At 52.3% G+C, this 104,947-nt stretch overlaps 3 protein-coding genes across 8 annotated transcripts in view; 1 reads left to right on the top strand and 2 right to left on the bottom strand.

Annotated features, from left to right (window-relative positions):
• Positions 1-8,778: 8,778 nt before the first annotated feature.
• Positions 8,779-31,681, bottom strand: LOC132079833 (actin-binding protein WASF3-like). 2 transcript variants are annotated; one of them, XM_059482653.1, is made up of 9 exons: positions 31,564-31,681; positions 20,864-21,015; positions 18,552-18,686; positions 18,300-18,453; positions 17,915-18,032; positions 17,593-17,768; positions 16,923-17,177; positions 15,477-15,856; positions 8,779-14,602 (listed from the first exon to the last, which is right to left on the bottom strand). In XM_059482653.1, the coding sequence occupies exons 2-9, from the start codon at positions 20,994-20,996 to the stop codon at positions 14,445-14,447; spliced, it is 1,509 nt and encodes a 502-aa protein (XP_059338636.1). In that variant the 5' UTR covers positions 20,997-21,015; positions 31,564-31,681; the 3' UTR covers positions 8,779-14,444. The 2 variants fall into 2 exon arrangements, with proteins under 2 accessions (XP_059338636.1, XP_059338637.1); XM_059482654.1 differs by having other exon boundaries at positions 17,653-17,768.
• A 9,057-nt stretch (positions 31,682-40,738) lies between these two features.
• On the top strand, positions 40,739-80,041 carry SLC16A2 (solute carrier family 16 member 2). The gene is made up of 6 exons (XM_059483226.1): positions 40,739-41,105; positions 70,593-70,737; positions 74,616-75,078; positions 75,480-75,623; positions 76,465-76,693; positions 77,908-80,041. The coding sequence occupies exons 1-6, from the start codon at positions 40,739-40,741 to the stop codon at positions 78,126-78,128; spliced, it is 1,569 nt and encodes a 522-aa protein (XP_059339209.1). The 3' UTR covers positions 78,129-80,041.
• A 13,984-nt stretch (positions 80,042-94,025) lies between these two features.
• RLIM (ring finger protein, LIM domain interacting) overlaps positions 94,026-104,947 on the bottom strand; it is a 15,138-nt gene continuing 4,216 nt past the window's right edge. For 3 of the 5 annotated variants that reach the window (XM_059482798.1, XM_059482801.1, XM_059482800.1), the window contains exons 2-4: positions 99,667-99,855; positions 98,761-98,844; positions 94,026-97,930 (exon numbers count right to left, since the gene is read on the bottom strand). In XM_059482798.1, coding sequence (XP_059338781.1) covers positions 96,396-97,930; positions 98,761-98,844; positions 99,667-99,835 — 1,788 coding nt within the window. In that variant the 5' untranslated portion in view covers positions 99,836-99,855 and the 3' untranslated portion in view covers positions 94,026-96,395. Of the gene's footprint in view, positions 97,931-98,760; positions 98,845-99,666; positions 99,856-102,739; positions 102,956-104,947 lie in introns of those variants that run through there. The other 2 variants (XM_059482802.1, XM_059482803.1) reach the window with 2 other exon arrangements.

The following is a 104,947-nucleotide window of genomic DNA, read 5'->3' as shown; positions in this document are numbered from 1 at the left end:
CCACAGGGCAGGGATGGATGGGATATTGGGAATTGGGAATTGTTCCCTGTGAGGGTGGGCAGGCCCTGGCACAGGGTGCCCACTCTGGATCCCTGGCAGTGCCCAAGGCCAGGCTGGACACTGGGACACCCTGGGACAGTGGGAGGGGTCCCTGCCATGGCAGGGGTGGCTCTGGGTGGGTTTTGGGGTCCCTCCCAACCTGTAACATTCTGTGAGTCTGTGATAGTGGAAGAATTGTTCTTGCTTTGTGTGGCTGCAGAGGGTACAGAGTCACTTTATGGCTGGGTACAGACATTCCAGGTGGGTTTTGCCCCTGGATCTGTGCAATGAATCTCTTGCTCCTCGGAGCCAAGTGCACAAGAGAAAGCTCCGAGGTTCCCAATTGTGCCTGGGGCTTGGAGTTATTGTCTGCCTGTGAGAGGTGGCCAGTCTTGGGAGTTGTTATGTTTTGTGGGTTTGGGGTTTTTTTTCCATTTCCTTTCTCTGATGAATTCCTTGGAGAATGGGCAGTTGGCACAATGGGGAATCAATGTAAGTTTTAAAGTAAATATATATGTGAGACTAATATTTATATAAACACTTTACTCATTCTTTTTCTTCTGGTTTCTAAAGTGCAGCCAGGTCCCTGCAGTTCCTCAGTGTGCAAACTCAATAGCTTAAACCCTTTTTGAAACATTGTGAACATTTGAAATGTTTTTCTACAACCACCCTAGCTAGAAGCCAGGATTTGTTTCTCTGGGCAGCTCATTTTGTGTCTTTAGATGAAAGGTAGTTTAACTAATCAGCTCCAGAGAAACCTTGACACAAAAAAAGTTGCATTTTCTTGGCTTTCCAATAAATTCCCTGTTGCTGAAGAGCTTGATTTTAACAATGTTCCTTTTAGAGTTTAGTTGCTTGTGTAAAATGTGTCTCAGTTTGAGAGATGCACTGATGATTTTTGCCAAAGTCAAATGAGAATCAATGAAAAATTTCTCCCTGTGGCCCTCCACAGCAAGAGGAGAAAGATTTGGGATGAGAGGAGCTAAAGCTGGGACACAGCCCCTGCCAGGTGAGGTTAAGGGTTAAGGGCAGGACATTGGGTGCTCACCCAAACTCATTTCCAGCCCCTTTGGCAAAGGCAAACTCTGAGTTCCCTGAGTGCCCTGACCCAGCTCACAGCAGCACCAGGATGTGGTACAAGCCCATTCCATGCTCAGAATTACTGTAAAATATAAATCTCATTTCTTTTTGTGTGATGGTCTACCACCTCTCTCTTTGAGATGCTAAAGCTGCCCATGGGAGTTGTTAAAAACTCTTGTTGGATTGCAGGAAAAGTCTTAAGAAATCTCCTCTTAAAAACCCCATTTTGATAAATTGGCATTTTTTCAGTCATTGCCCTAAATAAAAGTAGTGCAATTTCCAGGTGGTTTTTTGCTGTTTTTCCTCTCCTGTTTTGTTAGAGGAAATGAGGGGAAGTGAGGAAGAGGATAAAGAGGTTTAGGTTCCTCTGCCATGTGTTGCCTTGTGGAAACCTCTGACCATTTTACTGCAGTGCTTTGGTTCTGTTTTGGTTCTGTTTCCCACAGAGAAAACCTTTTACTGGGAAAGTTTGGAGTTTGGCAATGTTGGACATCAGGGGGATGATGGATTTTGGAGCCTCCTCATGCTGAGCAGCAGCAAAATTGATTTAAAACCTGAAATGACTTGCTGGGGCAGTGTTGCTGTGTGCAGGGTGGGATGTCCTGGTGCTTGGGGAGGTGTTTAGGATGGAATTCAGGGCTTTAGGATGGGGTTCTGCTGCCATAAAGAGGGAGCAGCTCCCATGAATGTAAAGGAATCCCATGTGGATGAGGCACCAATGGGCAGGGAATCACCAAAAGAAAAATGGGGTTTCCATGATGGATCCTCTGTGGATTCATTTAGGATCCAAACCTTGGTGAGAAGAGTCCAGCAGCCCCTGTCCCCCTCCTGGGCACACCAGAAGGACACAGAGCACTTGGAGCACACCCAGTGCTCCATTTTCCTGGTGTTGGATGTACTGGGAGGCCTCCTCCACCTGGGATTCTGCATCTCTGTTAAACTGAGGGCTCTGAAAGCCTCTGATTCAATTATTGTGCTGCTCAGCTGAGACAGTGGCAGCCCTGCCAAGCACAGGGTCTCTGGTTTGGTGGAAGTTTGCAGGTGTCCCTTGATGTCCACAGAGCCCCCCTGGCCCCTCCAGGTGGGAGCTGGAGCTGCCTGGAGAGGGCTGGGGATGTTTGGTTGGAGGTGTTTGGTTTGGGGTGATGGGTTGGGGATGTTTGGTTGGGGATGTTTGGTTGGGGGTGTTTGGTTGGGGGGTGTTTGGTTGGGGATGTTTGGTTGGGGATGTTTGGTTGGGGATGTTTGGTTGGAGGTGTTTGGTTGGAGGTGTTTGGTTGGGGATGTTTGCTTGGGGATGTTTGCTTGGGGGTGTTTGGTTGGAGGTGTTTGGTTGGGGGTGTTTGGTTGGGGGTGTTTGGTTGGGGATGTTTGGTTGGGGGTGTTTGCTTGGGGGTGTTTGGTTGGGGATGTTTGCTTGGGGGTGTTTGCTTGGGGGTGTTTGCTTGGGGGTGTTTGGTTGGGGATGTTTGCTTGGGGGATGTTTGCTTGGGGTTGTTTGCTTGGGGGTGTTTGTTCCCTGTGCTCACCCTGGCCAGGATTTGCCTCTGCATCTTCAAACTCTGAGCTTTGCAAATGATAAAGGATGAGAGGCCAGAGCCAGGCTGAGCTCTTGTCACTCCTGGACTCTCCAGGAGCTGGTTTGGATCTACAGCAGCAGAAATGGGCAGAGAACTGGTCCTGAGTAATTCCAGGTGGCATCCAACCAGCCCTGAGCCCATGGCAGGGATCAGCACAGCCAGGGAAATGAATCCATGGTTATTTGCTGATTTATTTACAGCTTTCTAGGTGCCTTTGGCTTTTCCACCAGGAGCTGGTGGCCAGCAGAATGTAGAGGTGCAAAGCTTTTGGTGCTGGTGCTTGGCTGGTTGGGGGGATGAGGAAAGGGTGAGGAGGAGAAGGAAGGAGCAAACATTCCTCAAATACACTGTGACAAGGCCAGGGCCACCTGTGGGCTGGGATGTAACCACAGCTGCCCTGAGGTTCCTGGAGATGTGCCAGGGTTGGGGGGAGCTTGTGCATTTACAACAAGCCCTTGTGCCTGCCCCAGCATGAGAAATTAAAAAAAAAAAAGTACAAAAATCCCTATTAAATTGTATAGACTCTACCAACAAAGCTGCTTAGTTTTATTTTGGGGTTTGTTTCCTTTTTTCCTTTTCCCTTTTGGTCAGTTTGGGACTTTGAGCAGTGAAAATGTCTCTCTTAAGGCAGCCTCATGCCAGTAACCAGCAGTAAAGGTTCCAAGGGTCTCAGTCCTGATGTGGCAGCCCCAGCCTGCTCCTGCTCACATCAGAGTTTTCACTGAACCTGAAATGACCCCCCGAGAAACCATTACTGTTCTCATGAGGTGATGAAGTATCTCTTTCTTGTAAAAGCATCAAATTTGGGGTGGGGAGACCTTTTACAAGGCCATTGGTACTCACTTGTATTGGTGTGTCCTGACCAGCATCGAGACCCACATCATTGCTAATGAAGAATTAACAGTTCACTTCTAATTGTCAGGAATAATTGTTGGGTGCACATGGTATTCCCTGTAACTCCTCTCAGCCTTGCCTCTGGTGAGGTGAGGCAGCTCCACCTGTATCTCCTGTGTTGTCAGTGCAGCTGCCCACTGCAAAACCCCCCTGAGCACCCCCAGTGTCCCTGGGACCAGAGCTCCCCATTCCCCCTGGAAACTCTGCAGCACAGACAGAAAAGGGGCTTTTCAGCACAAAACCCAGCTCAGAGGGGTGCTGTGATGCCCTTTATTCACTCCCTGCCTTGGAGGGGTGTAGTGAGCTGTCTCCAGCTCATTGCCTTCAGGAATTGTGGGCTCCAGGGGGATCCTGCCCTGCTCAGGGGCTGCAGCAGGCAGGGCACTGACAGCACATCCTGCCCCTGGCCACTGGAACCACAAGCACAGGTTTATGGCCTTACTGCAGGCTCTGGCAGCTGGAAAACAGCTGGCTGGTCCCAGGAAAAGCTTTTATTCCAGCTGGGCAGGGTCTGGCTGCAGCCCTGGGCTCTGCAGCACAAGGAGGGGCTGGAGGGACAGAGCACACGGTGATAAAGAGAGTCCTTCCCGGGCAAGGAGCCCTCCAGCCCCGAGGCAGGGGTGGGATTCTGGTGTTTTTGATGAGTTTTTTTGCCCTGTGCTCCCTCTGGGCGCTGAGCCCCAGGCCAGGCTGGCTGGGCACTGCCAGCAGCACAGGCAGGGTGGGAATCCATCCATCCATCCCCCATTCCCTACCTCCCTGATTTCCCAGGAATGAGGCCACCCCTCAGCAATCAGGACAGCACCTTGTTTGCTGTCAGTGCTGTCATGAGCATTTAAACTTGACTGGGAAAGTGGATCTCAAAGGGAAATATACAGTTGTCATCCAGTTATGGTTCAATCAAGCCCCTTCGATGCACTTTATGAGTGAAAACAAATCAATGCTGTTATTGCACTGTATCTCTATTGTGTATAATATTATACATTCATCTGTAAGAGTAATTTATTTTTATTACTGTAAATAAAACTGTTCAAGTGATTTGTCAAGAGGATATCCAAAAATCTGGGGAGGGGGCGTGGGGTAAAATTAAAACCTTTGAAGATCTGGGCTGCTGGCCCAGGTATGTGCCATGCTCTGTGTGTCTGTGTTTTTATTTCAGAGTCCAGAACAGATCTCTGCTTTCCCTCACCCGGGGTCTGTGTTTCCCCTGGGATCAGGAGGAGCTGGATGAGCTCAAGAGCTGCTGGAGACACAGAGGGGTTGGGAGGGAACAGCTCCGGCTGCTCCTCCAGGCACAGACAGAGCTTCCCCTGCCCTCTGATTACCCAGGCAGTCAGGGATTAAATACCCTGGGGAATTAATTGATCTTTGAGGGCTTGATTCTCCAAATGAAGGGGTTTTAGAGAGATCACAGCTTTCTGCTGCTCACTCCATGCCCCAGCCTCTAACAGAGGAGGGAACATCACAGGGCTGATTAACTCACAGCAAAGCATGAGCCAACAAAAAGCCAGACCCAGATCTACTGTAACCTCTTAAAATCTTTATTAATTTTTTTTCTTTTTTGTCATTTTTTCTTTTAAATTTAATTAGCACATGCATAAAGTGTCAACAGTTTGGGGTTAAGATGACATTTCTTGAACAAATGTAGTTACAAGCGGTGCCTCGGACCCGTCCAGGTTTCCTCTCTACCCTGTCCAGGAGGAAGCTCGAGGCCACCCCTCCCTTCCCATCCTTGTGTCACCACAGGCAGAACCCACAACACTGGGGAGAAATACACTTGTTCACATGTAGCAACTGGGCAGGGGAGATAGACACGGGCAGCAACATCTACTCACCTACTGACTAAGGGCACACGGTTACAGACCCCAGAGACAGAGAACATCTCCTCCCTCAACTCAGCTCTGAGCAATGGGAGCCTCTCCTGGCCTGGAATGGGTCACCCTCCCTTGGGAAGGTGCCTGTCCTGCACCAGCTCCTTCTGCCAGGTGGCAAATCTAAGGAGATGGAGTAATTTTTCTGCTGTGATTAAAAATGAGCCTTTTGCAGGAGTGTTGGGATGCTGAGGTGTCCCTGTCCCCTCTGTGCCACCCCTGCACAGCTGGGGACAACCTCCACAGAGAGCAGCCCTGACTCTGGGCTCTGTGTGTGACCAGCTGGTGCCAAAAGGAGAGAAAACTGCTTTAGAAATGCCCATCTGGAGCTCTGGATGCTCTGTTGTGGGAGGATGGGTGCCCAGGGCTCCAGGAGGTCTCAGAGTTTGGGTGGTGCAGAGGGGTTTGGGGGTCTGAGTTGCTTTGATCTGCCTTCAATTCCCTCCAAAACAACTCTCCAACAGCACCTGGCCTCCCCCAGGGGTATCAGGGCTCCTGCTGGCCCCAGAGAGGATGGAAGCTGGGAGGAGATGGCTCCTGTCCTGCTGCAGCAGCTGCCATTGGCCCAGCAGCCCCAGGCTGGACAGCAGGAGGAGGAGGAGGAGGAGGAGGAGGAGGAGGAGGAGGAGGAGGAGGAGGAGGAGGAAGGCTCTCCTGAATGTTTGCCCCATGACAGCAGCGACCCACAGCACGTGCATGTCCCACAGCACGGCGGTGACAGGGTCTGTCCCCTCCCCACACGCTGGGCACTGTCCCCATGCCTTCCCCTGGGGACTGTCCCCATGGCTCCAGGCTGCCAGAGGTTCCCAAGGCTGGAGTGACAACTGCTCCCCAGGACACTCCTGTGGGAGGGGGATCCCAGAGGATCCCTGGGCAGCTCCAGGGTCCCAGCCCAGCTGAGCTCTGCCCATTCCCAGCCCAGGAGGCTGCAGAGGGAGCCCAGGAAAGGCACTTGTGTCCTGAGGAGCTGCCCTGGCCCCGTGGTGTCCCCAGCAGCAGCTCTGGGGCCCAGCCCTGTGTGTGGCAGGGCACAGCTGAGGGCACAGGGGAGGAAGGTGCCAGCCCAGCTCAGCATCACCCCAAACTCACACCCTGCCTCAGGTCACCCCAACAAGTCAGGCAGCCCCAAAATTCAGGATGTCTGTTAGGGTGAGGAGCTATCAGCCCCAAAAGGCCCTGAAAATGCATTTTGAAGGAAAAGGTTTTTGAAATTTGTGGGGATTTGAGCAGGTTGGGTGGGACTTGGTCTCATGGAAGGTGTCCCTGCCCATGGGACAACCAAACTGGAAATCCAAACAATTCTGGGAGTCTGTGATTTGCTTTCTTTACCTGATCTGCCTTCCAAGACAACAAACACCAGAAAGAGCAGCCCCATCTGTGGAAAACTGGCCAGAGCTACAGACAGAGCTGAAACATCTCAGAGTAAAATTAAATCTGGAGGGGGAGCAGAGAGGGGGGTGTTGATGCTCATGACTGATTTTTGGGGCCCTGGCAGGGCTCTGCCTGAGGTGCTGCAGCTGCCAAGAGGAAATCATCAGCAGCTCTCCATGGGCCTCACAGGAGTGTCCCTGCCTCCAAGCCCTCTCCCTTTTTAACACAAGATTTTTGGTTTTTCCATGGAGTCAGCAATCCCAGCTGAGGCACCAGGGTTGCACAGCACCAGTGAGAGGTGAAAAACAATGGGATTTGAAACACTTGAGCTGGGGAAGGGCCTGCAGGGACAAAACACCTCCTGCAGTGGCAGGAAATGCTCTCCTTGCTGCACTGGGGTGATGTGGTTATTGCTTTTCCCTAAACACCACTTTCCTGGGATTTCTGGAAGTGGTTCTGGTAGCACCTGCTTCACTCTGCTGCTGACTGACTGGGAAGTGCTGCTGTGCTTGACCTTCCCTCTAGGTCTGAGGGAAGGAAAGGGAACAGTTTATCCTTCTGGAAATCACATGTGAGTTGTTTGTTTGCTTTTTTGTTTTGTGGGTGGGTTAGGTTTTGTTTGTTTATTTGCTTATTTTTAGATATTTTTTTTTTTTTTACATTTTATTTTTAGATTTCTTAACTGAGCTACCCCAAATCAAAGGGTAAATGTTAAATTGTCCATCTTAATGGTTTATTCAGTACAGTCTGTGGATCATGAATGGTGCAGAGGAGTTGCTGCCTTTTAACCATTGAAATCCAGCAGAAACAGCTGGGAGCTCACACCCTTCCCTCTCAGGTGCTTATTCTGCAGCACATTTTACCTTTATTCAATTTGAGGCTCAACACCAAAATCAAAAGGAGCTGCCCAGCCTGGGGGATGCTCTGGGGCTGTAACCCACCCAGGGATGAGGGAGAATCACAAAGGTGCCAGAAAGGCCTGTGGGCACCTCCACCCTTCCCTGGCTGCACGCAAGGTCAGAGCTTCTCTCTGGCTTCCCAAAGCCATGGCAGAGCCTCTGGGACCTGAGTTTCTCCATCCTCACCTCCAGAAAGGTTTTCCCTGAGACCTGGCTCAGCTCCTTTGTGCCACAGCTCAGTCCCACACTGACCTGCAGCACAGATTTACCCCCTCACTGCCCTTTGTGGCTTTGGCCTGGCTGAGGTTTCCCCTGTGCAGGCTGATGTGAACATGACCAACCTAAAATGATGTGAACATAACCAACCTAAAATGCTGGGCTCATTCCTTTCTGTCTTATTTTCTCCTCTTTCTCTTAACCTTACACAGAATCAAGAGCTGGAATTACCTGAGCTGAACCCCCCTGGCAGTGCCAGTGTGCAAGGAAAGGCTCCTTTCACAACCTCTGGGGCTCCCAACAACCAGCAAGAGCTTTAATCCTGTTCCTGGGAGGAAGAAGAGGCTGGAGGCACCCAGGGACAATCCCTGCTGGAGATGCCCAGGGAGGTGAAGCATCAGTGGTGCTGTGGTGGCCTCAGGCTCCTGTCAGTGATTCTGACACCACTTTGGCTCCTGTCACATCAATTCTGCCCTCAGGGACATCCTCCATGCAGCTCCTGCCTGGGGTTCCCCTCAGCAGGAGCCCAGCCCTTGCTGCAGGCTCTGGTGACAGCACCAGGATGGTGACAGTGCCCTGGGTGACAGCACCAGGATGGTGTCCTGCCCTGGGTGACAGCACCAGGGTGGTGACAGCACCAGGATGGTGTCCTGCCCTGAGGACATCCTGCTGTCCCACCCTGCCTGTGGGCACAGCTCTGAAGGCTTTGGGGCAGACACCTCCTCCCTGAAGCTCTTAACTCTGGGGTTTGGTTTGGTTTTTATTTATTCCCTCCACCAGGCAAATACAGGCACATTTTTCACCTGGAGAAGGTGGAGCTTGAGAGAGTGAGCCTAAAATCCCTGGGGTTTGTCCAAAAAAAATCAGATTCACACACAAAACCCCCTCCCTTTGATTCTCAAAAAGATGGAACCATTCACAGTCTGGCTTTAGGTTGTGTCTGGAGGAGGTTTCCCAGAGGCTGGGCCATGGTTGGTGACAGCCCTGAGGGCTCCCAGCCCACCGAGGCCATCCAGGGAGCACAGCTGTGTGGGGACAGGGACAAACCCAGCATGGCTTGGCTCTCCTGGGCTTTGCTCAGGCACTTCTGAGTGGGGAATTGGGGGCAGGAGAGCCCCAGGGCTCTGTCACCAGCAGGGAGTGGCTGGTGCTGCTCAGGGGCCACCAAGGAAGGGACAACTGCCCTCGAGGGGCTGCTGGAGGGGAAATTCATGGGTGAGTGAGCATTTGAGGCTTCTAAAGTGCAGTGCAGGTTACATGGTCTTTGCTGTAGACTGTAAACTCCTCAGGACAGACTCCTTGCCCTTATTTTTTATTTATTTTTTTTTTTATTTTTTAAATCTGTAAAGTGACATTCCAGCTGAGAAAAACCTTACCCCCTAAAGAACTACTGCTACAGGAAAAACAGGAATATTGGTGAAAGGAACAGCCTGTGCTTCCCATGGCCATCCCTGCTCCATCCACAAGGAAGTGGCACAGAGCTCCTGCCAGCTGGGGACCTCTGCAATGTCCCCTCCAAAATGCCACCTCCAGGGCTGCCACCTGCCTCCCTCCAGCAAAACTCCCATTTGTTAAAGCTGAGGTGTTAATTCAGGCTCAGGGGAGTCTGCAAGGCCTCTGTCCAGGCTGTTGGGTGTCTGGGAAGGGAGAGAGAGGTGGAAAAGTGGCTGGGAGGAAATTTGAGGGCTCTTCTGTGCAAAGAGCTCTCTGAAGAAGCCAAGTTCAGCCCTAAGTTTGTCACTGGAGTGAAACCTCCCCAAGGTGAAACAGCTGCAAAGGCAGGAGCCCTTGTGGGATGGGTGATTGCTCCTCTCTGGGTCTCTTCCCTGGGTGGGAAATTAGAAACTGGAAACTGCCCAATCCATTCTTCCTGCAGGACACTGATCCTTTGAGAGCCACCAGCAGCACCAGCCAGCTCCACGGTCACTCCAAATCAGGAAGACACAGAATGAACACTGCAGGACTTGCAGCAACCCTGAGCAGAACCAGCCTTCACTCCTGGTGTAGCTTCACAGCTGTACCACAGGCACAGTGCTCCCTGTAAAGTCCCTTTCCAGATGCACCTGGGATGTCCAAGAGGCTCCTGATGGACCTCAAGGATGACAGCTCCCATTGACATCTCCAAGCAGAACCCAAATTTACTAATTTACTGTTCCACTGACTCCAGCCCAGCCCATCTGTATGGACACAGGATATTTCCCCCTGCTGTTGACAGCCATATTTATTATTTTATGTATTTTATTTTATTTCATTTCCCCCTGCCGTTGACAGCCATATTTATTATTTTTAATCTATGCCCATAAATTGGCAAGTAGGGGGAAGCAGATAAAATGGAAAGAGGAGCTCTCAGGAGATCAGTTGGACTCATTAAATGTTTGGCACTCTGTGATTTTCCTTTGGCAATGAAATGCCACTGCTATATTTCAGCAGGGAACACGATACCTTAATGTACAGGAGAACCTCCTCAGCCCAATTCTGGCACTCTTGAGACAGGAGAAATTCAATCATCTGTGACCTGGATTGTATTTTTTAATGTCTGCCAAGCTAGATAAAATACTTAAATATTCACTTTTATATCAGCCCACATGAGGATTTGAGCATTTCAGGTTGTGTAACTCAGCATGGCCTACTTTGGGGAGCGTGCACAGAAATAGGCACATATGTACAAACCACTGAGTGTGCAGCATGTGGGACAGACAGACAGTGTTAATTAGCATGGCACAGTCCCAGCAGCACAGCCCAGAGCAGCCAAGCAATTGGTGTCACTTCTGTTGGACTGCAGAGGTCACCTGAGCAAAAAGCAGGTGATTCTGCCCCAAATGAAGGTGGTGGAGCTGAGTCCCACTGGGGATGGGCTGGCTCATGGGACTGTGGCATTCATGCTCCAGCCTGGAGGTCCTTTCCCAGCTGATGATCCCTGGTGCTGCTGGGAGGGTTGGGAAGAGCTGGGTGAGTCATGGCCAGGCCAGGAATGGGTGTCCAAACCCCCCTGAGGTCACTTCTCCACCAGCTCCCCCTCTCTGGGGTGAGGATGGGGGATCCCACCCCTGCTACCAGGACAGCTGGAGGGTGTCCATGGCAGTTCTGCTCCCTGGAGAGGAGGGTGGGGATGCTCCCAAGCAGCTGGGAGGCCATGGAGCTGAGAATATGAGCTGGGTTTGTGCTCAGGGCATTTCCTGCAGCAGAGCAGGATGGGCTGGGGCTGCTGGGATGGGTGTTTTACACCAGTGGGGACGTGGTGTAAGAACATAAAGATGTGAGAGAATGGGGGCTGAGCCTTCCCTGCCCCCCTGGGGCTGCTGGGATGGGTGTTTTACACCAGTGGGGACGTGGTGTAAGAACATAAAGATGTGAAGGAATGGAGGCTGAGCCTTCCCTGCCCCCCCGGGGCTGCCAGCTGTGCATCTGCTCTGCAGCTGTGGCCTGAGTGACCTAAAAATGCCCTTTAGGGTCCCTCCCAACCTTCCTGTGATTGTCAAGCCCTTTGCCATGCCACAGCACCAGTCCAGCCCCAGCACAGGGTGACAGGGCCATGGGACAGCCCTGAGTGCCACACACCCACAGGGTCCTGCCCCAATTGCCACAGCCCCATGTGACACACACAGAGCAGCTGGGGCATGGAAAGGAGGGACTGGATCTCTCAGGGGCCCTGGGCTGCTCTCCAGCTCCCACCAGTGCCACTGTCACATTTTCTGAAAAATCCCTTCACCAGGGTTTCTCTCCTAGGAAGCTGAGAAGCCTCAGAGAAGAATGAAAACAATAATTATCTGATTGCTTCTCCTGTGTTTTGCTGCCTTGGAGATTGTTTATCCAACAGGTGAATGGTTTTTACTTCATGACCAATCACTGTCCAGCTGTGTTGGGACTCTGGAAGAAGTCACAGAGTTTTTCAGCAGTATCTTGTTAAACCTTCTGTCTGTGTCCTTTCTCTATTCTTTACTATAGTTTTAGTATAGCATTCTTTCATATAATATAAGTACATAAAATAATAAATTAGCCTTGTAAGAACATGGAGTCAAATTCTCAATTCCTCCTAGGTCCTGGAGACCCTGAAAATACCACAGACCAGGACTGGCTCAGCTTTGCAGTCTGGGACAGCCACAGAGCCCAGGGTGAGTCCCCTGTGTCCCTGAGCCCCCTCCCAGGCCCAGGGGGGCTCCTCAGCTCTGCTGGGTCCCCACAGTGGCTCTGCAGCCCCTCCACCTCTGGAACACACAAGAGCAGCTCCACCAGCCCCTGCTGTTTTCTCTCTCTCACAAAGGGTTATTACTCTTCCTAAATTGCCTAAATAAACCAAATTTCCCTTTGCTTACACACTGTTTTGTGATTGTATCTATGTTAATAATGCTCCACCAGAAACTCCACCTTAAATGTTGCCCTGAATTTTTGCACTCCTGAATTTTTACACTGCCTCCTTCAAAGCTGCTCCAGCCAAAGCCCAGCTGCCTTCCCAAGGAAAGCAGCTCCTGGGCATTGCAGGGGCTCTGTAAAAACCTCCTGCAGCCATTTCCCTGCATCTCAGAGGGTCAACACCAGAACCAAGAGCTCTCAGTGTGCACCAGGAATTTCCTGGCCACCTGCGGGGCAAGGTGTCTCCCTGGCCCTCTGGTCACTCCTGCTCCTTGGGTTCTGCAGATGAGTTATTCCCTGTGTCCTGCTGCTTCTTGCCTTGCCCTCTCCCACATCCCAAATCCCTTCTGCAGCCCTGCTCAAGCCCACTCAGCAGCTCCCAGCCTGGGTGTGGAGGTGTGGAAGGTGTCACATCCAAGGGACAAGAGATGGGAGAGCTCCTGGTGGCATTTCACCACACCTGGCCATGAGGGGTTTGTCACTGGGGGCAAATGACATTGCCCAACACCAGCACTTCCCAGGATATCAGCAACTTGCTCTAGTGGAAGGTGCCCTTGACAGGAGGTTGGAATGAGATAATGTCTTTAAGGTCCCTTTTATCCCAAACCATTCTAGGATTTTGTGAATTTAGCCATCAGCATTTGGATCTCAGCCACATCCTCCCACCTCTTCTGCAGGTCTGGCTGCTTCTACATAGCCAAAATCCTGCTGAAGCAGCCATCACCTGCAGGGCTGCTGGGAGAGGCAGGAACTGGGCACAGAGCTCAGCTTTCCCTGTTCAGGGACTTGTGGTAGAGCTGAACACAAGAGAGGGTCTGGGGACACCACAGTGGCCAATCCACAGCTGGTGCTGGCCTGTTTTCCACAGGTGGGGAACCTCTCCCAGCTCTTTGCAGGTTTTCACACCTGCCTGGGATATTTCCAGTATTTCCCACCCCTTTGCTCTGCCTTCCTCTGTGCCTCCTCCCTTTGTAGCTCTGTGAAAATCTTCCATGGATCAAGCTCTGTTTTGATGGGAAAACAGGTATTTTCAGTGCTGAAACAGGTGTTTTCAGTGCTGAAACAGGGGCTGGTCACCCAGCTCCTCCATCAGTGTCCAAACTTGGGACAGGGGAAGGAGCAGGATCAGGCAGGGGGAATCAGTGCCTGGCTCTGAGCTGATCCCAATTGTACAGGCACAGTTTGTGGGGCTGCAAAGTGCAAGTTGAGAGTTTACCTGAAAGCAGCAGATTGTCTGATTCACTTTTTCCCAAATCACACTGAAATGGTGCCATGCTAAGGCCAAGAAGAGCTGGGCTTGGGGGAGCTCCCTGGACACCTCTGCTCCTTTGCTGGAGAGGCAGGACAGGCCCAGACAAGGCTGGCTCTCCCTGCCAGCCACTCCAGCCTTGCCTTCTCCCTTTGCTCCTAGAAAACCAGCTCTGAGGGTGGATACAGGCTGAGGTCACCAACACCTTGGGCTGTTCATGCAAGCTGGTCTGGTGGAGGGTGTCCCAGTTCTGGTTGGACTAGATGGGCTCTAAAGGTGCCTTCCTACCCAAAGCATTCCACGATTTTCCAGGGAGCAACAACATGAGGGTGTAACTGCTACTAAATGTGGTGCATTGCTCTGTAGGGAAGGAGGCTCCTGCCCACACCCAGCCTTTGGAGCTGCCTGACCCCAAAACCACCAGCAGCAGTGTCCCCAAACCCACACTGCCACCCCTGAGCTCCCGTGGTGGCACCAGCTGTGCAAACAAGGCTTCTTCTCCAGGAGCTTCTCGTTATCACAATTAACATTTAGCTGGAAAAGCACTGCTGCCTCTGGGGCTGTCTCCTCTCACAAAGCACACCCAGGGCCAGTCTCTGCTCTTGCTCCAGGTGTAAATCTATTAACCTGCCTTCAGAGAATTTTGGAAGTCATTAACTGTGAAGGTGCTGCTAATTTCTGCTCTCACTGCCTCCAAGGTGTATCCTACCAGTGCTGCTGCTGCTGCTGCTGCCCGAAGGGTTTTGGACATAGTGTAAAAGCAAAGCTCCTGACCGGGGCAGCAACGCTGGGGAAGGTGCCCATACACACCTGGAGGGGAGCAGGAGCCCCCTGGGGAAGGTGCCCATACACACCTGGAGGGGAGCAGGAGCCCGAGCCCGCCCAGCCGGGGCCCTCAGTCCGACCACTCGTTCTCGTCCAGCTCCGAGTCGTCGTCGGACTCGCTGTACTCCACGGCGATGCGGCGCGACAGGATGGTGGCCACGTCATTGCCCACGGGCTCTTTCTTGGCCTCTTGTTCCCACTGCTCCTGCACCTTCCGGAGTTGGATTCCTACAGGAAAAGGGGGAAGACTTCAGGGGGGAGTGCACCCAGTGTGCAGCATCCCCACCAGTTTTAAAGTGTTGGCTGAGATAAGAGCGGTGGTTATAAAGTTATTTGGGAGGACAGGATAGGATGGGTAGGACGAGGGAATGGTTGTAAACTGTAAGAGTAGGCCCAGACTGGATATCAGGAAGAAATTCTTCCCTGTGAAGGTGGGCAGGCCCTGGCACAGTTTGCCAGAGCAGCTGTGGCCGCTTTGGATCTCTGAAAAGTCCAAGGCCAGGCTGGATATTGGGGTTTGGAGCAGCCTGGGACAGTGGGAGGTGTCCCTGCCCATGGCAGGTTGTTGAATGGGATGAGCTTTAAGGTCCCTTCCAACCCAAACCATGCTAGAATTTTATGAATATCTATGATTACTGATTATTCTATGATACTAAGCTGTATCATAGAATAAAGCTCCTCCTCTGCTTCCACTCAGCCTGAAGATATTGAACCTTCTGAAAAGGATAAATTTACCATTTGACCCGAAGATTTGCAGCAAAGGGAAATGCAAGAGACCTTGGAGCACACCATCCACTACAGCCTGAGGAAGCCAGGGTGTCCAAAGGAAGCCAGGGTGTCCAAATGAAGGGGAATGGGTGAGGATGGTGGGACTTTGCCGGGGGAACAAAGGCAGCTCCATGCCTGGGAGCTGCCAGCAATCTGTGGGGCTTCATTCCCCCTCCAGCCATGGAGATACACTGCCTTTATTCCCCTAGCGAGGTCCCACCATCCTCACCCATCACCTGCCCACCAAGAGCTCCTCTTGCCCCCGGTGCCACCAGTACCACCCAGCTGTGTCACCCAGCCCCGTGCCCCGGCCAGGGCGGTGTCCCACACTCACCCCTGCGGATGGCAGCCAGCAGGTCGCTCCGGGCGTCGCTCATGGGCATCAGCGGCACCTGCGGCTTGCGAGGCTCGGCGGGGGCCGGCGGCGATGCGGAGTGCGCGGGCGAGGCGGACACGGCCGGGGGCCCGGGCGGCGGCGGCGGCGGCGCCACCGGGGGGGCCATGGGCCCGCTCTGAGGCGGGGAGGCCGAGTAGGGCCCGGGGGGCGCGGGGGGCGGCGATGGGGCGTAGTTGGGGGCTGCGGCCGAGCCGGGGCCCAGCGCGGGGGGAGCCGAGATGGGGCTGTCGAAGGCGGTCTGGGCCGATGGGATGACGGGCGGCGGCGGCGGCGGGGCCGGCGGCACGAAGTACTCGGCCATGGGCACCGGCTGCGGCCTGCAACAGGGCACAGCGTCAGAGCCACGGGAATCACAGAGCAAAGGGATCATCCAGTCCAACTCCTGAACATCCCAAACAGCCCCACCCTGGGCATCCCCGGGAGCTCCGTCCAAAGGCTCCTGGAGTCCCAGGTTTGGTGCTGGCACCATTCCCTGGGAGTCAGCTCAGTGCCCCACGGCCCTCTGAGGGAAGAATCTTTTCTTGATAGCCAACCTAAACCTTGTCTGACACAGCTTCAGGCCATTCCCTCGGGTCCTGTCACTGGTCACCACAAACAAGAGATCAGCATCTGCCCCTCCGCTTCCCCTCAGGAATTTGTGCACTGCAATAATGTCTCCTCTCAGTCTCCTCCAGCTGAACACTCTAAATGCCTTTAACCACTCCTCACACAGCTTCTCCTCAAAGCCCTTTGCCATCTTCATGGCCTTGTCTGAACACTCTCTAATATCTCAGTGTCTTTTTTATATTATGGTGTCATCTTTGCCATCTTCATGGCCTCCTTTGAACACTCTCTGATATCTCCGTGTCTTTTTTATATTATGGTGCCCAAAATTGCCCCCAGTATTCAAGATGAGGCTGCCCCAGTGTAGATCAGAGCAGGAAATCTCCTGCCTTGCCTGGCTGGTGATGCTGGGCCTGATGTCCTGTGGGGCACACCTGGCCCTCCAGGCTGCCAGAGCACTGCTGAAGGATTTACCATCACCCATCCCAGCACCCAGCTGGCTCCACTCTGGCTTGGTTTGCTCCAAACCCCAATGAAAGCTCTGTCCCAGAGTCAGAAGGGTGGTGGAGCTCTGCTGGTGGGATAGGCTATGGCTAATGCAGTGGTGGAAAGCAGGCAACACCCCAGGGGAAAACCCTCCATCCACCCTGCCCCATTATCTGGAATGACATTACCCCAAAAGCACTCCTGACTGATTTGGCCTCTCACCAGCAGTTTTGGACCATGAAAGCTGTGGGGCAGGTCTCTCCTGCTCCATCAGCCCAGAAATGGGAGGCCAGACCCCACCAAGCCCCCCTTCCCTTGCACACCCCTCCATTAGCCAGCAGGCTGTAGCTTTACCCGTAATCCTTGACTAGGTGGGCTCTGGGCCCGTTGAGCACGGCCTCGGGGGGCGGCGGCGCGTGGGGCTGCTGCAGGCGGGTCAGGCTGTTCTGCCGGCTGCCCGTGGGCCTGAACCCGTGCTCGGGGGGCGTGGGGGCCGCCAGCCCCTCCTTGTGCTCCGCCGGGGCCAGGTGGGCAGCGGGGGCCAGCAGCTGGGCTGGGTGGTTGGGGCTGGCCGGGTACGAGTGATCGGCAGCGTCCGACGCGTAGGACCTGCAGCGTGGGAGAAGGCGGCTGTTGTACTCCTGAGGGGGCTCAGGGGGTGAGTTTGGGAGTTGTTTGGGGTTCAGACAACAAAACAAGAACAGGCCATGAAAATATCGATGTACCAGACAGCAGAGTGAGAGCACAGGGGAGGAGGACACAACAGAGCTGAACCACTCTCTTTCCTTAGCTGCGAAACAGAAAGCGCTCCGGTTTTATCCCAGTGCCAAGGCTCCTCCTGAGCTCCAGGATGACAACTGGGGACACCAGCTATCCATGAAGCTACCACAGGTTATCCAGCTATCCACAGGCTAACAGATGAGCACCCCAACCCTGCTGTGGGCACCACATCCCGCACAACGACGGAGAGGAAGAGCAAAGCAAAGGAGAGCTGTGAGCTGAAGGTGTAGGAGGTAGAACCTGCCTATTATCTGGGGACAGTGATCCTTCCGATGATGCCATGTGATAGGGGGATGGTGAGAACCTGTTATCCGGCCGGAACTCTTTATCATACGCCATCATGTTCCACTCCAGGCGCCGGTTGCGGGCTTTCCTCACTTTCTTCACCTCCCGGGTGGAGTCCTCCACCAGCCGCTGCTCCTGGGGGGACACAAAGCCACGGCTCCACCTCCAGCCTGGCCCAGATGCACCCATCTTTCTGATGAAGGATGCACCAGGAGTGGCTGTCTCCAGGTCCTGAACACCCCCAGCTCCTGCCCCCTTGTCCCCCTGCTGCCCCCACCCACCTTCTGCCTGCGCTTCTCCTTCCTCTTGTCCTCTGTCGCCTGCAGCATCTTCTCCTTCCATAAGTTGAAGAAGTAGGAGGGGTCGGTGTAGAATTTGAGGCCATCCTTCTTGTCATCCCTGGAGGTTCAAAGGGCAGAGGGAGGGTTACCAGCCACAGGAGAAGACCCCCTGTTCCCCCTCCCAAGGCTTTGGGATGACCATAACCATGAGCTGCTGCCCCACCACAGACACATCCAACACAGCAGCCACCACCTTCAGGCCATGGACACACATCCCAAGCATCCCACACAATGAGGGGGCAGCACAGCACACAAATGGGGGTACACTTGACCCTTCTCATGGGAAGGACCCCTTTGGAGCCCCAGGGAGGGCTGTGCCCTGTACCTGTAGGGTGTGAGGATGTTGAGAGGCGGGGGTTTGTCGCAGCGCTGGTACATCTCCATCACCGGGTTGGGGATGGAGTTGCGGGACACCACCTGCTGGTTCTGCACCGTGGAGCTCTTGAAGGCTTTCCTCATGTTGATGTCCTGCAGTGAAACTGGGGGCACAGGAAGGACAAGGGATGAAGGGATGGCCTCAGCCATAGTGGGGCTCTGGTCCCGAGAGCATCACCCCAAACCAGCCCCGGCCCCTCACCTTCCTCCACGGTGGAGTCCAGCTGTGTCACCTTGATGACCAGCAGGTCCACCCTCTCCTGCAGTGAGTTCATCCTCATGTAGAAGCTGTTGGCTTCATTGAACAGCTCTCCAAAGATGTCCTCTGCGTGCCTGCCTGGCAGGGGACAATGCGCCTGTCACCACTGGTGGCTCGCCCAGCTCAGCCCTTCCCCTGGAGCTCCCACCTCCCCCTGGCTCCGTGGGTGCTCTGCCCAGCCTGGATCTCTGGGAGCTGAGCCTCTCCCAAAGTGCTGCAGGGAGGCAGGGGAGCCCAAATGATCACCCCTTTCCAGAGAGAGCAGCACCCCCCGGGGCACAGAACATTCACAGTGCCCCAGAGAGCCCTTGGATCCATCAGGACAGATCAACCAAAAAAATCACCAAAAATCACACACCAAAACCTGGGGAAATTCAGCCCAGGTAGAAAGCCAAGAGGAGAGCAGTGGGGACAGTGCCACAGCAGGGAGGATCTGCAATTTGTTTCACTTTATCAGTTCTTTTCCTGCATCTCTCGTGCAGCTTATTTATTTAGGGTTATTTAGCTTTTTATTAGGGTTATTCCTATCATGGAGCTGGAGTGAAGTGTCTGGCAGAGCATTGCTGATACCTGTAGGCTACAGCACCCATCCCATCCCATCCCATCCCATCCCATCCCATCCCATCCCATCCCATCCCATCCCATCCCATCCCATCCCATCCCATCCCATCCCATCCCATCCCACAGATCCTCAGGGTTTCCTCCAATCTCAGCTCTCAGACAGTTCCCTAGATCAGGGCACTTTCAGAAGCTCCTCAGAGCACTCCCCTGCTTGGTCATGTTTGATTCCCTTTTTCCCTGGACTGGAAGCCTGAGCAGACGTGGGTGCTGCTCGTGTGAGCCACTGCACTCCCAGCAGCTCCCTACACCCTGGGGTTATTTTTCAGAGTATTTTAGAGCAGAATCTGCTTCTGGAGGTGTGTGAAAGAGGGGGCGCCCTGAATAGCTTCTCTCTCTATTTTAAGTGGATATTCAGCATGAAATAGGTTGCCCCTGTTAAAGCTTCACCCTGGTGTGAGCAGTGCTCTCATGTGCCCCTTTCCTGCTGAGATCAGTCCCAGGGCAGGAGACAGCTGAGGGTTTAGACCTGTGATAGAGACTCTCTTCCTCAAAAAGCTCCAACTTTAAAAAGAATAGCTTGGGGTATTGTAAATCTTCACCTGGCCTTCCTATTTCTGGCCAAGTGGAAAAGCAAGGGGCTCCTGAAGGCTTTCCATCCCCCACTGCACAGCTGGAGGAGGAAAATGGGTCTCAAAATGGCACCAAGTTCCCATTTCAAGCTAAGCCAAAAAACCAAACAAACAAACAAACAAACAAACAAAAAAAAACCCCAACCAAACCCCAAACTTTTAAATACTTATAAATTATATATAATATTATTATTTTATATATGTATGTATATAATAATAATAAACAAAAACAAACATATATATATAAAATATATAAAATATAATAAATATTTAATAATATAAAATAATTTTTAAATAATTAATATTAGCAACAATTATTTATCCTATAAATAATTAATTCTATAAAATTATATTAATAAATATATAAAATAAATAAAAAATTAAAAATTAAAAAGTAGGAGCATCCTCCTATTTCCAACAAGCTGGATAATTCCCACTGAGTTAGGAGTGGCTGTAGCCCACACGGCTCTCACACAACTCTTGTTTCTCTCTGTTTGGAACTGGTGGGAGCGCCTGTGGCATCCCAGTGCCATCCCTGTGCCATTTCAGTGTTATCCCAGTGCCATTCCAGTGCTATCCCAGGGCCATCCCATAGCCATCCCAGTGCCATCTCAGTGCCATTCCAGTGCCATCCCAGTGCTATTCCAGTGCCATCCCATTGCTATCCCAGTGCCATTCCAGTGCCATTCCAGTGCCATCCCTGTGCCATCCCAGTGCCATCCCAGTGCCATCCCAGTGCTATCCCATTGCCATCCCAGTGCCTCCCCAGTGCCATCCCTGTGCCATCCAAGTACCATCCCGGTGCCATCCCAGTGCCATCCTAATGCTATCCCAGTGCCATCCCAGTGCCATCCCAGTGCCACCCAGTGCCACCCCATTCCCATCCCAGTGACACCCCAGTCTATCCCAGTGTTATCCCAATGCCATGCCATTCTCATCCCTGTCCCATCCCAGTGCTATCCCAGTGCTATCCCATTGCCACCCTGGTGCCCTTCCAGTGCCATCTCAGTGCCACCCCTGTCCCACCCCGGTGCCCCCCTCCCCAGGTGGCTGTGTGTGACTTACTGAGGCTGCCCAGCTGTTTGATGATGGCAGCCAGGGTGCTGTTGGTGACACACTCCAGCTCGCTGGTCACGCCGTCGGGCAGGGCCCCCCGGCACAGGTGCCGGGGCTCGATGTTCCTCTTCACCAGCGGCATGGCGAGCCCTCAGCCTCTCCTGGGACAGCAGGGGAAGGGAAGGACAGAGGGGGGAGCAGAGGGAACACCACAGATGAGCTTGAACAAAGCTTTGTGTGTTTTGAATTTTTTACACAGCTCTGTTGCAGAATCCGACCCATCGATTTTCAGGCATTTTTCAAATAACTCACAGGTGAAACTGAAAGAAAATCCCCTTGTTTTAATTAGAAACCCTGAGACTGGACAAATTGAAGGTCTTTTCTGATTAATCACTTGAATTAAAATCAAAAATCAAAATCAAAATGAAAAGCAAAATACACAGTTTTTATCATTTGGCTGTTCCCCCACACTGCTGATCCAGGAGGTTCCTCCTGCCCACGCTGGGACAGGCAGGCCCAGCAGGACTTTCCCAAGCAGGGCCAATGCACACTGTGAGCACACAGGTGCCAGCATGGAGGTGAGGACTTTGTCCTTACCTTTGTGCCACCATGTCCTCTCCCTGTCACCTCCCAGAGCTGCTCAAGCCCCTGTGCTGAGCCCTTCAGCTGGCCCCGAGCAGCCTCACACAGCCCAAAGAGAAGCCAGGCAGCGCTTGTAATGCCATTATTTCCAGCTCACTGCAGCCTCTCCAGGGTTTTATTTGTGCTCACACTACACTGAGACAAGCTGCTGTGGCCAGCTCATCCCAGCTCCCTGCCTGGCCCCACAGCATCACTGAGTGCCCCCACAGCTCCTATGTGCATCCCCACAGATATCTGGGTGCCCCACAGCATCCCTGGGTGTCTCCATAGCTCCTCTGTGCACCCCCACAGCATCTTTGCGTGTCCCCACAGCATTTCCAGGTGTCCCCATAGCTCCTTGTGCACTTCCACAGCATTTCTGGGTGTCCCCACAGCATTTATGGGGGTCTCCATAGCTCCTGTGTACAACCCCACAGCATTTCCAGGTGCCCTCATAGCTCCTTGTGCACCCCCACAGCATCTTTGGGTGTCCCCACAGCGTTTCTGGGTGTCCCCTGCTCCACTGTCCCCCCTAAACTGGGGATGGTTCATTTTCCACAGGGTTTAAGGAGATGTAGGGAGACCAAAGGCCTCACCCACCCCACTGAGGGCAGCCATGGGAGCTGCAGGAAAGGATGAAGGAGGGGCACCATGGGCTGTGGGGTGCTGGGGACAGGGTACCCCGCTGATGTAAAGGGTGAATGGTGGGAAACAGGCTGGGAAAAGAGGCAAAAAAGGAGCATTTATTATCCATGGGGGTGGGGACTGGGACTGGGACACAGGCCCTGGGATGGGGACACAGACCCTGGGATGGGGACACAGACCCTGGGATTGGGATGGTGACAGAGATCCTGGGATTGGGAAAGGGACACAGACCCTGGGATTGGGATGGGGACACGGACCCTGGGATGGGAACAGGGACCCTGGGACAGGGACAGGCAGTCACCCCCCAGCTCACACAAGGGGATCTTGGGTGCCATGAGTGCATCGAGGCTCAGCCCAGCTCCCAAAGCAAAGGCAAGCTGGTGACTGTGCTGATGAGGACCAGAGGGCACCAAGAGCATTCCCAGCGATCAGAACCCCCCTGTCCCACATCCCCACCCGCCCCATGTTCCCCAGAACGCTGGCAGCGAGCAGAGGCAGCTCCCGCCATGGCCGCGAGCGGAGCCAGCGCTGCTGCCCCGAGCGGAGCCAGCCGTGTGCAGAGTTCACATTTTTTGGCCCCGGCAGCTCAGACTGAACAGTTTCCCATTGACAGCGCCCGGCCAGCGCTCCCAGCAGCGGCAGCAGCTCCTCCGCTGCTTTCAAATGCAAATCCCAGCTCCCCCCATGGAGGAGCCCTCAGCCTGTCCTGAGGGGTGCAGGGGAAGGAGCCGGGGGGATCCCCCGGGGCTCAGAGCGAACCCTGAGCCCTCCAGTGCTCCCCATGGCCGTGATGATGTCCCCACCTCCCAAAAATCAAATTTCTGCCGGCTGTTTGTTCTGTGTGCCAGCATTTGCAGGGATGTACAACCCCTTCCCCTTCCTGGGCCCCCCGAGCCCCCCAGGCTGAGCAAAGAGCTTCACCCCGAGCTGGTTTGATGTGTGCCCCCGAAAGCTGAGCCCTGGCACGTCCCAGGGCTGCAGCACTGCAGGGCACAGGGCAGAGCCCTTAACGAGCTGCAATTAGGGACAGGGAACAAAGAGCCGTTCTCAGCATCCCCTGGGCCACAGCCACCGACACGGGCACTGGACACAGCCCTGGCACCCGGGGCTCTCTGTCCCTGCACAGGGCACAAATCCCCGGGGGGAATTGGGGCCACCTGAGCCCGCAGCCCCCACGGCGACCCTGGAGCAGAATGAAGGGAAAAAAGGGATTTTGTGATTTTGTGGTTTGGAACTTCCCAGCAGGGACAGATTGGAGGAGAGGCAGAAAGTGGGTGAGGGGTGTGATGGAAGTATTTGAGGCTGTGCCATGGGAGGGCATCCCTGGAGGAGGAAAATCCCTTTAATCTCACCCCAAAGAGGCCAAACAAGACTCAGAGCTTGCAACAGAAGGAACCAAGGAGGAGTTTGGCACATTTTTATGCAAGGAGAGCCTGTAAAGGAAATTTTGACCAAATCACAGGAAGAGCTGTTTTCCAACCCCCCAATTAATGGAGCACAGGGTTCAGAACCCTTGCACAGCCCTCCCCTGACAAGAGTTCTCTCACCCTGCTGCACCAACAGCACCAAACCTCTGAGCTCTGCCTTGAAATCCCAACTGCTCACCTAAAATCTGCCATCTCTAGGCCTGTCCTGAGCCCAGATCTCTGGTGGGGATGGGCTGCACGTGATTCCAGAGAGGCCAAGCTCATTTCTGTCCTCTGTGGCACATCCTGCTCACCCACCCAGAGGCTGCACACAAATCCTGAGCACTGAATGGGGCCAGAGCCTCAGCAGGGCATGCTGAGCTGTACCCTGCCCTGCTCCTGCTCCTCCTGCTATCACAGGTCATTCCCAGGACTTCAAGAGAGTGATTTTGAGTGGCAAAATCTTCTCCTCAGACCTTCAGGAAGAGGCTCCCAAGGGCAGGGATGGTCTGGGTGCAGGCTCCAGGATCATGTGCATGGATAAATCCCATGGGATTTTGCTGTGTCCTGAGTGGAAGGAAGGCAGGAGCCCACGGTGGGAAGGGGGGTCAGGATGCAGGAGGAGGAAAATGGGAGCCACGAGCTCAGCAGGGTGAAGGCAGGAGAAATGGGACCAGCCAGGAGCTGGTTCAGGTTTCAGGCACACTGTGGGGATTCTCCCATCACTCAGCTTTTCCCTGTGACTGGAGAGAGCCAACAGCCCTAAATCTTGTGCTGGGAAATGCACAGGTGAGGGGAGACACCCAGAGCTCCCGACCTGCTCCCCAAACCCCGTGGTGCAGCTTGGCAGTGAATCAGCTGAGCTGACCAGGCAGGGGAGGACATGGGACAGAAATGAGCTGTTCACTGTGCCCTAAGATGCTGATTTCCCCAAAAGGAACAAACTGCCAGCAGCACCCCAAATATAGAGCTGCTGGCAGCACTGAGGGGCAGCCCCTGCTGTGTCAGAACAGCTCTGGGCAGTGAGGACTGTCCCAGAACAGCTCTGGGCAATAAGGGCTGTCCCAGAACAGCTCTGGGCTCTAAAGGCTGTCCCAGAGCAGCTCTGGGCAATAAGGGCTGCCCCACAACAGCTCTGGGCAATAAGGGCTGTCCCAGAACAGTTCTGGGCAATAAAAGCTGTCCCAGAACAGTTCTGAGCAGTAAGGGCTGTCCCAGAACAGCTCTGGGCAATAAGGGCTGTCCCAGAACAGCTCTGGGCAATAAGGGCTGTCCCAGAACAGTTCTGGGCTGTAAGGGCTGTGCCAGAGCAGTTCTGGGCAATAAAAGCTGCCCCTGTCCCTGCAGACCAGGCTGGGGATGCCTTACAGCTGCTGGCCCAGGGGTGACCCTGCAGCTGGCTCCTTCCAGATGTTATCCCCCACCTCAGCAGCACCAGCATCTGGCAGCTTAGATCCATCAGGGCAGAAAAGCAGCTCTCATTTTGTAAGAGGGTCCAAAAAAATGAATTTTCCATCCAGCCATTGCCCCTTACATTCTGTGCCCTCACCCCCTCCCTGTCCCCAGGGCCACTCTGTCCCCTGGTCTGTGATTTACAGCCCAAAGGGGCCTGGAGGAGCAGGTGTGCTCTGGTGGCCCTGCAGGGAGGGCCAGGCTGGTGAGCACAGATCTCTCAGGTGCTGCTGAATCCCTGGGGCAGAGTTCTGGCTTGGTCAGTGCCCAGCACCTGCAGCCCTGCTTGGGGTGGCATGAGAGAGAAGGGAGAGGTGTCCTGGCTCCCATTTTCCTTCTCTGAGCTGTGGTGGAGCAGGAAACAGTTCTGGGGGTTGTTTTCCTGCAGGAGACCCCTGGAGTGGGAGAGGAGCCGTGGCAGAGGTGGGCAGCCCTGCAGGGAAGGATTCCAAGCTGCAATCACCAGCTCCAATATTCCTGATGGGATCAGGGGTGCATGGAGCAGCAGGAATGAGGGAAACCTTCCCTCTTCAGCCAGGAAAAACCCCAGGCTTGGATTTGAGGAGGATGTGGGTAAGTGTGTGATAATGCAAACACCTCAGGACTGGGAGTTGGGGTCAGCCCTGCCCTGAGCTCAGTTCTAGGCCAAGTTTGGGGCATCTGTTTGCTCAGCTCTTGCAATCAAAGCTCTTTCCCAATTTGGGCTTCCCAGGGTCCCTCTGAGCCCTGAGGAGTAGCACTGCCAGAACTGGAGACTTTTGCAAGGCAGTAAATCTTTGGTTGGATGCCAGGAGCCAGAGTAGAGAAAAAACCAGGAGATAAGTTGAAAACCTATTAACCTTGAACAAAAGAAGTGAATATTAAACAAACAAGAAGTGCCACAGCTCCTGGTGGCTGCTCAGGACCCTGTTTTGATGCAGAACCCTTGGAATGGAAAGGTGAGGAAGGGCTGGGGGAATGAGGGGGCACAAAGCAGTCCTGAAATAGTGAAAGGAGCAACAAAACCCCCGAATGTGAAGTCAGGGAAAGGACAAGAGGCAGAGCTGACACTCAGTGGGGCTTGCAGGTGCCTGAAGGAGCTCATCCTGTGCAGTTTGGCAGGATGGATCTGATAGAGAAGAGGGCTGGGAAGGATCTGGGGGTGTGTGATGCCTCTGAGCAGCCAGAAATAGGTGGAAGGTGTGAAAGCAGCAGCTTCTCGAGGTGTTGATTTGTAGAGCTCTGCCACAGCGTGCTGGAAACCAGCGTGGGATGGTTCAGAGAGCAACAGCACAACCCTGCAGAGGGCAGAGAGGCCACAGCAGCACCTCATGGCTGGGGACAACCTCTGGTTCGGGTGGCCCCAAACTCCTGCTGTTCTACCAGTGGGGAGAGCAGAACCTACAGGGCTTCTCAGAGCCTTCAGGGGCTGCAGTTTTGTTGTCTCAGGAGAAATCCAGCCAGAAAAAGCTGTGCAGGTGGCTCTTTGTGGTGCAGGGAAAAGCCTGCCTGCGAGAGCTGGGCCAGATCTGCTGATTTGCCTCCCACAAAATGGAGCTGCACCACAAGGACTCGCTGCTCTAATTTACAAAATGCATCTGCCACCACTTCTTCATTTGCTGGCAGCCCAAATGCCTGAGAGCAGCACCAGCATGACAAATGTCACTGCTCCCTGGGAAGGTGACCACTGCTCCAGAGCTGTTCATTAAATGTATTAAAACCAGCTGGAACCTGAGTGCTCCCCTTGCTCCAAATAAAGCAGAAGGCAGGACTTCAGTGAGAGCAAATCCTCAGGGTGGCACTGGGGGCTGGTGGGCATGGGGAAGTAATGCCACTGCCTGCCCCTTCCCGGAGAGCCCTGCATCCCACAGGAGCCTTTACAAATGGTCTGGGGCCACAGAAACCCCACTCTGGGACAGAGTGGCTTTGGGGACAGGGAGAGGATGAGGGCACAGTTAAACACGTGGAAAGCTGTTGCAAAGAATGTAAGGAGCAATGGCTGGATGCAAAATCCCTTTTTTTGGACCCTCTTACAACATGAGAGCTGCTTTTCTGCCCTGATGGATCTAAGCTGCCAGATGCTGGTGCTGCTGAGGTGAAGGAAAATATCTGGATAACATCCCAGCCCCACTGCAGGGTCAGCAAAGCATCAGGTGGGAAAATGCCCTGGAGACTGGAAACCCCAGGGTGTGGGATGGAGGTTTTGTCCCCCATCCCCAGGATATCAGCACAGGGGGGCTGGAAACCAGGGCTGGGGCTCGCTGTGAAATGAGTGGAGAGGTCTCAGCCCTGGGTGGCACAGAGGGATTTTTGCTGCTGGCCAGAACAGATTTGGGTGGAGCTGGGGAAGAGCCAGGCCCTGGTGCCAAAGGGGGGAAAGAGCAGGGTCTGGCTGCCCTGGGGCACAGCACCATCACTGCTGAGCCATGACCCGTGTCCCACAGCCCTGACCTGTGTCCCACAGCCCTGTCCCACCCCTGTCCCACCTGGCAGTGCTGTCCCCACCTCCCCCCGGCTCCTCCTGTGCAGCTCCCCCACGGCAGCTCCAGGGAGGCTCCACTTCACAGCAAAGTGCAACCCAACCTTAAATCATAGCTAAAAATATTCCTCGGGAGCTTGATTAATAAATGCCACCGTTGGTGGTTTGGTTTGGGGGATTTTCCCCCCTCCTTCTACCGTAAAATGTTTCAGCCCCAGGAGCAGCACTTGATGGAGCTGTCCCTGAGCCCCAGCACTCCCCAGGGCTCTGCAGCACCAGCCCTGCTCAGGAGGAGGCCATAAAATCAGGAGGCTGCCATAAAAGCAGCTGCTGTTACCCCAGGGTCAGTGCAGGAACCTTGTCCTGCTGTGAGTCTGGTTTAAAGCAAACAGGCTCCCAGAGGGGTTTTAGCTAAATGATGTTTCGTTTAGGGTAGGTGAGAGCAAATGCTGTAAATGACAGAATCACAGGAGGGTTTGGGTTGGAAGGGACATTTAGGATGATCTCATTCCACCCCCTGCCATGGGCAGGGACACCTTCCACTGTCCCAGGCTGCTCCCAGCCCCAATGTCCAGCCTGGCCTTGGGCACTGCCAGGGATCCAGGGGCAGCCACAGCTGCTCTGGGCACCCTGTGCCAGGGCCTCAGCACCCTCACAGCAAAGAATTTCTTCCTAACTTTTAATCTAAATATCTCCTCTTTTGGTTCAAAGCCATTCCCCATTGACCTATCTCTATTTCCCCCTCTAAAAAGTCTTTCACTCCTTTTGAAAAGCCCCCTTTAGCTCATGGAAGTGGCTCTGAAGTCTCTCCAGAGCCTTCTCTTCTCCAGGCTGAGCAACTCCATCTCTGGCAAGCGGATTTTCAGGCAGTAGCTTTCCTTGGGGTCCAGTTAACAGGGAGTTTGGGTTCTGTTGTTTGATTTCTCAGAAATGGGGAGCCCTCCGTGCCCCCTGGCACTGCTCATGGAGCTGAGGCCACTTCTCCAGGTCCCTCCCATTCACCCTTGGCTCTGCTGTGGATACGGATCAGAGTATCTGTGTCCATGCAAAAAAACCCCATCCATCCCAATACCCTAACGCTGAAGGGGAAAAGGAGGGGGAAAGCTGTGGATGAAACCGTGCAGGACCCTCCTCCATCATCCCTGGCTGCTCATGCCCAGTTCTATGAGGGGAATGCCTTGATGGGCACAGGAGGCGTCAGGGGCCGGGCTGTGGGAACAGCACCGACCTCAGCTCTGCTTTGGCTGCAAGAGATCCCTGCTGGCCCAGGAATCATGTGTTGTTTTTAATGACTCCATCACCAAAGGAAAATCTTCAATGACAGCTTTTTTTTTCCCTTTTGTGCCCAGCTCATTACCAGAAGGATCTCCCTCGCTCGCCGCCGGGCTGTGCGGGCAGGAGGCTGCTGAACAAACCAGCCTTTTTCTCCGCAGCATAGAGGGAGCTTTGATAAAGCGGGGAAACCCTCGGCCAGCAGCGAGGCGCTCTCTGCAAACCCTCTGCTGCCTTTGGGAACAGCCGCGGGCAGGGCTGGCATCTCCAGCCTTGGAGCAGAGCGCTCCCAGGCAGCCCCAGGCTGCTCCCTGCGGGGCTGGGCTCTGCCTGCCGCTCCCCATCTGGGCTTCCCCACCAGGGCTGGGCCCTACAAACCTGCGGGTGGATGTGGGGAACAGGGGGCAGATGCCAGCCTGGAGCTGGCTGCAGCCTCGCTGCTCAGAGACGTGCGAAATGCCGCGGGGTGCAGCTCACAGGGTGGCTTTTTGGATGAGCAGCTCTGCAAAAAAAAGGGAAAAAAAAAAAAAAAAGGAAAAGCGTTCTTGCTTTTCTTTTTTTATTTCTTAACACTTCTGGCTCGAGGGCTGTTGTTCATAACTTGTCAAGATCTTGGCATCGGCGGCTGATTTGTCATCCGCCATAAAATGGAGGATGAGCATCTTTGGTTCAGAACTGGGCCAAGGGAGATGACAGCTCAAAGCAAAATATGCTTCAGCTCCAGTTTGCTCCGTGGGCTCTGGCTCCCGGGGAGAGGAGCGGACATTTGGGGTCTGAGTGCATCACAGTGCTCTGGGTAAGAGCCCTTCTCCTGCTCCTCGTTTGCGACAGCGCAGCCCGGTGCACATTAACCCTGTGCCTGCCAGAGCAGCCTGTGCTGGACCGATGCTGCCACGGCCCTGCCCTCCTCACCGAGCTGTCACCCTGCATGCCACCAACACACTCAAATACCACCAAAACACCATTTTTTAAAAGAAAATGACACCAGCAATCTCTTTAAAACCCAGGCAATGAGCTGCAGGTGCACATTAACCCTCTGCCTGCCAGAGCAGGCTGCGCTGGACCCATGCTGCCATGGCCCTGCCCTCCTCACCGAGCTGTCACCCTGAGAGCTACTGACATACTCAAATACCACCAAAGCACCATTTTAAAAAATAAAATGACACCAGCAATCTCTCTAACACCCAGGCAATGAGCTGCAGGTGCACATTAACCCTGTGCCTGCCAGAGCAGGCTGTGCTGCCGTGGCCCTGCCCTCCTCACCGAGCTCTGCGACCTGTCACCCTGGCAGCTACCAACATACTCAAATTCCATCAAAACACCATTTTTAAAAAGAAAATGACACCAGCAATCTCTTTAAACCCCAGGCAACGAGCTGCAGCGTGAGGGGTGTGCCTTGGCACGCTGAAGTTTGGCAGATGAATTATGAATCCTGCCATTCCCGAGCTGCCCGCACATCCCGGCGCTGCTCTCCCATCCCTTCCCCTCCTCCGGCAGCGTGTCTGGCCACACGGAGCAGCTAGCAGCTCCATCAAAAAGCATCCCAAGCCGCAGGTAATGCATCCATGGCGCTGACACCACCACGAGGCAGCGAGAACTCGAGTTTGAAGCGAGAAAATCCATGCTGCCTGCAAGTAGCTGAATCACGGAGCGTGGAGGCCCAGGCTCGGCAGCTCTGAGGGGCTCTGAGCCCATCTCAGCTCTGCCCAGGGGGTGCCCCGGCCTGGGGGGGTCACCAGGGGGGCTCTGAACCCAGCGGGGCTCCAAATGCCGGGGAGGGCACCAGGATGGGGATGGAGGGTGGGCCATGCATGACAGGTGACAACGGGTTGTGCCCTGCTCAGCGCTGTCCCCGCTGTACCCCCAGCCTCACATCGGCCTGCAGAGCCCCCCGGAGCCCCCCAGTTCCCCAGCCAGGGGTGATGAGCCCTGCCCTGCGCTGGCTGTGGGAGCACAGGCAGCCGTGGGCCCAGCGGATCCCGCACAGCGATGTGAAGATGAAGGATCCTCCCTCCCCAGGATGGCAGGTGAAGCCCCCCGCCCCCACCCCGCCCCCGTGCGAGGTGCAGAGCAGCCGGGTCCCCTCCCTCTCCATGCAGGGATGCGAAGTGACAGCACACACCCCCCCTCCCCTGCCTGAGAGGGTGCAGAGAGGCCCCGAGCCCCGCGGTGCGATGTGCCAAGCGCTGCCGGCATCCTCCCCCCGCCATGGGAACGTGCGGAGACGCCTGAGCCCCCTCCTCCCCTCCAGGCAAAGGTGAAAACGTGGAGGATCCCACCCCCAGGCCATGAATAGCTGCAAAGTGGAGAGACCCCCACGCGGGGATGAGAGGCAGCTTGGACAGCCCCTTCCCAAAGCAAGGATGCGAAGGGATGGAGGACAGCCCCCCGCCCCCGGGCACGGATGCAAAGCTGGGGGGGATGCAGCAAATCGGGGATGCAGAGCGGCCCCAACCCTCCCGCAAGGATGTGAAAGGATGGAAGGACCCCCCCGAAAGGATGTGAAGGGATGGAGGATCCCCCCCGAAAGGATGCAAAGGGATGTGGAGGATCCCCCCCGCACGGATGTAAAGGGATGGAGAACCCCACCCCCGCAAGAACCCCCCCACCACCGGAAAGATGTAAAGCAGCAGAGCATCACCCACCCCCCGCGCCAGGATGCAGAGCGGTGGGAGATCCCCTGCGCGCAACGACGCCCCCCCAAAAGGATGAAAAGGTGCGGGAGACCCCCATCAAAAGGGCGCAAAGCCCCCCGTGCCCCGCGAGGGGATGTGCCCCCCTGGCGCTCACACCTGCGGGCACAGGGACCCCCCGCTCTCCCTGCGCCGCGCCATCCCCGCAGCCCCCGCGCTCACCTCCGCTGTGCTGGGGGGCCGGGCCGTGTCTCGGCGGGGCCGTGCGGGGCCGTGCGGGGCTGCGGCCGCCGCCGCCGCTGCCCGCGCCCCGCGCCCCGCTCCGCCGGCTCTGCCCGCGCTGCCCGCGCCGCTCCGCAGTGCGCGCACGGCGCATGTGCCCGAGCCCGCCCCCGCCCCGCTCCGCCCCTGCCCCAGCCCGGCACCCCGAGACAGCCCCGAGACAACCGGGCGCACCACCGAGCCATCCCGGCACCCCCGAGCCACCCTCGCACCCCGAGCCAACCCGGCACCCCCGAGCCATCCCGGCACCCCGAGACACCCCCGAGCCATCCCCGGCACCTCGACCCATCCCGGCACCCCGAGACAGCCTGAGCCAGCCCCGAGCCACCCCGGGCTAACCTGGCATCCTCGGGCCACCCCGGCAGCCCGAGCCAGCCTCGACACCCCGACACATCCCAGCACCCCCGAGCCATCCCAGGCACCCCGAGACACCCCCGATCCAACCCCGAGCCACCCCGGCACCCCCGAGCCAGCCCGGCACCCCCGAGCCACCCCGGCACCCCGGAGCCACCCCGGTACCCCGAGCCCACCCGGCACCCTGAGCCAACCCGGGCCATTCCCGGCCACCCCGAGCCACCCCGGAGCCACCTCGGCACCCCGGAGCCCACCCGGCACTCCCGACCCAACCCGACAATCCCCAGCCCACCCGGCACCCCCGACCCAACCCGGAGTCATCCCCAAGCCACCCCGGCACATCCGAGCTACCCCGAGCCATCCCGGAGCCGCCCTTCCAACTTCGCCTCGGGGTTCACACAAACCCCTCATTCCCCGCGGCTGCCCAGCCCTCGCCGTGAGCCGCGGCTCTGGAGCATCCCCTGCAAACGCTTCCGCTGGCCGGGAGGGGAGCGATGCTCCGGTGAGAGGCAGCGGTGAGGGCAGCGTCTGCTCCAGGTGCGGCGTTGCCACCATCTTCTCCACCCTTCCCCTGTGCCCTGTGGATCCCGGTGCCTCCCCAAGGGTCAGATCCAGGCCAAGGTGCTGCTCTGGGGTGTTGGTGAAGCCGCAAGGAAAGCATCATCCTCCCCAGCTTGTCACTGTCACCAGCTGCTGTGCCCGGGGATTTGGGGTCCTCTCCTTGGTCATGTTACAGAGACACCCCGAGGGCTGGAGCCCTCTGCTCTGGGGCAGGCTGGGGGAGCTGGGGGTGTTCACCTGGAGAAGAGAAGGACCCAGGGACACCCAAGAGTCCCTTTCAGTGTCTAAAGGGACCCAAGAAAGATGGTGACAGTTTTAGCAGGACCTGTTGTTATAGGACAGTAAGTGATGGTTTTAAAATAGGAGAGGGTCAATTTAAACCACATATGAGGAAGTTTTTTACAGTGAGGGTGGGCAGGCACTGGCACAGGGTGCCCAGAGCAGCTGTGGCTGCCCCTGGATCCCTGGCAGTGCCCAAGGTCAGGATGAACACTGGGGCTTGGAGCAGCCTGGGATGGTGTGAGCTGTCCCTGCCATGGGGGGGTTGGACTAGAAGACCTTTAAAGCTGCCCTCCAGCCTAAACCATGCCATGGTTCTGTGCCCCAGTGCCAGCACTGGACCATGTTGAGTGCAAACATTTGCAGGAGCCTCATCTGCTTGGGGATCCAACAAAATCCCAGCCTGGGAGTCCTGGAATCCCAGAATGGTTTGGGTTGGAAGTGACCTTACAGACCATCCAATCCCAACACCCCTGCCAGGGCAGGGACACCTTCTACTGACCCCACCTTGAGGCTGTGCCCTTCTCAGGCCACTCCAAATCCATCCCAGGCTGTGCCCACATCCCAGCCCCAGTGACCAGCAGGGATTTTGCAGGCTGGCAAAGGAGAGAGGTGAATTACTCCTTCAGGGGCTGAGACTGCAGGAAAACCACACAGCCCTGCCCAGGGCAGCTGCATGTCTGTGCTAAGGATGCCAACAGAGCCAGGGCAGCACCCAGTGACCCCACAGCCCCTCCTCAAATCCCTGTCCATCCCCCCATGCACCTGTCCAGCCAGGCACCCACAAACTCGAACCTCAGATCCTGGGGGCAGTTCTGGGCCCTTCAAGAGAGAAGTTGAGGGGCTGGAGCAGGTCCAGAGAAGGGAATGGAGCTGGGAAGGGGCTGGAGCACACCAGGAGAGGCTGAGGGAGCTGGGAAGGAGCTCAGCCTGGAGCAAAGGAGGCTCAGGGGGGACCTTGTGGCTCTGCACAGCTCCTGATAGGAGGGGACAGCCGGGGGGGATTTGGGATCTTATCCCAGGGAACAGGGACAGGAGGAGAGGGGATGGCCTCAGGCTGGGCCAGGAGAGGTTCAGATTGGATATTAAGGAAAATTTCTTGATGGAAAAGGATGCCCAGCCCTGGCACAGCTGCCCAGGGCAGTGGTGGAGTCACCATCCCTGGGGGGATTTAAAGGATGTGTAGATGCGGCACTTGGGGACACGGGTTAATGTTGGGTTTGGCAGTGCTGTTGGACTCGATTAAAGCTTTTCCACCCTGAACAATTCCGTGATTCCACAATGCCTGCTGTGAGCGCAGCCGCTCCTAGAGGGCAGAGCGAGCCCGCAGGGACAGACAGGGACTGGAGCCGTGCGGGAAACGCCGTGCGGGAAACGCGCTGCCTTCCCTCGCACCGAGGCTGTGGGGAAGAAAGAACTTCAGCAGCACGAGGAGGGATAATCTGAGACACGGTCTGAGGTTTGGAGGGAGATGACTCACGCTTTGATTTCTTCACGCAGCGCTCCAGGGCGGGATTAAGCCGAGCTTGTCAGGAAGGCGCTGGAGGAGGCAGCGGGGAGAGCTGCTCATCCCCAGCGCATCAAGATGCTCGTCAGGAGCAGAAAACCGGCATGGATGAGGGGCCAGGGCACCCCGAAAGAGACAGCTGCCCTCGCTAGGCTGGACCTTGGGCACAAGGCTGTGTGTCAGCCCGGAGCGGGGCTCTTCTGCGGGCAGCGGTGTAAGGGCAGCCCTGCCGTGCCCAGCGCTGCCCGAGCAGCCCTGCCGTGCCCCAGCGCTGCCCGAGCAGCTCTCCATCCCATGCCAGCCGGCTGCTGCACCCTCACTCCTGCCGGTGTCCCCAGGGACCTTCCTGAGCGGCGACACTCAGGCTGGACACTTCAGATTCATCCTTGCCTTGGCCAAGCTGTCCTGTCCCCGTGCTGGTGCCACCACAGGTGTTCTCGTCTCAAGACATGAAGTAAAATTTTTCTGTGAGCCAAACAGAGCCAGAAGTGCAGGTGGTCAGGGTGAGGATGATGATGATGCTGCCAGGACAGCACAGCCTGCGACAGCACCAGGCAGGGATTTGGGGACCCATTTTGGATGGGAGGGGTGAGCAGCCCCTCTGCGACATCCAGGCAGGGATTTGGGGACTCAGTTTGGACGGGAGGGGTGAGCAGCCCTTCTGCCCTGCCCCGGGGGGGATGAGCAGCCCCTCTGCCATGCCCAGGACAGAGCTGCCCCCTCCCCTCCTGCCGCAGCCCTCGGTGGTCCCCAGCCCTCTCTCGGAGCAGCTCCGGAGCTCTCGGTGCTGCCAGGAGAGCTCAGCCCATCACAAACCCCCAAGGTGCCAGGAGCAAACCCAAAGGGGGGCACAGCTGCCCCGGCCTCAGCCCCTGGAGCCCCCAGAGCAGCTCCTGCATTCGTGGTGCTCTCAGGCACACACACCCCAGCTTGGGGGGCACAGGCAGCGTGCCCAGGGTGCCCCATTAGCTTGGGAGGGTGAGGGGAGGGTGCAGACAGCAGCACACACAGAGCTGAGCACCTCCAGCACCCCCAGCCCAGGCCCAGCCTCAGCCCAGGCTCTTCCCAGCTCTGTGCACAGCACACGTGGGGTTTCACCTGAGTTTTTCCTGTGTGTCAGACCAGCAGTGTCCTCTGCTCCAGCTGCACCAAAGCTTCCCTGCTCCCTGAGCCGCTCCCCTGGAGGTGTCTGGGCTGGCTTTGTCGCTTTGTGTGGGACAGGAGCCTGCAGAGCTCCTGGCCATGCAGCTCCCAGAGATGTTCCAGGCTTGCCATGAGCCACCTTTGTGCCATGATCGGATCACCCTCTAAAGTGAAGACCCGATGGGGGATTCACCCTTTTCCAAGGGAATTCATTCCATTACTGGATAAATGATGCAAATATTAGTTAATAACAGTAAATTAATGAACCATAGGGAAAACTTACCCTGGGGGCACATCCACAACTTTTTTGCCAGTGATTCCCTGAACTCCTCAGAGTTTTGAGCAGCTTGGGGTCAATGATGGCTCCCACATCAGTGACAGGCACAGCAGGGCCAGGGGAGCTCCCGGCCCCAAAGCCCAGCACCCTCCATCCCCATCCCAGCCAGCTCAGCAAGCCAAGGCCGTGCAGCTGGAGTGGGATGCCAGGAGGCTGCTGTGAAAAATGCATGTATTTTATGATTGGCTTCTCACAAATATTAAAATGAATATTATATGTGTTGTGTTAGAAAGTGATGCTGTATTACTTCTCTTAAGTAGTGTGTTAAATATAGTTTTGGGTTATAAAAAATGTTAAAATAGAAACTATGCTATGTAAGATACTTTTTTAAAGAAAGGACTTGCAGTGAGATAGCAGCCACAGGACACCTGAATCTTTCAGAGAAAGAGAATTTATTGCTCCATTATCAGAAGAAATGAACTTCTTCCTGCCTTAAAGGCACTGTTAGGATTCGGAGGAAGAAGCTGATGATGACCAGACAGAATCCTGTGTTTGAATGGAATTTATGCATCATGTATGAGGTGTATGAATATGCAACAGGTTATTGTTTTTAAGGGTTAATCCTTTGTTAATGTGGGTCCTTTATCGAGCTTGTGCTGCCCAGAAAGAGGAACCCGGACCATCCATAACTCTTTGTCTCTATTGCCTCATATTGTCTTAATTCAAATTGTCCAAATTATTATTACTATAACTGCATGACTATTTTTATAACCATTTTATTACTATTAAACTTTTAAATTTTTAAAAAACAAGCGATTGGCGTTTTTCACAGCTGCCAAAGCTCTTTGTTTGGGGTCGTGGCCCCCCAGCCGGCCCAGGAGGAGGTGCTGGGTGCCGAGGCACACGCTGCTGCCTCCCGCGAGGGCTGAGGTAATCCTGGGTAATTCCTGACTTCCATGGAAATGCCTCCGGGCCGAGATGATTATCGCTGTAATTAGCCTCTCTGATTTTTCTTGGTGTTCTATAAAATATTAATTTACAGCTGGATCCTTGCCGCCTTTGTGTGCCGGCTGGAGCTGTTGCCATCAGCAGAGCAGCTCTGGCACCTCGTGCCGAGGTCCCGTGGGGTTACGTGGGGCAGTGGTTGGGGCTGGTGGGGCTGGGCAGGAACTTCCACTTCCCCACAGGAACGTGCCCTTGGAGCTCCTGTTTCAAAGGGAATATGGAAAACCGGTGAGGCACGCTCAGAAAATGCCCTCCACACCTCTGCAGCTGGTGAGTAGGGAGCTGAGTGGCTCCAGAAGCCCTTTAGTACAACATAGACCCACCGTGGTCCTCTGTTTGGGTCAGAAACAGTGGGTTTGCTCAGCTGCATGAAAAATCAGGTAGGGCACCAGAGTCTGGGCAGCACCACGTTCCCCACCCAGCCTGGAGCCACTGGAGTGGACATGGTTCTGTGATTTCCACTGACAAAATGAAGCCAAATGTGGGGTTTGGTGGCATGTGGTTCCCTGAAAACCCACTGCTCACACCAGCACTTCCAAGTTGCCTCATTTTTCAGCCAAACTAAGTAGAATCTACTTCAATCTCACCAAAAAGGTGGAAAATGCCACCTGTGATATTGTTGATCCCAAACTTTGGGAAGGTCAGGCAGAGGAAGGATGTTACAGTGTGCTGGTCCCTGCCTTCTCCCTGGGACAAGCCTTAGGCTCCAGACTCTGCATTTCAGCATCCCTGCCAGGGAAGGAGTTCTGCCACATCCCTAGGGCTGCCCTGAGCTCCTTTTGCCTCTGGCACAGTCTCTGCCAGGCCAGATGCAGCAGCTGTCTTAGCTACAGCCCCAATGTAAAGAAAGGAGCAGTGCTAATGACAGGAAGGGGCTGTGCCCAGCATGTGAATGTCTCTGCAGAGAGCTGCTCGCCACTAGAGATGTTTGCCCAGAGCTTTTGGCCCTGCAGCAGATGCTGCCAGTGAGGTTTTGTCCTCAGGACAGCCCTACATGTTCCTGATGCTTTGAGAGGCTGCCTAGAGCAGAGTTAAAGGAATAAAGTAGGGATTCATTAAAAGGCCTTCACAGGATACACCTTGGGCAATGCAAGAGCCTGACTATGGCTACACCCAAGCTGGATGAGGCTCACGAGTTCTCACACTTTTATCAGTTTTGGTCCATTTCCATATTGGGGTTAATTGTCCAATTCCAGCTCCAGGTGATGCAGTCCCATCCTCCCAGTTTGCTCTCCTCAGTTCTCCGCTGTTTGCACTTTCTGGGCCTGAAGCTGCAGTGGTGTCCTTGGTTTTGGGGCTGGAAAGGGATTGTTTTGTCTGACTGAGCTGTGAGGAGAACTTGCTGACGCTTTATATGGAGTTCAGGGTTATGAACTAATGCAGTACAGAATCTGGGAAATATGAAAGCGGAAACTTCAGGCATCATCCCCATGTCACTAAAACCAAGCCAGGTTGCAAAGCCACTGGGGATTTGTGTTCTCCACAAAAGGCCACACCCTCTCACAGCACTTCCCAAGCTGTTTGCACAGATATTTCCATTCCTCCTCCCCTTCTGCACAAGCAGGCACACATTGAGCAGAGCAGCAGCCAATCCCTCTGGCAGGGCTCTGGCACCAGGGTTGGAGCCAGGCACACACTGCTCATCAGCTGTGCCATGAGGAGCTCCCTGCCAGCTCTCCAGGGATGCCAGATGTGCATCTGGAGAGCCTGGAGGTGCTGCTGCCATCCCCTGCATCCCTCACCAAGCTGGCAGCTCAGGGCTTTGAGGGAAACCATGTGGCACACTCAGAAGGGTGTTTTAGCATGGAGTTCAACCAGGGAAGAGCAGCTTTATCTGGTTTTCCTCAGTGTTTCTTTCATCTTGTGGTTATGAAGCTGCAGAGCCTCTGGGTGGGATGCTCTGTGTTCTTACACAGGCAGAGCTGCTCCTGCTTGGATTTCCCAGAGCTTCCCAGGCTGCATCTCCCTCCTTGATGAAACCTCCATCATCTCACCCAGCCCAGACTTTTAACCCCACTTTTTCAGCCCCTTCTGTGATTTTACTCCTCAGTCTCACTGCTCCAGTCCAGCCCAGTGATGCCTGGGCCAAAAAATTCTCTGTCCAGCCACCATGCAGCCAACATCCAGTGGAGATGCTGCTCCCTGGGTTTTGTGTCTGGCTCGAGGTCCAAGGAGTATTAACCTCCTGTTTCCGCCTCTGAGAGCCTTCTGCAGCTCCAGAGGGAAGAAATCTCCATAACATTGTGTTTTCTATGGCAAAGGGCTCTCCCACCTCTCTCACTGCTGTTTTTAATCCAGCCTTGCTTTGCTGCTGTGGAGAATTAACATTTTGGGGAGCAGCTTCCCTGTCCAGCACCCGGGCCCCCTAATTTCTCGGCTTACAGGGGCTTAACAAAATAAAACCAGCAGGCCAGGAACCTGAGCAGGCTTTCTGGTGATGTGGAAATTAAAATTTAGCTGCTCGTTGCGTCGGCAGAGGGCAGTGGAAGATGCTTCCAAACATGCCAAGCCTCCCCCGGCCGCGCTGCGGAGATGGGGATCCGGGGAGGAGACTCCACGGGAGAGGAAGGGAAATCAGAATGCAGTTCCTCCAGCAGCGGGGCTGCCCTGGGCTCGGGCAGCCCACCGGCCGCGGGGATTTGGGCTCCTCCATCGGAGGGAAGGCGAGGGAAAGGAGGAGAGCGCGCATCCCTCCCGCCCGGCTCTCGCCATCGCTGCTCCGAGCCGCTGCTCCTCATCCTCTGCCCGGGAGGAAGCGGATGGCGATGGAGCTGGCAGTGATTTGCCGGCGGGAGCAGGCGGGAAGGCCGAGCACAGGTTTTTTCTGGCTGTAGCCGTGTCCCAGAGGGGTTCTCCGAGCCCGGCGAGCCGCTCGCGTACACAAAACCCTTCCCAAGCCTCAGCCCCTGGCCGGGCGCTGCTCTCCGGCTTCGGGAGAGGCAGGAGATGGTGCGGCCCTGCCGCCGCCTCCCTGCCGGCTCCGCACCCTGCCCTGTAATTAATATCCCTGGAGGTAAAGAAAGAGCAGCGCGAGGCTGGGATGTATTATTTTACTCTGATAGGAATCTGACACTGACACAGCCATTAGGGGAAAGAAAGAATAATAACTCAGACTTGGCATATATGAAAGTGTAAATACCTTCAGCGTGTGAAAAGACAGGCTTTAATATATTGGTGGGTTTGTAATTATTTATTGAAACAAGGGGAAAGGCAGAGCTTGGTGCAAAACAAGGCAGAGGCAAGGGAACAGCTCCCGAAATCACTGGGGTTGGGTGGCTGCGGCTCTTCCTCCTGGAGAAAGCGGCGTGGGGTGACCCGGGGCCCTGGGGACAGCCTCGCAGCCGGGGGGATCTCGGCGGCTCCCCGGCAAGAACCCGGGTCGGTGTCACACAAACGCTCCCCGAACTTTTCGGGGTCGGGCACGCCAAAACCCCCCAGAGCCGCCCGGCGTGGAGGGAAAGGCGTCCCCTGGCCGGTGTTTGCCACCTGCTCGGGCGGCTCCGGGGGCTCCGCTGCGGGCCAGAGGGAGCGGCAGCATCCCCGCCGTGCCGGGAGAGCCCCGGGATGTCCCGCATGGGGGCACCGTGCGGGGCCGGGGGGCGCCGGCGGCTCCCCCACCGCTCCGCACCGCTCCGCACCGCTCCGCACCGCTGCCCGGCGCCCCCCAGCCTCCTCGGGCCCCGCGGGGGCGGCGCTGGCGGGGGCCCGCCCCGGGCCGGGCCCGCCGCAGGATGCGGCGCTGGCGGGGGCGGGCGGCGCTCGGCGGGCGATGCGGGGCCGCGGCCGGGCCCGGGGCCGCCTTTGAGCGCCGCGGGGGGACGGGAGGGGGGGCGCGGGCGGGCGGGCGGCCCCCGCCGCAGGTAGGGACGCGGGGGCCGAGCGGCGCGATGGAGGAGGAGGAGGAGGATGGAGGCGGCGGAGGGGAGGCGGGGAGTGAGGCTGCGGCAGGAGGGGGCGGGCGGGGGGGCCGGCCGGGGGGGGCGGCGGGCATGTGGGACCGGCTGCGGGGCAGTCGGGCGGCGGGCGGCGGCCGGAGCGCGGCCGCGATGGCGCAACGCGACGAGAAGGTGCCGGCGGCGGCGGCGGGCGAGAGCGAGCCCGGGGCCGGGGCCGGGGCTGCTGGGGCCGGGGATGGGGCCGGAGCTGGGGCCGGGGCCGCGGCCGAGCGGGGACAGAGCGGGGCCGCCGCGCCCTTCCAGCCCCCCGAGGGCGGCTTCGGCTGGGTGGTGGTCTTCGCCGCCGCCTGGTGCAACGGCTCCATCTTCGGCATCCACAACTCCTTCGGGATCCTCTACATGATGCTGCAGAGCGACCTGGGCGAAGGGGAGAAGGATCCGGCGCTAGAGTTTAAAACAGGTATGGGCTCCGCGGCCCCTTCCCGGCCGGGCAGTGCGTGCGGGGGTGCCCGAGCGGAGCGGGGACGCCCCAGCCGAGCGGGGAAAGGTGCGGCGGCGCGGCCGGAGCTGGAAGCTCCTTCTCGGCTGTGTGGAACCTCGATTGCTCCCTGCCCCCTCTATCCTCGTAGCCGTGGCTATATTTATCTCCGACAGCATCATGTGTTTCTAAGCTCCGATGTACTCAATTAAAAGTAATTCGGCTGAAAACACGCCCTTAGCTTGTCCTGCCGGTGTGTCTTGGGGTAAAGCAGAGCAGCGCTGGTGAATCAGCTGCTGGGTGTGCGCCACCCCCTCTAGTTTTCTTTATTATTGTTCCATTTTTATGGGTTTTTCAAGCCGCCTTGTTGGCCGGGGTGGCTCCGGGAGAGCATCTGCCCGGCTGCCGCGCTCCCCCGAGCCGTGTCCATTCAGTGTCACGGCCGGCACCGGGCAGGGCTGGCAGCGCCACCTGCGCGGTCACTCCGAGGGCAGCGCGGGGGCTCCAGCGCTGCACATCCCTGAAAAGCAGGATCCATGGGCTGCGCCCAGCTGGGTGTTTTGGTAGGACCGACAGGCCCGGCCACGGTGCAGATTGGGTAGGGTTAATACGGGAAAAAGGGATGTTCCTTGCTGCCAAGACCCTGCTGTTGAAGTAGGCTTGGCAGAGGGACACCAGGCTGCCGGCGTGGTGGTCCCAGCTGGACACCCGTGTAGGGAGGCCCAGCCTTGTCCAGGTCCTGCTGTCCCCTTGGATGATCACATCCATCCTTGTGATGGACACGTGTGGCCCTCCTTGCTTATCTGCCAGGTGGAGACGGGCACTGGATGCTGAGGGGACCTGCCTGTGGTGCTGCCCTGGCCCTGGGTGGGACAGGAGCAGGAGCGTGCTGGGGAGCGCTGGGTGCCAGGGCTGTGTGAGCACCTCAGAGCCCGTTTGGGGACCAGCGCTGCCCACGCTCCCTCCCTGGGCTGGCGCACGGCCGGCGAGCGCGGCGGGGAGCGCGCCAGGATGAAATTCATTACGGGATCCACCACGTGTAGAGTCCCAAATTAACTCCCTGGTACTCTTACCAGGGAAACGATGGGACCGTGTAATTACGGGCGCTAACGGAGTGCCACAGCGAGCTGCGGACGTGTGGCCAGCTGTAATTAGGGTGATTGATGGGCTGGGAGTGTGTGTGTGTTGTGTGTGTGTGCATGTGATGCCCAGGAAGCTCATAGTGTAGCTCTGTGTTTCCTGCTGCCTGTGATTGTATCTAGAAAGCCTAAGGCAGGGCTCTAGAGGTAGAAGCGGTAACAAAAGAAATTAAATACTGCAAGTTCTGGTGGTTTAAAGGCTCTGTGCCCAAGACATAGGTTGTAGGAGTCAGCATCTGCCTCTTGCTCCTGCCATCTATTTATTTAAGGCTATGACCGCACAGAGGCCTCGAAACAGAAAAGCGTGTGGGTGTGCGAGGTGAACCCAGGCTGGGTAATTAAATTGCCTGGCTGACGAATATCTGCATTTGGTCTGGGCGCTTAATGAAGAGGCCATTAATGACTGAGGTCGTGGTGGTGCCGTGGTGGATCCATGTGCGGCACCTCCGGGGCTGCAGCTGCTGGGGCTGGGGCTGAGGGCAGCGGGGTGCAGCCCAGAGCCCCCTCCAGCCCTTCCTCCCTCGCTCCCAGCCCTCCCCGCTCTGCATTGCATAATTTCCCCGCGGCGCTCGTTTGCGTGCAAACATAATCAGGAAAATATCATAGCTCCTTTCCAAGCGCTAAGTGATGTGGCCTTCCTGAAAAGACCGGTGCTGTCTGTTTGTCCTGCAGCGTTGCTCTGGGCCCGCCAGCTGCAGGCAGCAGCCGGACCCCAGGGCGCCCCTCATCCCCATCCAACAGGGAGCAGGTTGGGAGGATGAGGAGCCGCTCTCCTCTCCAGCAGCACATCCAGTATGGCTGTGGGCACGGCTCAGCCTTTTGTCTGCGCTCTCAAACCTCCTCCAGCTCTCAGGGAGGTGGGTTTCTATCAAACAGGGGGTTTGGAGGCAAAATGGGGAAAAATGCTGTCAGCTGGTCAGGCATCCCTTTAAAAATAGGGTTCTGTTTATGCTGAACGGGTGCTAGTCGGCACTAAACAATAGCCGCCCCGGCTATAATTATCAAGGTTTATTTCTTGTTTGCATTGGTCACGTTTTCTCGCGTTTGATCTTGAGAAACGCAGGATCCGTGGAGTTCAGGTCTGGGGTCAGGCTTTGAAAACAAACCCCGTGGCAGCAATGCATCGAATGCATAGGCTGCTGTCTTTAAAGAAATATACTGTGCTGCCTATGTCAACAAGCACGGCGGGCTGGGGCGGGCGGTGCTGCGCCCACCGCGTGCCCCTGCCCGCGGGACGCCAGAGGGGCCTCGGCGAGGCGAGAGCTCTGTGCTCTGCCTTTGTTTTCTTGAGGGGGGAGCAGAGGAATGCTGGGACCGGAATAAAATAAATAATATACATGTGAGCACTCGGCCAGGGGAAAAAAAATGCAGCTTTGCTGGAGAGGTGTTGAGTGATGCTTGAGGGTGTTTGTGGAAGACGAGTGAGCGGTGACGTTTGCCTCCGGTTGTGCAGGGCTCGTTCTGGTGCTTTGGATCCACGGATCTGTGGCTGTCCCAGTGCTGGTCCCAAAGTGGGGGCTGACACTGAGCCAAGGGCCAGATGAGACAGCCCAGCACCCTCATCTTCCTCAGCTCCAGAGTGGCAGCACAGTCCTGGTGAGCATTGGCTGGGTGTGAACCTTCTCAGTATCTGCTCTGCCTCTGCTGGGATGTGCCACAGCCTTGGAAAGGGGACCACAAAGTGACCTTGTCCCTGAGCAGGGCTTGCCCCAGCCAAGGAGCCACCTGAGGGTCCTAGAGGGAGCTCCAGCTATCTGGGCAGAGCCAGGAGGGTGACATTTCTTGGTGCTTCTTGTTCCTCCAAGCACATCCTTGGTGCTTCTTAATCCTCCAAACACATTCTTGGTGCTTCTCATTCCTCCAAACACATCCTTGGTGCTTCTTGTTCCTCCAAGCACATCCTTGTGCCATACCCGAGGTCTGGAAAGCCCCAGTGGATCAGCCTGCAGAGGCACACAGATTTTGTTTTTTTTTTTTTAAAAGGTATATTTATCTTTTTCTTCTCCCCTCCTCTGCTTTGTGTCAATATCCCAGGTATAGATTAACTCTCTTTGCTTAATATTTAATGTTTTGGGGCCTGGAAATGGAACTGAAAGCTTTTGGAGAGATGGCCTGAGGAGCTGGTTGGGTTTGGCTGCAGCTCCTCTGAGTGAATCTCTGTGTCCATCAGCATCCTCTGATCTGTGTGCAAGAACTTGGGGAACAGCTTCCCCCCTTTATCCCAGTTCCAGACAGGGAGCAGGGGCTGCTGGAGCTCCCTGTGCTTAGGGAAGCTGGAATGGAGAATGGACCACAGCCCCTGAGTGACCAGATCCTGAGGCCAAGGCAGGGCTGATGTCACCTTTATTCCTGAATCCCCAGCTCTTTTGCTGGGGGATTTCTCTGTGCTGGTTTCTCATCCTTAGGACAGGTGAGCACAGGTGGAAAAGGCCGGTTTTACTCCATGAAGGTTTGGTAAGAAAGAACAAGGGGAGGTGTTTTTTTGAAAATAAAGCATTGCAGTGCTAACAGTCGTATGAAAGAGGGGGAGGAGAAGCCCTGCACTCCTCTCTGGGCTGAAGAAGATTCTGTGGGTGGGTGAGTGTGGCTGGAGCTTTAGGTGCTGGGAACAGAAATCCCAATTCTGTAAATTGCAGAGTGCTTTGGGTTGGAAGGGACCTTAAAAATCACAACATTCCAACCTCTTTCCATGGGCAGGGACACCTTCCACTGTCCCAGGCTGCTCCAAGCCCCAGTGTCCAGCCTGGCCTTGGGCACTGCCAGGGATCCAGGGGCAGCCACAGCTGCTCTGGGCACCCTGTGCCAGGGCCTGCCCACCCTGCCAGGGAACAATTCCTCATGCCCAATATCCCATCCATCCCTGCCCTCTGGCAATGGGAGCCATTCCCTGTGTCCTGTCTCTGTCCAGCTCCCTTGAAGCCCCTTTAGAGAAGGGGCAGAATCTCCTCCCTCAAGCTGTTGGCCACATTGCTTTGATTGCAAGAGGTAATCCTTGGCAATGATCCCATCTAAATCGGGATGATGCGGTCATTGTCCATTTGGCCTTTTGGAGGCTCCCATCTCCTGAAGGTGACACTGTGGTTGTCACCTTCTTACCCAAACCTGCAGGATTTGGAGCTGTTACCAATTACCAGGGTGCTGTTCTGGCCCCATTTCTCAGCTTTGTTGGCCAAGGGTGCTGTGGAGCTCAGCATTCCTGGGGCCTTTCCCGTGTCCATCCGGGCTCCCAACCCTCCTCTCACCCCACGGAGGGATGCACTGACATGAGCAATATTTATGTAGCCCAGATGGGGATGTAAATCCAGTAAAAGAGATAAAAAAGACATTTTTATTACCTTGCCCTGCAAGGTGGGGAGTACAAAGGGCAGCACAGATTTGCTGGGGGTTTCCCATGGTGGGATGCCAGCACCAGGCTGTGCCCCAGCCTCTGTTTTGGGAGCTGGAGTTTGTGACTGCAGGGAAGCAGGGGGGAGTTTCGGAGGAACTGGGGTTTTGCCTGAGCTGATTGCAAGGTGCTGTGTGAGATAAAGCAGCCTGAAAAGCAAACAAAGCCCAGTCATGTTGTTAAACCTGGTTCTTGGGGCTGTCGGGAGCGATTAAGGTTATTAGGAGGCCGGAGTGCTGTTTCTAAGGGAGGTTCTTGTTTTTCAAGACTGCAGGGGCCCTCTCAGCCAGCACATTTGCCATTTTAGTGGTTTTTAATTTACTTTTAAGTGTCCTCCACCAGCCAGCCAAGAAGATGTGAGGCTGTGTTTCCTGGTGGCCATTGTCCTCGGGTGGTGGCAGCTGCTGTGACCTGGCTGTGGCCCATGGAGAAGTGGGACATGGAGCTGTGCAGTTGGCTTGGAGTTTTTTGGTCCTTTTAGTTGCAACTAAATAAGCAAAACCACCTCCACTTTGTGGGGTTTGGACCATAGGTTAAATTTTGAAGGTGCTGAGTTGCAAACCCATCACTGAGGCAGGGCTGGGAGCAGGAGGAGGATGAGGAGGAGGAGGAGGGATTGGAGGGTGAAGAGGTTCACAGGGCAGTTCACAGGGCTGGGATGGATGTGGTGGTACCGAGTGACAATGGGGTGTGATGCAGAGCGAGGCAAAGGAACCACTTAATTTCCTGTTTTGGGGAGAAATCCACAAGTTTGACAAGTCACCCTTTAATTTCCTTATAACCCCTCAGCAGCTGGAAGCTGCCCATCAGCCAGGATGATTCTCATCCATCTTAAACCAGACCTAACCAAACTCCAGAGCTGGGAGGTGCTGCTGACCTCTCTGGCAGTGCCCAGGGCCTGGCTGGGCATGGCTCAGGTGGGCATTGTCCTGGTGACAGCCCCTCTGGCTCTCTCCCTGCTTATCCAGAGTCTCCAGACACGTCTGTCCTAGGGATGAGGCAGCACTGTCAATCACCCCATCCCACCAGTATCAGTCTTCCAAAAGATCTGGTGGTGTGATGGGGACCACGAGGATCAGTGGATGTGGAGCTGAATTCCCTGTTTGGGGAAGGAGGAATCACCTGGGTTTGGGGAAGGAGCAATCACCTGGGTTTGGGGAAGGAGGAATCACCTGGGTTTCACCTCCCAGGGCTGATTTTTGTACCCCATGGTGTGCACAGGGGAAATTCCCTGGGGGGCAGCAATCCAGCCCTGCTCCTCTGTGCTGACAGGGAGGTGACCCCAGTGGGACAGTGGCACTGCTGCTGTGCCTGGCAGGATTTGGCACCACCTGGATACGAGCCCAGAGCAGCCTCTTGCTGCTTTATCCCACTCACTCCTGGGGACCTCAGCCACTGTGGCACATGCCATGGCCAGATGAGGCGACACGTGGCTGTTGGGGACATCAGCAGTGTTTGAGTTGATGCCACGGGCACTTCCAAAGCTGTGCCCCCTCTCTGGAATCAAATGAGGCTCTACAATCAGGGAATAGTTTCGAAAAGGCTGCTAAGACCACTGAGTCCAACCCTACTGGTGTTCTGCCCACTGCTGGCTGCTGGCTGGGTGCCGTAGGGAATTTTCTGGCACGTCCCCAAACACCTCGTTCTCTCCCACTCACTTTTTTGGAATGATCACCCTTCAGGGGCTTCTTATGAGCGGGTCAGAGCATGGAGGAGGTGCCAGAATTTCCCAGCTGAGACAGAGGCCACACACCCACACCTTGCAGCCGGTGCTTTCCCTGAGGAATCACTTTTCCCCGGATCTCCACAACCTCGAGCCTGTGCATCCCATGGCATCACCATGGCAACGGGCAGCAGGAGGACTGGACACCAGTGCAGCACGTGTGCCAATGTGCTGTGCAGGGATTTGTTGGGTTTCCCTTCCTCTTCCTCGAAGGATAGATTATCCTCTATTGCCAGGGAAGGAGATGCTGCCCTTTGGCGTGCAGCCCTGCGGACAAAGGGCTGGTGGGGAGGCGTGTGCCAGGCCGGCCGTGCCCGGGAGCCGTGTCCGTCTGTCCCGCCGGGCGGTGCCGTGCCCGGAGCGCTCGCTTCTGCCTTGGGGCGCATCCAGCCCGAGACAGTTGGGGCGGTTGCAAAACCCACATGACGTGCGCTGGGAATTGCTGCAACACGCTCGCAGGCCGAGCCATCCCAGCCTCTCCCGGCACCTCGCACAACAGGTCCTGCCAGCTCGGGGCCGCGGCGCTGCCCGCACACCCTGCCCTGCACACCCTGCCGTGCCCTGCCCGCACACCCTGCCCGCACAGCCTGCCCTGCACACCCTGCCCCGCACACCCTGCCGTGCACACCCTGCCGTGCACACCCTGCCCGCACAGCCTGCCCTGCCCGCACAGCCTGCCCTGCACACCCTGCCCGCACACCCTGCCCTGCACACCCTGCCGCGCACAGCCTGCCCTGCACACCCTGCCGTGCCCTGCCCGCACACCCTGCCGTGCCCTGCCCGCGTGCCCTGCCCGCACAGCCTGCCCTGCCCGCACACCCTGCCCTGCACACCCTGCCCTGCACACCCTGCCCTGCCCGCACAGCCTGCCCTGCCCGCACACCCTGCCCTGCACACCCTGCCCTGCACACCCTGCCCTGCCCGCACAGCCTGCCCTGCCCGCACACCCTGCCGTGCCCTGCCCGCGTGCCCTGCCCGCACACCCTGCCCTGCACACCCTGCCCTGCACACCCTGCCCCGCACAGCCTGCCCTGCACACCCTGCCGTGCCCGCACACCCTGCCCTGCACACCCTGCCCTGCCCGCACACCCTGCCCCGCACACCCTGCCGTGCCCTGCCCGCACACCCTGCCGTGCCCGCACACCCTGCCCTGCACACCCTGCCCTGCCCGCACACCCTGCCCCGCACACCCTGCCGTGCCCTGCCCGCACACCCTGCCGTGCCCTGCCCGCACACCCTGCCCGCACACCCTGCCCTGCACACCCTGCCCTGCCTGCCCTGTGGCCGCTGCCCCGGCTCCCTCTCCCTGCAGCTCATTGCAGCCCCGAGACACGGGAAAAGTCTCTTCTTCAGGCCGCACTGTTAGCGTTGAAATGCTTTATTTTGTAAAAAAAACCAGCCTTGTTCTTTCTTACCAAGCCTTCATTACAATGCTGGAGTAAAACTGGCCTTTTCCACCTGTGCTCACATGTCCTGAGGATGTGAAACCAGCACAGAGAAATCCCCCAGCAAAAGAGCTGGGGATTCAGGAATAAAGGTGACATCAGCCCTGCCTTGGCCTCAGGATCTGGTCACTCAGGGGCTGTGGTCCATTCTCCATTCCAGCCTCCCTAAGCACAGGGAGCTCCAGCAGCCTCTGCTCCCTGTCTGTTTCAGCTCGTGTGTTCAAAGAATGAGTCTGAGTTCTTCAGTTTTCGGTCTCAGAGTTGTTTATTGTATCTTATCTATAAAAATTTTGCTCTTGTCCAGCTGAGGTTGGCTCAGCAGGACAGACAGCAACACTCTGCCTGCCCCCGGGGGCGGTGTTACATCTTTATACTACAAACTATGTATACAATGTTTACAGTTACTTTCCAATACCTATCACCTATGTTAGACAGTGAGCTTCTACTCTGAACCAATCCTAAAGTGCCAAGATCACAGCAGAAGATGGAGGTAGAGAAGAAGGAGAAAGGCTGGACATGCCCAAGTCACTCAATCTTGTCCCCAAAACCCCTATTCTAAAAATCTCAAAATCTACTTTTTCACCTAGCGATAATTTTATTATTACACTACTTAAACTTCTGTGGCTTTCAGGTCTTCATACAAAGCTGCCAATTTGCTCCACGAGTTATAATCAAACCCACAGGTGTTCTGGGCTGTGTGCCAGGGTCTCTGAGCCCCTCTGGCCACCCAGAGGGATGTGCCGAGTTCTGACATCCCTGGGTACAGCCTGGGGCAGGGTGGCACTGCCCTGCATTCCACCCACACATTTACTGTGTTTTCCCCCGCCTTGACCCTTTTAGGTGTAGATCCCTGAGAAATTACCTGGTGCTCGAGCTTGCCCCGTGTCCCCAGCACATCCTTTGAGAGCTGGAGTGGGGTGAAACACGGGGAAAAACCTCGGGAAGAGCTGCCCGGTTGTCAGGACCCAGAACATCCCTCTGCTGTCCAGGATGGCCAGGACCCTGCCAGGGGGCTCAGAGACCCTGGCACAGAGCCCAGAACACCTGTGGGTTTGATTATGACCCGTGGAGCAAATTACCAACCTTAGATGAAGGTCAGCAAGCCACAACAGTTTAGGTAGAATAACAGTGAAGTTATCATGGGGTGGAAAAGTAGATTTTGGGGTTTTTGGTATGGGGGTTCAGGGGGCAAGATGGAGGGATCTGGGTGCATCCAGCCTTTCTCCTTCTTCTTCTTGGCCTCCATCTTCTGCTGTGATGTTGGCACTTTTGGATTGGTCTAGAGCAGAAGCTCACTGTCTAACATAGGTGATAGGTATTGGGAAGTAATTGTAAATATTGTACATGTAATTTTTAGTATAAAGACATAACACTGCCCTGGGGGCAGGCAGAGTGCCTTGGACTGTCTTGCTGAGCTGACCTTGGCAGGGCAGGTGAAAATTTTTTACAGATAAGATACAATAAACAACCTTGAGAGTGAGAAATGAAGAGCCCTGACTCCTTCTTCAAGCACTGGGCTGGGAAAAGAGACTTTGGAACTCTTCTCGGGGTTTTTTGGCTCTGATTTGGCAGCTCCTGATGGGTTTTACTTGCTTTGGTGAGCTGGGTTGGACAGGGCTTTGAGGGAGCTGGTCCAGTGAAGGTGTCCCTGCCCGTGGCACTGGGGTGGCACCTGGATCCTTGCAGGGCCTTCAGCCCAAGCAGTTCGAGCATTCCCTGCAGAGCAGCTGCCTCTCGGGGCTGGCAGCCCCAGCTCTGCAGGGCCCAGGCTCTCCCTGCATGGGCTGACTTGTTGGGCTTTGCCCCGGGCAAACACCGGGGCCCTGCTCAAGGAGGAGAAACAAGCCTACCACAGAGCCTGCAGCCAGAACCTGCTCTGAGCACCCACCCAGCACCCCCTCCTGGGCACCACCTGAGCTGGGGACCCCCGGCCACCCTGCCCAGTGCCATCCCCAAGGCCCTTTGCTTGGTCATCTCACACCAGGCACCAAAACAAAGCTGTTGATTCAAGATCGTGGCCTCAATTTGTCTGCCTGGAGATCCTGTGTGTAAAAGGGAGGTAAAATCCTTCCCCCTTGGGGGGATGTGGGTGTGCGCCAGGGAGCCAGAGGGGGTTTTTGGGCAAAACCTGTGCAAAGCAGGGAGAGCTCAGTGAGGTGGGAATAAACCTGGAGCCCAGTGAGGTGGGAATCACATCTGATGGCAGCTCCTTCAGCCAGGATTGTGCCTCCTGTGCTCCGTCTGATTCGAGTCCGATGGAAAAGTATCATCTGTGATTAAAGATTGACGGTAATTACATAATGGGTATGCACCAGATGATGCCCAGACAAGCTCCCTCCTGGGATTTCCCAACTTTTGGAGTGTTTGCAATCATCCTAAAGAGCTTCCTTCTACCAAGGAAGGTGGAGGGGGGGGTGGTAATTATTGATTTTACAGCAGCACCCAGCACAAGGCTCAGCAGTGGTCACCAGAGCCAGGCTGTGGCTGCCCTGCCTGCCCTGATAGCTCTGGGGCATGGTCAGGTACAATAAATACATCCCCTCAGCCTTGCAATGGCAATAAAAGCATAATAAAATAAGAGAGAACAAAAAAATCAGGGAGCAAAGCTGCTTTTTGCGCGTGCTGGCAAGAGCAGAGCGGCTGCAGCCGTGTGCTTGTGCCATGACCAGTTACGAAAAGGCAACGTCAGGATGTTCTTGATGGTGGGCCAGCTATTAATCCGTGTGTTTGAGCAAAACCCAGCTTGTTTCTTAAGATTTGTGGGAGTGGGGACAGCTGGGGGTGTGGGGAGCTTGTCTAGGATTAAACCTGCCTGAGAGCCAAGCACGCCAAGCTCGCCAGCCCGGGGAGAGCTTAATTAAAGTCAACGGAGAAACGTTTCCAAGAAAATAATCCAGGGTTTCTAAACGGGATATTTTCATTCTGGGCCCAGAACATCTCCTTTTCCCTCTTCGGTGTCAGCTTTAATAAAACAAAATGAGATCTCCAAGAAAAACAAATTGGAGCTCTTAAAGGCGCTGGGGAGATAAAAATCAGTAACAGTGTTGCTGGTAACACCTTGGGTTATTAAAAGGGAAGGAATGCTAACGATGCAAATCGCCTCGGCCTTTCTTGTGGTTGCTGCCTGCCCACCCTGCCAGGGGGGCACGGGCACGGTGCCCCTGGTCCCTGCCCTGCCCTGGGCTGAGGGCACGGAGCTTTGCCCCTCGCTGGCCAGGGGATGGGGCGCGTGTGGGAAGTGCTCACACAGGGAGGATTCTGGAGTTTTCTTTCCCAAGGTTCTGGTGGCAGCTCCCAGGGTCAGGGGTGGTGTTGAGGGCAAGAAGTGAAAAGCTTGGAAGAATGGCAAGGAGCAGGTTTTAGGGGAGGACAGACTTTAAAACAGCTGAGATCAGGGCTGGTGATGTTGGGGCTCCTGCAACCTCTAGCAGATGGTGTAAAACTATTTATCAAAGAGCCTCAACATTATTCGACCATCAACATCCTCTCCAATCTTACTCATCACAACCCCAATACCAGCCTTACTCCTAATGATCTCAATCTGAACCCCACTGCCCCTTTCCATTTTCCTTATCAGACCTCAGCCTAGGCCTACTCTTCCTGTTAAATAAAACAAAATGAGCCCATCCGAGCTCCTGTAGAGGTGATGAACATGTGAATGGAAACGGCAACTTGGGCTTTTTACAGCCTGAGAGCAGCTGGGTGTGGCTTTGCCCCTCATGCCAAGGCTGGAAACCTGGGGTCACTCACTCTAAATGTCCCAGTCCCAGAGGTGCAGCTGGGCCCCACACTGAGGGATGGTCTCACAGTGCCCTGTCCCTGTCAGGCTCTCCCAGCTCCTGGCCTCCTGCTGCTCCCCAGGATGCTACAGCAGGGATGGGAAAGGCTGGGCGAGTCCCTGGGGACGTGGTTTGGTCCCTCCACCCTCTGCTTCTGCCTCCCCACAGCCAGAGAGGCTCAGAGCTGTGCTCCCATCCTGGCCAGGGCTGAGGATGCCAGTGGGGCAGGGCACAGGCACAGGGCTGATGCTGCTGGATGTCCTGTCTGTCCATCTGTCCAGGAGAATCCTTTCAGACAGGGTGGCTTTAAAAGACCCAGGGTGATGAATTCAAGTCCAGCTCCTGCTCTGCTGCTGTGCCCAGCAGCATCAGATAAGGCAATTACAGCTTTATCACTTAATTGCAGAGTGTAATAATAGGAGTGGTATCAGGACAGGCCGTTGCCAAGGAGGGAATATCGGTGGTGTTGGGTTTTATATTTGTTTTTTTCAATATAAACTCATTGGAGCCTCAGTACTGCTGAGGTCTTGTTTGAGGTGTTTGTGAGGCTCCTCTTGCCTGTTCCCCACCATTCCCCCAGCCAGGGGAAAATTCAGCATTAAATAAAAGCTGTGCTGACTGTCCTGATGGCAGGGCAGCTTCTCCAGAGTGGGTGAGAACCCAGCCTGGGAGGGGAAGGGGTGAGGACTGACAGGGATGTTGTCAGCAGCTTTGAGGACAGCTTTTCCCTTGCACCTTGGCAATGAGATTTCCACCCCTTGCAGGTTTTTCCTGTCCTGCTCAGCAGGTGTGGGGTGCACACTCAGGGCATGGGGCTGATTCTGGGGGTCTGGATGCCCTTGGGAGGGACAGCTGGGAATGAATCCTAGTGAATCCTAATAAATCCCTTTGCACCAGGCTTTTCCACTGTCAGTGTCACATGCAAAATGCTCCATCACCGCCCTGGAACCCAGATGGGAAAATGAAAATTTTATATTTGGCAACTCTTCCTCAGCCTGCTGGGGTGGTGTGGGAGAGGTGAGAGACGTTGGCTGCCATACCCAGAACTCTGCTTGTCTCTGACTCACGTGGTCCCATTTTCCACCCTCCCTGTAGAGCCATCGAGCAGGCTGAGCCCTCCCAGGGCAGGATTTGGGGCATTTCCCCACCCAAACTGGCCTGGCTGGTGCTTTTCTGCCTTGAAATTGGGGTTTTTCATGACCCGGGGTGGGTTTCTCACCAAGAACTGAAGTTTTGCCTTGTCCTGATGTCTGTAGGGTCAGGTGGTAAAAACTCAGGTGATCTCGGGGCAAGGGATGGTGTCAGAGGCTTTTAACTGGGACAGCTGAAACTCCCTTGGGATCTGCATTTTAGGAGAAGACCTTTATTAAGGTAGATTCATATAAAATCCAATGTGTTGCCCAAAGATAAGAAATCATGGCAAGTTTTTTTAAAGCTGTTAAACTCTGCCCTGCTTCAGTTCATCAAGCAAAGCATGAACCAAAGAGCCCCGAGAGGAGGCACTTCAGGTCCTGCTGTGACCCCTGTGCCTGGCTGTTAACTCCTGCTGCCCCATCCTAATCCCCATCTGCAGATAAGATTAGCCCCAGCCTGGCTTGCAGAGCTCCTGTGCTTCCCTTGGGACAGCATCCTCCCAAGCCCAGGGTTCCCAGCCCCACCATCTGCAGCCTCCCCCCCAGCACAGTCTGTGTTCCACTGACCTCATAAACAAAAATGACGCAGAACAAAACCCCACAAAAAACAATTTTTACAGCAGGCTGAGTTTTCCTACTCCACAAAGGCAGTTGTTTAGATTTTTACTGCCGGATGAAGAAGGAGGACAGAGATAAAAAACAACCCTAAAAGCTGCTGGGGAGATGATGCAAGGCAGAGCAGAGTGGAGAGCGATGTCTCTGAGGGCTTTCATGTTTCCTCTGCTTCCCAGTCAGGACTCAGCTATTGCAAAATGCCAGGCTGGCTGCAGCCCCTGCCACGTGCTGACACTTTCTGAGCAGATAACTCTGCTTTATCACCCTCCTGAGTGCTGGAGATGGGCAGGGTGATGGGGAAGCAGGCAGGGAAGCAGGATATGGGGCTGCTGTGAAAGCAGCAGGTTCCTGGCTGGGTTCCCCGTTAGTCAGGGTGAGGAGTCGATCTCCTTTGCCATTTTTTTATGAATGAATCAGTTTTGGCTGGGCCTGATGGTCAGACTGGTTCAACGAGGAGCAGCTGGTATCAGTCTCATCAGCAGAGACACAAACCAGCCTCTCCCTGGCCCTGCAGGCTCCTGTGATCCCGACAGGCCTGGGGCTGACAGGGCTCAGCTCCGTCACCCCCTTCCCTCCCTGCTCTGGGTCTCTCCTGGCTCCTGGGCACGCTGAAGCTTCAGGGACACTCCAGAACCAGGGTGGATGCACCCAGGGCCCTGCACCACGAGCCTGCTGCTCTCCAGGTGCATCACTGCTGCACCAGGGGGGTTTCAGGGGACACTTTCAGCTCCACGTTGCCCATGGTTGCTGTTCCAGTCCTTGGCCAGTGGAAAATTCTTGACATTCTGCCACAACTTTAGCTGGAGCAGCTGGGATTTGGGGTTTTGGGGCACAGGGGCAGTGCAGATGTGTGGCTGCCTCTGCTCAGCCCTGTTGTGAGGATCTGCCATGGTGTCACTGCTGTTCCCCTCATTGTTGGCACCCAGCAGCCCTGTCCATAATGCCACCCCACAGGTGTGTGCCAGCTCCCCTGGGCAGGGATTTCTGTGTGCCAGGGCCACTACAGAGGCTGAGGAACCTGATGGTGCCTCAGGAGCAGCATCCCTGTCCCTGGTGCTGTCACAGAGCTGGGTGGGCTGGTGTCCTCCAGCACATCCCCACGGATCCCTGTACACAGCTTGGACCCACCCACGCTTGGGGCTTTGCATTCCAGGCTGGAATGGCCCCTCACACCCCTCCATACCCCAAAATCCTGGCAGGCTCAGCTCCACACTGCTGAACCCTCTCAGTCCTGCTGTTCCCTGAGCACAGTTGGGTGCAGGGGGAGCTCAGGCAGCTGAGAACAGGACTGGGGGCTGTGGGGTGTGCTCCCTCCAGCAATCCCACCCTTGGCACCTGTAGGACAGGAGGAGTTTTGTAGGGACAGGGGTAATTTGTAGGTTTTGATTCCCACCCCCACCCCAAAAATCCATATTTCCATGGAGAGGAAGAGGAAGATCCCTGCCCACAGAGATGGGATTCAAGGCTTTTAACCCTGACTGGCAGGATCAAACCTCCCCCAGTAACTGACAGAAGCCTTCATTAACCTGCCCTGTTGTTTATTCCCATTTCAAAGCCCTTGATGCAGCAAAAAGCGAAGGCTTTTCCTCAGGAAAGCACATTAATGTTTCACCTGCCTCCAGAGCCCTTTGCCACCGGGGCACCTGGAGTGCTTGGGGCTGTCCCCAGTTCCCCTCTCTCTGTTAAACATTGTGTGGCTCCAAGGGAGCCCAGCCTGTGGCTGTCATGTGGGCTCCAGCCTCGGGGGCCTGGTTTTTAATTTATATGCAGATGTGAGTGTGTGCGTGGATCCACAGAGGGATATTTATGTCTGTGGATCACAGATCCCTGTCCCAGGGAGCTGCAGGGCTCGGGGTGGGTTCCTGGGATGGGGATGGGAAGCAGGGGCTCATCCTGCTGTGCCCCCCTTGCCTTGGCTGTGCCCCTGCCCCTCCTGCCTGCAGCCCCAAGGGCAGGGCTGGCCCTGCCCCAAAGCCACCCGGTGTCTGAAAAACTTTCAAATGAGAGCAGGTCAGCCAAAAGTGACAGCCCGTTGGCAAAGGGGTGGGACCTGCTTCTTGCTGAGCTAAAAAGAAAAAATAAAAATAGTAATTAGATAAAATACACCTGGTTTTCACTTTCCTTTAGTGGTCAGATTTGCTTAATGACAGCTTGATCTATTTTTCTGAGATATCCAGTTGTTTTCAAATGTTGTCTTTAATGTAAGGAAGCTCCAAGAGATGAAAATCACATGGATATTTTCCCCTTCTCTTGCCCTCTAGGTGTCTGGTTCAGTGATGTGTTGTGATCTTTTTCCTGCTCCCTAGGCTCCAGGAGCACGATCCAAAGGTGCTGGGGCAGCATTCTGGCAAGAAATGATTTCCTGATGGCCATCAGGGGAAGGGCCCAGATGTTCCAGCACGGAGCTGTTTTGTCCCACAGACTCTGTGCCTGCCCCAGGGCTCTGCTCAGCCTGCTTAAAAACAGCTTTTCTTCATTTATTTCGGTTGTTAAAGCTATTCTCTCAGTGGAGGAGGCTCTCCAGTGTCGTCAGCATCACCTGGTGTCCCCTGTGCCACGGGAGGGTTGGGGCTGAGCCCTGGGACAGTCTGGGGCAGAGCTGGGGTGGGAGAGGCCATGGAGGGAGGTGTTGCCTCCTCTGTGAGTGAACCCTGAGGGCAAAACAACTCAAAAATCCACCTGGCCCAGCCTGGGGAGGGGCCTCCCCTCAGAGAGGACCTGGAGCAGCCACCTCGATTTTCCCTTTCATATTTCCAGCCCCCTGCATTGCTGGGTGTTGCTGTTGAGGTGGTTACAACACAAAGCAGAGCTTACAAGCAGTTTCAGGTGGCAACTTTTTATTATTGAACGTGGCTGACTTTTTATACACTTTTTATACACTTTTTATTTGTTTTTGCTTTTTTTTACTCTATTGGTTACAATAAGTCAACATAACACTATTAGTGAAAAGTTACAGTGACTTCAACTACCTTTCTAAAAATACTTTGTCTAGCTGCAAAGTTTTCTTATCTTTCTTCATTTTTTCGTTTCTTTTGGTCTCTTTAGCTACAGCTTTGGAGAGAGCTCCTTATTAGCTTTTTCTTCTTCTTGCTCCTTTAGCTAACAGGCTTGCTGTTAGCCCCTTTTACAGTTGGGTATTGGGCAGGCTTTGTTTTTGGGGAAATTTGGGCTGTGTTGGGTGGAAGCAAACAAGTAACATAACTGGAATATTTTGGTAATATTGGGGTGGGTGGCTCTGCCCAGGTGCCACAGGGGAGGAATCCCAGCCCTCTCCATTTCAGGGTTTTTGCTCCAGTGGGGCTGAGGCTGAGGTTGCCACAGAATTTTTGCTCTGGAGCTTGGAGGGCTCTGGGGGGTGGCTCTGGAGATGATGCTGCAGGGCAAAACCAGCAGGGAAAAACACAGGGATGATTTCTTCCAGCCTTGCCGATCCTGGGGATGCCCCAGCCTTGGCTGATGGTGTTTGGGAGGTTTGGCTCTTCCCACACCATGCCCATGCCCATGCCCACCTCATAGGCAATAGAATAATGGAATATCCCAAGCTAGAAGGGATCCTCAAGGATGATCTGGTCCCACTCCTGGTGCTGCACAGACACCCCAACAATCCCACCCTGGGCATCCCTGGTGCCCTGGAATGGTGTCCAAACCCTCCTGGAGCTCTGGCAGCCTTGGGCATTCCATTCCTTGGGCAGTGCCAGCACCCTCTGAGGGAAGAACCTTTCCTGATGTCCGACCTAAACCTGCCCCGACACAATTTCATGTCATCCCCATCCCCATCTGCCACCCAATGGGAAAGGACTGGGCTGACTGGGAGATGTGGAGGAGAGGAGGGAGAATGTGCAGTGCTGAAACCTGGGCTGGGGCTGTTCCTGATAGGGCACAGAAGGTGCATCACTGCCTTCAGCTCCCTCAAAAGTTGCAAACTCAAGGTGATTAACCATGGTAATTAACGTGGTAATTAACCATGTTCTCTGTCCAGTGAGGGGCATGGTGCAAAGGGATGCTTGGAAGTTTTGCAGTAGGGAAGGTGTAAGGTAGGAGAAATACTTGGAGTTCAAGCAAAGCCTTGTCTAGGGGAAGGTACAGATATATATATATTAATATATATATATATATATATATATATATATATATATATATATTAAACTCTGTGTAAAGTGAGAAAAGACCTGTTGATGAGGCACTTGGGGACATGGTTCAGTGGTGGGCTGGGCAGTGCTGGGTTAGTAGTAGGACTCAATGGTTTCAGAGGGCTTTTCCAACCTAAACAACTCCATAATTCTATGGTTCCAAGACTGGACATGTCCACCACCAGAAGGATTGGAGGAAAGGCTGTGCAGAAATCTGCCAGGTCTGGGAGAAGGCCACAGATGTCCTGCAGTGGCAATTATTTGTCTAAAACCAGTGCCTGGGCGGGTGAGAAGCTGTGGCCAGCTCTCCTGGGTTTGGTGTCCAGCCTGCTGGGACTCTGCCCTTAATGCTCAGGGCTGGCAAAGGGCTGGAAGTATTTTTCTTTCTGAGTATCCCTTAATTAGCTGAAAGGGAAGGCTGTCAAGTACCCAGCTGGGAAGGAAAAAGATCTTCGTGAGCCTGTGACCAGCACAACATTTCGCCTCCATTTATTTTCCCTGACTTCTTTGTTTTCCCCTTTGAAAAAAAAGGGTGTTTTTCTCTTTCCTTTCATTTAACTGCTATTTATTTGCTGGTAAGTGGAAGGAATTCAGCTGGGATCAGCCTGGCTCCTGCCAGGGCCTGGAGTTGAAAAGTTTCCATGGGGGAGATGTAAGAGCAGAGCAGGGGGGTTGTTTTGCAGCCGTCCCTGGGGCACGGCCAGCCAGGTTTCATGGCTTTAATTCTCCTTTTGTCACTGGGATGTTGACAAGTGCCCATGGGAGTTGTGGTGGGAGGAGCGTGGAGCTGGGCCGTAGGGTTTCTTCTTCTTCTCCTTGCTGTTAATGGGAAACAGAAGATGGCTTGGGAGAAATTTGGCAAAGAGGGAAACTTTTCTGTCTCTTCCAGCTTGGAAAAAAGTCTCCTTGCTCACCCCTGTCTCACCGCAGAGGGAGGAGGTTCCCAAACACAGCCCAGGAGGGGTTGGTGGGAGCGGGGCAAGGGAGGCAGAAAGTGCCCGGTGATTTCACAAGGATGGAGCAGCCTTGGGACACCAGCTTTGTTTGGGAGTGGAGCCCAACCTGCCTCCCACTGGTGGCCAGGAGCCATCCCATCTTCTCCCCAAGGCATCAAGGGCTTGGGATGCCCCAGGTGAAGCAGCACTGGGGATTTTGGGGATCCTGTGTGTCAGGTGTGATGTCATGGAGATGGAGATGCAGTGGTGGATCAGTACATGGATTCTGTGCCTGGCTGGGACATGAACCCCTGACCTTGGTGTGAAGAGCTCTGCTGGCTTTGCCCCTCATCCTGGATTGTGAGCCAGAGCTGCTTCACCATCTGCTCCGAGCTGGGCTGGCTGGGAACCACAGCTCCACATCCCAGGGGATCACAGGGCTGGCCAGGCTGCTCCAGTGGGAGCCATGGCTCCATGTCCTGGTGGATCACAGGGCTGGCTGAGATGCTCTGGCTGGAAAAGCCATAGCAGCCACTCCCATGGGGCAGCTGACAGGGCAGGGACTGCTCCCAGAGTCACACTCCAGCCCTGCAGGACTTTCAGGTGTGTCCCCAAAAGTAGCAGCACTCACCTGGATCACAGCCTGGGACACTTTGGCTGCCTTGGCTGAGACACATCCCAGCACTGCTGGCCCAGTCCTGGTGCTAGTGCTCGTGTCCTGGCAGATGCCTTCCCCCTTTCCTCCTTCCTTTCCCCTTCCATCCCTCCTGCCCTGTTTGTGAGCAGATGAAGCATTGGGATGAGGCTCCACCCTGGTCCCTCAGCTGCTCAGTCCTCCCAGTTGTGTGTGGCTACAGGAACTGGTTACCAGCACAAACCTGCCAGTAACATAAGGTGGTCGCAGGGGAGCTCAGAGGAGATGACACATTTTGGGCCTGGAGAAGCAGAAGGGGTCACACCTCACTGCTGGAGACAGGGGATGGCCGTGGTGGGGTGTGAGTGCTGAGCTGTTCCCAGGCTTTGTGACCTTGCACTGCTGACTGCAGGAGGTTAATCATAGTCAAAGCCCAGTGAAGTTTGGCCAGGTCATGGCTTTTCCAAAGAGAAAAGAGAGAGCTTTGGACGTGCAGCAGCCACTGTCTGGGGTCAGAGCTGACCCACAGTGTCCCACCAGAGTTAATAATTGCCATCACCTGGGAACCTCCCTGGCTTCAGCAGTGGGAACTCTTTCCCCAAAAACTCAGGGTGAGGAGCCTGGAGGAAACCCCAACCCACCAGGATGCATCAGGATGGGGAGAGCAATGTCCCTTGACACAAAACTAAACTCTAACCCCAATCCAGACCCTAACCTTATGTAGACCCCAACCCAAAACCTAATCATAACCCTGATATTGTCTCTGTCCCTGATCCCAAACCTTTGCTGTCCCTTTGATTTGATAAGGTGGATATTGTGTTTATTGCCCTGTTGGAAATGGCAGAACCTGGAGCAGGCAGTGACAGCCACTCAGGATCCTCTGTTGGGCTCTCACTGCCATCTGCACCCAGAGCTGGACAGAGGGGAAGGATCTGATCTGCTTTGGTCACCCAGCTCCAGCTGGGACATCCTGGGGGCTGCTGTGTTAAGAGATTTGGGAGAGTGTAACTCCCAAATCACTCCATATTGAGCCAGGAATCATGAGATTGGGTTCTGGCTTCCACTGGTGAGGGCAGGTTCTCCAAAACGGATCTGGGTGCTTTTGATGGGCTCTCCACGATGCTTTTCCCACCCTCCCTCTTCAGGGCTCCCATCCTTCAGTTGTGCTGCAGGGGGAACATTGAGGGGCATCACAGCTGAGGAGGTAAATCTGTGTTAAAGAAAGAGGAAGATGGATAAAATCAGGAGGTCTGCTCCTGGCACTGTGTGTTTGGGAGGGCACCAGGACCCAGGGGCAGCCGGACCCTGGGCTGGTGCCGTGCTCGCCACTGGTGTCCTGATGCTGGAAGGAGGTTTTTATGTATATACATAAAAAATACTTTCTTCTCCCTGTGGGTGTGTTTTGAAAAGGGGCTTGGGAACAATGAGCATTAACAAGCAGATAGAGAATTAAATGCAGGGTTTGAGTCTTCAAATGTGTGCACATTTCAGAGGGCGTGTTTGTGCCAAGACAAACTCCGTCAGGAATAAACATCGTTTTACATGAAAGGCCAATTACAGATTGGTGCTCCGCGGGTGGGAGGAGGGAATTTTCACCAATTAAAATGGAACTTTTCTGTTCTTCGTAAAATTGCTGGATGAAAACGCAGCCAGGGCTGGCGAGGCGTGTGACAGCGCAGTCAAGGGGGGGAGATGCTCATCACCAGAATTTGTTTTTTCCCCCCCAGTGCTAAAGATCCTCTGCCAGTTCATTTGGGCAGGAGCTGAGGGAGGGCACTGGTTCTGCCCAACAGCAGCTGAATGCCAGGACAGCCCTGGGCTCTCACAGGGAGATGGGACATGGGCAAACAGAGTCCAACCCAACATCCCTTGGAGTCACAAACACCAGGAGAGCTTGGAGTAACAAGATCCTTGGCCTCCTTGGGTGTGTAGGTCATGGAAAGACGTCTGGATGGGACGTGGCCCACGTTGAGGAGCTGCAGCTCCTGTTTGTTGGGTAGCTTCAGTGTGTGGTAGGTGAATCATCCCTCAAAAATTGCAAGCCAGAGGCGACGCAGAGAAGAAAAACCTTCCTGGCCTGTGGAGTGGAGTGCTGGGAAGAAAACTCCCGCCTGGGCACATGGTGGGTTTCAGCTGCAGAGCACATGCTGCCTTGTTGCTTTTGGACGGATTTCACAAGGATTTGCATTTCTGGACCAGCTCTGGAGCCTCCGAGGCTGAGGCTGTGGATGGGGAGGATGTGATGCAGCCCAGAAACCAGCTCTAACGCCATTTTGCTCTAGCCAGGGCTGAGTTTTATGGGTTTGGAATGAAATGGATGCAAAATGTGGCTGGGACTGAGTTTCTCTGGGATGTTGAGCGCAGGAACCCCAGGCAAACACTCCGTGCCTGCTGCTTGCCAAGAGAAACCACAGATTTGTCTCCATCTCTACTTAGTGTGGCCACAGGGCAGCTCATTTTGGGGCTTTTCTCTCACATAAGCTGAGATCTGTCACTTAGTGGTTACAGGAGGTGGCCTGGACATCGTCTCTTAGAAGTCCCCTGCGTCCTTGAGGGAGAGGGGAGGCAGAGAGACACAACCAGGAGAGCTGTGGTGGGGTTTGTAAAGCAAAGTACATTCCCAGCCTGCTCTGCCCCAGCGCTCTCTGCTCCTGGGCCAGTTCAAAACTGGTGTTTTAAAACTCCCCTGTGGCAAAGACTGGACTGGCACTTGGCTGGTCTGATCTCTGGGAAGCTGTTGCCTTATCCATGGCCATGGGATCATGGCACAATGACAGGAGCTTCCACTTCTACAACATTCACATATTTCCTTACCCTCTCCTAGTACCACCATGAACAGGGCACTGAAAGGGTCTTTAGCCAGACCTGGGCCTTGAATAATTCCTCTGAATAATTCCATTTATTCCAATTTTCAGGCTGTTGTGGAATTGTTTTCAAAAGAGGGGGGGTGGGGGAGAGAAGTCAGCCAAACCTGATAAAGGAGGACTTTGTTCTGAAGCTTTAGGGTATGGTACCAAGCAGGGCTTGCTATACAATTAATGAGTTTAGCTGGCTTTGAGCTGCACGTGATGCACAGTGGCTGCCACCACAATGCCCTGCCACCACCAGCTCCCATCCAGAGAAGTCTGGCTTCAGTTTGGTGCTCCTCAGCCTTGGTTTGGGGTTCTTCAGCATCAGTTTGGTATTCCCCAGCTTTGATTTGGGGCTCTTCAGCATCAGTTTCATGCTCCTCAGCCTTGGTTTGGGGCTCTTCAGCATCAGTTTGGGGGTCCTCAGTTTGGGCCTCCACAGCTTTGGTTTGGTGCTTCTCAGACTTGGTTTGGGACTTCAGGCTTCGATTTGGGACTTCTCAGTATCATTTTGAGGCTCCTCAGCATGACTTTGGTATGTCCTGGTGTTGGTTTGCTGCTCCTCAATCTCAGTTTGGTGCTCCTCAGTCTCAGTTTGGTGCTCCCCAGGTTCAGTTTGATGTTCCCCAGCTTTGGTTTGGGGTTTCACAACTTTGATTTGTGGATCTCAGTTTGGTGGTCTCCAGGTTCAGTTTGGTGTTCCTCAGGTTTTGTTTGGGATTCCCCAGCTTTGGTTTGAGGTTCCTCATCTTCAGTTTGGTGTTCCTCAGCCTTGGTTTGGGGTTCTTCAGCATCAGTTTGGGGGTCCTCAGTTTGGGGCTCCACAGCTTTTGTTTGGTGCTTCTCAGCATCATTTTGAGGCTCCTCAGCATCACTTTGGTGTGACCTGGTGCTGGTTTGGTGCTCCTCAGTCCCAGTTTGGTGCTCTCCAGGTTCAGTTTGATGTTCTCCAGCTTTGGTTTGGGGCTTCACAACTTTGGTTTGTGGATCTCAGTTTGGTGGTCTCCAGGTTCAGTTTGGTGTTCCTCAGGTCTTGTTTGGGATTCCCCAGCTTTGGTTTGGGGCTCCTCATCTTCAATTTGGTGTTCCACAGCCTTGGTTTGGGGTTCTTCAGCATCAGTTTAGGGCTCCTCAGTTTGGGGCTCCACAGCTTTTTTTTTGGGGCTTCTTAGCATCATTTTGAGGCTCCTCAGCATGACTTAGGTATGTCCTGGTGTTGGTTTGCTGCTCCTCAATCTCAGTTTGGTGCTCCTCAGTCTCAGTTTGGTGCTCCCCAGGTTCAGTTTGATGTTCTCCAGCTTTGGTTTGGGGTTTCACAACTTTGATTTGTGGATCTCAGTTCGGTGCTCCCCAGGTTCAGTTTGATGTTCCCCGGCTTTGGTTTGGGGCTTCACAACTTTGGTTTGTGGATCTCAGTTTGGTGGTCTCCAGGTTGAGTTTGGTGCTCCTCAGGTTTTGTTTGGTTTGGGGTTCCTCATCTTCAGTTTGGGGCTCCACAACTTCATTCTGGGCCATTTTGGTGCTCCTCAACTTCAGTTTGGTGCTCTCTAGGTTCAGTTTCTGCTCCTCAGCTTCAATTTGGTGTTCCCCAGCTTCAATTTGTGGTTCCCCAGCTTCAGTTTCAAACTCCGCAGCTCTGTTTTACTGCTCTCCATCTCAGTTTCCCACCCTACCATGCATTGTGGTGGCTTCCTCAGCTCTGATTTCTGCATCTGCCTTTATTTAAGCCTTGACCATTCATCCCTGGGACCAGCTCAGCCCGCGGGGGGTGCTGAGCACATGGGGCTGAGCCGCTTGGAGCGGTTCAGGCTTCACTTTGAGACACAAGGGAATGACGCAAATGGCTCTCCAAGGCCACGAGATGAAACAGCTGCTTGGTTTTCACTCCAGATGTGCCGTGGGAGCCCTGTTGAGGGGGGCAAAGCTGCCTGCTCCCCCATAGCCCATGCCTGGAAGGGCCAGCAGGTTGCCTGGGCTCCCAAAATTAAGCCAGGTAGGGCTGGGCAGGGCTGTGAAGATGCGCGACGAGGTTTGTCACAGCAGCCTGCAACAAGTCAAAAAGTGATTTATCTCTTGTAGGAGAGGTGCAGGAGGCGAATTACCTTTGGCTGCCTCATCTCTTCCCTGAGAAAGGCCAGGTGCCTGGGGAAGGTGACCCTGTGTGCATCTTGTCCCCGGGCCCTGTCCCAGCTGCGCGGCGCGAGCGGGAGAAGCCGCGGGAAGCGAGGGAAGACACTTCCTCCAGTGGCGGATCTGAGCTCACCTCCTGGCCCTTGATCCCTCCAGCCCAGCTATGTGGGTCAGCGGGGAAGCACAGCTGAGAGCGACGTCCCTTCCTCCCCTCTCCCTGGAGGTTTGCTTTTAAAGGAACAAATAGGTTTGGCTTCAAGTGCCGTGGTCTGATTTTTTAATGATGTTTTTTTGGAAACAATAAGCTAAATACCAGCGGGGTTTGGATCTGCATCTCAGAGTGGTGAGATTTTCTTCCTTTCTCACCTTCCTGCTCCTACCTTGCTCTGCTCTCAGAAACTTTTTTCTGCTTAGGAAAACGTCAGCAACGGGGGAAGTTTGTCATCCTGTCAGATGGTCCTGCTGGAATGAAAGTTGGTCTGGTATCCAAGTGGGACCAGCTGGACTGACCCTGGGGGTCATGAACACACAGACATGGTGCTGACAGCCCTCAGGGACCCCTCAGCATCACCAGCCCCACTGCAGGGGGACCTGAGCCCCCCAACCCCCTCCTCTGCCTCAGGGTCCCCAGGAGCTTTGTCACCCACTGGTAGGAGGAGGAGAAGGTGACCAAAGCATTCCTGGTGCCTCCTGCAGTATGGGCACAGCTTGGTGCTCTTGGGATGGTTGGCAAATGGGTTGGTGGGCAAATGGGTCACCTCACCACTTTTCCTTCTGTCCTGAAGCCAGGGTGGGTGGTGTTGGGAGGGATGGATCATCCTGGCCATGCTATTGCAACAGCTGGAAGTGTCCAAGGCCAGCTTAGATGGGACTTGGAGCACGCTGGGATCGTGGAAGGCATCCTTCTACCCATGGCAGGGGGTAGAACTCAATGATCTTTAAGGTCCCTTCCAACCCCAACCCCTCTGATTTTATGACTCTGTGATCTCTTAGACCATTGAATCACTGTTCCCCTTGCAGAACTTCAACCACTGCATTCCCTGTCCATGTGGAAGGCCACATTGCTTTGGATCAGCCATGGGCCACCAGCTTGGCTGCCTTTGTTATGTCAAGGCGGGAAGGAAGATATTTGTGGAGCTTTAGCTGGAGCTTTCTCCTTTGTGTGACAGCTGCTGGTGGAATGTTCTCCTTGGTCAATGGAGAACATTCCACAGAATGGTCAACAACTCTTCTCCAGCAAAGCAGCACCAGCCCCACACTGAGCTCTTTCCCTGGCCCAGAGCACCCCTAGGACCACCAGGAACGTTCCATTAGCTCTGTAGGTGGCTTGGGCTGGGGTGGCAGCTGGGGCTGGTGCTGTGCCCCAGCCCCCTGGAGCAGGGTGTGTGCCCTGGGAGGTTCCTGGCTCCTCAGCTCCCTCAATCCCTTCAGGAGGGGCTGTGGTGGGAGCAGGGTGGGATGGGCAGGTCTGGGTTTGATGTAACTCTCAGTGCCAAACAGGGTCAGCAGAGAGGTGGCTGTAAGAGAGGGACAACACATGTCGAGTCACCTCTTCTATCAGCAACCCCCAAATCAGAAGTCATGTGCACTTCCCCTCACCAAAAGCAGAGTGTTTTCATGCCTTTTTGGTTTTGTTGTTTTTTTTTGTTTGTTTGTTTTTTTGTTTTTGTTTTTTTTTTTTAATCTAGAAATATGGTTTCTGAAGCATTTTGTGTTTCTGTCAAGACATCTCTTGCATGTCACCTGTCAAGTTGTTTCTGTCAGGACACCCCTGTCACCAGCCAGGTCCCCCCTTGGCATTCAGCTCCAAACCCAACCCCTTCAGCTGAGGCTGGTTGGACTCACAGCACCCTAAAACACAATCAAGTCTTAACCCGATCCCTGTCAAAGTTCTGGCAGCTCCTGAGCTCCTTCCAGCCCCATCCTCAGCTGGATTCTCTCCATAGCTTCTTTTAGGATGTGCTTGATAAGCCTCTGTGCCTCATGTGGGGGCTTGTCTGTGTGTTTCCATATCTCACCCAGCTTATCAGCCACAGAGGGTGGGAGGTGTGGCCAGGCTGGGAATTAACCACCCCATGCAAACCTTCTGGAAATCAGGAGCAGAAATTCCCCCCCTTTTTTCCACTGTGGCTTTATACCAAGAGGTAACTTCTGCAGCGCTGGAGAAGCTGTAGGAGGGAAGGTGCTGAGCCCTGCCTGTTTCCACTGGAGGAACGGCTGCCTCTGCCCTTCACATCCAGCAAAGCCCAGGAGAAACTTCAACACCACAGACTGCCCAACATAAACCCTTCTTTCCCTGGAGTTGATCCAAGGACTGTGCCCAAAGGGGTGGGTTTGGGGCCGGGCTTCACCTGAGCTCCATTTCTTTCCCAGTCTGTGCTTTTCTGCCATCACCTCCCTCCATCCTTGCCCCACCCCAGGTGAAAGGAGATCACTGGGGATAAAACAGGGGGAAATCTGTTTTAGGTGGTCTGAAAGGGTGGTCCATCACCACCCTTTAGATAATCAATTCTCAGTTCATCAAGAGGAGAGGAGTCATTCTTGTGCCATAGGCTTCCCCAGGAAACACCATCAAAATCCCATGTGTTTCCATGTCACTCGTGGCACTGCCCGGACAGCATCTGCCATCGTGACCTTTTCCTTCCATGTCCAGTGCCCTCACCACTGCACATGGACCAGAGCTGCTTCTAGGGTTTTCCTTTTAAGGATGCTTTGTCCCGTTCCACAAAGAGCACAGTCTCACCTTCAGGACACCTGTCCCCCCAAATTTCACCGCCTGGGGCCGAGGGGTCTCAACACTGAACCCTCTTGGCTCTGAGCCATTGCCTCCCCCTGGATGCAGTCCCTGTGTCACAGGAAACATGGTTCTGTCCATGGCTATACAAGAAAAGTCCAGCTAAGGCTACTCCATCATCTCTTCCCACCTAAGACTCTTCTCCACCCTTCCGACATCTTTCACTTGCACGAACTTTCATCACACTTGCCCATTTCCTCCTCCATTTCATCTCTATCTCTCTTCTAGGAAGGTTAATGTTCTGCAAAGTTTTCATTGTCCAAACATTTTTCATTGTGCCCCCGCTCTGTTTTGGTGTGAATCCGGCACCGAGGCGGTTTTGTGCTGCCCCCGGGTTTTGCCGAGGTTTCCTCCCAGCGCTGGAGCCGGCCCAGCCCTCCCGGCTTCCCGGGGCTGCGCTGGGAAGCGCTGGGAAGACAAAACCCCGCTCTGGAAGTGAAGCTATTGTTCTTACTAATTTTAACTGGATGTTCTTCCCCAAGCCTATTTTTATTCATTGCTTGTGGTAAGCCCTTTCTCTAAGGTAGAGCAAGAGCAATTCGCCACGGGACTCTTTTTTTTTTCTTTTTCTTTTTCTTTTTTTTTTTTTTTTTTTTTTGTGTGTTTACCAATTTTAATTGAGAAATATCTCCATTTTACAAACCCAGAGCTGGAGGAGCTTTTTAAGCGCCCGTTTGCTGAGCCTCCTGCCCTGGGTTTGCTTTGATCTCTGCAGGTGAGTGTGCATTTTTGGGGCCAGAGATTGATCCTGCCTATTTGCATGTAAATCCCCAGGTTATTAAGATCCGAATCTGGCCCTTTAAATTTAATACTCCGCTTTATGCTTTTATTTCCGCGTTTCTTAAAGTAATTTCCAAAAATAACAAACTTCAAACATGACGGGGCCATCTAACGTTTTACTGCCTTGGCTGCAGTAGAAGGAACATTTCTGGAAGTATATTATCCAATTTAGCGAGCCTTTCCCATCCTGGCGTGCCTCCCACCCCTCACCCCCTCTCGGAGCTGCTTTGGACGGCTCTTTGGATCGGTGCCACCTAATCCTATTAGAGGGACTTTGGTTACACTGTGCCTTGTGTTTGTAACCAAGAAAATCAGCTGCACAGGGGGGTCCTCTCCCTTACCCTCTCCCTTCCCCTCTCCCATCGTTTTGCCTGCAGTTGGGATGAGAGCTCAGCCAGCCCCAGGAGGTTCCTGCTCAGCCTTTGCTTTTCATTTTATTGCTCCACTCTGCATTTATTAAGGAAGATTTTGAAGTAAATTGGGTACTTGTGAACTTATAATTAATTTCGAAGGGTCAGCTCTTCCCCAGCCTGGGGAGGGCTTCTTTGTGTGGTCCTTTTGTGAAAGGCAGAGGTTGGAGAGGCTGTTCTATAGCTGGGATTTGCTTTTAATAGGGACCTGGCTATTTTTTGAAGATCTCACAGCTCTGGAAGGATCATGAGAGTGTTTTTATGCAGGGATGTGATGAAAAGGTTTGCAGAGCCCTTGGCTTGGGTGCAAAAAAAAGCCCAACACAAACCTAAAAAAGGGATAAAAAAAGGCAAAAGGAGCACATGTCCTGGGGCTGTGCTTGGCAAACCAGAGCCAGCACCTGGAGCTTGGAGATGCTCCAGGAGGTCCCCCGACTTTGGTGCCAGGTAGGGCTGGGAGCCCCTTGTCCCTCTGTCCATCCCCCTCTGCCCCACACACCACCCTGGGGACCTCTTGCTTCTCCTCAGAGCTGTTAGAACTGAAATTCTTTTCCTTACCACATTGCTTTTCTTGAAATCCAGCATTTCCTCCCCAAAATATAAACCATTAAAAGGAGAAGGTGGAGGGCAGGGAGAAGACGGTAGACAAGAGGAAATGGCCTCAATAACCTCAGGAGAGGTTAAGGTTTGATATTAGGAAAAATTTCTTCACTAAATGGCTGGTCAAGCACTGGCACAGACTGCTCAGGGCAGAGATGGAATCATTGCCCCTAAGGGAATTAAAAACCTTGTGGATGTGGCACTTGGGAACATGGGTTAGTGCTGGGCTTGGCAGTGCTGGGGGAATGAGGATCTTAAAAGGCTTTTCTAACCTTAACAATTTTGTGATGGGCTGAAACAAAGAAATAAATCTGTGAATAATTAACATTTCTGGGAAAAAAAAGACAGACAGACAGTGGTTTTCTCCAGAGTGGGCTGGAAGGAGACAGGGCATGATGGTCCCACTTGGGCATTGCCTGGCAAGGTCAGGGGTGGAATTTAACCTGGGATAAACATGTGTCTCCATCAGCTCAGCTGCAATGAGGAATCTTCATGGGGAGAGGGGAAGGTGAGGGGTGCTGACTCTGGGGAGTGAGGGAGGGGTGGGTGGTGTGCTCCTGGGAATGCAGGGCTGTAGCTCAGGGCAGGAACCTCTCCCCAGCCAAAGCTGAGGAGCAAAAGGGCTTGGAGGAGCTCAGAGGGCTTTTGGCTGTGGAGATTCCTGATGGAAGTGCTGTCAGTGGGGCATCTTCCCATGTGCAGCCAAGGTTGTTTGGAAAGAGCATTGAAACTTGGTGCCTTCCCTGGGACACAACCCAGCAGAGAGGAATGCAAGGAAAACCTGTCCATACTCCATCATCGTGCCCCATCTGTGGTGCCACCAGGTCTCTGTGTCATTTATGAGTTGCACTGTTAATTAACAGCACTAATTAACTGTGTGATGGGGCTGCCAAGACACCTCCAAAGCTGTGCTTGGTCCCTGGTTGATTCCCCCTGCCCCTTTTGGGTGTCCCACCCTGACCATCACCTTTCTGCTCTCTCTCCCCAGCATGGGTCGGCTCCCTGGCCATGGGGATGATTTTTTTCTGCTCTCCCATCGTCAGCATCTTCACCGACCGCATCGGCTGCAGGACCACGGCGGCCATGGGCGCCACCATCGCCTTCATCGGGCTCCTCTCCAGCTCCTTCACCAAGTAAGGCTGTGGGGGGCACACCCAGCTCCTTGGAGAGCTCCTCTTCCTCCCTGTTCCCTGCAATCCCCCTGCCAACACATTGCTGCTGCCTCTGGGGCAAAGCAGGTAGGGCCCATCTGCATCAGAGATGTCCTGGCATCCCTACAACCCACACCTGTTCTCCTCCAAACTGAACCTTTTGTCCTTAGGTAAAAACAGAATAAATTTTACCCAAGCAAGGGACTGTATTTTTGGGGATTTCAGCACTCAGGTCCCTCATTTGATCTTTAAAACAGCAGCAGAGGTTGGTGTGCCTCTCACGGGCAGCTCCAGAGAGGCACTCACAGAGAAAACCGTTCAACCTTTGCAACCATTTTCACATTTGGTGCTGAAAGTAAATTAATGCTTAAAATAATATTTGGTGGATTATGCCTAAGAGGGAGTTTCTGTGCAGGGCAGACAGGGAGGGGAAGGCAGACAGGGTTTGGAGCAGTTTGTGGTGTTCCTGCGCTGGCTCGTGTGCCTGTGGCAGCACAGGCCACTGCTGCTTCTTGTTTTCCATGCCTGATCCCAAGCCATGAATTCTGCTGGCAGGCACTGGCCAATGGCAGGTGTACCCTGTGTGTCTTTCCAGCCCAGAAATGGGGGTTGGCATCGTTGTGGGAGCAAAAAGAGGTCACCTCTGGGGTAATTTATGTGACACTTAGTAAACACAGTCTCAGAGGCTCCATGGAGACACCTCCAAAGCAACATTTGCCCCACTTTTTCTGAATAAAAACATTGCTTTGGGTTGGATTTCAGTTAAAATCAATATTGTTTTAATTAAAATGCTTCAAAGAGTGGGTTTTTAAAGCAAATACACACCAGTTTTCCAGAGGGCTACTTGCCCATGCTGTGCTCCTCCTGCTCAGTGAGACCCTTGTGCTTGTCCCAGCCCTGTTTCCCTGGATCCCCAAGTCCTCATCTGTGGGATCCCCCCATCATGCTGGGAATAGGGATCAATTCTGATGCCCAGGCAAACCCCCCAGGACTGTGGCCAATTGCAGATAGGATTTTTGGGTTTCTAAAACCATCTTGGACAGCGGCATCTGCAGCTTCCTCCTCAGTGCCACCCTTTGTGTTTTCAGAGATGATGGCAAAAGGTGCAGTGGGTCCTGGGGGAAGCTGTGCCCTGGCATGCAGATCACAGGAGCTTCCCATGCAGTCCTGCTTTCCTTCCATTCAGCAAAGCTTGGACTTTTTTGTAAAATGTTTGGACTCTATTGTAAAATGTTTCTGCAAAGAAGAAAGGCTCATGGGACCGCACCGCTGCCAGGGGCTTGTTGTGTTGGGCTTCAAAAAAACCTAAAAAACTAAAATCAAACAGTACATACAGGCAGAGAGGAAAATCTTTTCCAGGAGAGCTCCAGGACTGAAATCCCCATTTCCTGCCTCTCACTCTCGGAGCACATTCCTCTGGCTGCCTTTAAGGGAGAAAGGAGCCCCTTTGCAGCTGGAGCAGAGCGAGGGGAGCAGCGAGGGCAGAGCAGAGCGCGGGGCCGGGGCAGAGCAGGGAGCCTGTGGGATTTGGCACTGCTCCACCCGGGTGGTGAAGGCTGCTCCTGAAACTCAGGGCTTGTGGCTCCAGCTCTCCCTGAACAATGGAGAAGCTTTTTCTTGGTCCCTCCTGCCAAGTCACTCCACCCCAGCTGGAGATCATTCCCCTGTGGTACAAGCACTGGGACACAGCCTGGCTTTGGTGGGCTCAGGCAGAGCTGAATCAAAGCTCAGCCCCCCTTCATCTCCTAGTTTCTCTAAAATGGGTTTATTTTGTCCAAATGGAGAAGCAATACTTCCCAGCACTGCACTGAGCTGCTCCAAAAACACCCTGAGCCACCAAGACTGTGTGGCAAGACCCCAGCACCCGGCTCAGTGCCTCTTGTCTCAAAATATTGGGAATTTTGTAAGGAAACCACTCTTGTCTCAAAATATTGGGAATTTTGTAAGGAAACCACTAAAGAAACCAAATATGCTGAAAAGCAAAGCTCTGGGGAAGGCTGGATGGGGTCAATGTGAGGTTTTTCCTCTCTGCTGCCTTGCTCTGAGGTGTCTCCTGCACTCAGAACCAGCTCAAGCCACCAGAGACCTTGTGTGCTCTCAAAAAAATAGAAATCCCAGTTAAGGCTTTAGCTTCCCTCCAGTTTAAGGGGGTTGGTTTAGCATGAGGAATGGGAGATGATGGCCAGCTCAGCAGGGCTGTCTTCACATGTCCCCAGTGCCCTCCCAGCCCTCCTCCTCTGCATGAAGTGTTCTGTAGGGAGGGTTGGATCGCTTTCCATCTGCTTCCCCTTCCCCTCCACAATTTCTGCCCAGTTGCTCCTGCACAGAGGAGCCACCTAAACTTCTGCTAGCAAAGATGAACCAGGGCTGTCCCCACTGAGATCTGGAAGCAAAAGGAAGCTGATGGAGGGAAACCTCCTTGTCCCAGGAGAAACAATTATCCATTGTCAACCTCACAATCCGAGGGGACAATGCCGCCCTTCCCACAGGACAGCTGCTGGCTGATTCCCAGTAAGCAGGCTGGGAAATCCTGGCTCTTCAAGAAGTATGGTTGAAAGGAGCCCCTGCTCTTGCAGGGCTCTCTGAGCATCAGTGGGAGCAGATGGGAGCTGTGGCATTTGTCTCCACTCACCCAACACGTCAGCTGAGCTGCGGCACCAGTGCTGCCGTGACCAGGCCAGGGCTGGTGCATGGGAGGTCGGGCATGGCCCACCAGGCCCAGCTGCTTGCCTGGCTCCCACAGAGGAGGCTTCTGATGTGGTTTTGCTCTGGAGTGGATGGAAATTGCCTTTCATGACAGTCATTTGTCTCGGCACTGTCAGGCACGCCAACCGTGTTCTGCTTTCTGCTTGGCAGGCTGGAGGGGTGAGCGTGTAATGGAAGGCATGATGTGCTTGTAAAGGTTTTCCCAACTCCCAGCTTCTCTGGGAGATGTGGGCTGCTGTCTCCTCACTTGCTTTGGGAGCAGTACTCAGTCTTGCTCTGAGGGTTGGAGCACAGACCCTACTTGTACAACACCCTGAGCTGCCCAAAGGTTTTCCTCACACTTTCCCCCCAGGCAATATCCCATGGCAGATCTTTGCAGCTGGATGGATTGCATGGGAATGAAGAAAAAAAATTCCTTAATCTGGAGAGAAACACAACAGGTTGTTTGTACTGCCTAAATCCAGGATCCTTTGTCAGCTGCCTCTGTTGGGAAAATTGGGCTGGAAATTGGGAGGCAGCTCCTTCCAAGAGCTTTCAGCACTCTCCATCTGCTCTGTAGAGCAGCCACTTCACTCCCTCTTTAGTGCAGCCACCAATGTAAGGTACAAATGAGATCTATTAAATGTCTAATTAAAGCTCCCAGAGGAGCTTAAAGAAGAAGAACTTAATTAACCAGCCTGGAGCCTGGGCAGAAACACCACATTTCCTTCCTGAGTGCCTAATAACCAGCAGGCTTGGTGCCTTCTGCTTCCAAACACTGGGTGGAGAATGTTTTCAGTTAGTCCTTTCAGTGGAAAAATTAAAAGGAATCCTAGCTAAAAATATCCCACCATCCTTACCTTAGAAAATCTTGTTTGCTGTAATTGAATAACCATTGAAGTAAGGTCAGCTTCCCAAGGAGGCCAGGTTGGCTGCTGCCTTCTCCTGGTGGCAGAAAGCACTTCCCAGCCCCACTTCATTTTGCTGCAGATTTCATGTGCCAGCTGTTAGGTGAGGATTATCCTGGTTTTGGTCGGGGATAAGCTCCTTGAGGCCAGCCTGTCTGTGCAGTACCTGCGGCGTGTGACACCCGGGCCTGTGCAGCACCGTGGGGGAGGAGGAGGAGGCTCCCTCATCTCTGCCTCACATCTCCACTCCCGTGTGTGTTCTTCCAGGTCCCTGGAGGTCCGTTATTTCACATATGGGATCCTCTTTGGCTGTGGCAGCTCCTTCGCCTTCCAGCCCTCGCTGGTCATCCTCGGCCACTACTTCAAGCGCCGCCTGGGCCTGGCCAACGGCATCGTGGCTGGGGGCAGCTGCCTCATCTCCGTGCCGCTCCCCTTCTTCCTCAAGATGGTCGGGGGTGCCATCGGGCTGGCACACACTTTCCAAGTACTCAGTGCCTTAATGCTCATCCAGATCTTCTTGTCCATGACCTACCGGCCCATCCTGACGCCTTCTTGTGACTCTCAGCACGACGGGCACGACAAGCTGGGCAGCCGGAGCATGAGGCAGCAGTGCTGGGCCCAGACCCGCAAGTATTTCAACCTGAGGGTTTTCCGGAGAAAGACCTATAGGATTTGGGCCTTTGGGATCGCTACTGCTGTCCTGGGATACCTCGTACCTTACATGAACCTGGTGAGAGCCCTGGCTGGGGCTGGAAGGGGAGGGAGGTGCCGTTCCCTAGAGTGAGGAGGAGGTGGGAAGGTGGGCAGTAGGGGCAGAGGCACCAAAGCCTCAAAGCCAAACTGGTGCACATGCTGTAAACAGAAAGAGTGATGAATATGGTTTTGTGTGCCCTCTCTGTGCCAGGGTAGGCCAGGGTCACTTCCCAGCTCTCCTAAGGACCAGCGCAGGAGCAGGAGAGGAAAGGCCTGTGGGGTTTGGGGTGGGTGGAGTGTGCAGGTCAGTGTGGACATGAGGGTCACACAACCAGCCCAAATTCATGAGCCCTCTGCAGGAAATCCCATCCATTGGGGGAAATGAGAGGAATCAATGTACCACAGCTGCATGTCCTTGTGTCCTTCCCTCCATCCTAGGTCAAATATGTGGAGAAACGATTTCAGGAAACCAAAAAGGACTGGATCCTCCTGGTTTGCCTCGGGGCCATGTCAGGGCTGGGGCGCTTGGTTTCGGGCCGCATTGGTGACTGCATTCCCGGGCTGAAGAAGATTTACCTGCAGGTATGGTGTGATTTACCTGCAGGTACAGTGTGATTTACTTGCAGGTACAGTGTGATTTACCTGCAGATATGGTGTAATTTACCTACAGGTACAGGGTGATTTACCTGCAGGTATGATGTGATTTACCTGCAGGTACAGTGTGATTTACCTGCAGGTACAGTGTGATTTACCTACAGGTACAGTGTGATTTATCTGAAGGTATGGTGTGATTTACCTGCAGGTATGGTGCAATTCACCTGCATGTATGGTGTGATTTACCTGCAGGTACAGTGTGATTTACATGCAGATACAATGTGATTTACCTGCAGGTGCAGTGTGATTTACCTGCAGGTACAGTTTGATTTGCCTGCAGGTAAGGTGTGTCCAGCCCTCCATGGAGGTGCTGGCCAGCCACAGTGGCACAGGGATGGTATCTCTACGTTGGAGTCCATGCTCTGCTTAATAACTGTCAATCACAAAGCCTTTAATCACAACCATTGTCTGCTGTGAGGGAAGAAAATTGACTACAGAAATGTGTAAGAGTCACACTTGACCCCAGGGATCAGTGTCTGTTCAGCAATCAAACTCCATGGTAGCCACTCTTCCCAAACTACTGACACCCTTTGACCTCCTTGTGGTTTTTGAAGAACAAACTGCTGAAATCTAGCAGCTAATCCAGCAGTTAATCCTTCTTAACCCTTCTTAAAAGGTTATTCTTAAGGGCCTCTCTGAGACAGGAGCAGCGGCTGGATGGCGTTGCTGGGCCCAGGGGAGGGAGCAGTGACATTGACCTGTTCAGTGCCATCTCCATGACTCTTCCTGCTGCCCATCCCCTCTCTCATGCCCACTTCTGTTCCCCCAGGTTGCGTCCTTCATGCTGTTGGGCCTCCTGTGCATGATGATCCCCCAGTGCCGAGGCTTCGAGGGTGTCATTGTCATCTGCCTCTTCCTTGGCCTCTGTGATGGCTTCTTCACCACCATCATGGCCCCCATTGCCTTCGAGCTGGTGGGGCCCATGCAGGCGTCCCAGGCCATAGGGTACCTCATGGGGCTGATGGCCGTGCCCATGACTGCAGGCACGCCCATTGCAGGTGGGTGACACCACGGGGCTGCACCAGGACCCAGCGGGTGGGAGGGACGTGGTGGTGACAGCCTTCACCCATGGTAGTGTTTTGGTGTGAGGACAGAGGCACTGGTTTGAATTTTCTGGTTTATCAGATCATGTGGAGGTTGAGGAATGGGGGTGGCATCACTCCATGCTACATCCTGTGGCATCTCAGGGCTTCTCTCAAGGCTGATTAAAGATGGTCATTATGGGAACAGTGAGCCAAGGTCACATTAAGTGATTTCTGCTCGCAGCTGAGCTAAAAACTGGCAGATAATAATTTTCTAGGAGTCCTTTTAGATGGAATTGAAGTTAGAGATGGAGACACCTGAGCCTCCACAAGGCCTGGGTCAGTGTTCCAGCACAGCAATAACCCCAACGTCCTTAACAGCCAGGGCTTTGCCAGAGCTGCCCCTGGGCAGCAGGACCTCTGCATCAGCAGCACTAAGCCAAAGCTGGATAAGCACCTCCGATCTCTCTGCTTTCCTTCCGGCAGCAAAGTTCACTCTGACGCCCTCAGGATGGAACATGGGGCTCACAGACCTTCACTGGGAGGACTCCCTGAGTGGGGCTTGCTGGGTGAAGGGGCCCTTTGCATCAGCCTAATCCCCAGGGAGGCATCCACACAGGAGGGATTTTCCAGCTCTGATCAATGGCCATGTGTTATTCTCCAAGGATGCCTGGCTGTGTTGGAACTTGCCAGAAAAATGTAGAAGCTGGTTGGGTTTTAAAGGCTTGGCTATTGTTTGTAACTGGCAGTGATTATTTCACAGATGGAGATAAAACATCCATCAGGGCAGGGCTTCCAAACGGAGACAATCAGCAGAAGAACAGCCCCTGCCCACTTTCCCATTGCCTCCTGGCTGGCAAGCCTCTGGGAAGAGGTGTTGGGTTTAACACGTCTCGGCTTGCATTTGGGATTGTCTGGGATGTGGACGGTTGTGTCCTGTTCTGGAGAAACAGGAAGGACGGCTGAGGCTTTCCTTCTCCACTCCCTTGGTACACAGTGTTGGCTGCACACATCCCTTAATCCAGGGCGTAAAAACTCCAAGAAATGCAAACGGAAAAAAAAGATTATTTTAAAAACCCAAATCTCCCCAGATCTGGTGGGTGACGCAAGCTGCACTCGAAGGAGGGAACAAGCAGGTCGTTAGACTAATGAGCTCATTAGGCTCTAATGTCACCTCTCTTCTCTTTCAGGATACCTCAACGATTATTTTGGGAATTACGACGCGGCCTTTTACTTTGCGGGGGTGCCACCCATCATCGGCGGCCTGGTGCTCTCCGTGGTGCCGCTGGTCCACCAGAGGATGCTGAAGAAGCAGCGCCTGGATTCTGGCAAAGACAAGATGCTGGTGTCGGAGGCCGTGGTGAATGGGGAGCTGCTGCCAGGCTGCCCAGCCTCCGAGGCACACATGTGACACCACTCCTGGCTCTCCAGGACACCAGCAGCCTCTCCATAGCCCCAGCACAGGCCCTTTCCCAGACGGACCGAAATTCCCAGTGATCGCAGATGCACTATGTTTGTAAAGGAGAAAACACAAACATTTCTTCTAGTTAAAGGCTTTTAACTAGCAGAAATGTTCTTCTTTTTTTTTTGGGGGGGGACAGTTTTGATTTCAAAGCCACCTTTTTTTTTTTCCCCTAACCATTTTTGTAAGGAGAACTCTGACCAGGATTCAAACTTGATTGAGCTCCTACTCCTCTCCCGGTTTTCTATTCATCACGACAGAGGTTTACAGCTAATAAATGCCTTTTCCAAGCAGGCCACGGATGGAACTTGTTGAACCTTGCAGCTGTCCATCCTCCTCCTCCTCCAGTGTCACTCGGGTGTCACATCCAAGTGAGACAGCCCCCATCCCGTCCAGCACCTGGGGCTGTTTTGGAGCCAGAGATCCGAAGGAGGAAGCGCTGCTTTAGTCTGATGCACAAAAACCAAATAAATGTCAGCGAGTCCCGCTTTCATCTTCCTCTTTCCTCCTTTCCCGCTGCTCTCCCACACCCCCAGGGAGCTGCAGCTGGGATGACAGGGAGCTCAGCTGGCTCCAGCCCTCGGAGTCACACGGGAGCACACCCTTCCTGCAAAATATGCCTTAAAAACGCGTGGATGAGACCAGCAGGTCCCTTGGCCACTTTCCACCTCCATTTTCCCACCCAACAATTAATGATTGGGCTTTCGAGCTGCAAAAGAGAGGGGCAGCTCCTTGCACAGCCCTCAGTGCCCGGCTCTGTGGGGCCAAATCCATGGGATCACCACCAAAAAGGGCACTTTGGTGGCTTTGGGGCACACAGGGTTGGGACAGAGCCCCCGTGTCATGGAGCAGCTCCATGCTGGGAGGTGGATTCCCTGCTGGGCTCAGGGCATGGGGTGCCTGTGCTGTTTTTGGGGGCCAGTTGTGTATATGCAGCAATAAGCACGAGTCAGTATTGGTGGGAAATCCCAGTTTTCCAAAGGGTTTGACAGCCCCAGTAGCGTTTAACTCGTAGCCCGTGTGTTGTCACTGAGCTGGTGCAGGGTCAGTGCTGATCTGGGGGGAGAGGGAGAGAGTGCAAGGAAATCACACAGCCAGCGGGTGCCCACCACACTGAGTGGCAGCAGAGCTCATCCCCAGCTCGGGCAGGAATCCATCATTGCCCACAGAAAATGGTAGAAATTCAAATTGCCCAGAGAAGCTGTGACTGCCCCATGCCTGGAAGTGTTCCAGGCCAGGTTGGGCAGGGCTGGGAGAAACCTGGGATAGTGGAAGGTGTCCCTGCCCATGGCAAGGGGCTGGAATGAGATGAGCTTGAAGGTCCATTCTGACCCAAACCATTCCATGATTCTATGATCATCTCCAGGATTGCTAATGAGCTTGGCTAATGAGTGAGAAGGGAAGTTCTCCTGCCCTGCTGGGTCCCTGTGTGAACAAGGAGCCAGCTGGGACCGGGGTACCTTTTCCTGGGAGAGAGCAAGAAACAAAACTCACATTCATCCTGACTGCAAACCCATCCTTCATCAGATTTTCATTTTGTTCACCTGACAGTAAAATCTCAGATGTCTGAAGAGGGACGTGTGTCATGGGAATCATCCCTTGGTCTCCGGGCGAGCGTGGGGGTTTGTAGCACCAGGGCAAGTCTTTGCTGTGGAAATTCGGGCTCAGTGGAGGCCCCTCCCACAGGCAGCAGTGGGATTTTTGTACATAATAGGCTCAGGACCCTGCATGTCGCTCTGGCCCTGTTTTTAATCCCTGTTGGCTGATGCTTTGTAAGGTCTTGTGGTCTCGTGGCCCTTCTGTCCCTGTACGAGCTGGAAAATTACCTGGTGTGTTGTGATGTGTCTGTTTATGCTATAAAATGAGATGTCTACTTGTCTCTTTTTTGGATACACTTTTCCATGACTGTTCTCACCCTTCATGGCCTGTGTTGCATCCTCTGCTGTGGCTCTGCTGAGCCATCACTGAGTTTTGGGAGCCATGGGAGGCAGATGAAACTGCAGGAGGAGGCAAGGCTTGAACCACCTAACCCTGGCTCCAGCTGGGATCTGCCAGACTTAGCCTAGGGCAGGGCATTAATCTGGGGCTTTTTGGGTGGGAGCCTTGGAAGTGGGGCAGCTTCAAAGCCCTCTGACAGCTGAAGGAAATAAAAAGCTCCTCATTGTAACTCCTTCTGTGAGTTTTGGGGCATTAATTCGCATTGGAATTTGATGAAGCTCATTAAATCATACTTTGGACCTTAATGCCCCCCAAAGGAGAGATTATGAGAGGTTTAAATTCCAGAAGTAGCTTCTTCAGAGCAAGCAGAGCATGAGCAGAGCTGTCTCCAAACCCCATCTGGGCTGAGGGAGAGGCTGCACCTAGACTTTGTGTGGCAAAGCCTCCCTGGCTCCTAAGGTGATTTATGGTTTAAATCCCAAATTTCTACAGAATTCCACTTGCCTTAACAGCCCCATATGCCTGCAAAGGCCCCGGGAGGAGCCTGCACTCAGTGCAAGGGGTGCTAAGCCCTGCAGTGGCATCAGAGCAGCTCTGTCAGACCTGGAGGGGTGCTGGTACCCACATCTGCCCTCCCTACATTTGATCTTTCCCCATGGCTTTTATTATTGACCCTCTAGGAGATCTGGAGTGATGAGGGGCTTTCTTGGCCACCCCTCTGGGTCAAAGGAAGCCACCCCTCATCCTATCCCAGACCCCTGTCTGCTACCAGCCTCCCAAAACCGCACTCTGTGTCCTTGTCTGGTCATAATCCTGCCCTTGGTGGACACAAGGACAAATTCTGCAGGTTTGGACAACAGCCATGAAAGGTCTCCTCATCAGCAAACACAGATGGGAATGGGAAGGGCAAAGGTTGGAGCAGTGTCAACATGCAGGGAGTATTTGGGGCTTGTTTGTCAGATTGCTGCTGCTGCTGCTGAGGGTTTCGTTTGGCCCTTTTGAACACCAGGCAGTTTGCAGGAATTTCTGCATGTGAGAGGTGGGATTGTGAGCAGGGAGGGGCTGCCCTGCTCTCAAAACATCTGCTCAGCCTCTGGTGGTTCTGGTTGTGATGCCAATGGGTCTCCACCTGCTGAAATCTTCATCCCAAAGCTCCCCCTGCTCCATCAGGGTTATCCTGTCCTAGCCCAGCACATCCCCATCCCTTTGGGGCTGCCTTGTACTCAGTTTTCTGACTAAAACCCCAACCTTCTCCCTTCCCTGGAGTGCCAGGCTGTGATTCCTGCCCCTCTCCCTGCTCTGACAAGGGAAGGGAAGGGAAGGGAAGGGAAGGGAAGGGAAGGGAAGGGAAGGGAAGGGAAGGGAAGGGAAGGGAAGGGAAGGGAAGGGAAGGGAAGGGAAGGGGGAGCCCAGCACTCGGGCTCAGCCAGCTTGGGAGCTGGGAAGGGGAGTGGACTGAGCCCCTTGGGTGCTTGTGTGGGAAAGGGGAGAAGGGAGGGCAGGGCCCCTCTGCAGCCCTGGCTGGGCTGTTTGCAGGGTGCAGAGCCTTATGTAAGTGTGCAGGGAGCACAGGACATGTCCCAGCAGCGCCTGCTCGGGGCTGGGCTGGGGCTGCCTCTTAAATCTTTACCTTAAGGGTGTTCAAAACCAGCTTTTCTTTTCTTCTTCTTCTTTTTTTTTTTTTTTTTTTTTCCCTTTTTTCTTTTATTATTGTTCTACCGCAGAGTGAGGCATCGGGTTTAACTCCTCTGGCTCTGGCTGGGGGATGGAAGGGGACAGCTGGGCTGGAAGGGCTCCCAGGGTGGCTGTGTTTGTGATGGGAAGGGTAGGAGGGCTTTGGGAGCTGTCTGGGAAGTGCCATGATTCATGGCTTAGTGCTTTTTTCAGTTTTGGAACAATATGCAGGAGCTGCTTCACTGCAGCTTGCCCTGCCCTGAGGTCCTGCAGCCAGGCAAACACAAGTTTTGAAGTCACAGAGCTTAAATTTATCAAATTCTGGCCTCTCTCCAGCTGGGGTTGAGGTTTCCTAACATTTCTGTGCTGTGGGAGCTATGGGAAGGCCACATCCTAATTACCAGCCAAGCAGAGGGCTTTGGCAGGTCTGCTGTGGTACCATGGGGTTTGGAGACCTCCAGTTTCAGGAGGTTTTGGCTCTGCCTCCCACCATGGTGGTGCCTTGGGGCTGCCACTCAAGGAGCTTCATCACCCCTGGGCTGAGCTGCCTGGAGGAGCCAGCAGGGGGGTGGCCAGCAGCTGGGCAAGGGCATTGCTGCCCTCCCTTCCCTGGCAGTGCCCTGGGAGTGCTCTGCATGGCAGCAGAGGCTCTCTTTGGTACGTGGGTGCCAGGAGCAGTTTGCTCTGGGCAGCCAGATTTGGTGCTGAGGATCTCACCTGCTCTGGGTTGAACCCTGGCTGACACTTGCATCTAAAAGTGGCCACGTAATCCTCACCTGGGTAAAGGGGAACTCGGATCAAATCCCCTGAATGCAGGGGGACAGATCCAGCTGAAACTTTTGCTGTCTCTCCATTCTTCACTGCAAATCATTCCTGGCTTTTGTGTGCTCCTGCACCCCACAGTTTTGTTTGGGGTCACTTTGATTATTTAGCTTCAATTTTAGCTTCAATTATTTCCAAGCTGGCAGAGTCTGCTTCTCCTTTTCCAGCTGGAAGCAGAAAATTGGAATGACTTTGAAAGCCAAGGCAAGCAGAGCAGCTCCCTCCCTCTACCTTTGTGCCACCAAACATGGACTTGAGCTCTTTTGGGTGCTTACAAGCACCTTTGTAACCTTTGGGGACAATGATGTGGCTGACAAGTGCTCCTTAAATCTGAGTAATGCCAGGCAAGGAACTGGCGCAGAGAGGGGCTCCATGGGCAAGTAACAAACCAAAATAAAGCTGTTTCCTTTCTTTTTGAGAGCCCTTGGCAGGAAAGCAGATACAGAGGTGGATGGAGCTCTGAAAGGGCTTTGGTCTCTAGGGGTGAGCCCGTGCCATTGCTCCAGGTCCTTTATCTGCTGGCACAGCCTCTCTGTGGATTTAAGCCCTGGTGGCAGGCAGGTTATCACTGGCCTTTGGTGGCACCACTGGCACAGCCCCTCTCAGGAGGGCTTTGTACTTTTATTTTTGCAAATATTTTGCCGTGCCCTCAGTGCTCCCCTCAGGGCCAGACCCTGCGAGTGTCCCCACGTCCCCTCTTCCCCTCGGTGATGAAACCCTACAGGTGCAGGGCTGGGATCCCCCTTCCCAGCCAAGAGCAAGGACACAAAATCCCTCCTGTTTCCTGCAAAATGTGGCTCTGGAGGAGGCTTTGTAGCTCCAAAGTTTCTCCTTTTTATGTACCTTACTCCCCAAGGCTCTCCCTGCATCCACCCCAGCCCAGCCCACCCCGCAAGTGCAGCCCCTCCTGTAGCTTTAGAGACAAGACTTGGGCGCTGTTCCACCAAGGAATTCAGCTCTTTTTCTGTCCTTTCTGTAGGTTTTTATCGTGGTGTGTGAGATGAGTTGTTTACTGGAGCAGTTTCTGCCCTGAGGTGATGCTGCCCCTCAGGTGGGCCCTGGCCAAGCTGCCTGAGCCCGGCTGGATCTGGCTGCCAAGCATGTCCAACCCAATTCTTTGGGAAAGAACTCAGCTTCCCCAGGCCTGAACTTTCCCAGCAGATCCTGTTTCAGCCACCTAAACCCGTTAGAGCCAGAGGCAGGATTGTTCTGGGGAGACTGAGGGCAATTAGGAAATTACCCTGCTCCCCCTCCCCTGCCCTGGGATCCAGCAGCATGAAGCCAAATATTTGCTTTCGGATGGGTGGATTTTGGAGCTGGCTCCACATGAGAGCACAGGGGTGGAGGCTTGAATTTTGGCCCTTTTGGGTAATTGTTTTTGAAGCAGGACCTCCACACTTGCTGCCATCACCCTGCTCAGCAGATTCCAAAGCCAGGCCCTGTCACAGCTGGCATTTTTGCTCCGTTGTTGATGGAAAACAGTCTGCCCATGGGTTTCTGGGGTGGGAAGCACCCTCTCTGTGTCTGTACACATTAGAAAGACTGAATAAAAAGCTGCAGCACCGTTGGTAGCTTTGCAATCCTATTTTTTTCTGCTGTGCTCCAGGCCCTGGAGCAGCAGGAGCTGTGTGTGGCTCTGAAATTGGTGCTGGGAGGTGCCCAGGCCTGCTGGGCACCCTGGGCAGAGCAGCAGAGCCAGTGGTCCAAAAGCAGCTGCCCAATTCAATGCTGAAATCAGATCCTAACGTTTAAAATTATTACTTTGTTCTTTTCTTTTTGGTTTTTTTTTTTTTTTTGACATCTGCTCCTTGTAAGTGATTTATATAATCCCTCAAAATTTTGCATCTGGAAGTAAAGTGAATGTGTCTCTTAAAAGTATGCCTATCCTTTCAAAATGTGAATTTCTGATTGTTGGAATAAAAAAAAAATAAAAAGAAAGAAACCTACCCCATATTAGCACATGTTTGAATGTTGTTTAAAAGATTTGTGTAGAATAAACCAGTTTAAAAAGAAAAGGGATTTGTTCCTGTGTTCTGCCAGGTCTCTCCTCATGGCTGGTCATGGTTGCAGATGCTGCCAACTTTCCAGAGGGGCTGAAGAGGCAAGGGTTTATCCTGGGAATTATTTTTGTTAAGTGTTTGATGCTCCTTGAGAAAAGGCAGAGCTGAGGTGCTGGAACCCAAAGGGGGAAATGTTCCCATGAGCTGGTCAAGGGTGACTTATGGAAGTGGATGGTCCTTGTCCATTGGGGCATTTAGAAATAAAAAATGATTTTAAATTCCACTCTGAGAACCTCTGTGTGCCCAGAGGGTGCCCAGGATGAGCCTGGAGCCTCCTGGATGTTTCCCATTCTCCTGGGGGCAGATTTGGGCCTGGATTTTACCCCCCAGCATCTCCGGGGGCTGCAGCCTCTTCACTCCCTGGGGCTCTCACACAGCCACACCACCAGAGCTGGGTTTAATGTCATTAATTTTATTTCTTCCACTTGGCAGTGGGTGAGGGCCACGATGAGGCCTTCCAGGTTCCTCCTGGTCACAAGAGAATTAATAACTTTTGTCAATAAGAGAAGATACGGGAAGGTTGGGAAAGATCAGGGGTGATAATTCCTGAGTGAGGTTACAGAGGCTGTGAGACACTGAAAACACAGCTTTCATCCAGGCTTTTCTATTAATGAGTTGTTTATATGAGGTGCTTTAATTGCCATTAGATGAAAGCTGACACGTGCATTAATTTTATATAACTCAGGCTTTTTTTTTTTTTTTTAATGTGCACCTCAACTCTTTTTCAAGTTGGGGATATTTACTGCAAATAGTGCTTAAAAAAAAACCCCATCAGGAGATTAGAGATGGTAAACAGAGATTCAAAGGGAATGAAAAGGGAACGAGAGTTCAGCAGTGAGCTCCTCCGAGGACTCTGTGCTGTGCATGCAGGGACAGAGCAAGGAGAGGGAATGCTGCATCCCATTCCTGAGAGAGGGGAGCACAGCCCTTCCCTTACAGGCACCAGGAAAAGTGGCAATTTTGGCTTGATATCAAAATTATCTTCTTGGGATGGCTGGAAAGCTGGGGGGGAACTGGAACTGGGAGGGTGCTGGGGTAAAAGTGGGCAGTGCATCCATGGGGACACTCAGGGAGGTGATTGATGGAGGGGACACCCCGTCCTGCTGCTCCAGCACCCCCAGAAACAGCAGCTCATCACAGCCCATCCCCACAAACTCCATAGAAATAAATATATATACATACACATGTGTGTATATATATTTATATATATATGTGCATCTCCAAAGGTGTGTTTGTGCATGGGGCCCTGGAAATCCCCTCTCAGGGCAGGCAGCACCAGCCACCTCCTCCTGCTCTGCCAGCCTGCTGCATCTCTCCTTATTTACAGAAAAAAATGGGGAAGAAAGCATTTTGCATCAGACAAACCCTGAGTTTTTCCACAAAAGGGCTGTGAATGAGAAAAAGCCAAACCAGACCACAACAAAATACAAGGGTGTTTTTATTACTATGACTCAGTGGTTCAGTATTTAGATATCTATTTGTACATTAACATAGAAATATCATGGATTAAACCAAGTTAATTAGATGTAATGGCTGCTATTTGTACTACAGAACACATGTGTGTTTTACATATTAAATATACATAATGACAAGTATGTTTTCTAGATCAAATATGAGCCACATGTCAATGTTTTGTAGTAATTTATTAGTTTTAAATTAAATATGATTTAGACCAATATGCGCAAACAGCATCTATCTATCTATTGATTTTTTTAAGTTTGCACATAGGTTCAGGCACAAATATATCTATTTATGGATGTGCAGCGTGTACACAAGCTGGGCACTCTGTGCCTGGCCACTGCTCCTCTCCCTGAGGGCTCTGGGCTGTGTTTGCTTTCTTCCATTCTCTTCTTTTCCATCTTTTTTCTTTTTGCAGGACTGAAATATTATAATCCTTCAGGGAAAAAAATAAAAAAAAAAGAAAAAGAAAAAGGCAAAACCCCCATTTGCAAGAGCCTTTGAAGGACTCGAAGGATGCACTGAGGAGTGGCAGATCTTTTTTAAATCATCCTCGCGTTGAAATGCAAATCTTTCCTAGAGCTGTTGCTTGGCTGTCATTATTCAAAGGAGCAGAAATTTGGGAAATGTCCCTTCCCGAGGCTGCTCAGCCGCAGGCTGGGCTGGGCTGGGCTGGGCTGGGATGGGATGGGATGGGATGGGATGGGATGGGATGGGATGGGATGGGATGGGACGGGATGGGATGGGATGGGATGGCCCTGGCCCAGACCCGGTACTGGCCCCAAAGCATCAGCAGCCAACGCTAGCATTACTGAATTCACAGAATTCACAGAATCCCCAGGTTGGAAGGGACCTCCAAGATCACTGAGTCCATCCCAGCCCCAACCCCTCACCCAACCCCCGGCACCCAGTGCCACATCCAGGCCTTGTTAAACACACCCAGGGATGGGGACTGCACCACCTCCCTGGGCAGCCATTCCACAACTTTATCACCTTTCTGTAAAAAACCTTTTCCTGCTATCCAGCCTGCATTTCCCTTGGCACAGCTCGGGGCTGTGTGCTCTGGCTGTGTCAGTTCCTGCAGACAGAGCCCAGCCCCAGCTGAGCACAGGCACCTTTCAGGAGCTGTGCAGAGCGATGGGGGCACCCCTGAGTCTCCTTTTCTGCAGGCTGAGCACCCCCAGCTCCCTCGGGGGCTCCTCTCAGGGTTTGTGTTCCCAGCCCCTCTCTCTGGATGTGCTCAGTGTCCCAAGGTCCTTCCCAAGCTGAGGGGCCAGAGCTGGGCACAGCACTCGGGGTGTGCCCTCACAGTGCCAGGGACAGGGGCACAGTGACCTCCCTGCTCCTGCTGCCCACACCAGTCCTGACCCAGGCCAGGAGCCCTTGTCTCTCTGGGTCACCAGGGCACTCTGCTGGCTCATGGTCAGTCACTGCTGACCAGCACCCCCAGGCCCCTTTCAAATCACAGAGCGTTGCAACCAACTCTCATATGTTTTACCATCTCTTTATACAAAACACGTATCTCTTCAAAATCCTACTTTTAATTTCCTAACTACTTATGCATTTCTTTTATCCAAACTACTAATCTTATAACTTTCTTCAATTATAATTACAAAAATACTCCAAGAAAAAAATTCAAATAGAACATGAACTTCTTTCTTTAAATTTCATACTAAGTAATCAATCTCTCATTCAGCTACACTTCCTCCACCTTCACACTTTCAGCGTCCAAATCCAAACTCATATCTATCTATATCTATATCTATATCTATATCTATATCTATATCTATATCTATATCTATATCTATATCTACATCTACATCTACATCTACATCTACATCTATCTATATCTATATCTATATCTATCTATCTATATCTATATCCACTTTCAAATCTTTAAAAAAAAGTTTACTATATTAAAAAAAATCTATCCTAAAAAAACCCTTCAAAAATATTCAATTACAAAATAGTTTAATAAGTTTTTAACCCAAAGTTTTTACTTATAACTACTATTCTTAAAAATCTTATTTTAAAATGAGATTTAATATTTTAAAATAATATTTAATATTTTAAAATAAGATGTATATTTGAAAATAATATTTTCAATATTATTGAAATATTGTGCCCCCACCCATGAGAAGGGTCTGGGATTTTGGGTAGGGTGGTGCAGAAATCCTCTCCCAGCCCCGTGTCCCCCCTGCTGTCCTGGCAGGCTCCAGCTGCTGTTCTGGCACACTCCTGTCCCACCCAGCATTGTGACTTAGTGTTTATATTTTATAGTTTACTTATATATTTTTATCCATCCATCCATCCATCCATCCATCCATCCATCCATCCATCCATCCATCCATCTATATCTATATCTATATCTATATCTATATCTATATCTATAGCTATATCTATATCTATATCTATATCTATAAATATATTTATATTCATTATAATAAAGTTAATTATATTTATTATAATAAAGTAATAATAATTATAAACAATTATTACATAAGTAAAATAATTTATACTCTATATATTGTTTATATTTAATATATTTTTGCTTATATTGTTCACATTATATTTATTTTCTATAATATCTATTGTTTATATTTTAAATATAATGCGTAAATATTTAATGTTTATATATAATGTATTATATAAGAACATATAAATATACGTGTATATATTATATATACAGATATATTTATATATTTTATATATATAATACATTAATAATAATAAATTAATAATGAATATAGTTAATGGTAAATAATTATAAAATAATTATTTTAAATTATTTAAATAATTATAAAATAATTATTAAAATATTTTCTATTTACTTATATAATATATATTTTAATATTTGTATATAAATATATTAATATTTATAAAACAATGATAAATATAAATTATAATAATTAAAAATAATACCATGAAATGTTTTCTATTTTATTTATATGTTTACATTATATAATTTTATGTTTTATTTATATTTATTAACAGATTTTCATAACCTGTTCAGTGCTCACCTGGCTGACCCCACACAGCGCCAGCAGCTCCTGCTGCCCTCCTGCTCAGCCCCACAGACCCCGGCTGTGCCCAGAATGTGCTCCTGGGCCTGCTCTGCATCCCCACAGCCACCAGCATCTCTCCATGCCTTGGCTCCCACCCATTCTCTTCTTCCACCTGTGTTGATGTTTAATCCCACTCAGACCAGCACAGTTCAAAAGGCTTTTTTGTTCACCCTTTAGTTTTCCTTGAGTTTAATTCCCTTCCCATCCTCTGTCCTTCATCCCTTTCCGTCTTTTCCACCCTCACCTTTCCCTCCTGGCCATGTCACAGTTTTAGGGAAGATGGGCAACCAGCACTGGCAGCAAGTGGCTCTCAGGGCATTTTCCCCTCTCTTCCATCCCATAAATATTTCCATTTATTTAGGTGCATCTTTACAAATTAACACACAACCATCCCAAAGGTGCCAGCAGCAAAGGCTGAGTCATTTCCAAGTTTATTTAGAATTTATTCAGTTTAGTTTAGCAGTACCCAGAGAGATTAACATGTTTCTTCCACTGCATCTTTTCCAGCCCTTCACCTGCATGGTGAGCAGTGAATGATGCTCAGGGCAGGCACACACTGGTCCCATCTTCATTCCACAAATCCCTGCTCTGGAGAGGAATATTATGGGCTCCTGAAATGAAGTTATTTTGAGTTTTTACCCCTATAAACGCTCTGGTACGCTCAAACCCACAGGCCAGCCAAAGTCTGGCTCTGAAGACACAGGGCAAACCCACCCTGGGGTTTGGGTCTGGAGAGGTGCCAGAGCTGTTTCAAGGCTGTGAAAGGAAAGAGTAAAGAAGGTATTAAAGCCAAGAAACCAAACCAGGCACTTTGCCCTTCATGGCATTTTCTACAGGAAACAAGAAGAAAAGCTGAAATCCACTGGCCTCAAACTTTCAGCCTGGAGAGATCCCATTCTGAAAATGCATCCTGAGAAATTAAATGCATGTTGAGAAATGAAAGCAGTGTGAAGCCATCCCTGCAGGACACCAGGAGCCTGGCTGGCTCCTCTCCTGCTGTGCAGGGTCACAGGGAATGTGCTGCAGCCCAGCATCCCCAGCACCAGCACAAGGACACCTCCTTGCAGCCCTTTTCTCTGGAATCCCAGAACCTGCTGGTGCAGGGAGGCAGAGCTCAAGGAACCCTTCACAAACGTGGGATGAAGTAATCACTGTTGAGGGGACCTGACGCCTGGGTTTTCACATGCTCGGCTGAGCAGGGGATTTACTCAGGGGCACAGCTGGAGCATGTGGCAGCAGCATCTCATTAGTGTCACAGACAATGCCCAGCCAGTCTAAGACTGAAAACTAGGGTTAATTTTCTCTATATAGATTTATTGTAAGAGTTTAGGGAGCCACAACACAGCTGAGTTTAGATTTATTGTGGTAAAAGTCCCAGAACAGGTTCAATCACATTTGAAATAGCTGGGAAGGGCAAGGAGGAGCAGCTAGCCTGTGCTACTCTTCCCCCTTCTCTTTTCAAACATTCCATCCCACAGAAAAAGGAGAAGTCCCAAAAGGATGGCTATTCCTGCTCTGGGATGCACAAGGTCACCAAACACAACCTTTCTCCTCCCAGCCAGCAGCAGGACCAGCAAAGCAGCCAAACACATTCCCCTGAGAGGTCTGGATGTGCCATGGAAATATATCCTGAAGGGAGGAGTAAGAAAACGTAAAAGGTTACAGAGTTTAAGCACCAAGAGGGAGGAACAAGGTTATATAAAGTTTTACAGGTCAGGACAAAGACCTCAAATATATTAAAGAAAATAAACAGAGGGATGAAGTCAGCCACACACGAGCGCCAAGGCTGGCTTGGGCTCTTCAAGCAGTTCTGGGGTTGATTGAGAGTTTTTGAGGAACAAATCCAGGGTTACCCAAACTGAAGGAGATCCTACAGGGAGATGAGGGGCTGGAGACAGCTACCAGGCAAAGAGCTCCTGACACACGAGTGTGGGAGTCACTCATGAATAGTCACTGAAATCAAAGCTACACCTGTGTTAAACACCCAGTTTCAGACTGAACTGAATTCTCTAAGAGCAGGAAGCATGTGGGAATGAGAAAAATCCCCTTTATCCAAGAGCTGTCCCTCTGGAGAGTGGAGCTGGAGCAGAACCCCAACTCCCTGCATCCCTGGAGCAGCCCACACCTTCTCCTTGCTGGAGAAGAGCATTGCTGGCAGTGCTGAGGAGCATCAGCCCAGCTGTGGCACCGAGCCCCTGCCCTGGCACCCAAAACTGTGGGTGCCAATCCCTTTTTCAGGGACACAGCACCTTCCTGTCCCCTTCTGCACCGATGCCATTGCACTGCTCTCAGTGAGCAGTTCCCACTTCCTACCCGAGGAATGGGATTGAGGTGGGGGAAGCACAGATAACAAATACAGCTTCCCACACCCTAAAAAACTTCCTTCCCACTCCACTAAGTGTTTGCACATACCTCAGCTGCTAATTTTAGGACAGAGCTTTAAGCCAGATGTGAGACTCTCCCTGAATCCTGGCTGCATTTGCAGAGACTCAGCCCTGCCAGCCCTGCACGGGGCCCAGCTTCTCCTTGGGAGACAACCTGGAGAGATGCTGCTTTTGTATCCTGCATTATCCACTGCCAGATTGACAAAGTCTGGGACACAGAGGTATTTATTTCTTTGGTTTTATGTCCTAATGCAATAAATTCTTCTGAGGAGTTAATTCTGTACCATTCCAGCTCCTTCCTACCTCAAGGGGAAAGATGTATGGAGGAAACAAATTCCTGCCACATCCACCACTGTGTGCTCCAGTGCATTCCCACCATAAGAATAAACCCAAGGAGTGATGATCCAGCACAAAATGAACACTTCATGCATTTTATTGAGTCTATTTAAATTTGCATTATAACACCTTACATAGGGAACAAACTCCTCCTAAGTGTTAGCTGGCAAACCTGGTCAAACTGAGTCCAACAACCTCTGAATACCAGTTTGTATTAAACAAGTCTAGTATAAACAAATGTAAAGCACTGTTAAAAGAAAAAAAAAAAAAAGTAAAAAATAATAAAGAAAAGTGTTACATTCACAGTGGAATTCAGGGCTTCCCAACCAACAGCCTTCCCAGCAGAATGAAATTCAGAAAGGGGCTCAAATATTCTAGCTAAAGGGAATAAAACCAGATATAAATCAAATAAATTCAATGTTATGTTTCCTCATAAGACAAAAGAGATACAGTCTATCTGAGAGGTTGGGAAGCCCTGGTATAACAAATGCAAACCTCTTTTTTTTAACACACCACCACTCATTTGTACTTTGGGTATGTTACCATTAATTGTGTCTCTTCAGCCTCCTGCTTGCCCCCCTAATCGAGGATAAACAAAAAGCCTACTGTACATAAGGGCTGGAAATATTTCTGAAGTTGTTATAAATTCCCTCCGTGTGGCTCCAAGCCAAGCTTCATGCAAAGCTCCTCCTCCTGGGAGAAGGCAGACATTTCCATAGCCAGGCAGCTGCTGGGCTCCCCAGAGCCCTTCCCAGAGCAGGACAGAGCCTCCCTGGACACAGCGATCCCAAATGAGGGATGACAATGAGGGATGGAGGCTCCTGCTGTGGTGTGGAGATTCAGAACCCCCTCAGCCCTACGTGCACCTCTCCTCACCCTGCATCATCCATCCCCTCGTTGTGGTGAGACCACTGGGTTGTGGGGACAACTCTTTATCCACCGTGGATCCGTCGGGAAAGGGGCCCTTGGAGTCGCACATTTGCATAACCCAGACAAGTGACAGGAAACTGGGATGACACTCATTATGGGCCATTGTGCCAGCTCTGGTGGGAAACCCTTCGTCTGCAAGGCGACACAATGGACAATTAGGGTGGGTGTCGTGTCCTGCAGCTGCTTCCTACAAAAGGCCCTTCAAATTCCCTGATTTCTATGCACGAAGTACCTACACAATCAAACTGTTTTTAAAACAACTCAACTGCCCCCAAGTTCTCTGCAAAAAACCCAACTTGTCCGAAGGAAAAATGTGCACGTGAAAGGGAAATCCAATCAGCACCAGGAATTCAGACTTTTCACAGATAAAGCTCCCCCCGTCCCAAAAAAATTAAGGTGAGCACCCACAAGTGTGTGTTTGTTCACAACGTGAATTAAAATATGAACTAACAGCAACTCGTAACGAATGTAATTATTAAAACTGTGTTTGCCACAAGGCTTTGGCCGGGTGACCGCTGTCATTGCTGTGGGTAGGGGTCTGTCCTGTCAAAAAGGAACGAAGCTCACGCACCAGGGATTCCCAGGAGGAGTGTGGCCATTTGGGAAAACACCCCATGTCGAAATGACAAGGAGAATCCTTCAGAACCAAGATAAAAGCTGCAGATCCTGCAAGGAATGCCGCTGGTGCTGAAGGCAGGTCCCACACGGTGGCACTGTGACCCAGCCCACGGCGCACACGGCTCTGCCTCTCCAAAGCCACCAATCCTACAAATCAGCCCGAATACGTGCCAAAACTCGCCCTTTTAACCCTTCACACCCCTCCAGGCACGAGTGAAGATGCTGAGTCCCTCCAGAAATATAAAAAAATACTAAGGGAAGAGCTAAATACACATGCTCGCTATCAAAATAATTCATGAAATGTAAATTAGTCTAATTATGAAAGTGTTTCACATTTTGTAAGCAACTGAAATGTTAATATTGGCTTTTCCTAACTCCAATCTAAATTTAGATAAATAGAAATTTAATTACCCTAATTAACGGAGCTACAGAAAGAAGTTTTTGCTGCAGACAATGAGCCCCCAGCCCCTTTAGCACACTCAGTGCTGTGAAAGGCAGACAAACCATGGAGAACCATCAACATATCTTAAACTGAGATTAAATTATTTGCTCTTGGTACCGTTTGGGAAACCTCCAATATTTTATTAGTTGCTCTTGTTACAGAAAGATAAAATGTTAAGACATGCCATAAGCTGTAACAAAACTGTTGTTTTGGGGCAGTTTTACCAGGGTGGAAATTCATGAAGAATGTGGGGTGACAGGTACCACAGCCATGCTTTGGGTGGGTTTGGGAAAATGGGCTCCCTTCCTGGTGGTCACCAGCTCTGCTCTGAGATGAACATCTCCGACTTCCAACATCTAACATGGTACTCATGTAGAGAGGGTTTTTTTTTTTTCCCCTTCTAATTCTATGCTCTGTAAATCTGGAAACTGCAACTGAGAGCGAGTATTTGCTCTGTGAAATTCAGAAGTGTTATTTTGCTGTGAAAATTTGGCACAGAGGAACCAGCACCCAGAATCATCAGCCAACTCCAATTTTACAGTGATGTGCATCCAAGGAAAAAGCCAAACCCGTGAGCTGATTGATTGTTCTGTTCCCAAGGAACCCTGGTGCCCCTCTGCCATGATGGTGTGTCCCACCAGGAGGAAAGAGCTCAACAGCCACTCAGGGCTTCCCACTGAAACAGCACAAAATGTACATGGAGGAAAAAAAACCCCAGAATTTTGGGATGCTGTGGAATCCTGAACTAGCTGATGAGATGTTAAAATGGCTTAGAGCAGCAATTATAGTTTATGCACCCACCACTATAAAACACCAAAAATGTGTTTTAGTTAGGAAAAAAGAGATAGGCCAGCTTTGGTTTTGTCATCTGAGGAACAAACATTTCCCATCCAGCCAGGAAGAGCAGCTCATATCCCTTCAGAACTACTGCCCTGGAGTGGAAATTAATAAAAACCACTTTCCCACTGCACATGTAAGCCAGGAAAAACCCAAAACCTTGGAGAATAAAACAAAGAAGGGGTCAGTGAGGGTGAAGGATGTTTCCCCACACACACACTGACGAGAGTTGAGGTACATTCTCCAATTCTCAACTGCAACGTGTCACATACATAATTTTATAAGTAAATTCATTTTCATTCTGTCCAATAGGAATATAAAGAGCTTGTTTTTACTGCTAGTGTCAAGAATATCCTACACATTTAAGTGCACTCATTTTCAAATGTAACCCAATACTAATGATGTGCTTTCCAGTTATTCCCTGAGGCACCTGCACCACAGGCTACCAACACCAGACCACTCAACAGATCCAGAGGTTACCAGTACAGCTGAAGCTTGTGAAGAACTAAAAACCAACCTGTCCATACTTGTTTGATGAAGTTACAACACTGCCTCAAAGATTGAGAGGAAAAGCTGATAGAAAAATTGGGCACAAACCTCAGTGAACAAGGCAGTACACACAGGTTTGTATTATTCCATATTTGCAACCATACCAAGAAATAACCAGCCATTAGAACAGTTTCTAATTTTTATCATCTTTTTTTTTTTTTTTTTGGTGGCATTACTGAGCCAAAACACTGCAACTATAACATTTAATTTCCGGTTTTTAAAATGCAATTAAATGTCTAATCCAACTGTTTTTATGTTACAGTAGCTGTTCACATAAATAGTACAGATATGCACTGCTCTTGACAGGTACACAGTCACAAAAGCAGCTCTCTCGTGTTCAGTTTGCTCTCTGTGTAGTGGGGGTTGTATGAAAAGCATTCTTGATTTCTAAGCATGGTACAATTTTAATTCTTAATGCGTTAGTACAACAGTGCATTGGAAAAGTACTGAGCTTCTACAAAAAAGCTTTACAATTTTAAAACAGATTTTTTTTCCTTTATTTAAACAAGCATAGGCAATTCTTATATTTCCACAACAAGATAAATATCCCAATTACGCTAACAGCTCATCCTACAGCGTGCCATAGTGATGGGGAAAGGGCTAACATTAGTGTTATTTACACAGACATGTCCAATATTAACCCAGGAGGAAAATTAAAAGTATGTTCAAATGTGCAATTAAATTAATATTATTTTTTCAGAGAGTTGGATTTCTTGCAAAAATTCCTCTATGACTCATGGACACTGAGCTGGGATAACTTCTCAAATAACTCCTCAGAAGCACAATCTTGAGGAAAAACTGTTTATTGGGCTGGGAAGGAGAAAGAACTTAATATCTTCACAAAGAAAAAAATATTTTGAAGTGGGGAGATGTCTTTGGACAAGTGAAGTTGAACACCCAAACCGACTAGAACTCGAAAAACCTAATTAAAGAAATTTTCCAATTCCCAAATCTTGAATCCAGAGAAAACGCTTTCAATGAGGGAAGATTCACTCCGAGTCATTACTATACATTGAGGTACCACTCAAAAAGTGGCCATAAAGGAAGTGACTTCTTTGCCCATCACTATCACACCGGCTGCCTGGCCATCACTCAGCTCTGCCTCAGACCACGCTCTCCCTGTTCCCAGAGGCCAGCACTGCCCTGCGGCAGATGGGGCAGGTGGAGTTCTCGGACAGCCAGCGGTCGATGCAGTGCACGTGGTACTCGTGCGAGCACGGCAGCTTGCGGAGCTTGTTGCCCTCCGTGTACTCGGTGATGCACACGCTGCAGGTTTTCAGAGCGTCGCTCTCACCAAAATTCCTCATGGCTAGGTTGTCAATTTGTTCTTTGGTGAGTCCTCTGGGTTGGTCATCGTCATCTTCGTTGAGTAAGAAAAACTGTGCAAGGCTAAGGAATGGTAGAGAACCGCTTTCTTCAAAAGTGACCGATCCCCTCATATTGCGGCCTTCCCGCCTGGCACCAGATGTGGAGCTGGCCTCGTGCCCACCCTCGTACACCTCCCCTGAGCTGACATCTGCATTCTCATTGCCCGAGGCGCCCCCGCCTCCGCTCTGCGGCTCGGCAGTCTCCACGTTGTGAAAGGGAGTCGACCCACTGGAATCTGCATCGTTATCGCTGTACATGAAGTAGCTGAGCTCCCCGAAGCCCGTCATGATCTGCCTCAGCATGGTCTGGATGGCGACCGACGTGGTCTCGCTCAGGCCCGTGTTCAGGATCCTGCGGATGGGGATCCTGATGGTGCTGACGTAAGTTCTCACGCCGGCGCGCTCCGAGCGGGAGAAGGTGCGCCGGAAGCCGCCGCGCTCGCTCTCGTAGGTGACCGTGTTGTTGGGGGTCTGGGAGCGCGAGCGGGTCCTGTTGGCGATGCTGTCCCTCTGACGGTACTCGCCCGGGCGAACTCTTCTCACCTGCAGGTCCAGCACTATGGTGGGAGGCCTCTGCCCAGGAGCCGTGGACTCGCTGGCGCCGGTGCTTTCTGAAGAACCCGCTGCTTGAGGAGCAGGCCTTGTCTCAGGGGGGGCAAACAGAACTGCATTTTCACTTGGCACCTCAGTCCCCACTGTGTGCTGCCTTAACGTCACGTGCTGCCTGGTTCTAGAGCTGCCCTCAGCCTCGCCCGCTGAGGAGTGGTCAAGTGTTTGAGATGATGTGTTGTGATGAGACCTGCGAGGGGCCTCGCTCACTGCATTAATAGGTGACCTACTTCTATCAGTCCTAGCCCGCGTCCGCCGCTGCTCCGGACTCCTACTCCTGGCTCTCCTCTGCCCTCTAGGAGGGGAAGCCACCTCAGCTGTCAGCTCCTCCACACTGCTCCTTTCTGATCCAGGCTGCCTTACAGATGGTGATTCAGACCTTGGAATTTCAGAGTCACTTTGGCTGTTTTCCAAATCCTCCCCATTGGAAGGCTCTACAGATGGCTCATTCTCAGTTTCTGGATTCGTGTTCCCATTATTACGGTTGACATTTATTTCCAAACTGAATCTGAAGTCGCCGCTATTTGGGTTAGTCCGGCTCACTGCTCTCCAGGACTGGTTTCCTCGCTGCCCGCTCCGTGTCGTATTTCCAGTCTGTCGGACTGAATTAAGCCAGTCTATTATAGAATCTCCATTTGAAACATCTTCTGCGGACTCTGCACCTGTGAAAAAGACAGGGAACTACCAAAATTAGAGTACTGAGCTAATTTTGGAGCCATCTTTTCCAAGAACATAATTGCTTAGCTTAACAAGTGACAATTTAGAAGTGCTGAATCCTACTGAGTGCTACTGTGGTTTCACAGGCAGTGCGACAATTCTGTAACTACCAGAGCTCTTCTAAGGGAGCAGGAGTGGACATTGCTCTAATATGCACAGATAGGCTGCAGCCATCACAGAGTAAACAAGTCATCAAAAGAACATGTATTTTCTATCATAAATAAATGGAAAGTCACATGTCAGGTGGCATAACACATCAATACTCTGTGTTTTCCTTTCCAAACAATTAAGTGATCAATTGACCATGAAACAGAGAATTAAGGTTGTCCTGAACCTTCACCTGCAGAGCTTTATAGCAAATCTGTCTCACTGAAGAATGAACCCCAGTGGTCAGGTCTGAGCATCCCCCACCAACCACTACAGAAGGGTGAAAACAAAAGCAATGCAGCATCTTTGGAAGGGAAGAATTAAAAAAGAGGAATTGCCAAAAAGCATCCCAGAAGGGAGCAGACAGAAAGGCAATCTTAAAAAAAATGAAATAAAAAGAAAGAAATAAACCTAAGCAAAACTTTATTTTGATAGAAGTAAGAGATGTGTTATGAATGAAATCTGTCCCAAACTGACCTCTGCAGCAGATATCAGACATAAGTTTCACCGAGTTTTGAACCAAAGCTCACCTTGCACCTGCCTAGGCTTAACTTGTTCCACTCCTGCACTCAAGTTAAGGTCCGTATGGGGTGCTAAAGTTAAGAGTTTTCACAAATACTGTATATACCTCTATTCTCATCACTGTTTTGCTGTGGCGGACCTTCTTTAACTTGGTGTAGCCTTCTCAGCAACTCTTCTTCAGTAATTTCACCTTAGAAAATAAGCAAAATTTTCCAAAAATATTTCCAAATCATATATGTATGGCAAGCATTATCAAAAGCTTCTAAAGAAGGTACAAGCCACTGCTTGTGTTCTGTCTAATTAATTCCTGCCACAATGGCACTGCCAAGCACAGTGCTAAGGGGAAGTTCAGACACTTTAGCACTGTTGTCCCAAGTAAGTTTTCCTGAAGCTGAAATACCCAACAGTTCCATCCTATTCAAGAGAGATGTGCTCTCTGGTTCTGTAACCTTGACAGCTGAGCAGCAATTTTTGTCATCCTACACCCAATAGGGTGTCCAGCATGAAATATTTGAGGTTAACACTTCCACAACCAGGAACAGAAGGTTTAAATACCTAATTCAAATCATGACTCAAGTTATCAACCTATGAAGAGGAAGTTTAACACGTTGATTGAGAGCTGACATCAAAATGTCCATGCAGAATCTCATACCAGACTACTTACCCTGGTTACAAACTCCAAACCTCACCTGCACAAAGTCTGCACACAGAGGCTTAAAGGAGATTTGTTGTCCATCTAAGGGTTCATAATTAGAACTGGGTCAAATCTGGGTGCTCCTGCCAAGTTGTGCAAACACCAGACTTTTGTATCTGATGAATCCACACCATCCTATGTTTCCACAAGTCAAGGGACCACTTGATTTTCAATGTGCACAAATTAGCCAGAAGCTACTTCCTACCACGGAACACAGCTGCACACACAGACGGGTGAAAGGGCTTCAGGGGAACAGAAAATGACACAAATTTCCTACAAACAACTCTAGCAGGATGGACACAGGCAAGCATTACCTACCTGGTGTTCCCAGCAAATTGTTATCTCTCATAAGCCTGTACTCCTCTTCACTCAGGTTGTTCACAAACTGATAGAAAGCTTCCTCTCGGTCTAATCGATCCAGCTGGCTCTGACGTTGGGCTTCTGACTGATCAATACTTCCTTTATCACCAGAATCTGAGCCTTCCATCTTGATGAGTAGAAGAGTACCTAAAAAAGGAGAGAACAAAGCCTTCATGAGAGCAGTGAAATACAGCATGGAATTTATGCATGTGAGTCCAGTACAAGAGTGAAGTACAGGTTAAAGCAGTTTGTTAATGAAGCTTTGGTTAGGATCAGGTTCATCCCCACAGGGACCAAAAACAAAGCATGAACCTCCTCAAGAAGTACAAACAAAACTGATGCCCAAATACTCATCAAAGCAGCAAGATGGACACAGAATATCATCTGCCACAAGCCTTAGAGCCCATCTTTGAATTCACATAGTAAGTGACCGTGATTATCTGCTTTTTGCATAAAATATTCCTGATATCACAACTGCCTCTCCAAGCAGCCTTACAGAAGTGTAGTACAAGGCATAAGCCATCCTTGATTGTGCTCTCTGAGCACAGGATTAGGTGTTCCTTGCCTTTTCCTGCCTGCTACAGAAACATCCTCTTCACCATACTAGTGAATTTTAACAGACTGAAGTGGTTATGAAGAACGCAAATAAAGAAGATGCTGTCGAACCCTGTGCACAAAAAAAAGGGACAGGTTCTCATTCCCTCAAAAAACAAAAAGAGTTTGTAAAATCAGCTTTATAGTTTTACATCAAGGGAGGAATTTGCTTTCAAGTTTCAGCTTTTACTGAACTACTGATGTTGATGAGCAAATTTCCAAGACAAAACTCCAGCATATACCAGCTACACTACTGCTTTAAAGAGCTGTCTTCCAGGCTGCATATTTTAAAATATAACCTTCTCATATTGTTTTTCATTTGGATGAAATACTTGACAACATCTCTCTTTCAAGGAAAATAATCGATTAATGCTGTGTCTGTATCTGATAAATATTGTAAAGAACAATGCAAATGCAGGAGACATTCTGGCACTGGCTGTGCCATGTAAATGCATCAAATGAAGATAAAATAACCACTTTCCTTGATCACTCTGCCTCACTACTCACAGCACCAGGAATTTTCCTGTACAACTGGTAGAATCTAGTTACTCAGAGGTGATTAAGAAGCTAATCCTCTGCATGCTAAAAAGCTCTGCAATAACATTCCCCATCAGAAAACATTCCTTTCATTTAAACCATACTTCAAGTGACATGGAAATACTGGAAGAATAAAGCTTTTCTGCTTCTCACTGGAAAATTTCCAACACTTAGACATCTGTCTAGTGCAAAAAGCATCTTTTTTTGGTTTGTCAGCACAGCTGTCAAGTCAACACTGCCCACAGTTTACATTAGTGCTTCTCCAGAAGAGCAGCACTGCAGGATCTCCACGGGCACTTTATTTCAGCTGCTATGGTGAAAATTAAAGTGCACCAATCACCTCGGTGCGCAGCACCAGAAAAATTCCACAGGATAGGACATCCCATTATTGCAGACTTGAAAATTATGAAACTGCTGTTCTGACCCTCTTTGTCTTCAGTTCTAAAGCAGCAGAACTTGAATTTAAGTTAGTGATATTAACTTATTGCCACTCGGGGCTACCGGTGCTGTTTGGGTCTGTGAATTTCTGTCACTTTACCAAAGCTGTTACACCCTTTTTCAGGAATCAGGAAGCAGCAGCAATTCCCAGAGTCACTCCTGAGTCAGATGGGAGCCTATCAGCTTTCTCTGCATTTCTAAATCCCTGGAGCAATCTGAAGACTGCAGACTGGCATGTGACATGCGAGTGTGGTGTGCTGTGCCGTGCTGTTAAACACCGATAAATGACCCCGTTCACAGGACAGTTGAGCAATACTTTCTACAGGTGTGTTCAGCTCTGACCCGGCTCGCTTAGGAAATCCCTGTGCCCTTCACATGCCAGGCACGTATTTCTAGTGAGAACACAGCTTCAGTCAACTTTTTTTACAAGCTTTCTGCAGCAGAATTATTATTTCAAGTACCATTATTTAAAGACACGCTGGAGAAGATACTTTTAAAGGCAGCTCTCACCGGTTCTGGTAATATCTGAATAAAAGTCTCAAGCAGAATGAGAGACTTGCATTCAAAATAAAACCTTGAAATGCATCAGTTCTTTGGGAATACACATCAAACTTGGAAACACGTGGAATGTCTTCAGAAAGATGGTAATATTAACACCTTTATAAGCATTAGAGCAATTCTTCAACAGCTCTTAGAACAGAAAGATGCACTACATGTACAAAACATAACATTTGTTTACTACTTATTTACTACTTTCCTTTTAAGTGAAAATGCTTGCAGGCACCTTGGTTATCTAATGCCTACGTGATGCAAAGATATTTGCCTATTCTATCTCAGAAAATAAAGGTGTACCATTCTCGGTCAGGGAAAAAGGGAGAGTCAAAACAAGTCAAATGAGGGGGGAATTTAAAATCTCTTCTTCACCAACAGGCTGATGTACAGTTCAGTGGGTGATTCTTTAGGAAATGCTTGGGATAAGGCAGTACTATTGCCAGGTTTGCTCCTCTTTTCTCCTCCTTCATCTCTTATCTTCCCTCTTAAACCATAAAATCAGCTAATGGCCACAGCTGAATAGAGTTTACTGCTCAGAGGTGGGATGAATGAAGAATTTAATTTACACGAGGACTTTTCTGCCAGTGACAAACTGCTGTATTTTCCTATTGCAAGCTACTCACAGGTTACACCAGTCCCCTGTATCCGGATTTCAGGATCCCAGAAATGCTGGGTATCTCTCTGGGATGTTTACACTGATGGAAATACAGATGGCTCAGAAACACACGAGCAATAACACATTCTCCCTGCGTGACTGCAGACAGCAAATGGGATGACACACTTCAAACCAGAGCTCTGATATTGAAACCAGCAAATGAAACCCAGGATTTCTATCCCAAGGCTTCTGCTGCTTTCTATCTCCTCCCTGTGCCCTCAGCTCATTGTGCACATTGTCCAACATAAGCCTCACCTCCCGGGCTGCTGCAGAGCTCTCCATGGCCACACTGAACCTACTGGAATGTTTAGACTGCTCCTGCCTCAGCACAGCTCCACAGAGCCCATGTGGCTGGACAGCAGGATTTCCAGGGTGGGAGTTACCATGGCCCTGCACACAGAGGCAGAAAGAACTTGAAATTCTGCCCCTCAGGATGCTGCTCTCAGCTCACACCCTGCAGGCAATTAAGACTGGCTGAAGGAAGCCAGTGACACAGGGAAGCCTGATGAGGGAAAACCAACAGGTGTACAACAAAATAACCAACATTTGGCTATCTAATAAGCAAGTACAGTTCAACTCTGCTTTTCTTTCTTCCAGTGTAAGGCTTTGTTCTTATCCAAGCTGAAAGATTCAGAATTTCCTCCTTCAGTGTCCTTCCTTGTCAGCACTGAGTTGACACAGGGTGGGGAAGGTCACAACCACGAGCAGGAAGTTCAGACCTGCTGGTTATTGCCAACTTCAGCTGAGATAGCCAGGTATGAAAGTCTCCTTACAGGGAAGTGAGGGGGTGACTGACCACCTGAGGACTGCACAGAGCAGGAGAATCAGAGACAGGATAAACAATTTTCTTCTTGAAAAAAAACCCCAAAAATTCTTCAGCAGCTTGAATATCCAGACAAGAGTAACTACAGTGAATTCTTAATTGGTGTTCCCATCCTGCCACAAATCAGAAAAGTATCTTCCCTGCAGTTATGCTTCAACAGCCTCAGAGATTTCCAAGCACAATTGACTGCCTGTCTCCCCACTGCTGCTCCAGACTGCAGTAAGCCCACAAAAGCTATTGTTTGTTACATTCTTCTAGTTCAAGAGGAAGCAATACTGTGGGTTGTTTGATAGGGACAATTTAAGAGTACTGGATATTCCCTGAATAATACAAAGTTATCATTCTTACAGCGTAAGAAATACTTTGGTTTTTTTCATGCCAGGTTGTTTGTAAACTAAATCCAGTCAGGAATGTGCTACTGCCTCAAATCTAGTGGGACAGCAAGCAGGGATAACATCTGTGTGTCACCCATTTACCTTATTTACCTTCAGCAGCAACACAGCCTATCTCCATATTGCACTGCACTTGTGGGCTACAGGATTCTTCCCAGATAAAGCATTAATGGACCATAACACACAGTAATAAATCTCTAGTTCTTCCTCCTTCAATAATGTCTAATACCTCCTGACATTAGCTACCTGAATTGAACACCAAGACATGACCTTAGCCTGCATTCTTGGGTTTTTTTACATTTAAAAGAAATCCCATAAAACATTACAGCTCTCATTAAACCAACTAGGCGGAACTCAGAAAATCTGACAAACCCTGAAATCACTAATTGGCAGGGTTAAATGAAAAAGCAACACATTAAAATTCAAACTTTCATTAGATTTATGGGGCAATCCTCAAATTTTTACAGGACAAGGCATGGAATTTAATTAAACTGAAGAAACAACCCAGCTGCTCATGAGTCAGGTGTGCAAGAAGAAGTTCCTCCAGAACTCCCCCATGTCAGTGATACTGGTATTTCAACCTCACCTGAGAATCTCTCGTGCCCTGTGTGGCAGGAATGTTTCCTGAGTTACCTCACGTCCCAGCAACACAGTTAATACCTCTGGATAAACAAAAAAGAGGATGGCAGTGTGGGTGTTCCAGAGATGTCCTCAGCAGAAGGCAAACTTCTCATTTATGATTCATACCCTCATCTTAATTAGCCACTCCAACCGGTAGAGCACCTTGCTTGCAGTCTACAGAGCTGATCAAACCTTGCACTGAAGGGGTGACTCAGGATGGAAGCCAGAAGCTCTGACTTGTTTGCTTTGTGTCCTTAGAGGCTGTTTCCCTGCCCAGGCTGCAGGAACATGCCTCACAGACACTTCAGCTGCAGAGAAGCAGAGCACAGCTGTGTGTCCAAGCTTTCCACGAACTGTGACTTCAGCAGCGCTGCCGTGCCCAGCCAGGCTCGCTCCAATTCCATGTCTCAAATGACACAGGAACAGCAGCTAGAACAGGCAGTGCTCTGAGCCCAGCTCCTTCGAGCACAAACTGAACCCACTTCACACACAGCACTCATCCAACCCACTCCACCTCATTTTCCTAGAAGAATTCAAAGTTGAAAAACAGTTTCCATGCCAGTCAGTATCCAATTTCTCCATGCTCAAAACTAGCTGGAAGTAAGACATAACAGAAACTACATTTTC

This window comes from Ammospiza nelsoni, chromosome 15, assembly GCF_027579445.1.
Source record: "Ammospiza nelsoni isolate bAmmNel1 chromosome 15, bAmmNel1.pri, whole genome shotgun sequence".
Classification (NCBI taxonomy): Eukaryota; Metazoa; Chordata; class Aves; order Passeriformes; family Passerellidae; genus Ammospiza; species Ammospiza nelsoni.
This window is presented reverse-complemented; position numbering and strand designations above follow the sequence as displayed.

Excerpts from the sequence above, each read along its gene's own strand:
- LOC132079833 (XM_059482653.1), bottom strand. The coding sequence starts at position 20,996 with ATGCCGCTGGTGAAGAGGAACATCGAGCCCCGGCACCTGTGCCGGGGG. Across the intron at positions 18,033-18,299 it reads AACATCCTCACACCCTACAG|GGATGACAAGAAGGATGGCC; the intron begins GTACAGGGCACA and ends TTGAACCTCCAG. Across the intron at positions 14,603-15,476 it reads GCTGGCTGCCATCCGCAGGG|GAATCCAACTCCGGAAGGTG; the intron begins GTGAGTGTGGGA and ends CTTTTCCTGTAG.
- SLC16A2 (XM_059483226.1), top strand. The coding sequence starts at position 40,739 with ATGTGGGACCGGCTGCGGGGCAGTCGGGCGGCGGGCGGCGGCCGGAGC. Across the intron at positions 70,738-74,615 it reads CTCTCCAGCTCCTTCACCAA|GTCCCTGGAGGTCCGTTATT; the intron begins GTAAGGCTGTGG and ends GTGTTCTTCCAG. Across the intron at positions 76,694-77,907 it reads TGCAGGCACGCCCATTGCAG|GATACCTCAACGATTATTTT; the intron begins GTGGGTGACACC and ends CTTCTCTTTCAG.